At 39.8% G+C, this 128,930-nt stretch overlaps 1 protein-coding gene across 3 annotated transcripts; it reads right to left on the bottom strand.

Annotated features, from left to right (window-relative positions):
* Positions 1–22,850: 22,850 nt before the first annotated feature.
* Positions 22,851–110,734, bottom strand: LOC121860538. Of its 3 annotated transcripts, none has more exons than XM_042357698.1 (7): positions 110,322–110,734; positions 78,213–78,284; positions 77,921–77,962; positions 74,009–74,252; positions 58,679–59,055; positions 43,387–43,510; positions 22,851–23,354 (listed from the first exon to the last, which is right to left on the bottom strand). In XM_042357698.1, exons 1-7 carry the CDS (start codon positions 110,592–110,594, stop codon positions 22,876–22,878), a joined length of 1,611 nt encoding a protein of 536 aa, XP_042213632.1. In that variant the 5' UTR covers positions 110,595–110,734; the 3' UTR covers positions 22,851–22,875. The 3 variants fall into 3 exon arrangements, with proteins under 3 accessions (XP_042213632.1, XP_042213634.1, XP_042213633.1); XM_042357700.1 differs by having other exon boundaries at positions 22,852–23,354; positions 110,684–110,702; XM_042357699.1 differs by having other exon boundaries at positions 22,853–23,354; positions 58,679–58,782; positions 110,322–110,732.
* Between the last annotated feature and the right edge of the window lie 18,196 nt (positions 110,735–128,930).

Here is a 128,930-nt window from a genome sequence, read left to right as displayed (position 1 = left end):
ACAACGAAGAACATGATTATAACAACCCGCAATTTTATGATTATAACAAACACGAATATGATTATAGCATACGACAATGATTATAAGCAACGAAGAACATGATTATAACAAACACGACCGCCAATTATAACAACCGGTCATGATTATAACTAAGAACATAATTATAACAACCCGCGACAATGATTATAACAACCAAGAACATGATTATAGCAGCCACGAACATGATTTATAACTACGACCAAGATTATAACAACCCGACCAATGATTATAACAGCGATGAACATGATTATAACAGCCAAGAACATAGTTATAACAACCCACGAACGCCAGTTACAACAACCACGACCATGATTATAACAACCACGACCGCAGTTATAACAACCACGACCGCAGTTATAACAACCACGACCATGAAGGTTATAACAACCCGACCATGATTATAACAACCGTTGATTATAAAAATCAAGCCATGATTACAACAATAAGAACATGATTATAACAACCACGACAATGATTATAACCCACGAACATGATTATAAAAACCACGACCATGATTATAACAACCAAGAACATGATTATAACAACCCACGACAATGATTTATAAACCACGACCATGATTATAACAACCACGACCATGATTATAACAACCACGACCATGATTATAACAACCACGACCATGATTATAACCACGAACATGATTGCCAAAGCCACGACCGCCAGTTATAACAACCAAGAACATGATTATAACAACCACGACAATGATTATAAGCAACCCACGACCATGATTATAACAACCACGACCATGATTATAACAACCCGCGACCATGATTATAAAAACCACGACCATGATTATAACAACCAAAGAACATGATTATAACAACCACGACCGCTGATTATAACAACCCACGAACGCCCAATTATAACAACCACGACCATGATTATAGCAACTGACCGCAGTTATAACCCGCGACCATGATTATAACCCGCGACCATGATTATAACAACCCGCAACATGATTATAACAGCCAGGACCATAATTATAGCAACCCACGACCGCCAGTTATAACCACGACCATGATTATAACAACCACGACCATGATTATAACAACCCGCGACCGCCAGATTATAACAACCACGACCATGATTATAACCACGACCGCCAGTTATAACAGCCACGACCGCCAGTTATAACAACGCGACCGCCAGTTATAACAACCACGACCATGATTATAACAAACCGCGACCGCCAGTTATAGCAACCACAACAATGATTATAACATACGACCGTAGTTAAAAAAACAACCCGCGACCGCCAGTTATAACCGCCCACAAGCAATGATTGGGCTATAACAGCCACGACCGCCCCAGTTACCAACAGCCCACAGGAACGCCAGTTATAACAACCACGAAGCGTAATTATAACCAAGAACACTGGTTATACTTAGCCACAACAATGATTGCAGCAACGAAGAACGCCAGTTACGCAACAACCCGCGAACGCCAGTTAACAACCCACGAATATGATTATAACAGCCACGACAATAGTTATAACAACGAAGAACATGATTATAACAAACCGACCGCCAGTTATAACAACCACGAACATGATTATAACGGGCATGATTATAACAACCACGACAATGATTATAACAACCAGAACATGATTATAACAACCCACAGACATGATTGTAACAACCCACGAACGCCAGTTATGAACAGCCACGACCGCCAGTTATAACAACCACGACAATGATTATAACAACGATGAACGCCAGTTATAACAACCAGAACGCCAGTTATAACCGGAACGCAGATTATAACAACCACGACCATGATTATAACAACCCACGACCATGATTATAACAACCACGACCATGATTATAACAATACGACCATGATTATAACCACGACCGCTGATTATAACAACCACGAACATGATTACTGTAACAACCGGGCCCATGATTATAACTAGCCACGACCATGATTATAACAACCACGACCGCGAGTTATAACAACCCGACCGCCAGTTATAGCAACCCGATAGCGATTCTAACAACCAGGACCATGATTATAACAACCACGACAGCGATTATAACAACCGGCCGTAGTTATATAGCCGACCGCCAGTTATAACAAACACGACCGCCCAGTTATAACATACAACAATGATTATATGTAACCGACCATGATTATAACAACCTACGACCATGATTATAACAACCACAACAATGATTATAACAGCCGACCATAGTGTAACAACAACCCACGACGCAGTTATACCAACCACGAACATGATTATAACCAAGAACGCAGATTATAACAACCACGACAATGATTATAACAGCGAAGAACATGATTACCAACAACCACGAATAAGATTATAACAACCACGACAATAATGATTATAATAGCAGAAGAACATGATTATAACAAACCGACCGCCAGTTATAACAACCCACAGGCATGATTGTAACCAAGAACGCCCAGTTATAACCCACGACAATGATTATAACAACGATGAACATGATTATAACAACCAAGAGCATGATTATAACGAAACCACGAACATGATTATAACAACGCCGACAATGATTATAACAACGAAGAACATGATTGCCAACAACCACGAACATGATTATAACAACTAAGAACGCGTGCAACCACGAACATGATTGTCAAAGCAAGAACGCCAGTTATAGCAACCACGAACATGATTATAGCAACCTACGAACATGATTATAACAACCACGAACATGATTATAACAACCCACGAACGTAGTTATAACAACCAAGAACATGATTATAACTTAACCCGCGACAATGATTATAACAACCAAGAACGCATGATTATAACAACCACGAACATGATTATAACAACCCAAGAACATAATTTATAACAACCCGCGACAATGATTATAACAACCACGACCATGATTATAACCAAGAACATGATTATAACAACCAGAACATGATTATAACAACCACGAACATGATTATAACAACCACGAACATGATTATAACAACCACGACCATGATTACCAACAACCCACGAACATGATTACTAACAGCGACCATGAGTTATAACAACCGACCATGATTATAACAACCCGACCGAGTTATAACAGCACGACCATGATTATAACAACCCACGACCGCCCAGTTATAACAACCACGAACATGATTACCATAACCAGGCCCATGATTATAACAACCACGACCATGATTATAACAACCACGACCATGATTATAACAACCACGACCATGATTATAACAACCAAGAACATGATTATAACAACCACGACAATGATTATAACAACCAAGAACATGATTATAACAACCCACGAACATGATTATAACAACCAAGAACATAGTTAGCAACAACCACGACAATGATTATAACAACCACGACCGCAGTTATAACAACCAAGAACATGATTATAACCCAACAGAACATGATTATAACGGCCCACGAACATGATTATAACAACCACGAACGCAGTTATAACAACCCGATATGATTATAACAACCACGAACGCCAGTTATAACAACCCGACCATGATTATAGCATAACCCGCGACCATGATTATATAACCACGACCGCCAGTTATAACAACCGACCATGATTATAACAACCACGACCGCGAATTATAACAACCGACCATGATTAGCAACCACGGGCGCGTTATAAAACACGACCATGATTACAACAACCAGAACATGATTATAACAACCACGGCAATGATTATAACAACCACGACCGCGATTATATAACCCGACCGCCAGTTATAACAACCACAACAATGATTATAACAACCGACCGCAGTTAAAACAACCACGACCGCCCAGTTATAACAACCACAACAATGATTAGGCTATAGCCACACGACCATGATTATAACAACCTACGACCATGATTATATGGCAACCACGAACATAATTATAACCAAGAACATGATTATAACAACCACAGCAATGATTATAACAACGAAAGAACGTATTATAATAACCGTTATGATTATAACAAACACGACCATGATTATAACGAACCCACGAACATGATTATAACCAAGAACATGAATTCCATAACAACCCGCGGCAAAGTAGATTATAAACAACCAAGAACGCCAGTTATAACAACCACGAACATGATTATGTAACCACGACCATAGTTATAACAACCGACAATGATTACTAACAACGATGAACGTTATTGAGAACATGATTATAGCAACCAAAACATGATTATAACAACCACGAACATGATTATAACAACCCGACCATGATTATAACAACCACGACCGCTGATTACTAACAACCGACCATGATTATAACAACCACTAACGCCGAAATTATAACCAAGAACGCAGTTATAACAACCCACGACGTGATTATAACAGCGAAGAACATGATTATAACAACCACGAACATGATTATAACAACCACGAATATGATTATAACAACCCGCGACAATGATTATAACAACGAGAACATGATTATAACAAACACGACCATGATTATAACAACCCGCGATCATGACTGATTACAACCAGAACATGATTATAACAACCGCGACAATGATTATAACAACCAGAACATGATTATAACAACCCACGAACATGATTATAACAACTGTGACCAAGATTATAACAACCGGTAATGATTATAACAACGATGAACATGATTATAACGCCAAGAACGCAGTTATAACAACCCACGAACATGATTATAACAACCACGACCATGATTATAACAACCACGACCGCCAGTTATAGCCGACCGCAGTTATAACAACCCACGACCGCGCCAGTTATAACAACCCGACCATGATTATAACAACCCACGACCATGATTATAACAACCACGAACGCATGATTATAAAAACCGGTATGATTTGCAGCAATAAGAACATGATTATAACAACCCGCGGCAATGATTACGCAACAACCGTGCCATTATAACAGCACGACCATGATTATAACAACCACGACCATGATTATAACAACCGCGACGCAGATTATAACCCACGGCATGATTATAAAAACCCGACCGCCAGTTATAACATTAAAACGCCAGTTATAACCCGCGACAATGATTATAACAACCACGACCGCCAGTTATAACAACCCACGACCATGATTATAACAACCCGACCATGATTATAAAAACCCACGACCATGATTATAACAGCCAAGAACATGATTATAACAACGACCATGATTATAGCAACCACAGTTATGATTATAACAGCAACCGACCATGATTAACCACGATATGATTATAACAGCCACGGCCATGATTATAACAACCACGACCGCGATTACCGACAACCACGAACATGATTATAACAGCAGGACCATGATTATAGCAACCCGCGACCATGATTATAACAACCCACGACCATGATTATAACAACCACGACCATGATTATAACAACCACAACAATGATTATAACAACCACGACCATGATTATGCTTCGACCATGATTATAACAACCACAACAATGATTATAACAACCGACCATGATTATAACAACCACGACCATGATTATAACCGACCATGATTCTAACAACCGGACCATGATTATAATAACCGACCATGATTATAACAACCACGATATGATTGCCTTAACCACGATAGCAGTTATAACAAACCGCGACCATGATTATAACAACCTGACAATGATTATAACAGCACGACCGCAGTTATAACAACCCGACCGCAGTTATAACAACCACAACAATGATTATAGCAACCACGACCATAATTATAACAACCACGACCATGATTATACCAACCCGCGAACATGATTACTGGCAAGAACATGATTATAACAACAACCACGACCAATGATTATAACAACGAAGGACATGATTATAACAACCACGAATATAGTTATAACAACCGACAATGATTATAACAGCGAAGAACATGATTATAACAAACCGACCATGATTATAATAACCAAGAGCATAGTTATAACAACCACGAACATGATTATAACAACCGACCATGATTATAACAACCGACAATGATTATAACGAAGAACATGATTTATAGCCACGAACATGATTATAACAGCCAAGAACATAGTGCAACAGCACGAACATGATTATAACAATGAACATGATTATAACAACCACGAAAACGCCAGTTACTTAACAACCACGAACGCAGTTATAACAACCAGAACATGATTACAAACAACCACGAACATGATTATAACAGCCAAGAACTACCAGTTACAACAATAAACGGCGTTACCAACAACCAGGAACATGATTATATAACCACGGGGCGTTATAACAACCAAGAACGCCAGTTAAGAACAACCACGACAATGATTATAACAACCACGACCATGATTATAACAACCAGAAACGCCAGTTATAACAACCAAGAACATGATTATAACAACCACGAACATGATTATAACAACCACGAACATGATTATAACAACCACGACCGCCAGTTATAACAACCACGACCATGATTATAACCTTAAATACTTGATTATAAACAACCACTAACATAGTATAACCAAGAACATGATTATAACAACACGACAATGATTATAACAACGAAGAACATGATTATAACAATACGAACATGATTATAACAACCACGAATATGATTATAACAACCCGACAATGATTATAACAACGAAGAACATGATTATAACAAAACCGTGCATGATTATAACAACCCACGATCATGAAGTTATAACCAAGAACATGATTATAACAACCACGACAATGATTATAACAACCAAGAACATGATTATAACAACCCACGAACATGATTACTTAACAACTATGACCAAAGATTATAACAACCACGACAATATTGCCAACAACGGTGGGCACGTTATAACAACCAGAACATGATTATAACAACCACGAACGCCGTTATAACAACCACGACCATGATTATAACAACCACATCGCAGATTACCAACAACCACGACCGCCCAGTTATAACCACGACCTGGTTATAACAACCACGACCATGATTATAACAACCACGACCATGATTGCAACAACCACGAACATGATTATAAAAACCACGACCATGATTACAACAACCAAGAACATGATTATAACAACCACGGCAATGATTATAACAACCACGACCATGATTATAACAGCCCGACCATGGTGCCATAGCCACGACCGCCAGTTACAACAACCACGACCATGATTATAATACGAACATGATTATAAAAACCGACCATGATTATAACAGCCAAGAACATGATTAGCCACGACAATGATTATAACAACCACGACCATGATTATAACAACCACGACCATGATTATAACAACCCGCGGCCATGATTATACAAAACCGGCCATGATTATAACAACCAAGAACATGATTATAACAATACGACCATGATTATAACAACCACGAACATGATTATAACAACCACGACCATGATTATAACCACGACCGCAGTTATAACAACCGCGACCATGATTATAACAACCCACGACCATGATTATAACAACCACGAACATGATTATAACAACCAGGACCGCCAGTTATAGCAACCACGACCGCCAGTTATAGCCAATACGACCATGATTATAACAACCGATAACGATTATAACAACCACGACCGTTATAACAGCCGACCATAATGATTATAACAACCGCGACCATGATTATAACAACCCACGACCATGATTATAACAACACGACCATGATTATAACAAACCGACCATGATTATAACAACACAGCAACAATGATTATAACAACCACGATATGGTTAAAACAACCCGACCATGATTATAACAACCACAACGATTAGGCTATAACAACCACGACCATGATTATAACTGTGCGACATGATTACGCCGCCAACCACGAACATAATTATAACCAGAACATGATTATAACAACCTGGCAACAATGATTATAACAACGAAGAACGCCAGTTATAACAGCACGACGCCAGTTATAACAAACCGCGACCATGGTTACCAACAACCACGAACGCGATTATAACCAAGAACATGATTATAACAACCACGACAGTGATTATAACAACCAAGAACATGATTATAATAACAACCCACGAACATGATTATAACAACCCGACCATGATTATAACAACCACGACAATGATTATAACAGCGATGAACATGCTTATAACAACCAGAACATGATTATAACAACCCGAACATGATTATAACAACCCGCGACCATGATTATAACAACCGATAAGTTATAACAACCCGACCATGATTATAACAACCACGACCGCGGCTATAACAACCACGAACATGATTATAACAACCAGGCCCATGATTGCAACAACCACGACCATGATTATAACAACCCACGACCATAATTACATAACGGCGACCATGATTATGCTGTACGACCATGATTATAACAACCGATATGATTATAACCACGACCATGATTATAACAAACCACGACCATGATTATAACAACCACAACAATGATTATAACAACGGCGACCGCAGTTAAAACCAGCCACGACCATGATTATAAACACCACAACAATGATTGAGCTATAACAACCTGACCATGATTATAACAACCCGACCATGATTACTAACAACCACGAACATAATAATTATAACCAAGAACATGATTACTTAACCACAACAGCCAGTTATAACAACGAAGAACATGATTATAACAACCACGAACATGATTACTATAACAACCCGCGAATATGATTATAACAACCACGACAATGATTATAACAACGAAAGAACATAGTTATAACAAACACGACCATGAATTATAACAACCTGAACATGATTATAACCAAGAACATGATTATAACAGCCACGACAATGATTATAACAACCAAGAACATGATTATAACAACCACGAACGCCAGTTATAACAACCACGACCATGATTATAACAACCACGACAATGATTATAACAGCGATGAACATGATTACCAACAACCAAGAACATGATTATAACAACCACGAACGCCCAGTTACTAACAGCGACCATGATTATAACAACCACGACCATGATTATAACAACCACGACCATGATTTTAACAGCCAGCCGCAGTTATAACAACCGGCATGATTATAACAACACGAACGCCAGTTATAACAACCGGTATGATTATAACAACCGCGACCATGATTATAACAACCACGATAAGCAGTTATAACAACCACGACCATGATTATAACAACCACGACCATGGATTCTAACAACCAGGACCATGATTATAACAACCGATATGATTATAACAACCCACGACCATGATTACCGGCAACCGACATAGTTATAACAAACACGACCATGATTACCAACAACCACAGCAATGGTGCAACAACACGACCATGATTATAACAACCGTGCACAGTTATAACAACCACAACCCAATGATTATAACAACCGGTATAATTATAACAACCCGATAGCAGTTATACCAACCCACGAACATGATTATAACCAAGAACATGATTATAACAACCACGACAGCCAGTTATAACAACGAAGAACATGATTATAACAACCACGATAAGTTACTAACTAGCCACGACAATGATTATAACAACGAAGAACATGATTATAACAAACACGACCGCCAGTTATAACAACCACGAACATAGTTATAACCAAGAACATGATTATAACAACCACGACAATGATTATAACAGCGATGAACATGATTATAACAACCAAAGGCATGATTATAACAACCACGAACATGATTATAACAGCAGGCCATAGTTACCGCTAACCACGACCTTAATGATTATAACAGCGAAGAACGCGTTATAACAGCCACGAACATGGTTATAACAACCAAGAACTTGTGATTATAACAACCAAGAACGCCAGTTATAACAGCCCACGAACATGATTATAACAACCACGAACGTGATTATAACAACCACGAAGACATGATTATAACAACCACGAACATGATTATAACAACCAAGAACATGATTATAACAACCACGACAATGATTATAACAACCAAGAACATGATTATAACAACCACGAACATGATTATAACAACCAGAACATGATTATAACAACCACGACAATGATTATAACACGACCATGATTATAACAACCAAGAACATGATTATAACAACCAAGAACATGATTATAACAACCACGAACATGATTATAACAACCACGAACATGATTATAACAACCACGACCATGATTATAACAACCACGAACATGATTATAACAACCACGACCATGATTATAACAACCCACGACCATGATTATAACAACCGACCATGATTATAGCAACCACGACCATGATTATAACAACCACGACCATGATTATAACAACCCACGAACATGATTATAACAACCAGGCCCGCCAGTTACCAACAACACGACCATGATTATAACAACCCGGCCATGATTATAACAACCACGACCATGATTATAACAACCGCGACCATGATTCTAACAACCCGACCGCCCAGTTCTAACAACCAGGACCATGATTTATAACAACCACGACCATGATTATAACAACCGACCATGATTATAACAACCCACGACCATGATTATAACAACCGACCGCCAGTTATAACAACCACAACAATGATTATAACAACCACATTCATAATTATAACAACCGACCAGCAGTTATAACAACCACAACAATGATTATAACAACCACGACCATAATTATAACAACCCACGACCATGATTATACCAGCTGAACATGATTGCAACCAAGAACGCCAGTTATAACAACCACGACCAATGATTATAACAACGAAGAACATAATTATATAACCACGAATATGATATATATACGACAATGATTATAACAGCGAAGAACATGATTATAGCAAACACGACCGCCAGTTATAACAACCACGAACGCTGATTATAACCGCGAACGATTATAACCACGACCAATGATTATAACAACAATGAACATGATTATAACAGCAAGAACCGCGATTATAACAACCCACGAACATGATTATAACAGCAACGACCGCGTTACGCTTAACCCACGACAGTAGTTATAACAACGAAAGAACATGATTATAACAACCACGAACATGATTATAACCAAGAACATGATTATAACAGCCACGAACATGATTATAACAACCAAGAACATGATTATAACAACCACGAACATAAATAATAACAACCACGAACATGATTATAACCAAGAACATGATTATAACAACCACGAACATGATTATAACAACCAGAACATATGATTATATAACCCACGACAATGATTACTAACAACCCACGACCATGATTATAACCAAGAACATGATTATAACAGCCAAGAACATGATTATAACAACCACGAACATGATTATAACAACCACGAACATAGTTACTAACGGCAAAATACGCTGATTACCAACAGCCACGACCGTGATTATATGGCGACCATGATTATAACAACCACTAACATGGTACGCAGCAGAACATGATTATAACAACACGACAACCAGTTATAACAACGAAGAACATGATTACTAACAACCGAACCAGTTATAACAACCACGACCAAGATTATAACAACCGCGGCCATGATTATAACAACCACGACCATGATTTTAACAACCACGACTATGATTATAACAACCACGACTATGGTCTTAACCACGACCATAATTATAAAAACCACGACAATGATTATAATAACCACGCCTAAGATTATAACATCCACGACTATGATCAATGATCATAACCACGACCAAGATTATAACAACCGCGACCATGATTATAACAACCACGACCATGATTTTAACAACCACGACAATGATTATAACAACCACGAATATGCTTTTAACAACCACGACCATGATTATAACACTCAACCATGATTATAACAACCACCACTATGATTATAACAACCACGACTATGATCTTAACCACGACTATGATTATAACAACCACAACTATGATCATAACCACGACCATAATTATAACAACCACGACAATGATTATATCAACAACGACTATGATTATAAAAACCACGACCATAATTATAACAACCACGCCTATGATTATAACAACCACGACTATGATCATAACCACGACTAAGATTATAATAACCACGACCATGATTATAACAACCACGTCCATGATTATAACAACCACGACCATAATTATAACAACCACGACAATTTTTATAACAACCACGACCATGTTTATAAAAACCACGACCATGATTATAACAACCACGAATATGATTATATCAACCACGACCATGATTATAACACTCACGACCATGATTATAACAACCACGACTATGATTATAACAACCACGAATATGATTATAACAACCACGAACATGATTATGACACTCAACCATAATTATAACAACCACGACTATAATTAAAACAACCACGACTATGATCTTAACCACGACTATGATTATAACAACCACGACCATGATTATAACAACCACGACAATGATTATAACAACCACGGCCATGGTTATAACACTCAACCATGATTATAACAACCACGACTATGATTATAACAACCACGACCATGATTATAAAAACCACGACTATGATTATAACAACCACGACCATGATTATAACACCCACGACCATGATTATAACACCCACGACCATGATTATAACAACTACGATCATGATCATAACCACGACCATGATTATAACAACCACGACTATGATTGTAACAACCATGACGACGATTATAACAACCACGACCATGATTATAACAACCACAACCATGATTATAACAACCACGAATATGATTATAACAACCACGACAATAATCATAACAACCACGAATATGATTATAACAACCACGTCCAAGATAATAAAATTCACGAACATGATTATAACAACCAGGTCTGTGATTATATCAACCACGACTATGATCAAAACCACGACTATGATTATAACAACCACGACCATGGTTATAACAACCACGACCATGATTATAACAACCACGACCATGATTATAACGACCACGACCATGATTATAACAAACACGAATATGATTATAACAACCACGACCATGATTATAACACTCACGACCATGATTATAACATCCAAGACTATGATTATAACATCCACGACCATGATCATAACAACGACTATGATTATAACAACCACGACCAAGCTTATAACAACCGCAATCATGATTATAACAACCACGACCATGATTATAACACTCAACCATGATTATAACAACCACGACTATGATTATAGCAACCACGACTATGATCTTAACCACGACCATAATTATAACAACCACGACAATGATTATAACAACCACGCCTATGATTATAACAACCACGACTATGATCATAACCATGACTATGATTAAAACAACCACGACCATGATTATAACAACCACGACCATGATTATAACAACCACGACAATGATTATAACAACCAAGACTATGATCATAACCACGACTATGATTATAACAACCACGACCAAGCTTATAACAACCACAACCATGATTATAACAACCACGACCATGATTATAAAAACCACGAATATGCTTTTAACAACCACGACCATGATTATAACACTCAACCATGATTATAACAACCACGACTATGATTATAGCAACCACGACTATGATCTTAACCACGACCATAATTATAACAACCACGACAATGATTATAACAACCACGCCTATGATTATAACAACCACGACTATGATCATAACCACGACTATGATTATAACAACCACGACCATGATTATAACAACCACGACCATGATTCTAACACTTAACCATGATTATAACAACCACGACGATGATTATAACAACCACGACCATGATTATAACAACCACGACAATGATTACAACAACCATGACTATGATTATAACAACCATGACCATGATCATAACCAGGACTATGATTATAACAACCACGACTATGGTTATAAAAACCACGACCATGATAATAAAAGCCACGACCATGAATATAACAACCACGAATATGATTATAACAACCACGACCATGATTATAACACTCACGACCATGATTATAACAACCACGACTATGATTATAACAACCACGACCATGATCATAACAACGACTATGAATATAACAACCACGACCATGATTATAACAACCACGACCATGATTATAACAACCATGATTAGAACGACAACCACGACCATGATTATAACAACCACGACTATGATTATAGAAACCACGACCATGATTATAACAAGAACGAAAATGATTATAACAACCACGACCATGATTATAAAAACCACGACCATGATTATAACAACCACGAATATGATTATAACAACCACGACCATAGTTATAACACTCACGACCATGATTATAACAACCACGACTATGAATATAACAACCACGAATATGATTATAACAACAACGACTATGATTATAACAGCCACGACCATGATTTTAACAACCACGACCATGATTATAACAACCACCACCATGATTATAACAACCACGAATATGATTATAACAACCACGACTTTGATCTTAACCACGACTATGACTATAACAACCACGACCATGATTATGACAACCACGGCCATGATTATAACAACCACGACCATGATTCTATTTTCCACGACCATTATTATAAAAACCACGACCATGATTATAACAACGACTATGATTATAACAACCACGACCATGATTATAACAACCACGACCATGATTATAACAAACTAACTTACAATGACATTATAACAGCTACCACTATGATCATAAACTACTCTACTATGATTATAACAACCATTTAATTCATGATTATAACAACCATTTAATCATGATTATAACACTCTAACCATCAAATGGCAACAACCACACGACTATGAATATAACAACCACGAATCATGATTATAACAACCACGACCATGATTATAACAACTACGACCATGATTATAACCACGAACATGATTATAAAAACCAATGCACTATGATTATAACAACCAATAAACATGATTATAACCACGACAATGATTATAAATAAACTACCTAATATGATTATAACAACCACGACCATGATTATAACAACCACGAACATGATTATAAAACCACGACCATGATTATAACAACCAAGAACATGATTATAACAACTACGAATCATGATTATAACAACCACGAATATGATTAAATAAATTACGACTCATGATTATAACCACGACCATGATTATAAATAACCACTAACATGATTATAACAACCACGACCATGATTATAAATAACCACGAATACATTTATAAAAAATCCAGACCATGATTATAACAACTACGAATTGGATTATAAAAAACTAATGCACCATGATTATAAACAACCACTAATATGATTATAACAAATCAATAACAATGATTATAACAACCACGACCATGATTATAAATAAACCACTTAACATGATTATAACAACCACAACAATGATTATAACAACCACTAACATGATTATAACAACTACGACCATGATTATAACCACGACCATGATTATAACAACCAGGACCATGATTATAACAAACTACCACCATGATTATAACAACCACGACCATGATTATAACAACCACGTACCATGATTATAACTAAACACCTACCATGATTATAACAACCACAACAATGATTATAACAACCTACTTGACCAAGAATAAATAAACCACGACCATGATTATAAATAAACCACAACAATGATTATAACAAACCACGACCATAATTATAACAACCACTACCATGATTATAACAAATCATTTAACATGATTATAACCAAGAACATGATTATAACAACTACCTACAATGATTATAACAACGTAGAACATGATTATAACAACCACGAATATGATTATAACAACTACGACAATGATTATAACAACGAAGAACATGATTATAACAAACACGACCATGATTATAACAACTAAAGAACATGATTATAACCACGAATGATTATAACAAACTACGACCATGATTATAACAACCAACGACAATGATTATAACGAAGAACATGATTATAACAACCACGAACATGATTATAACAACCAAGAACATGATTATAACAACCACGAACATGATTATAACAACCAAGAACATGATTATAACAAACTAAGAACATGATTATAACAACCACGAACATGATTATAACAACCAAGAACATGATTATAACAACCACGAACATGATATAAATAAACTGCTGAAATTATAACAACCACGACAATGATTATAACAACGAACACATTTATAACAAAACCACGAACATGATTATAACAACCAAGAACATGATTATAACAACCACGACCATGATTATAACAAATCATTTAATCATGATTATAACAACCACGACCATGATTATAACAACCAGGACCATGATTATAACAACCGACCATGATTATAACAACCACGACCATGATTATAACAACCGACATAATTATAACAAACACGACCATGATTATAACAACCACAACAATGATTAAACAACACGACCATGATTATAACAACCATGCACAGATTATAACAACCACAACAATGATTATAACAACCAGTATAATTATAACAACCCGATATCAGATTATACCAACCACGAACATGATTATAACCAAGAACATGATTATAACAACCACGACAATGATTATAACAACGAAGAACATGATTATAACAACCACGATAAGATTATAACAACCACGACAATGATTATAACAACGAAGAACATGATTATAACAAACACGACCATGATTATAACAACCACGAACATGATTATAACCAAGAACATGATTATAACAACCACGACAATGATTATAACAACGATGAACATGATTATAACAACCAAGAGCATGATTATAACAACCACGAACATGATTATAACAACACGCCATAATTATTAACCACGACAATGATTATAACAACGAAGAACATGATTATAACAACCACGAACATGATTATAACAACCAAGAACATGATTATAACAACCAAGAACATGAGTTATAACAACCACGAACATGATTATAACAACCACGAACATGATTATAACAACCACGAACATGATTATAACAACCACGAACATGATTATAACAACCAAGAACATGATTATAACAACCACGACAATGATTATAACAACCAAGAACATGATTATAACAACCACGAACATGATTATAACAACCAGAACATGATTATAACAACCACGACAATGATTATAACACGACCATGATTATAACAACCAAGAACATGATTATAACAACCAAGAACATGATTATAACAACCACGAACATGATTATAACAACCACGAACATGATTATAACAACCACGACCATGATTATAACAACCACGAACATGATTATAACAACCACGACCATGATTATAACAACCACGACCATGATTATAACAACCGACCATGATTATAACAACCACGACCATGATTATAACAACCACGACCATGATTATAACAACCCACGAACATGATTATAACAACCAGGCCCATTATAACAACACGACCATGATTATAACAACCCGACCATGATTATAACAACCACGACCATGATTATAACAACCACGACCATGATTATAACAACCACGAGATTATAACAACCAGGACCATGATTATAACAACCACGACCATGATTATAACAACCGACCATGATTATAACAACCACGACCATGATTATAACAACCGACCACCAGTTATAACAACCACAACAATGATTATAACAACCACAATCATGATTATAACAACCGACCATGATTATAACAACCACAACAATGATTATAACAACCACGACCATAATTATAACAACCACGACCATGATTATACCAACTGAACATGATTATAACCAAGACATGATTATAACAACCACGACCATGATTATAACAACCACGACCATGATTATAACAACCACGACCATGATTATAACAAACACGACCATGATTATAACAACCACAACAATGATTATAACAACCACGACCATGATTAAAACAACCACGACCATGATTATAACAACCACAACAATGATTAGGCTATAACAACCACGACCATGATTATAACAACCACGACCATGATTATAACAACCACGAACATAATTATAACCAAGAACATGATTATAACAACCACAACAATGATTATAACAACGAAGAACATGATTATAACAACCACGAACATGATTATAACAACCACGAATATGATTATAACAACCACGACAATGATTATAACAACGAAGAACATGATTATAACAAACACGACCATGATTATAACAACCACGATCATGATTATAACCAAGAACATGATTATAACAACCACGACAATGATTATAACAACCAAGAACATGATTATAACAACCACGAACATGATTATAACAACTATGACCAAGATTATAACAACCACGACAATGATTATAACAACGATGAACATGATTATAACAACCAAGAACATGATTATAACAACCACGAACATGATTATAACAACCACGACCATGATTATAACAACCACGACCATGATTATAACAACCACGACCATGATTATAACAACCACGACCATGATTATAACAACCACGACCATGATTATAACAACCACGACCATGATTATAACAACCACGACCATGATTATAACAACCACGACCATGATTATAACAACCACAACAATGATTATAACAACCACGACCATAATTATAACAACCACGACCATGATTATACCAACCACGAACATGATTATAACCAAGAACATGATTATAACAACCACGACAATGATTATAACAACGAAGAACATGATTATAACAACCACGAATATGATTATAACAACCACGACAATGATTATAACAACGAAGAACATGATTATAACAAACACGACCATGATTATAACAACCACGAACATGATTATAACCAAGAACATGATTATAACAACCACGACAATGATTATAACAACGATGAACATGATTATAACAACCAAGAGCATGATTATAACAACCACGAACATGATTATAACAACCACGACCATGATTATAACAACCACGACAATGATTATAACAACGAAGAACATGATTATAACAACCACGAACATGATTATAACCAAGAACATGATTATAACAACCACGAACATGATTATAACAACCAAGAACATGATTATAACAACCACGAACATGATTATAACAACCACGAACATGATTATAACAACCAAGAACATGATTATAACAACCACGAACATGATTATAACAACCAAGAACATGATTATAACAACCACGACAATGATTATAACAACCAAGAACATGATTATAACAACCACGAACATGATTATAACAACCAAGAACATGATTATAACAACCACGACAATGATTATAACAACCACGACATGATTATAACAACCAAGAACATGATTATAACAACCAAGAACATGATTATAACAACCACGAACATGATTATAACAACCACGAACATGATTATAACAACCACGACCATGATTATAACAACCACGACCATGATTATAACAACCACGACCATGATTATAACAACCATAACAACCAAGAACATGATTATAACAACCACGACAATGATTATTACAACCACGAACATGATTATAACAACTCGACCATGATTATAACAACCAAGAACATGATTATAACAACCAAGAACATGATTATAACAACCACGAACATGATTATAACAACACTAACAACCCATGATTATAACAACCAAGAACATGATTATAACAACCAAGAACATGATTATAACAACCACGACCATGATTATAACAACCAAGAACATGATTATAACAACTATGACCATGATTATAACAACCAAGAACATGATTATAACAACCAAGAACTATGATTATAACAACCAAGAACATGATTATAACAACCAAGAACATGATTATAACAACCAAGAACATGATTATAACAACCAAGAACATGATTATAACAACCACGACCATGATTATAACAACCAAGAACATGATTATAACAACCAAGAACATGATTATAACTACGACCATGATTATAACAACCAAGAACATGATTATAACAACCAAGAACATGATTATAACAACCAAGAACATGATTATAACAACCAAGAACATGATTATAACAACCACGACCATGATTATAACAACCACGAACATGATTATAACAACCACGACCATGATTATAACAACTACGACCATGATTATAACAACCACGAACATGATTATAACAACCAAGAACATGATTATAACAACCACGAACATGATTATAACAACCAAGAACATGATTATAACCACGAACATGATTATAACAACCAAGAACATGATTATAACAACCAAGAACATGATTATAACAACCACGAACATGATTATAACAACCACGAACATGATTATAACAACCAAGAACATGATTATAACAACCACGAACATGATTATAACAACCACGAACATGATTATAACAACCATGACCATGATTATAACAACCACGAACATGATTATAACAACGAACATGATTATAACACCAGAACATGATTATAACAACCCGACCATGATTATAACAACCACGACCATGATTATAACAACCCACATTATAACAACCCATGATTATAACAACCACGACCATGATTATAACAACCACGACCATGATTATAACAACCACGACATGATTATAACAACCAAGAACATGATTATAACAACCAAGAACATGATTATAACAACCAAGAACATGATTATAACAACCAAAGTTATAACAACACGACCATGATTATAACAACCAAGAACATGATTATAACAACAACGACCATGATTATAACAACCACGACCATGATTATAACAACCAAGAACATGATTATAACAACCACGACCATGATTATAACAACCAAGAACATGATTATAACAACCACAAACATGATTATAACAACCAAGAACATGATTATAACAACCACGACCATGATTATAAAAACCATGATCATGATTATAACAACCAAGAACATGATTATAACAACCAAGAACATGATTATAACAACCACGACCATGATTATAACAACCAAGAACATGATTATAACCACGAATATGATTATAACCACCACGACCATGATTATAACACTCACGACCATGATTATAACAACCACGACTATGATTATAACAACCACGACTATGATCATAACCACAACTATAATTATAACAACCACGACCATGATTATAACAACCACGACCATGATTATAACAACCACGACCATGATTGTAACAACCACAACCATCTGGAAAACGATGTCGCTGTACGCTGTCAGCCGGACGGCGGTTGCGCGCTAGCCAAGCACGAGCGTTCGAACTTTCACGCCTCGGTAAACTGTACCACCGGACTCGCCACCGGGCACGAAGGGCCCACGATCACTTGTACTATTTTCTATAAAAATGGCAATGATTCTCTGTATATGTAACTTTTTTCATGGGGCAAAGGGAGGCTGGGGAACGTAACTCCCGTATTTAATTTATTTCTTATGGGGTTAATTTATCTGCTTGACGTTGTTTCGTATAACGTTGCATTTTCAGGAACGTAACTCCAACGTTAAGCGAGGACGTACTGTATTGCTAAAAGTAGTGTAGTTGTATTGAGGTGTAGTATTTCTGGAAAATAAAGCTATGATTATGTTATAAATGGATTTATTTGTGGAATTATTATTATTTTATGCATTACTTGCTCTACCAATCACAAAGACAGCCAGACAGCCTGGTGACCGACTGAGTGTGTGTTGCCAAGCACATTTTATGAAAAATAAAGCCAAAAAAATGTCCTACATGAATTATTTATAGCAAATAAGTATTTTGATCAGTAATATATGCATTACTGACCATCTCGGACACAAAGGCAAGCTAAAAATAACTGCTAAGTGCATAGGTGACCACGAGTGCTCGCTGTCACAACAAGCTGTCCTCTTATCTCCCTCCCTCCGTGCTGCCAGGGAGGTTTCTAGAGGGGCAATATATAGTTTTTCTTGCTTATTTTTTTATTGTTTTATCATTTAAAAAAGTAAAAAAAAATTTGGGGGATAAGTTGATTTTTCTTGATTTACCCCCGGGTGGGGGGGGTACTGCCAGCGGCACCCTAACCCGGGGCTTAAGGGTTAAAACACCACATAAGAGATAATAGTACACAATGAGCCAAAACAAGCTTGACAAATTATTTAGATAGAAAGGTGGAATTTGTTGCATTAGCATTGTAAATAAATTATCTGCAAACAGTTTTATATGAGTAATCATGATAAAAGAATTATTTCTATACATAAATGCGAGTGGAAGGCATCTGGAGGCACCACACTATCACCATATGGTGCAATCTCCTTGTACTTTTACGTTTTCCCACCCCTCCACACTCGCCAGCAACACGAGATATGGCTCAAAATTCTTACAACACTGTCATGAATAAATGAAATCACTGTGATGAATGAGCAATCAGCACAAGCTGCAAGAAAATGCATGGGAAATGTGGGTCAAGGTTATATCTTGGGTCATTTAAACACAAAAGGAGACTTGTGTGGCAGTCTACAAAGTTGCCAGATCAAGTCGACATTGCCAAATGTGAGTCTTGCATATCTAGAATTTATACACAAACAAAATTATTTTATTTTTTCTTTTAATTCATCCACAACTTGGAGTATGAAAACCCTAAAGCGATAATTTATATCATATGCAATTTTGCATCTGAAAACCCAAAGAGTATTAAAGTAAAGATATACTGCAGCAGGTCACTGAGAGATGGGCACAACAAAGCAGATCCATCTTGAAACAAACACATCATCCATCTCTATGCAACATTTTAACCTACTTGCATAACTTTTTTGTCCAAAAGTTATGGATGAATTAATTTTATAATCTTAAGATGACCGACAGCAAGACAGCAGAAGAAAAAAAGTGGGGGTAAACTATGAACCATCCCCCTAAGGGAGAATAGTCAGTACAGTAATTAAATTTGGTAGCACTCACTTTGATGTCAACTTCTTTCTCTCCACTTTCTCTTGTTGCTTGAAAATTCTCTCAGCCAACTTCTCTTGTTTTTTGAGGAATCTCTCCTCAACCTTCTCTTGTTTCTTGGTTAGTCGTTCCTCCAACTTTTCTTGTTTCTTGGTCAGTCGTTCATCTAGTCTCTCTTGTTTTTTGATAAGTTTTTCTTCTTCTTTGGCTAGCTTCTTGCGCTTTGCACCAGTATCAGCTCCTTCAATCTTTTCCTTCATTTTCTGTATTCTTGTCTCATCTGAAGCTTTCATATTACTTTGTATGTCCTCCAACTTTTCCTTCTCTTTTGGTTTGAGGATACTTTTAGAGCATGTTGAATCCAAATATGCCCTTACTGGATTTGCTATAACAGGCAATTGTTTATCCACTGCCTCTTTCACGGGAAATATTTGATGAGATGCAATCTGTGTTCCATTATCATCAAAGTGAAATTGTAATGTCTGATCTGAAAGACAAAGTAATAATATTAGGATAAAGTTTTTATTTCACATAATTTCTATTTATGATATTGAGAAGAAATATTTAACTATAAATTACACATAACAGAACATACAGTAAACCAGACCCCACATTAACCCCTTCAATATGGGGATGCCACTTTCAATATTTTATTTGGCTAATGCCAGATGATTTTATTCAGCTCAGAAAGGAAACCGTACAAGTGGTTAAAGGAAACAATTTACTAATTCCTTGTGTATGGGGCTCTCTCTCTGTTGAATAAAATCATCTGGCATTAGTGAAGCAAAATATTAGAAGTGGCATCCCCATAGTGAAGAGGTTAAACAAGAGGCCCAAAAGGCTTTATTGTCCATATAAGATGATAAATGCTGATGAAATACAGTTTTAAATGTGGACTATACAAATAACATTACAGTACTAATACATTTCAGCAAGTAATCACAGATGAGATGGTTAAAAACTACTTCTATCTTCAGTAAAGTCAATCACCGTAGATAACACAACCTGCTGTTGGACATAAATCTGTAAGAGAAGCATGACTAGAACTCTTTTGAAACCAGCAAATTTGTAGCAATAAATTAAAAACCAAAACAAGAGGTCCATGAGACCTTAACCCCTGAAGAGTCAGCTCAGTTCTAAAACATCACTACTGTTTAAAAAACTGCTGTATTTATGATTCTCCTGCACTCACTAGTGACAGCTTTTTTTTTTCCCAGGAATAGCCCACCTGGGCACAGGTCAGCGACCCACAACTAGGGGGTGAAAAAATAAGAATAGAAAGAAATTAAAATAGAAAAGGAAAAGGTTATATTACTCTACACAACGAAGATGCCGGAAAACCAGCTTTTTAAAGTGAGACATTGTATGAGCATGGAAACAGAAGAGGCAGAGCATTCCACAGTTTGGCTGTGTGAGGAAAGAAGGATGCATTTTAACGGGTTATTCTAGTGTAACCGACATCCACAGAGAAATGGTGAGCACAGCGGGCAAGATGTGTGTTACGAGCCCACGGCCTTGGCGGCGGTACACAGGATGCCAAATCCACCGAACATTGCCCATTAAAGTACCAGTAAGAGAGAGAGAGTGAAGCAACATTGTGGCGAAAAGAAAGGGAAGTAAGACTGTCAACTAAAGGAGGAGAGTTAATAAGACTAAATGCCTTTGAATCCACCCTATTCTAACAGTTGAACAGAAGAAGAGCCACCCCAGCCATGAGAGCAGTACTCCAAGTTAGGACGAATGAATCCCTTATATACTTGAAGCAACTGCTCAGGAGTGAAGTAGATACAGCATCTGTACAGAAGGCAGCTTTAGCACTGTTGAGGATGTGTGGCTTCCATGATATATTAGAGGAAATGGTGAGGCCTAGCATATCTATTTTAGAATTTGGCAGAATGACAGCATCCTGAAATGTGACTGGTTGGGAGATCATCTAATTTGGAAAGTGTAACTGGTAAATGCTGAGTTTATTACTATTGAATTTAAGCAAGTTTCTACCTACCCATTCGGAGATGCTGTACAGATCTGCATTAATAGATGTAATGATGTCAGCTCTTGAAACAGATCTAGTTTGAGAGTTACGGGGAAGGCGAAAATATGAAGAAGAGTGAAGAGTAGAATCATCAGCATAAGAATGGATAGAATTAGTAGTGCAGTGGTCCCTAGGTTAACAAGCACAATCCGTTCCAGCAGGTTGCTCGTTAACCGAAAATCTCGATAACCGAAAATCTCGTTAACCGAAACCATTGTTTTAATGGGTTTTTGGGTAATTGGTTCCAGCTCACTGAAAATTGCCTAAATTCAAAATTTTTTTTAGAAATTGACACTTACCTTGAGGTGTGTATGTAGAAGACTCCTGGATGATGATGCTGATGTGCATTGAAGTGGGAGGTGGAGGAGAAGCATTTTACTGCTTCTAGGAAGGTGAGTCACCTTCCATGAAAATGTCAGGAACCTCTGGACTGACAGATTCTCCACCATGAACATCCTCTCTCCTTCTTGAAGTGGAAGGCTGAGGGCTAGCATCATCCTCTCTCCTTCTTGAAGTGGAAGGCTGAGGGATAGCATCTTGTTCCCTCTGCTTTTCATTGAAGAAAGTGTCAATTGTGGTCTGTGGGGCATCTCTCCTCCTCACCATTAACTTATGTTTAAAGAAGGAGACCATTGAGTCCTCAACATGACACAAAGTTAGTTCAGTTTTTTCCACATCTGGGTGCTTTGAAGCCAGTTCCCTGAACTTCTCCCAGTGGTAAATCACATCTTTCAACTCTTTAGTTGACATATGGTCATCACTTTCAATTTCCTCCTCACCACTGTCAGCCTCTAACATCTCAACCAGTTGCTTCAAGTCATCAGGAGTAAGTTCCTCCTCATGAGACATCACAAGCTCTTCGACATCATCCTCTTCCACTTCAAGGCCCAATGACTGACCAATGGACACAATCTCTTGGTCCAACTCTGTGTCAACCTGAAATCCCTCAAAATCATGGACTACTGATGGCCACAGTGCTTTCCTTGAAGAATTGAGGGATCTAGTGGAGACTTCTTGCCATGTTAACACAATAAATTTTAAAGCCTCCAGGATGTTGAATTATGTCTTCTAGAACTGTTTCAGTGTTAGTTCAGGATCATTGGAAGTTGCCTGATGACACCTCCTAAACATTTTCTTCATGTACAACTTCTTGAAGTTGCTGATCACATTCTGGTCCATTGGCTGTATGATTGATGTAGTGTTGGGAGGCAAAAACAACACTTTCACAAAGTCAAATTGATACTCCAAAGTTCTGGCAAGTTCAGGGTCATGACTAGGAGCATTATCCATGAGGAAAAGAGCCATTAAAGGGAGTTTATTGGTGGTTAGGTAGCTCTTGACAGAAGGGCAAAACACATCAACAGCTGTCTTGTCACCCATGCCTTACGGTTGGACTTCCAATAAACTCCAAGCTTTGCTCTTACCACTTTCTGTTGCTTGAACACCCTGGGGTTTTCAGAGTGGTAGACAAGCATAGGTTTCAGTCGGAAATCCCCTGAAGCATTGGCACCAAGCAAGAGAGTGAGACGGTCTTTCATGGGTTTATGCCCAGGTAAAGAGGCTTCATCTCTGGTGATGAATGTTCTTTTGGGCATCTTTTTCCAGAACAGCCCAGTTTTGTCCACATTAAACACTTGCTGTGGAAGATAATTTTCTTCTTCCATCAGTTCTTTAAATTCCACTAAAAACTTTGCTGCCCCTTCCTTATCAGCACTAGCAGCTTCACCATGCCAAACACTGAAAATGTCACTTCTTTTCTTAAATTTTTCAAACCAGCCTTTGCTGGCCCGAAAATCTTCAAATTCTGTGGCTGAAGAACCAGGTTGATCTGTCTTTAAATGTTCGTAAATCTCCCTGGCTCTTTCACAAATGAATTCAGTAGAAACTGAATCACCTTCATCTGTTTTTCCCTAATCCAGATAAGAAGTAACCTCACAGTTTCTGCAATTAGGGATCTACTTTTAAACACTCTGGTAGAGTTGTCTCTCACTTTCACTTCTTTAAATTTGTCTTTCTGCGCAAGAATTGTCGACACAGTTGATGTCAACATGCCATATTCTTTGCATAGCGCATTTGTTCTAATGCCTTGTTCATGTTTTTTTTATAATTTCCTGCTTGGTTTGGATTGAAATCGCTTTTCTTGATCTCTTAGGCCCCATGCTGGATTCAAACAATGTCAACACGTGACTTTTAAGTTAAACTAGCTGTAAATAAAGAATATTTTCTTTAAAATAACACTGCACTGCACTATATATTGTCAATATGTAAAATAAATTTCAAAATGACCAATAATTTACTTGGAAACACAGAAAAAAAGCATTTAGTTGAAGAGAGTTTCAAGCAAGATGTTACCTCCACTGAAAACAGAGAGAGACTAACGCTTGTTTGGTGTGTTAAAAGGCTGGATGGCGCGCATAAAACTAGTGACCTTTTCAATTATGTTCAATAATTGTTAAAATGACTAAAAAATTAAATATTAAACTTTTAAAATTATTGAATAGTATAAACTTCTTGATATTTACTAAAATAGTAAGGAATTTAAGCCCTAGAACCGATTACTATATTGGCGGACTAATACTACAGCTGGTTGACCGCCAAGGCAAGCGAAAACATGTTGAGGTCGGCACATAAGAAACTCGTTAACCGAGGGATTGCTCGTTAACCGAAGTTAAGAATCTTATGGGAGGTAACTCGTTAACCGAAATCTCGTTAACCGAGGCACTCGTTAACCGAGGGATCACTGTATAGTGTGAAATAAATCACTGATAAAAAGAAGGAAGAGAGTAGGTGAAAGAACAGAACCTTGTGGGACACCACTATTGGTAGAGAAAGAGCGAGAGATCAATCCCTCGACAACAACTGCCATGGATCGGTTCTCAAGGAAGCTAAAGATTAGAAAACAAAGTGGGGAAGAGAAACTATAAGAGGGAAGTTTAGAAAGCAAAGACTTGTGCCATACCCGTCAAATGCTTTGGAGATTTCGAGGTTCCACGACGAAAGTTTCCCCATAATTCCCAATACATGAAAACGGGACTACACTGCCCCTTTAACCCAGGTTTGTTCAACGTGGATTCGCTCAAATGCTTTTTTATTACAACCCAGTATCGCTTCAATCAACCAGAGTACCTTTCTCATATATGAGGGTTGGCGACCACAGCCCTTCACTCTAAAAGTTCTAGGGCTGTTCTTACCAAACCTCCAAGGTTTTGTATCTCTCCGGGGACAATGTTTTTAATTTAATTCATCCATCCCATTCTCTGTCTTCCCTCACCCTCCTATCCACAATTTTTCCCAGTAATATTTCTGTTATTATCCCCTCATCCTTAATTATATGACCAAAGTGTCTTATTTTTCCTTTTCTGTATACTTCAAGTATTTTTCTTGAAGCTTTTGCCAATCTTATTACAAGTACTTCATCATTTGTTTTCCTGTCAGTGCAGCTTATTCTTAAGCATTTGCCTATAACACCACATTTCAAAGGCCTCCAACCCCTTTCTGGTGTCTGCTGAAAGTGTCCACACACCTGGCCCATACAGAGCCCTTGCCATATAAAGCCTTTCAGCAGCCTTTTTCTCGCATTGAAGCTAATGTCACTTTTCATTAGGTCTTTTAGATTATTAAATGCTGTTTTTGCTTGCCCTATTCTTATTTTGACTTCTTCCATACATCTACTACCACAGCTAATATTATTTCCCAAATACACAAAATATTCTATTTGTTTAAATTCTCTGTTGCCTACCAAAATTTCTATTTTGGGATTTATTTCCAATTTGGAAAAAAAACTACTTTCAACTTTACAGTATTAACTCTTAAACCATAGTTTTCACCTTTGCACTAATCTGTTAATGAGTTTTTGTCTCTTCAATTTTGGTGATAAAAGCAGTATTGTCTACATAGTGTATATTTGATATTACACCTTTTCACATATCCATTGAGACATTGTTACATAACTATTTGACAAATTTCATAACCGAATGACAGACAGAACACATATCGAATGACAATCTAAAATAACTGTTCGTTCATGCTAATGGAAGTGATTGACATAAGTTATGAAGTTGACAGACATGAACAATAAACCGACAGTCTACATATAGTTTGAGAATGTAACAATTGGAGAATGACATACCACCAACAGTTATTTTAGATTGTCATTCAATATGTGTTCTGTCTGTCATTCGGTTACGAAATTTGTCAAATAGTTACGTAACAATGTCTCAACGGATATGTGAGAAGGTGTACTTTACCATTAACTTTTAGTCCTTCATTATCACTTATAACTTATCTCATACAGAATTCTGAATATATATTATACAATTTTGGAGATAGAACACAGCCTTGTCTTACTCCTTGTCTAACTGTGAACCAATTAATACATATAATATTTACTAAAACTGCAGCCTCCTGTTGCCAGTATCGCTTAACACAGGCCTAAAATTCACTCGAATGTGGGTTGAGCCGGGCTAACACAGGAATATTCGGCCAAATGCGGTCAGGTAGAAAACATTTTGCGAAGGCCAGCAGTTGAGTACAATACAGTTTACGGGTAGCGTCCCCACACCACACACATGCAAAAAAAGTCGAAAACATTAAATGAATAAAAAAAATTTCGCAAGCCAGCGACATTTATGTCATGATTATATTTCAATTTGTAATTTCTGGTAGATAAACTCAACTTTCTTCATATTTTTTATTTGGTTTACATGCACACACAATCCTACATACCGCTTGTGTAAAATAATAATAATCATTAGATCAAAAACGTAAAATGAATAAATTTCTTCATGTGTCAGAGGGAAGGGGAGTGTTGTTAAGGGTCAGGAGCGGGAGAGTACCCAGCCGGGCCACGTTACTATGGTGAGGCTTGAGGGAAGCCACGTGTGATTCAGCCAGCCTCTGCAAATGGCTGCAGTGTTAAACTTTCAGGAACTAATTTCATGGACATGCTAGTGCCTCCAAAACATCCTGTTTAAGTGAAATTGGTAGATGTATGTGTATTAGTGAGCTACTTTAGAGCTGTAAGACATCTTGAGCTTTGGTTTTGGAGTGTTTATGGTGGCAGGGAGGGGACTTTTTGGGGTCGACCTGATGCATTCCCTATCTCCCCATGTTATAATGGTTCACTCTACATGGTATTTTCTGGAAAATTAACCCCTACATTAAACGAGGGGAAGTGTAGTGGCAACACTCCCAGGGGCTTGGGTAGGGTGGATGTGGGGGTGTGAGGGACAGAGGTGGCTTCCCTGCCTTATCCCATATTTATCCCTCCCTTGTTCACTGTCTCCTTGACACAGACACACTAACATATCACACTACATGGCTTAGTGGATTTAATCACTTTTATTCAAGTGTCTTTGCATTGCGACATATTTCTTTTATATCTAACTTACAAAGAACATCTTATTGTTTTGGTGATGTGAAGTAGAGTGTGGTGACACACATGTAGGGGCTAAAAGTGTTGCCGTTATCGTGTTATTTTTTAATAGTGTGTTTACATAAATAATTTGATATACCTTCTTGAGAAGTCATATAAATCAATGTAAATAAATACAATTGATATAAGCAGGTTGAAAATTACCAAAATCAAATTTATTGAAAGAAAACTCAAATATAGCATAGTTTATGTTCAGTCAGACTGGCCAGACAGTCAAGGCTCATTGTTGCTGTTGCAAAGTCCTTGTTATTCTATAAAAACAATTGTCATGACAAAATAAATTAATTAAACCTCATAATTTTTCATATATTACATACAATATATATACAGACACACTTGATAAAAAAACTACCATTACAATTCCTGCACAAAACAAACTGACAATACAAACGAAGTGTTTCAAAAAGGCCCTGAGGCATTCCTTGCATTGGTAGCCCTGCGAGTGTATGGGTTCGGCCACACGTGATCGAAACAGGTGATCGGCACTCTGAAACGAAACCCAGTACTAGATTTTTCGGAATTATCGACCGTATGGTAAAACGTTGTTGGACCGAGTTCCATTATGACGGCATGCGAAACTGTGGAACTATTCAGATGTTTCAGAAGAGCGTGGTATATTTTTCAATACGAATAAAGAATGAAGAGAACCAGCAATACAAATACAGATTCAAAATTCGGTTGCAAAATAATCTTATACCTTTACTACATCCACTAATTCTGCCAAACATATACAGTAATGCATTCCTATATGGCAACTCATCCACTTCCATGGTTACTGCAGTCCACGGTGTGTGAAACATTTAATATAACATACAGTTTAACTTATCATATTGTAACAAAGTACTGTACTTCAATATTGTTAATGAAATAGCTAATTTCGGCCTACCAAATTAAGTACGAAATATCTCACATTCAGGCCAACCAACTCTCGCGAGACAACGGGAATATTAAGTTGGAAAATCATTGGACCCACCTGTACGGCAGTTTTTTTACAGTGTACATACATACATACATACATACATACATACATACATACATACATACATACATACATAAATACATACATACATAGTAAAACCTCAGTAATTCAGACTAATTGGGGCATACCCCGAAAAAAACAAATACTGTATGGGGGTTTGGAGATAACTGCACTTCAACAACTACGGTCTTTAAGTGTATAACAAGGTTATTAAAAATATATTATATCAACGATGAAAAAAAATATGAAACAGAACTCTCTGGGTTAAAAATCAGACATACCGTATAGGTCTGGTTGTCAAAAGTGCTTTCACCAAGATGATTGTTATTTACTGTAACGTGTTATATGTAAGCAGCCACAGAATTTGTCTTAAGAATAAAGAGAAAACTGTATATTGCACAGTACTATAAAGATAAAAATAAGAACAAATAAGTGTAGGAGTATTGTATGTGGAAAACGAGTGTTTATCTGGAAGCAGCTGGCAGGAGGTGGGGGGGGGCATCATGGGTGGGTACTCTCTCCCCCAAGGTTCCTTTAACACTTTTTAATAAGTAATATTGTTGTGTACAGTATTATGCATCATTAATCATTTGTCTAAGTGTACAAGTTGCCAAACTGAGTCATCATATAACACTCAAAGGTAGTAAATAACATTTTTAAGAAGGTATCTTCATATAAAATACTATATAGAGTAATATTGTGACCCCTGTTGTAAGCTGGTTTGGTGAAAGCTGTCACACGAACGTACCTTGATATAGCTTATCCTTATATTTTAAAGACATATTACAAATTACATACAGTATTGTATTTTCTCTATTGTTGAAGATGTTATATTAATCATGATGAACCATAAACCATAAGAGGCCAATCATATGAGAATATAATACTGAATCAATAAATAAACCTGACGAATGTGGCAACACCCGATTAGCCCAGCCTGTTTATATACTCAAGTGTCTTAGTTCTCAGTAGGCTATAGCAAATCTGATTAGACCACTGTACAGTATTCAGTAAGTGTTGTTCATTTCATAAGATTTGTTTATTAACCCCTACGTCCCAGTTGACATTACGGGATACACATCTAGGGCGCCCCGGTTGACGTTCCGGAACGCGTACCTTTTCGTGGCATTGTTTGAATGCCCAGCGCGGGTTATCAGGCTCCAGTGTGACTATTTGCCTGTAACGCCACATGCTCGGCCACAGGGAAGCTTCCTGAATGTAAGTACCTACTTTTGTTACTTTCATTTTCATTGTTTGTCCAATCTATAATGTTGTATCAATGTAATATTACTAAAAGTAGTGTACAGCTCCTCCCCAAGTCATAAGTCGAAATGGTCTAAGTCGGAAATGCTTAAATAATACATAGAAAATCTAAATTGGGTGTCTCTTTTTCTTCTCAGCACCACAAAACACTCACCTTTAAGCTTGCCAGCCATTTTAAAGTGAATTACAAACGAAAATTTTGTCTATGTACTGACTTTGGGACTCGAAAACACGTAATCTGACCAAATTTTCATATGACGCACGCACGCACGCACGCACGCACGCACACACGCACACACACACACACACACACACACACACACACACACACTCTCTATTACCCAGCTTTACGCGGTTTCACTTTACGCGATTTCTCATATACGCGGTGCCTCGCCAGAACCGAACTTTCACTTTCCGCGGTTCATCTACCCATATACGCGTGAAGTATAATTTTTTTTTTTATTTACCTCATAAAATTCATACAAATTACCCGGCCAGAATATAATTTACATTGCTGGAATTCTTACAATTTGATGATCATTTTGAATATAAACATCATAGATTTTGCATTAGACATACAAATTTTAGATGTAATGTTTACTCTGAGTAAATATGTTGTCTTTTGTGCAAAATATATGACATTTATATTCAAAATATTCCTGGTCTTACAAGGAATCCAGCAATGTCAATTATATTATCTTAACTTTAGTCTGAGGTATTATTTATTACTAAAAAGGTAAATACTCTGGTTTTCCCACACATTTATCTGGTAGGGAGGGTTGGTGGGGAGTGGAGGGGAAGGAGGGACCGACCGACCATCTGGCACAGTGTGAAGAATATTTTTTTTTTTTATTAACTGAAGATATTTGTTTTAGCTCATAAAATTCATACAAATTACCCGGCCAGAATATAATTTACATTGCTGGAATTCTTACAATTTGATGATCATTTTGAATATAAACATCATAGATTTTGCATTAGACATACAAATTTTAGATGTAATGTTTACTCTGAGTAAATATGTTATCTTTTGTGCAAAATATATGACATTTACATTCAAAATATTCCTGGTCTTACAAGGAATCCAGCAATGTCAATTATATTATCTTAACTTTAGTCTGAGGTATTATTTATTACTAAAAAGGTAAATACTCTGGTTTTCCCACACATTTATCTGGTAGGGAGGGTTGGTGGGGAGTGGGGGGGAAGGAGGGACCGACCGACCGACCATCTGGCACAGTGTGAAGAATATTTTTTTTTTTTATAAACTGAAGATATTTGTTTTAGCTCATAAAATTCATACAAATTACCCGGCAAGAATATAATTTACATTGCTGGAATTCTTACAATATGATGATCATTTTGAATATAAACATCATGGATTTTGCATTAGACATACAAATTTTAGATCTAATGTAATAATTTGGTTTACACAAAGCAAGTATTTTATCTTTTGTGCAAAATATATGAAGTTTACATTCAAAATATTCCCTGACCTGCAAGGAATCCAGAAATGTCAATTATATTATCCTAACTTTAGTCTGAGGTATTATTTATTACTAAACGTTAAAATCTAGTGTTTCACCCAATCATTTCTCAGAGAGGTAGGGGCCAGTGAGCTGGGAAGAGAGGGGGGGGGATTTGAGTCCATTATTTGAATGGACATTAACCTGGCGACTGTATTTCTCTTAAATATTAATTGTGTGAGCATACCATCATAAAATTTAGATGTTATTTTTACTACAACATAGGTATTGTGTCGGAAAAAGTGGAGTTTGGGGGTCGGGCCAGTCTCTATTGGAATTAATCCCATATGTTCTGTTGTTCACTTTACGCGGTTTTCACTTTCCGTGGTACCCTGTGGGTTCCGCGGTTGACCTGTGGGTTCAACTACTGTATGTATGTAAATCGGGGTACTACTGTGTGTATATATATATATATATATATATATATATATATATATATATATATATATATATATATATATATATATATATATATATATATATATATATATATATATATATATATATATATATATAAACTGATAACCACAAGGAAAGAAGAAAACACGAAGTTCCCAAGTGCTTTCGTGTAATACACATCTTCAGGGGTGAATACAGACTAAGGAGAAGTACAAAACAAGGTGTACATATACAGAGGAGGCTGAGATCAGGTCCACAATGGTCAGGTATTAGGTAATGACCCTACTAATCTTCAAAAAGCACCGCAGCAGTCGGTAGTCAGGTCAGAGGGTAAAGCGCTTGGGATCATGCGCACCCACAGTGATTTACTTGCATATACACCTAAACCCCGACTTACGACTATACGGACTTACGTCCAATGGTACTTACGACCTGCTTTGACCGTACGTCCATACGGGACATACGACTGCGACCGCTGTGACCAAAAATTTTTTCAAATGACGCGCGCATTTTCTATACCGAAACGTTTCCGTCCCGGGCGAGAGGGAGGGGTGTCTTGGGTCACCTCGTGGCTGCACTCACTCAGTGGAGCGCTTTGTTTGTGTTTGGCTATCGTATCCTATACTGATCGCGCTGTGAACTTTCGTTATTATTGTATTTAATTGACTTTATAATGACTGGAAAGCGTAAAAGTGAGAGTGCTGGTGGTACTCCAAGGAAAAGGAGACAGGCAATTACTTTTGAGATGAAACTGAAGATAATAACACAGTATGAGAATGGAAAAACAGTAGCAACAATCTCACGCGACCTAGGTTTCTCACACTCGACTATATCCACTATTCTGAAGGACAAGGAACGTATTCGTGAAGTAGTGAAAGGAACAACACCTATAAAGGGAACTATAATAACAAAAAAAAGACAAGGTCCTATCCACGATATGGAAAAATTATTGGTGATATGGATAGAAGACCAGATACAGAAGCGTGTACCCTTAAGTGTTCTAACCATACAGGCTAAAGCAAGAAGCCTGTTCCAAAGCCTGAAGGAGCAGGCAGGAGATGAATGTGATCAAACCTTTACAGGAAGTCAAGGGTGGTTTGATAGATTTAAAAAACGCTACAGTCTACACAGTGTTAAGGTGAGTGGAGAGGCAGCTAGTGCCGATGTTGGTGCTGCCGAAGCTTTTAAGGAGGAGTTAGATGATGTGATTGTGGAAGGGAATTATTTGCCAGAGCAAATATTCAATGTGGATGAGACTGGATTATTGTGGAAACGCATGCCTGACCGGACATACATCCACAAAGAGGCAAAAAAAAATGCCCGGATTCAAGGCATTCAAGGACAGAATTACACTTCTGTTGGGGGGAATGTTGCTGGTTTCAAGCTAAAGCCCTTCATGATCTATCATTCAGAGAACCCCAGGGCTTTTAAACATGTCAGCAAGCACACACTGCCAGTGTTTTATCGCAGTAACAAGAAAGCCTGGATGACCCTAGTACTATTTGAGGATTGGTTCATGACTTGTTTCATTCCACGAGCCAAGGAGTATTGTCTGCAACAAAGGATTCCATTCAAGATTTTACTGATTTTGGATAATGCTCCGGGACACCCACCACACCTGGACGACATGCACCCTGATGTTAAGGTAGTGTACATGCCACCTAACACTACCTCTATCATCCAACCCATGGATCAAGGTGCTATTTCTGCCTTTAAAGCGTATTATTTACGCACGACCTTCGCTCAGGCTGTTGTTGCTACTGAAGGTGAGAAAACGCTCAGACAGTTTTGGAAGGAGTACAACATTTTGTCATGTATAAAGAACATTAGTGCAGCATGGGATCAGGTTACAAAACATTGCATGAATGGAATATGGAAGAAAATCCTGAAAAGATATGTGAACAGTTTCAAAGGATTTAATGAAAGTGAAGTTATTTTGGATATTAGTAACAAGATAGTGGACTTAGGTAAACAGCTGGAGTTAGAAATTGATACTGAAGATGTTGGACAGTTGGTTGAAAGTGTAGCAGAAGAGCTCAGTAACGAGGATCTTATTGAACTAGATGCACAGAAAGTTGCAGAGGAAGAAGAGAGACAAAATGTAGAAGAAGAGCCTGCACCCCCCAAAAAGTTTTCAGTGAAACATATGGCAGAGGCATTTGCTACAATTAATAAAGGAATGCAAATGTTTGATGGCATGGATCAAAATTATGAGCGTTATGCCAAAGTTGACAGAATGATCCAAGATTCACTTGCTTGCTACAGAGAAATTTATAATGAAAAGAAAAAGAAAACTGTGCAGTCTAAATTGGACACCTATTTCAAGAAGTCCCCCAGTACTGGCTCCTCACGCCCCACCAGTGCTGCCTCTTCACTCCCTCAAGATGATCCAATACCTTCAACCAGCAAGTTACCACAGTACATAAACCTGTCTGAAGGAAGCGACATTGATGACCCACCCAGCCCTGTCTCCTCTTCTGCTTCTTCCAATTAATATAGTCTCCATGTATCCTGTAAATAGAAAATTATGGGGGCCCCGTGTGCATTCAGCTGACTACATTTAAGGTAAGTGCTCAGTCACACTGTATCCATTCCTCATTATTTATTACTTTTACTGTACTGTATCCAGTCCTCATTATTTTTTACGTTTAGTGTACTGTATTTCATTGTAGATTTTTAAAAAAAATTTGAAAAAAAAAAATTTTTGAATTTTTTTTTTTTTGAAAATTTTTTTTATTTTTATTTTATTTTTTATCTATATCGGACTTACGACCATATCGGACTTACGACCTGGATTTGGGTCCCTAACCCCGTCGTAAGTCGGGGTTTAGGTGTATGTATATATATATATATATATATATATATATATATATATATATATATATATATATATATATATATATATATATATATATATATATATATATATATATATATATATATATATATATATAATATACAGTTGTACCCCACTTAACGCTGTCAATAGAACCCAGAGGGTCCCGTGTTAAGTGAAATCCTCGTTAAGTGAACAACAGAACATATGGGATTAATTCCAATAGAAACCAGCCCGACCCCCAAACTCCACTTTTTGAAGACACATAACTATGTTGTAGTAAAAATAACATCTTAATTTTATGATGGTACATGCACACAATTAATACTTAAGAGAAATAGAGAAATACAGTCGCCAAGTTAATGTCCATTCAAATAATGGACTCCACTCCCTCCCCCTCTCACACTACACTGCCGGCTCTTCCCTCTCTGAGAAATTTTTGGGGGAAAACCACTAAATTTTAATAAATAATACCTCAAACTAAAGTTAGGTTAATACAATTGACATTGCTGGATTCCTTGTAAGACCAGGAATATTTTGAATATAAATGTCATATATTTTGCACAAAAGATAACATAGTTACCCAGAGAAAAAATTTTATCTAAAATTTGTATGTCTAATGCAAAATATATGATGTTTATATTCAAAATGATCACCAAATTATAAGAATTCCAGCAATGTAAATTATATTCTGACCGGGTAATTTGTTATGAATTTTATGAGCTAAAACAAATATCTTCAGTTAATAAAAAAAAAAAAAATCTTCACGACACTATCTATCAATCAAAGTACCCCACCTTGCCTCCCCCCTCTTCCAACCGCGCGGTCAGTCCCAACCCTCCCCCCACCCCCCACCAATCCTCCCTTCAAGAGATGTGGGGTGAAAAAAATAAATTTTAACATTCTGTATTAAATAATACCTCAGATTAAAGTTACGATAATATAATTGACATTGCTGGATTCCTTGTAAGACCAGGAATATTTTGAATATAAATGTCATATATTTTGCACAAAAGATAACATATTTACTCAGAAAATATTTTATCTAAAATTTGTATGTCTAATGCAAAATATATGATGTTTATATTCAAAATGATCATCAAATTATAAGAATTCCAGCAATGTAAATTATATTCTGACCGGGTAATTTGTATGAATTTTATGAGCTAAAACAAATATCTTCAGTTAATAAAAAAAAAAAAATATTCTTCACGGGGTAACAGATGGTCGGTTGGTCCCTCCTTCCCCCCCACCCCCCACCAACCGTGCCAAGGAGATGTGTGGGAAAACCAGAATACTTAACTTTTTTGTAATAAATAATACCTCAAACTAAAGTTAGGATAATATAATTGACATTGCTGGATTCCTTGTAAGACCAGGAATATTTTGAATATAAATGTCATATATTTTGCACAAAAGATAACATAGTTACTCAGAAAAAATTTTTATCTAAAATTTGTATGTCTAATGCAAAATATATGATGTTTATATTCAAAATGATCACCAAATTATAAGAATTCCAGCAATGTAAATTATATTCTGGCCGGGTAATTTGTATGAATTTTATGAGCTAAAACAGGCAGTCCAGGCAGGGGTGGCGAATTGGGGGCAAATCTAGAAATAAGCGTCTGAGCAGGACCTCACGCGTATATGTGGAAAAAATCCGTGTTAAGTGAAAGTTCAGTTCTGGCGAGGCACAGTATATGATAAAAGCGTTAAGTGAAACCGCATTAAATGAATAATACTGTATGTATATATATATATATATATATATATATATATATATATATATATATATATATATATACATATACATATACATATATACATATATATATATATATATATATAATATATATATATATATATATATATATATATAATATATATATATATATATATATATATATATATATATATATATATATATATATATATATATATATATATATATATATATATATATATATATATATATATATATATATACACACAGTAGTACCCCGCTTAAAGCGGTCAATAAAACCCACAGGGTACCGTGTTAAGTGAAAACCGCGCTAAGTGAACAACAGAACATGGGATTAATTCCAATAGAAACTGGCCCGACCCCCAAACTCCACTTTTTGACGACACATAACTATGTTGTAGTAAAAATTTTATCTTAACTTTATGATGGTATGAAAAAACAAGTAATATAGAAGAGGTTAGGTTAGGAAAAATACAGGTTAAGTTAGGAAAACTAAAAGTTATGTTGAACACTTACGTTAGTGGAAGAGATGGGTCGGCGTACGGGGATGGAGGCTGGTTCCGAGGCAGAGGGCAGGCTACTGGACCTCAGGTGAGTTACCATCAGTGTCACCCACACTTGTCATGGCCTCCCTGACAAATCCCTCAAAGTCATCTTCACTGTCTCTACCTCTGTCACTATCACTGGCTTGGGCTGGCTGTGGTGGGTTGCGGGCGAAGAACTCGGTTATGCTTTTTTGACGGCTGGTGTTTATGTTGTCTTGATACACCTTGATGTACGGCTCCATAGCCTGCACCAGCCGGGTATGGAAGACTTCATAGCGGTCATTGTCGCGGGAAAGGAAGGACTTCATTTTCTCTGCACACTCCATGGCACCCTTAATATCACTATGACTTAAACTGTGTTCTTCGGAGAATGACGCACCTTCTTCCTCCTCTTCACTGACGTGATCTTCTTCCAACATCTCGTCGGCAGTCACTTCAGGATCTCTGATCACCTCCAGGATGTCTTCGTTGGTGGTCTCGGAGAAGCCTTCAGCTGTAATATTGAGCGCAGCTTCTCTGGCAAGGTCCACTGCTACTGCAACAGTCTGAACCTCACCAGTCACAGGTTCACTCCTCTTCTCAGCTGGCATGCCATGAAACACATGTCTCCATGCGTGACGAATCATAGCAATAGACAGCTGTTCCCATGCCTCCACCAAGAAGTCTACAGCATGTTTGACGTTAAACTTCTTCCAAAATTGTTTGACGAGAACTTCTTGAGTCGCCACCTCTTGTTCCTTGTCCTCATCGCTTTTACTCTCGCTGTCGGTGTCACCCAGCTTACGCAACTCATCCTTGGTGTTGGTAGAGTCGTTCAGGAGCTTGAACTTCTTTGTAGAGTACGCAGCTTTCACATTGCAAATCAACTCCTGGTCCATGGGCTGGATTAATGACGTAGTGTTGGGAGGAAGGAAGACCACTTTTACGTTGGGGTGACGATCCATAAGTAGGGGCGAGTGTCCAGGTGCGTTGTCAAGGAGCAACAAAATGTTGAATGGAACATTCTGTTGCTCGCAGAATTTCTTCACGTCAGGAACAAAACAGTTGTCAAACCAGAAGAGGGACAGAGAAGAGGACATCCACGCCTTACGTGCGGTTAGCCAGTGGACATTAAGCTTGTTCATGTCCATATTCTTGTAGGCGTGCGGCTTGCGGGCTGTGTGAATCACCGATAACTTTGGTTTACAGGTACCGGAGGCATTGGTGGTAAACAGGACGGTGATGCGTTCCTTCTACATCTTCCGGCCCCGAATCTTGCTGGCATTCTTTACAACGAAGGTCTTGGAAGGTAGCTTTTTCCAGAAAAGACCAGATTCGTCCATGTTAAACACCTGGTCGTCGGTGTACTGTCCTTCCTCCATAATCTCACGTAAGAACGGAGGAAAATCTCTAGCCGCCACACGGTCAGCACTCGCTTCCTCACCACCAATGTTGATGTTGGTGATCTTGTTCCTCTTCTTAAACCTATGCAGCCAACCAGAGGAAGCATTGAAGGGTTTGGGCTCTGCAATTCCCAGCTTACGTGACACTGCTGCGTATAGCTCACGAGCGTACTCCTGCACTGAGCGCGTGTCCACCGCCATGTTGCGTCGTGCCTGACGAATCAAATAACTCACCAGCAAATTTTCCACTTTTGCCAGCACCCTGTTCTGGCAATGCTTGGTCGTTGAAGCACCTGCAGACTTTGTGATTTTCATGTGCTCTTTGATCTTGGCTGTATCCTTCTTGATAGTGCGAATCGAAGATTAGTTGACGCCATGCTGGCGCGCGAGATCAACTTGCCGTGTTCCTTTCTCCAAATCTTGAATGATCTGGTATTTCACTTCGTAGCTTAGACCACGGCGTGTCTTCTTGGGCTTAGGGCGGCTGGGTCCAGGTAAGGAAAGGTCTCTCTGGTGGCGGTGGTGGTCCGGCGGAAGCCATTTCACAGAACAATGGATTCACGTATACACGGTGTGGCCTGGAGGGATGAAACTGCCGCGGCTAGGTGAAGCGTCGTCTTTCCTCCCTCCCTCCCTCCCCCGGGTGGACACGTCATAATACTTTAAGCCAATTACAGCTAGCAGCAGAGGGGGGTAGGGATGCATGGCCAATCACAGTCCGATACGGCATATGACGTCAGCGATAACGCAACAGAGACATGCACTGCGCAACCTTACAGCGCGGCTTGCCCAAGCGGAGGGAGGAGGGAGGAGGCAGGAGCAGGCGGGTGGGGCGAATCTAAAAATAGCGTCTCGAGCCGGACACTCGCCGCGTATACGTGGAAAAAACCCGCGTTAAGTGAAAGTTCGGCTCTGGCGAGGCACCGCGTATACGGTAAATCGCGCTTGAAGTTTTATCTTATAAAATGTAGCTGACTAGACTTAGCAGAATATAAATTGCATTGCTGAAATCCTTGTAAGATAGTGATTACTTTGAGTACAAACAGCACATACAGTGGTCCCTCGGTTAACGAGCGCCTCGGTTAACGAGATTTCGGTTAACGAGTTACCTTCCATAAGATTCTTAACTTCGGTTAACGAGCAATCCCTCGATTAACGAGTTTCTTACGAGCCGGCCTGAACATGTTTTCGCTTGCATTTGGCGGTCCACCAGCTGTAGTATTAGTCCGCCAGTACAGTAATCGGTTCTAGGGCTTAAATTCCATACCATTTTAGTAAATATCAAGAAGTTTATACTATTCAATAATTTTAAAAGTTTAATATTAATTTTTTTTGTAATTTTAAAAATTATTGAACATAATTGAAGGTAATGAAACTAGTTTTATGCGTGCCATCCAGCCTGCCAACACACCATACAGGCGTCAGTCTTTGTGTCTTTTCAGTGGAGGTAACATCTTGCTTGAAACTCTCTTCAACTAAATGCCTTTTTTCTGTGTTTCCAAGCAAATTATTGGTCATTTTGAAATTTATTTTACATATTGACAATATATAATGCAGTGCAGTGTTGATTTAAAGAACATAATCTTGAATTACACCAAGGGAACTAAAATTTTATGGGTGAAATGGCACCATGGGGTGACTTCTCTTCCACCCCAATGCCTTCTCTTCTCCTCCACCACCATTCTAATTCCCATCATCATCACCATCATCATCCAGGAGCCTTCTACATACACACCTCAAAGTAAGTGTACTTTTCTACCTTTTTTGTTGAATTTAGGCAATTTTCGGTGAGCTGGAACCAATTACCCTAAAACCCATTGAAACAATGGTTTCGGTTAACGAGCAACCTTCTGGAACGGATTGTGCTCGTTAACCGAGGGACCACTGTAGTTTGGACAAGAGATAGAAATTTTAGTCTAGTGTAGTACATTTTTTAACTCATATTTTTGGGGAAGATATATGTAACTTTCTTTATTTATTTTTACTCATTTACATGCACACACCATCCTAGATATATATTGTGAAAAAAATAAAAGAAATAATTGTCTTAAGGGTAAACCTGTAATAAGTAAATTACTAAAAAGTTTATGTCTAGTGCAAACTATGTGATGTTTATACTCAAAGTAATCATCATCTTACAAGAATTACAGCAATGCAAATTATATACTGCCAAGTCAATTCAGTGACATTTTATAAGAGAAAAACTAAAACTCCTTCTGTTTTGATGATCCCACATTTCCATGAAATCAGTGCATTTTAAGGTGTCTGAGACCAAACAATCTATACTCTTAACTTGTTTAGGACTCATATGTAGACAAATAATAAGCATACTTTAGTATATACAGTACAATACAGCAAAATAAACATTTTACTTACTATTTAGTGACTCTGCACTGTGTTCATCAGCATAAGTTGAAGATATATTCTTTACATCTTTTAATATCTCAGTAACCTTCATTGCAACCTGCTGGCTCAGCTCCTCGCGCAGTTCCACACGGAACTGAAAGAACAAAGAAGAGAATTATAATTTACAGTGATGAACAAGCATGTCGAGATTTTGTGAATTTTGAATTTGTATAAACTGAGCATGGAAGAGGTTACTTGTTCAGGACTTGAGTAAACTCCCCATCTACATAGCCAGAAAGCTAGGGCTGTTAAAACCCATGTTAAGAAAAAACAGTATGCGTGTCTTTAACATAAAATTTGCTCAGTCTGTGAATGATATCATTCTTGATCAAAACAATCATAGCCCCTTCCCCTATAACCTCTTTCCCTCTCAAAGCACCCCAATAGGGCTGAGACTGAGGAAGATAGCACTCTACTGATTTCTCAGCCATTGAATGGCTCCCCTACAGAGGTTTTACCTAAGCTCTTATCTGAAAAGACAATGTCCTTAACCTTTAAGCCCCGGGTTAGGGTGCTGCTGGCAGTCCCAGTTAAATCGAAAATAAAAAGTCAACTTTTCAAAAAAAAAAATAATAATATATATATATATATAAATATAAAAAATAAAACAAAAAAAGGCAGGAAAATAGACAGACATTCTGGAACGTCACCTGGGGCCTAAGGGTTAAGGAAAACTCACAAAATTATCCAATTGTTTTGAGCCAAACAGTGAAACAGAAGAAATAAGCATAATCTAACACTTTTAACAGACAATCCCTTTGGAAAATGCACACCAATAATAAATTTACTTCTTGCAGCTACTGTGGCTTTAGCCACTTAGGTATGGGATCCCTTCTGTGCTGAATAAAATCATCTGACATTAGCTAAATCAAATGTGGCAATTTCATAGTGAAGGAGTTAAAGAAATTCAAGATTAGCAAGTAAACAAGATACTTCAATTGAATCAAAAGGTCTCACATAGAATTAAATACCAATTTCAAAAGATTAGCTGTTAAGTTAAAGAGGAGTTATCAAATCCAAAAACTGATGGAGAAGCAAATACTATAGAAGGAAATTGCAAGAGGGATTTCCTTGCAAAAAAATTAAAAGATCTAAGATCCTAAACCAAAAGGTAAGAACACAATTACCGTAAGAGATTTCTTCTGAACTGAAGTCTAAAATCAGTGGCAATGATCTTTTAAGAAATGTTCCCTAAAGCATCCATATCATCTGCCAGCAAACCCCAAAGGCTCATCAGTAGAAAAAATTACTAAATACAGTAGTCTATGCCTCAACCCACTGAAAATTACTTACTACAAGAATCCAAGGCAAATATAAATATAAAGAAAATATTTGTTTCCAACCAAGAGAACTTATGTCCTATAAAGCCTGATAATCCAGGTGATACTTCTTTTCTTCACTAGAAGCAAAGGAGAAAATTACTCCTTCCCAGGCTCACTCCTTCACCTTAGTCTTTCTTAGACAAATATAATCTTGAGATCTTTACACTGTCCACATCTTTCCTCAAATACTGTACTCGCAAACCAATGCATGGCCTGACAACTTGTGTCCTGACTAATGGAGGGTCAAGACCTATTCGGTGCTGCTCCAGCAGTTGCTAGGACCAATTGTTGGCCCATACCCCAACTCCCTGCCCTCAACCCCTCCTCCTTACAGGGATATCAGCAAACTCCCACCAAAAGTAACGATTTTATTTCAGAAAGGAATGGAATCAGTGTTGAACAATGATGAACAGTGCTTAAGCCAGTGAAATCAACACTAGACAGTAACAGATGTGAAACATGGCCAGATTAACCATCACACCCACCAGTGATGTCTTAACAACCATAGATAAGCACCCCTGGGAACCGACCACCATCTTCTTAACAGGTGGTATAGTGTTAATCAGTCCACTCTGCAAACAACCATGGGTCAGCTTTACACCTGAATATGAGATATCACAACACCTCTTGGTATAGAGTAAGGTACTGTGACACCACACCACAGTGTCTCCATAACATGATCGAGCTGTTACGACATCATGTGAAGTCCCCCATGAGAACATATTAGAATGAGTTACTACAGCACCACGTGAAGTCCTTCACATCAACACCAAATGACCTACTTGACCTCTCACAGTTGGGCAAGAGACCAACCTCTGCCATCAACTGTAAACTATAATTTGAATGTTCAATGCATGTTCCTTCTCCTTCATCCACACCATGTCTTTGCATGTAATAAGTCATTTGTATCCAATGCATATTTTCAGCCTTTTAGCTCATGAACATTTTCAAAAAACCATTAATTTTATTTTATTTTTATTATTATAAAAGAATTCTCTTATCTGGAAAAAATTCAGTTCACCCATACAAACCTAACAAGCAGATTGACATCCCTTGGAAATTAACTTAACCTACTACTGTACAGTGATACTGTATCCCCATTACCCAGAATAATTGGTGCAGAGAAGTTCCAGGAATGAGAGATTTCCAGGTATGTATGGAGACAAATTTTCTCATTCCCAGAATTTTTATGGGTACTGTACTAGTATACTGGAGAAAGTTTTCCAATAGTCTAAATTATCATACGCTTCTCACACGGACAGACACAGAGCTGTAATTATTAACACAAACACCACTGTACACATACAATATACAGGTATTGTAAACAAACAAAATAAAGTAAAATAGTGATATCTCTGTTAGCCAGAACAATTGGTGCACAGCATTTCTGGGAATGAGAGATTTCCAGGTGACTAAACAACTCTATCAAACCTGCAAAGAAATCCCACATCCCCAGAAATTTCCGGAAAATGCACCTGATTTTCATCTCTCGACCCTGGAAAAATACCCCATCCCAGGAATTTTCCGGGCACAGTAGGGTCGGGATATATCGTGAGATAGGGTCCAAGGAGGATGTTCGCTATACTGTATTCTAAATCGCGATAATTACATGTAATCAATGGGAAAAATAGGGTTAGGTTCTGAAGGCCAATAAAAGTGACTAAACTTAACATAAAATGGCACACACTACAGTTAGCAGAATATAAATTGCATTGCTGGAATCCTTGCAAAACAGCAAATAATTTGAATACAGTGACCCCTCGTTTAACGAACGCCTCGGTTAACGAAATTTCGGTTAACGAACTGCCTTCCATAAGAATCTTCAATTCGGTTAACGAACAAAAATTCGGTTAACGAATTTCTTACGAACCGACCTCAACATGTTTTCACTTGCACTGACCGGGCAACCAGCTTTAGTATCAGTCCGCCAATACATTAATCGGTTCTAGGGCTTAAATTCCTTACCATTTTAGTAAATATCAAGAAGTTTATACTATTCAATAATTTTAAAAGTTAAATATTCAATTTTTTAGTCATTTTAACAATTATTGAACATAATTGAAGGTAAAGTGACTAGTTTAATGCGCGGCATCCAGCCTCTTAACACAGCAAACAGGCGTTAGTCTCTCTCTGTTTTCACTGGAGGTAACATCTTGCTTGAGACTCTCTTCAACTAAATGCTTTTTTTCTGTGTTTCCAAGCAAATATTGGTCATTTTGAAATATATTTTACATATTGACAATATATAATGCAGTGCAGTGTTGATTTAAAGAAAATAATCTTGAATTACACCAAGAGAGCTAAAATTTTATGGGTGAAATGGCGCCATGGGGTGACTTCTCTTCCACCCCAATGCCTTCTCTTCTTCCTTCTCCTCCACCCCCATTCTAAATCCCATCATCATCATCATCATCATCATCCAGGCGCCTTCTACATACACGCCTCAAAGTAAGTGAACTTTTCTACCATTTTTGTTGAATTTAGGAAATTTTCGGTGAGCTGGAACCAATTACCCAAAAACCCACTGAAACAATGGTTTCGGTTAACGAACTTTTCGGTTAACGAACTTTTCGGTTAACGAACGACCTTCTGGAACAGATTGAGTTCGTTAACCGAGGGGTCACTGTATAGGCATCATATATTTTGCACAAGAGACAAAATTTTAAGTCCTTTGTACTCAAATGTACTAAATAATTACTAACATTTTTATGTCTAGTGCAAACTATAGCATGTTTATATTCAAATTAATCACTTTCTTACAAGAATTCCAGCAATGTTTATTATATTCTCTTAAGTTAATTCATTGGCATTTTATATGAGCAAAACATAAACTCCCCCTATATGACAGATAAATAAATACCACTAGGTAACAGTTGTCTGTGATCCGGCTCAGCTGTCATGATAAATTATTAGGTAGTAGGCAGCTATCAAACAGGGAGGTACTACTGCCTGGGAAGACATTGGAAGCATAATGTGCTGTCTAATGGTGGACCCTGCTGCCATATGGCAACACAAAGATTGTGACCTAGTCCCAGGTTGCTGATCTGACTTTCTGCTTCATTTACATGCAATTGTTGGGTCTCAGTTGTTTCTCTTACTATTGACAACACAACATACATACAGTATTGTTTCTCACTATTGATCTTTTTAAAAATTTTGTATTTCTTTATGGTTCTTTATTATTATTATTATTATTATTATTATTATTACAGTTGGGTCTTCATTTACACGGTCAATTGAACCCGCGGAGTACCGCGTAAAACGAGAAACGCGTAAATGAAATAACAGAACATATGGGATTAATTGAAATAGAAACTGGGCCGACCCCCAAAGTCCACATTTTCCGACACAATACTGACACAATACCTATGTTGTAGTAAAAATAACATCTTCATTTTACGATGATATGCACACACAATTAATATTTAAGAGAAATACAGTCGCCGGTTAATGTCCATTCAAATAATAGACTCAACCCCCCACTCTTCCCAGCTCACTGGCCCCTACCTCTCTGAGAAATGTTTGGGTAAAAACAGTAGGCTTACATTTTTAGTAATAAATAATACGTCAGACTAAAGTTAGGATAATATAATTGACATTGCTGGACTCCTTGCAAGACCAGGAATATTTTGAATATAAACATCATATATTTTGCACAAAAGATAAAATTTTTGCTCTTTCTAATCAAAATTCTTACATTAGATCTAAAATTTGTATGCCTAATGCAAATTTAATGATGTTTATATATAAAATAATCACAATCTTATAGTAATTCCAGCAATGTAAATTATATTCTGGCCGGGTAATTTGTATGAATTTTATGAGCTAAAACAAATATCTTCAGTAAATAAACAAATTATACTTCACCCACGTAAATGACCAAATTTACCGAGTAATTAAAGCATTTCATTCTGGCAAGGCACCGCGTAAATGACCAAAAGTGTAAACAAAAATCGCGTAAAGCCAGACTTAACTGTATTATTATTATTATTATTATTATTATTATTATTATTATTATTATTATTATTATTACTATTTTCAGTGTTGTTGTTATTATTATTATTATTGTTTTATTTTTAATTTTGTATTGTAAATTTTATTTACTATGAGCTACGGTAATCATTATTATTATTATTATTACTGCATTTTCACGCCTCAGGCCCCGGCGTGGGTCAGTGACCTGTGCCCGGGTGGGCTAATACCCGTTAAAAAAAAAAAAAACGCCTCTGATATCAGGTAAGAGTGACTGTGGATTTAGCCTTAAAGTTTTTATCTTATAAAATGTCACAGACTAAAGGTAGCAGAATATAAATTACATTGCTGGAATCATAGCAGGACAGTGACTAATTTGATTATAGACATCATATATTATGCACAAGAGATAAAATTTTTAGTGTTTAGAGTACATGTGCTCCTTTACTGACGAACGAGTTACGTTCCTGAGGCTTGTTTGTAAGTCCAACTTTACTCTTGTAGTTACCAAACATATTGTAAAATATGAAAAGATTATGGATATTTAATACAGCTATACCCTTTAATACAGCCTTAAAGCCTGGCTCACTCTTCCCCTCATAGGTAATGTTTGTTCTCTGGAATTTTCTTCAAAATAATCCAGTCTCATCCACATTAAACACCTGTTCTGGCAAGTAACCCCCCCTCACCCCCTCAGTGATGATGTTTGTATCTCTGAAAGTTTGTAAGTTGAACGTTCTTAAGTAGAGGAGCACCTGTACAGGTAACTTGCATTTTATACACATTTGATTTAAGCATTTTTGGAATAATGCGATTGTTCAATTAATACCAAAAGCTAATTTACGTACATCTATTTTTTAAATAACGCGCTCAAGACAGTTTAAATTTGCCGTGCGTATTCGCCTGGTTGCCTGGCAGTAGAGCCACGTGTGATGCCTGGTGAGGTGCTTGTAAGTTATTACATTAAAGTCGCAGTTATATCAACATCAATGATTTTAATATTTGTATTACCTAACAGTGCCTCCCTGACAAATCCCTCAAAGTCACCATCACTGTCTCTGTCTCTGTCACTATCACTGGCTTGGGCTGGCTGTGGGCAAAGAACTCGGTAATGCTTTGACGGCTAGTGTTGATGTTGTCGTAATACACCTTGATGTAGGGCTCCATAGTCTGCAACAGCTGGGTAGTGAAGACTTCATACCGGTTATCGTCAGGGTCGTCGGAAAGGAGGAGCTTCAGTTTCTCTACACACTCGATGGCACCCCTTACATTACTATGCAATAACTTGCGTTCTTCTTGGGATGACACACCACCTGCCTCTTCACTGACGTCATCATCATCTAACATCTCGTCGGCAGTCACATCAGGATCCCTTATCACCTCCATAATTTCGTTGGTGATCTCGGAGAAGCCTTTAGCTGTAACACTCTGCGCAGCTTCTCTGGCAAGGTCCACTGCTACTGCAACAGTCTGAACCTCACCAGTCACAGATTGACTCTGCCTCCCACCTGGAATAGCTTCTAACACATGTCTCCATGCGTGACGAACAGTTGCTACAGACAGCTGATCCCATGCGTCCACCAAGAGGTCCACAGCTTTCTTGACGTTGAATTTTCTCCAAAAGTGTTTCGCAAGTACTTCTTGCTCTGCCAACTGTTGTTCCTCGTCCTCTTCGCTCTTGCTATCAGGGTCACCCAGGTTACGCAACTCATCCTTGGTATTAGTGTAGTCGTTCAGGAGCTTAAACTTCTTTGCAGAGAATGCAGCTTTCACATTATATATCAATTCTTGGTCCATGGGCAGGATTAATGGCGTAGTGTTGGGAGGAAGGAAGACCACTTTTACGTTGGGGTGACGATCCAACAGTAGGAGTGAGTGTCCTCGTGCGTTGTCAAGCAGCAACAAAATCTTGAATGGAACATTCTGTTGCTCACAGAATTTCTTCACGTTGGGAACGAAACAGTCATCAAACCAGGAGAGGGACAGAGTAGAGAACATCCACACCTTACGTGCGGTCAACCAGTGGATATTTAGCTTGGTCATGTCCATGCTCTTGTAGGCGTGCGGCTTGCGTGCTGTGTGGATCACCGATAACTTGAGCTTTCAGGTACCGGAGGCATTGGTGGTAAACAGGACGGTGATGCGCTCCTTCTGCAACTTCCGGCCCCGACACTTGCTGGCAGTCTCGACAACGAAGTTCTTGGAAGGTAGCTTTTTCCAAAAAAGATCAGATTCGTCCATGTTAAACACCTGGTAGTCGGTGTACTGTCCTTCCTCCATAATCTCACGTAAAAACGGAGGAAAATCCCTAGCCGCAACACGGTCAGCACCAGCTTCCTCACCACCAATGTTAATGTTGGTGATCTTGTTCCTCTTCTTAAACCTCTGTAACCACCCAGAGGAAGCATTGAAGGGTTTGGGCTCTGCAATTCCCATCTTACGTGACACTGCAGCATACAGTTCACGTGCATACTCCTTAACTGAGCGCGTGTCCACCGCCATGTTCCATCTTGCCTAACGAATCAAATACTGTAGCTCACAAGTAATTTCTCCGTCTTGAGAAGCACCTGGTTGTGGCAATACTTGATCATAGAAGCACCTGTAGACTTTGTGATGTTCATGTGCTCTTTTATCTTGGCTGCCTCCTTCTTGATCGTCCGAATCGTAGATTCGTTAACACCATGCTGGCGTGCGAGATCAACTTGTCTTGTTCCTTTCTCCAACTCTTGGAAGATCTTGAATTTAATTTCGTAGCTTAGGGCACGTCGTATCTTCTTTGGCTTAGGGCGGCTGGGTCCAGGTAATGCAAGGTTTCTTTGTGGTGGTAGTGGTGGTCCGGTGGAAGCCATTCTTATGGAACAATAGATACCGATACACACGGTGTAGCCGGGAGGGGTGTAGGCAGCTACCAAACAGGGAGGTACTACCGCCTGGGAAGATATTGGAAGCATAATGTGTTGTCTATGGTAGATCTTGCTGCCATATGGCATCACGAAAATTGTGACCAAGTCTCAGGTTGCTCATCTGACTTTCTGCCTCATTTACACACAATTGCAAGGTCCCAATTGTATCTCTTACTATTGACAACACAACATACATATATTGTTCCTCACTTTTGATTTTTTTTTTCATTTTGTATTTCTTTGTTGTTCTTTATTATGATTGTTATTATTATTATTATTATTATTATTATTATTATTATTATTATTATTATTTCGCCCCCCAGGCCCCGATGTGGGTCAGTGACCTGTGCCTCGGTGGGCTAATTCCCGTAAAAAAAAAAAACCTGACGCGGGTAGGTCAACGGGCTTGAATGCTCCCGCGGCGGGGCACGTCATATTACATTAAACCAATCACATCTAGTGGGGGAAGGAGGTAAGGATGCTTGGTCCAATCACAGTCCGATACGTCATATAACGTCACCGATAACGCAACAAAGACATACACTGCGCAACCTACTCGCATCGCTTACCCAACATGGCGGGATGGCGGGAGAGACGGAGGGAGGTGTGAATCCAAAAATGGCGCGGCACGAGATGACCGCCAGCCGCTCTCCGCGTAAAAGAGTACATGCACCGCGTAAAGTGAGCATACCGGGTCTGGCAGGGTACCGCGTAAATGTGGAAAGGCATAAAAAAAACGCGTAAAGCGGGGTAATACTGTGTGTGTATGTATGTATGTATGTATGTATGTATGTATGTATGTATGTATATATATATATATATATATATATATATATATATATATATATATATATATATATATATATATATATATATATATATATATATATATATATATATATATATATATATATGTATATATATATATATATATATATATATATATATATATATATATATATATATATATATATATATATATATATATATATATATATATATATATATATATATATATATATATATATATATATATATATATATATATATATATATATATATATATATATATATATATATATATGTATGTATGTATGTATATATATATATATATATATATATATATATATATATATATATATATATATATATATATATATATATATATATATATATGTATATGTATGTATGTATGTATGTATATATATATATATATATATATATTTCATGTAAATCCACAATGAAAACGTGGATAAGATAAATCTTGATAAAATCACACGGGAAAATGGAAACAACGGAGTACCTTAGCTTTCGTCTTTATTCAAGACATCTTCAGAGGCAACTGGATTACATGGACAGAGAGAGGCTTAAATATACAGGGTGACCTAAAAACATGAGGTCAGGTCATAATGATGACTCACAACCTATGTGGGTTATGTTCCTGGGACCTCATATAAAGCCAAAAAAACACATAAAGCAAAAAATCGCATAAAGTCAGAAACACTCCTAAAAATCCCTTAAATTGCCCAAAATTGAGTTGAAAAACTGCACAGTACTTAAATGTACTCTAAAGACTAAACGTTTTATCTCTTGTGCAAAATATATGACGTCTATATTCAAATTATTCGCTGTCTTACAAGGATTCCAGAAATGTAATTTACATTCTGCTAACTTTTGACTGTGCCATTTTATGTCAAGTTTACTCACCTTTATTGGGTTCCAGAACCTAACCATATTTTCCATATTGATTACATGTAATTAGATATCGCGATTTAGTATTTAGCACACTTCCTTGGACCCTATCTCGCGATATATCCCGACGCTACTGCATTTTTTTTATTGAAACTAAGAAAAGAAAGCTGCATCTGGCAACAGTCTTCTCAGCCTCCAGTTTGCTAGGTGGTGATGCTGTAAAACAGAAGAGAGTCAAGAGAGTCAACAGCAAGCGAGTCCTTGAACTGAGTAGGTCTCGAGCTGCGTAACTCAAAACAATCATTTTTTACATAAAATTGGAAATAACTCCAAAAGTTCTTGGATGATTTTAAATTTCAAACCATATTAGATTCACCAATGATAGGAAAATATTTAATACCAGAAAGAGTATGCAACACTGAAAAATACTAAACAGTAAACCCTCGATAACTAGGCATTTGATACAGTCAGTTCTGCTATAACGCGATAGTTGTGTTCTTGTAAAATATTGTGTTATAGAAAATCGCGTAGTAGAAATAACAGGGCTTATGGAGAAAATAGGGTTAGGTGCAAATTACTACATTACTCGAAATCGAAAAAAAATTAGTAGTTAGCCTAACACAAATGATAGCACAGTCTAAATAAATGTTACATTCATATCTAATAATGAAATCATACAGTAAATGTAACACTTAACCTTGAAAAAATATGAATAAAACTTGATGGGGGAGAAGGCTGATGTTGAGGTTGATAACATCGAGCTTCTCTTCAAGTGTTATATCCTTTCTTTTACGATCATCACCAGGAATGCGATATTCACAGTTAATACCACAAAATTGGAGAAATAATAAGCAAAAATCGCGTTACAGCAAACAAGCGTTCGCGTTATACAAATATCGTTCCTCGATTCATAAATCGCGTTAGAGCCAATTCGAGTTATCAAAACACACGTTATAGCAGAACTCACTGTAAGTCGGAATTTCATATAACTCGGCACGGATATGGTCTTGGAATGTATTATAGTACAGTGATCCCTCGGTTAACGAGCGCCTCGGTTAACGAGATTTCGGTTGACGAGTTACCTCCCATAAGATTCTTAACTTCGGTTAACGAGCAATCCCTCGGTTAACGAGTTTCTTACGAGCCGACCTCAACAAGTTTTCGCTTCCGCTTGGCGGTCAACCAGCTGTAGTATTAGTCTGCCAATACAGTAATCGGTTCTAGGGTTTAAATTCCTTACTATTTTAGTAAATATCAAGAAGTTTATACTCTTCAATAATTTTAAAAGTTTAATATTAAATTTTCTAGTCATTTTAACAATTATTGAACATAATTGAAGGTAAAGTGACTAGTTTTATGCGCGCCATCCAGCCTCTTAACACAGCAAACAAGCGTTAGTCTCTCTCTGTTTTCAGTGGAGGTAAAATCTTGCTTGAGACTCTCTTCAACTAAATGCTTTTTTCTGTGTTTCCAAACAAATTATTGGTCATTTTGAAATATATTTTACTTATTAACAATATATAGCACAGTGCAGTGTTATTTTAAAGAAAATATTCTTTATTTACAGCAAGTTTATACCTAAAAGATCACGTGTTGACATTGTTTGATTCGAGCATGGGGCCTTAGAGATCAAGAAAAGAGATTTCAATCCAAACCAAGCAGGAAATTATAAGAAAACATGAACAAGGCATTAGAACAAATGCACTATGCAAAGAATATGGCATGTCGACATCAACTGTGTTGACAATTCTTGCACAGAAGGACATATTTAAAGAAGTGAAAGTGAGAGACAAATCTACCCTAATTGCAGAAACTGAGAGGTTACTTCTCATCTGGATTAGGGAAAAACAGATGAAAGGTGATTCAGTTTCTACTGAATGCATTTGTGAAAGAGCCAGGGAGATTTACGAACATTTAAAGACAGATCAACCTGGTTCTTCAAGCACAGAATTTGAAGATTCTTGGGCCAGCAAAGGCTGGTTCGAAAAATTTAAAAAAAGAAGTGACATTTTCAGTGTTGTTAGGCATGGTGAAGCTGCTAGTGTGGATAAGGCAGGGGCAGCAAAGTTTCTAGTGGAATTTAAAGAACTGATGGAAGAAGAAAATTATCTTCCACAGCAAGTGTTCACTGTGGACGAAACTGGGCTGTTCAAGAAAATGCAAGAAAAAGTGGTAAGAACAAAGCTTGGAGTTTATTGGAAGTCCAACCGTAAGGCATGGGTGACAAGACAGCTCTTTAATAAATGGGCTGTTTATGTGTTTTGCCCTTCTGTCAAGAACTACCTAACCACCAATAAACTCCCTTTAAAGGCTCTTCTCTTCATGGATAATGCTCCTGGTTATGACCCTGACCTTGCCAGAACTTTGGCATCTCAATTTGACTTTGTGAAAGTGTTGTTTTTGCCTCCCAACACTACATCAATCACACAGCCAAAGGACCAGAATGTGATCAGCAACTTCAAGAAGCTGTACATGAAGAAAATGTTTAGGAGGTGTCATCAGGCAACTTCCAATGATCCTGAGCTAACACTGAAACAGTTCTGGAAGACACAATTCAACATCGTGGAGGCTGTAAAATTGATTGTGTCATCATGGCAAGAATTCTCCACTAGATCCCTCAATTCTTCATGGAAAGCACTGTGGCCATCAGTAGTCCATGATTTTGAGGGATTTGAGGAAGAAACAGAGTTGGACCAAGAGATTGTGTCCATTGGTCAGTCATTGGGCCTTGAAGTGGAAGAGGATGATGTCGAAGAGCTTATGATGTCTCATGAGGAGGAACTTACTCCTGATGACTTGAAGCAACTGGATGAGATGTTAGAGGCTGACAGTGTTGAGGAGGAAATTGAAAGTGATGACCATATGTCAACTAAAGAGTTGAAAGATGTGATTTACCACTGGGAGAAGTTCAGGGAACTGGCTTCAAAGCACCCAGATGTGGAAAAAACTGAACTAACTTTGTGTCATGTTGAGGACTCAATGGTCTCCTTCTTTAAACATGAGTTAATGGTGAGGAGGACAGATGCCCCACAGACCACAATTGACACTTTCTTCAGTAAAAGGCAGAGGGAACAAGATGCTATCCCTCTGCCTTCCACTTCAAGAAGGAGAAAGGATGATGCTAGCCCTCAGCCTTCCACTTCTAAGAAGGAGAGAGGATGTTCATGGTGGAGAATCTGTCAGTCCAGAGGTTCCTGACATTTTCATGGAAGGTGACTCACCTTCCAAGAAGCAGTAAAATGCTTCTCCTCCACCTCCACTTCCTTCTCTTCTCCCTTCTCCTCCTCCACCTCCCACTTCAAATTCACATTAGCATCATCATCCAGGAGCCTTCTACATACACACCTCAAGGTAAGTGTCCATTTCTAAAATTTTTGTTGAATTTAGGCAATTTTCGGTGAGCTGGAACCAATTACCCAAAAACCCATTGAAACAATGGTTTCGGTTAACGAGATTTTCGGTTAACGAGCAACCTGCTGGAACGGATTGTTCTCATTAACCGAGGGACCACTGTATATAACTCGGGAAATGTCGAGTTATATAAAATTATCTGGGAAAATCTTGGCATATCTGGCCACCTGCATCACCTACCATTCTTCTCCTGCAGTGCTGGTAAGTGTTACTTTTTTACATTTAGTAATTGCATGTACAGTGGTCCCTCGGTTAACGAGCGCAATCCGTTTCAGCAGGTTGTTCGTTAACCGAAAAACTCGTTAACCGAAATCATTGTTTCAATGGGTTTTTGGGTAATTGGTTCCAGCTCACCGAAAATTGCCTAAATTCAACAAAAAAGGAAGAAAAGTACACTTACTTTGAGGTGTGTATGTAGGAGGCTCCTGGATGATGATGATGATGGGAATTAGAATGGGGGTGGAGGAGAAGGAAGAAGAGAAGGCATTGGGGTGGAAGAGAAATCACCCCATGGCACCATTTCACCGATAAAATTTTAGTTCTCTTGGTGTATTTCAAGATTATTTTCTTTAAATCAACACTGCACTGCATTATATATTGTCAATATGTAAAATATATTTCAAAATGACCAATAATTTGCTTGGAAACACAGAAAAAAAAGCATTTAGTTGAAGAGTCTCAAGCAAGATGTTACCTCCACTGAAAACAGAGAGAGACTAACGCCTGTCTGGTGTGTTAACAGGCTGGATGGTACGCCAGAAACTAGTTTCTTTACCTTCAATTATGTTCAATAATTGTCAAAATGACTAAAAAAGTTAATATTAAACTTTTAAAATTATTGAATAGTATAAACTTCTTGATATTTACTAAAATAGTAAGGAATTTAAGCCCTAAAACCGATTACTGTATTGGCGGACTAATACTACAGGTGGTGGACCGCCAAATGCAAGCGAAAACATGTTGAAGTCGGCTCGTAAAAACTCGTTAATCGAGGGATTGCTCGTTAACCGAAGTTAAGAATCTTATGGAAGGTAAATCGTTAACCGAGGCGCTCGTTAACTGAGGGACCACTGTACACATATATGGGTCGATAATTTTTTATTGTTGTATTTTTATAAAAGGGGAGAAATGCCTCGATAAGTTGGAATGTGGGATAACTCGGCAAGGCCAGAGCCCCATATGTGCCGAGTTATCAAGGGTTTACTGTACTACACAGTACAGTACCCAATTACAAATAGAAATGCTAAAAAATTGGGGTATATTTTTATGGATTATATTTTTTCTCATCGTCAAATGAGTACAATTGTTTAATTCTAGTAATTGAAGTACAGTCTTATCAGTCCATGCTCTTAATATAATTAAAAACACAAATAATTGCCATCAAAAGTGTTTGCTATAGTATTTCAATTATAAAAAATAATAAAAATAACAATAATATTAAAAAGTTATTGTCCATATTTATTGAAATTATAATGGAAACACTGTTGGATGATCCTAATTAACGTGTTAAAATTGCATATAAATCCATCCCAAAACGGAAGGGGATTCCAGCCGGACAATCCCCTTAACCTATTATTCCCCATAAGCTACACTAATCCAAATATATAGATATGTATACCCAAGGGGCATGTCTGCCTATTAGGAACAGTGTGAATATAGCACACTATATACAGTACAGTAGAAGTCTCTGGTACTAAAGGAGGCAGCATGGCTAGCACTTCACTCAACTGCTTTCACTTCCTAACCTGTAAAGTTAGGTACCTATTTAAAGCTGAGTGAGTTGGGAGTACCCAAGGACCAAACCACAGCCTCTAAGAAAGGAGGTGAATGCTGTATCCACTCATCTGCTGCACTCCAGGAACATAACCCTGCAAATATCTAGGAGTTTATTGTACTATGACACAAATCTTTCTCAATATCTGTCCAGATACTTTTCTCATCTATGTAGTTGTATATTCTTACCTTGGTCATATATGAGGTAAACCACTCAGGCGGCAGTTCTGTGATGCATCTCTGCTTCTGTGTCACTCTCGGCCGAGCCCCACCACCAGGTAACTGTCCACCACCTGCACCAAAAACATCTTCACTGGTGGTAGTGTCTAGAGGTTGAGTCTTAATTGTATTGCAGGATTCATCAAACTTGAAAAGTAAATTGGAGGAAGAGTTTTGCAATTCCTGAACAGGTAACCTCTTCCTGCACTGTGTGTGTGGAAGGAATATGGTGGCAGGAGTAGCATTTTTTGTTGTGGGAGTGGTTGCAGTGACGAGGTGTTTATCACAAACTAGTGCTTCGTCACAATCATAAACCAACACACCCTGCACAAGACCTGGTATTGGACCTATGGACATAGACACTATCATAAATAACAACTTACACATTTAGCCAAAAATCTACTATTTACAAGCATGAGCAAGAATTTTTAAATTTTATACATACATACATATATTAATGATGTCACGAAGCTTCACAACTGCATAAATTATCACGACCGCCACAACCGAAACTACCGCATGAACCCATGTAGTTGTTGAGGTTGTGAAACAATCACAAACGAGGACTGAGAGCCGAGAAATTCATTGGGCAGTGGGGCCCTCCAACCACTATGTTGGCTTTATGTACAATATGCTACAATAATAGATACAGTGCACAATGTTTTTAGATCTTTGCAGTGATAAATCTTGAGTAACTTGCTTAATTACAGGTCACCATTTGTGACCCTTTTCACACATGGACAATCTGATGAGCATAAACCTCTTGTTGTTTCCCCATTAAAAAAGTTATAATTTGGGGGCAAAACATGACTACTTTAATGTAAAACTTGTACTCAAATGTAGTGAGTAAATTACTGAAAATTTTATGTCTTGTGCAAACTATGGTATTTTTATACTCAAATTAATTGCTATCTTGTAAGGATTCCAGCAATGTAAGTTATATTCTGCTAAGACAAGGCAGTAATATTTTATAAGAGAAAACTTTAATTCCCTGTCTTGTATAATCCCGAGTCCCTGACCTGAACCACCCCTCCCCCTCCACTGACAACCAACCTCCCCTCGTCGGCTGTGAACACCCCACCACCCTCTCCCCCCTCCTCCCAGCCAGCAGGGGAGATGGGATGGCAGTGAACAGGATTTTACAGGATGAATTTGGTTAAGGCTTAAAGTTTTTCTCTTATAAAATGTCACAGACTTGACGTAGCAGAATATAACTTACATTGTTGGAATCCTTGCAAGACAGCAATTAATTTGCAGATAAAAATCTTATAAATTGCACTAGAGATAAAATTTTTAGTCCTTTAGCTTAGTGCATTTGAGTACAAGTTGTACACTAAAGTGTAGTAGTATGTTGCTAAAATTGTGGCTTTTTCACAGGGAAAAATCACAGGAAGATTAGTTGAAAAGTTCACACAGGTTACAGCATTAACTGAAGTTTAAAGTTAAACCAAACCTCCGCAACTGTGCAGTTGTGACTTCCTGAATACCACAACCGCAACTGCAGAACTTTGAAATCTGACAACCGTGACATCACTAACATACATACATACATACATACATACATACATACATACATACATACATACACATACATACATACATACATACATATATTCATTCATACATACAAATAGGGTGTTAAAAAAATCTCACATGGAGCAGTAATAACCAATGAATTAATGAGCATATCTTTACAGTCAATGACCATTATACGATGGATCAATATACAATCATTCAGTTTTATGATGTTATAAAATTAACACCATTTACGGCTATGCAACTGTGCTAAATCGGTTTTATGATGGTTGCTACCTGAATGCTTTTCCTGCACTGTCATTGGTTTGAAAAACTGATGTGCAACAACAAGCAATATTCCGAGATATGATGATGCAATCTCAAAATGACGTAACACAAGCGAACCACAAGGGTTGTGTGGGAGGTTGTGCCCGTCCCCAGTGATTACCAGGCTAAGCAGTTGAACATGTCACGTTGCCCAGAGGATGGTTTGTGTGTAGAAGAACCCAATCTTTGTACTGAACAGTATCTCAAAAAAGTATCTGCCAGGATAGGTCCGATGATTTCCGAAATGCTAGAAGCAACTCATGACGTCCCAGGAGGGTTGGTAGGCATGGCTCTGTAGCATACTGACCCTACTGTTCTCATCCACCTGCAGTAAGGTATTGTACGAGATGAAAGGTGAGTGAGCGTCACCCCACACACCATATAGTAAACACTATGTGACCAACACATAAAATCAAAGGAGTCATGAGTTATACCTGTATAGTGAAATATTTGCCTCACTGAACATTTTAGCAGTTTATACAATTTTGTTTCTGAAATTATTTTGTTAAGATGGCAAAAGCATTTCCCCTATGTTGTTGTACACAGGGCCATAAAAAATTTCAATAGTAGTGAACATGTTACCAGGACTCGCATGAGATTCTGGGCAAGTGTATAGCTTTAAGAAACAACTATCTTCCCAAATTTTGGCGAATACAACGCCGAAAAGTTGAGCCATCTGACGCATGCACCTGTGTAGTACCATGTTAATAGTTGGCAGGCTTGTGGAACCTTGGAAAGGGTAGCCAGTTACAGCATTGATTCGAATAGTTACTTTCTCCGATGATCATTCATTATTGGGGATATGTGTCCGTATTACACAGTTAGAATAGTAAGTCCACTATTTTGAACCATCATTTGTTGAACAACTTGTGTGCTGACCTCACTAGAGGAAAGGTCACACCTGATTTAGCTCCCAGGGATTAACTGACAGTACAATGGCTAATATTACTTGTGAGTAGCTCTGTGCCTTTTTGAGGGCTGAGTTAGCGAAGGTCAAGGGCAAAAACTTGAAGTTAAAGGAAGTGATTGTGAGGATGAAGGAGGAAAACATGAAAGAGGGAGTCTGTGTCCGACAACAACACAGGCGAGTGGAGGTGTCATAAGGAGAGGAACAACCAAGCTGGTGATGAAAAGAGACAAGGAAACGACAACAGCTAAGTGTACTAAGTTTTTCAGTTCTATGGTAGACAAATTGGACTGTAACATAGTCAAGGACAAGGCTGTCACGGAAGGTAAGAAAACCTTAATTGTTGGTGATTCCTAGGTAAGGTACCTAGATAGCTTTCTGTGCCAAAAAAAAAATAGGATGACAGTGTGTTTACCAGGAGCTGGGGTTTGAGATAAAGTTGTCATAATGGACAATATCATGTCTAGTAACAGGAACAAACCCATTATCTGCCTCAGCGCTGGAGGCAATGATATTGGCCGGTGGAGGAGTGAGGAGCTCCTGATAAATTCAAGGCAGCTATCGAGCATATTAAGATCAAGGGAGGGATCCCTATCATATGTGGTGTCCTGCCTTGGAGGAGAGTTGGCTATGAATGGTTGTTAAGAGCAATTGGTGTTAATAGCCATCTTGACAGTTGTTGCAAGTCAATATCAGTCCCAATCATTGACTACTGGGACAACTTTTATGGCAGAAGGGACCTTTATGCTAGGGATGTGGCTGGCTCTCTCGAGAGGGCCGTTCAAAAGATGTCGACATCTTTAAACAGTTGGAAGAACATGTGAGCACAGGGGCCAAGAAGACTGAGGTGGGCATGGGTAAACAAAGCAAGAGGTTACAGAGAAATAATGCTAGGAATGATGACAGAGCTAAATTAGGCAGAGTTAAAACCTAAATGCGACAAAAAGAGGACTCAGATAATGACTCACTTAAATGTCTACTACATAAAAAGTAGAAGTATGAGATATATAAAATGTATGAAATCAGGAAGTTGGCATGTACCGAAAAAGTCAATATAATAGCATTCACCGAATCATGGATAAACTGACTCACGAGTGTTACCTGTCAAATACCAAATTAAAGGTTACAAATTATTTCATACCAATTGGCAAATTGGGAAAGGAGGAAGGGTAGCAATCTATGTCAGGGATAATTTTAAGTGTGAAATCTATAAGGAAATAAAAACTAAACTGAATACAGAAACAATTTCTATAAACTTAACCGATGATAGGGAAAAATAAGTTATAAGAGTAATACTGTATACAGACTTCCTAATCTAAAGAGAGTTAAGAAGCAACTTATTTGGGATGAAATACACAAGCATCCAGATGTAGCAAAGTGTGTATAGTAGGCGACTTTAACTTTTGTCAAATAGATTAGACCAATTTACAGGTAGCTCAGAATCAGAGGATTTTCTTGAAACAATTCAGTACTGTTTCTTAAGTCAACATATAGGCAAACCCACCCAGGGTAATAATATACTAGATTTAGATCTGTCAAACAGAGAAAATCTCATTAATAATGTTGACGAGCTTCATAACAATCTAAATAATGAGTTACTTAATGCACAAAGGTAGATTATACCATACAGAAAACTCAGACCAAATAACAATGACTGCAAAAGCATAAATAATTATTTAAAGAATATTATTGGAGAAAGGAAAGCTATAAGGTAGGAGAATAAATCATACTGAAGTTTACCTATGAGACTGTTTTTAAGTATTAGCCAGTAGTGTTAAGACCGAGATAAGAAAACCAGAGGAATAATGAACTGAAGGTAGCAAGGGAGACAAAGTCAAACCCTAAGGGATTTTTCAAAATGTATCAAACTAAAACTCAAGACAAGATTGGACCATTACAGTCAGATACCGGCAAACTAACTGATAACAAAGGAGAAATGAGCAATAATCTGAACAGATATTTTTCATCAGTTTCCACAACCAAAAATTTAAACATGATAACTGAGGCACCGACTACCTTCTTTTTTTTTAACGAGGATTAGCCCACCTAGGCACAGGTTAACGACTCACAATGGGGCCTAGGGGGCAAAAAAATAAGAATAGAAAGAAATTAATAATAGAAAAGAAAAGGGTAATGTTAATCTACAGCGCAAAGATGCCAGAAAACCAGCTTTTTAAAGTGAGGCGGATTGTATGAGTACGGAAACATAGAAGAAGGCAGACCATTCCACAGTTTGGCTGTGTGAGGAAAGAAGGATGCACTATAATGGGTTATTCTAGTGTGACCAACATCCACAGAGAAATGGTGGGCACCACGGGCAAGACGTGTGCTACGAGCCCACAGCCTTGCAGGCGGTACACAGAATGCCAGATCCACCAAACAATGCCCGTTAAAGTACAGGTACTGTACCTGTAAAAGAGAGAATGAAGTAACATTGTGGTGAAGAGAAAGGTAAGAAAGATTGTCAACAAAAGAAGGAGAGTTAATAAGATGAAATGCCTTTGATTCCACCCTATCTAACAGTTGGACAGAAGAAGAGCCACCCCACATATGAGAGCAGTAGTTAGGACGAATGAATCCCGTATATACTTGAAGCAACTGCTCAGGAGTGAAGTAGATACGGCATCTGTACAGCATTCCAAACTTTCAGGAGGCAGCTTTAGCAATGTTGAGGATGTGTGGATTCCATGACATATTAGAGGAAATGGTGAGGCCTAGCATATCTATTTTAGAATTTGGCAGAATGATAGCATCCTGAAATGTGATTGGTCGGAGATCATCTACTTAGGAAAGTGTAATTGGTAAATACCGAGTTTTAGTACTTTTGAATTTAACCAAGTTTCTACCTCCCCATTCGGAGATGCTGCACAAATCCACATTGATAGACTTAATATCAGCAATGGAAACAGATCTAGTTTGAGCGTTAAGGAGAAGGGTAAAATGTGAAGAAAAGTGAAGAGTAGAATCCTCAGTGTAAGAGTGGATAGAATTAGTTGTAGTGTGAAGTATATCATTGATAAAAAGAAGGAAGAGAGTAGGTGAAAGAACAGAACACTGTGGGACATCACTATTGGTAGATAAAGAGCGAGAGATCGCTCCCTCGACGGCAACTGCCATGCACGGAGTAAACTTGAAGGTAGACTCAACATTTTTAATACTAAATTTGTTTCTGATTATTATTTGTGAGAGGATTTTCCCATTATTATTTATCTGGATGTGTTTTGTGTGTGTGTGTGTGTCTGTCTCTCCATACACACACATACAGTGGTCCCTCGGTTAACGAACGGTTTGATTAACGAAATTTCGGTTAATGAATTAGCTCCCATAAGGATCTTCAATTCGGTTAACGAACAAAACTTCGATTAACGAAATCCTTACGAAAAACAAGTTTTGTTGTGAGCATCAGCTGATCAGCTGATGGGCTAGTCTGCCAATTCAGTAATCTTTTCTATGTTTGCATTCATTTCCAGTGGAGTAAATATCAAGAAAATTGTGCTCTTTATATTTATATTAAAATTATTAGTCATTTTAAGATTTACTTAAAATATTGATAATATATGCAATACAGGGAACTAGTTTTTTGTGCGCCCATCAGCTGCTTGACTCAGCCACCAGGCATCAGTTTGGCTTTGTAGACAATGGAGTGAACATCGATTTTATTGGTGTCTTGAATATTTTTGCATTTTTACATTAAAATTATTGGTCATTCTGAAATTTAGTTAACATATTGATAAGATATAGCGCAGTGCAGTGTTGATTTAAATAAAATAATCTTGAATTACACCTCGTGAACTTAAAATTTTATTGGTGAAATTACTGCATCAAGCACGGGTCCCCTGAAAGGTGATTTCTCCTCCATCCCCACTTCCTTCTCTTCTCCCTTCTCCTCCACCCCCACTTCTAATTCTCATCATCATCATCAACCAGGAACCTTCTATATACACACCTCAAAGTAAGTGTACTTTACTGCATTTTTTTTTTAACTTTGTATGTACTTTTCTGTAAGCTGGAACCAATTACCCAATATTCCATTGAAACAATGGATTCGGTTAACGAACTCTGTGAAACGAATTGTGTTCGTTAACCGAGGGATCACTGTACATACAATACAGGTAAAGGAAATTATGTCTCTAGAACGAATGGCTCCCTGTCTTGGACTCGAAAATGCCAGCAACTTTAAACTACCCAGACATTGTTGGGTACATCCAGGGTATCATCCGCGAATAATAGGACCGCAAAATAAAAACCTGCGAATTATCCTGGCATACTGTATACGTAACTATAATCTCTTTTTACATTCTTAACACTATTTTAACACTATATTCTTGGCTGATTTTTTTCTGCTACAGTAATGTACAGCACTGCACAATGCAAATTGTACACAAAAACAGCACCTAACAAGGGAACAACCTTCTAAAATGGCAGCAGAATATGAACTAAGTGATCCGAACAGCTAGACCACCCACATGCCTGGCTGTGGGGATGGGTTGGAGCACAATGCAATCTTTCAGAATGCCCTGAAAATTTATTCTCAAACCCATAAATAAATATTTGTTGATATTTTCCAGTGTTTTTCTTGGAATTTTCAAACTCAGAATTGAGATTATTTCCAGAAAAATTCCTAGCAAATTTCAATTCTGGCTAGCAGAGATATTACTGAAAATGCAAGTCCCAATACATATCATAATGATATGTGATCTCATAATGTTTCACACAGAGCGTGGACAGATAGTTTTTTGAGATGCTATACATAAAGTAATACAGTACTACAGTAAAACCTCGATAAATCGGAATTCAATATATCGGAATTTGCTTTTTTGGGACTCTGAGGTCTGTGCTCTGGTCACCAGAAATACATTTTTTTTCAAGAAATGGGTAAGATAAATAAAAAAACCACACTTACTGAATACTGTACATTGGTCTAATCAGATTTGCTATAGGACTACTGAGAACTTAGACACTTGAGTATGTAAGCAGGCTGAGGCTGATCAGATGCCGCTGTATTTGTCAGGTTTATTTATTTATTGATTCAGTATTATATTCTCATACAATTGGCCTCTTATGGTTTATGGTTCATTATGATTAATATAACATCTTCAGTAATAGATAAAAAATACAATGCTGTATTTAATTTGTAATATGACTTGAAAATAAAATGAAAAGCTGTATCAGGAGTCACAATATCACACTGTATAATATTTGATATGAAGATACCTTCCTACAATATTCTCCTACACTTATTTGTTCTTATTTTTATCTTTATAGTACTGTACACTATAAAGTTTTCTCTTTATTCATAAGACAAATTCTGTGGTTCCTTACATATAACACTTTACAGTAAATAACAATCATCTCGGTGAAAACAGTTGTTGACAACCAGACTAAAGTGTGAATTTCAACCCAGAGAATTCTGTTTCATATTTCTTTTTATTGTTGATGTAATATACTTTTAACCCTTAAGCCCCGGGTTAAGGTGCTGCTGGCAGTACCCCCCGCAAGAATAAATAAAAAAAAATCAACCCCCCCCCGAAAAAAAAAAACGTGGCAGAAATAGGCGGACGTTCTGAAACGTCACCCGGGGCCTAAAGGATAATAACAACATTATTTACTACCTTTGAGTGTTATATGATGGCTCAATTTGGCTACATATATGCTTAGACAAATGATTAATGAATAAACCAGTGTATATGCAGATATACAATATTGTACACTACAATATTATTTATTAAGTGATGATAAATACACTACAATAGTATTTATCAAGTGATGATAAATACACTACAATAGTATTTACTAAGTGATGATAAATACACTCCTGTACTGTACTAAATACTAAGTGTTGAACACAGACGTTGTGGTAAGCCAATCAGCTGTTTGCCCTTTGTAAACAAAGGACTCATGATGTTCACTGTGGGATTTTTTTCTTCAGGAAAGCCGTTTCTTTTAGGATAATATTTTATCAACCTGGCACCAAATGAATCTAAATTATATGCAAATTATGGTGAAAATGCATAAAGAAGTGTTAAGGAATCTTTGGGGTTGGGAGCCACCCACCTGTGCTACCCCCCCCTTCCCTCTGCCAGTGCTTCCAGATAAACACTTATCTTCCACATGACCTCGTTATACACTTAAATACCTTAGCTGTTGAAGTACAGTAATAACATAACAACAACTGATTTTCTTTAAACAGTTCGGATAAGCAGCCCCTCCCCGTATATTTTTTTTTTTTTTACTTTTGCATTTTTCGGACTGGGGTCTACCCCCAATTAATTTGATTTATCAAGGTTCTACTGTATAAACTGTTTACCAGTAAATGTGGTGAATAAATAAAAATAATACAAATAATTAAAAGATAAAACACTGCATTGTCATTTGGCAATTCTGTCACTAGTAATAGACAGCGGAGCCATGAAAGAACATCACTCCCGCTCTCCCTCATTCTCTTATGCTAGCTCCCACACACATAATAAATGTTTAATCCCTAGTTTACACAAGAGATAAAAATTTTCGTCTAGTTTAGTACATTTGAGTACAAAGTGTGTACAGTAATGTTGCTCAAAATTATGATTTTTGTTCACATTTAATTTACAATTAATATTTGTTTAATTTAAGTTTCTAGCAGTCCATGGTGCTTTAGAGACACAGGAAGTGTATAATGAGTGGGTCAGAGGTGTATTGAATATTACCTGACCTAGGTTGGTCCGGCAAAACAAATAATCCGGCAAGGCTTTGGAACCAAGGGTGCCAGAAAATAAGTGGTGGATCTGTACTGTATCTACCTGAAAATACGAATTGAAAATAAAAATAACACAGCTCTGACACCTTGGGAAGCTGAGATACTGACACTTTGCACCTCCCTCTCATGGTGCTACCCTTCCCATGATTCTCGGGGACATAAGAAATGTTTATTCCCTTTATGTTTCTGACATTATAATTGAGGCACCTGGAGTGGTAATGGCGTATCTCCAAAATGCCTGTTTTGAGTAAATCGCATTTTAAGTTTATGTACCATGGAAACTACAGCATGGATTTCAATGAATCTTTCCACAAAAGTTGGATTGTACAGTAAAAGGAATGTTGCCTGGGGAAAATTGAGCCCCATATGCCACATCACCAAATTTTCACGAAACTGGGTTTATTAGTTACATGCTCTTCCAATGAAATTCTCAATCTTGCAGTAGTGTAAGCGGCACTCAGTCAGGCTTGATCATGTAAAACAAAGGCCAGTGAACACGCCTGTGACCATATCTCCAAATCGTGATTTTGGTGCTTACTCCACTCCCATTCTCGGCACCTCAATTGTCTTTTTTTTTTTAATTTTTTTATGAACAGTTGTGTGTGCATGTAACAGCATAAATAAAATGAAGAAAATCACACATATCTACCCAAAACTGCAAGTTAAAAAATAACAATAAGGCAGCTCACAGCTTGACTGGAGACTGAGATACAAACTCCTGAGCCCCCTCCCACTCCCATGATCTACACTCACTCACGGGGATGTAAAATATGTTTTTCTATTTTACGCTAAAATATTTTGCATTATTATAATCATTTCCTTTATTTTGGGGGGCACGTTCTGTATGAAAGATTGTAAACAGTAAAAAAAAACGGTAAAAAAAAAATTATTGAAGAAAATTACTATGTCTACACGTATGTCTACCTGAAATTACTTGAAGTGACAGCTGGGAAATCGCAACTTATTACTGTACACGTAAATGTCATGTATGCTAAATGAAAATAATTCCTTATTTTGTTTAAATTTATTGATTTTATGTCTATTTATAAATTATGAGTTATTTAGACAGTATCAATCATTATAGCAGCAGGATATAAAACTTGTTTGGGCTCGTCAAGGGCTCGAGAACGGAACTTATTTTCCCCCATAAGTTATTAATATCATTATGCGATCGATCACTTAGCGATGGCTTTTTGAGGTCCCTAACCTCATCGTATAATGATCATTGCCTGTCTTCTGCTTTCTGTTCTACAGTATATTAAGAATGGATGGGAGTTTGTTATTCAGTATACAATTTCTATGTGAGCACCCTTAGTTGCTTGGAGGACACCTAAATGATAACATATCTGGTGGGCTTGTGGAACTATCACTGATGATTCTGTTGTGCCAGTCCTGAAGACTCATATTAGGTTTAATAATTCTGTTGTTAAAATCCTGAAAACTCATAACAGGTTCAGTGATTCTGCTGTGCAAGTCCTGAAGACTCATATAAAGGTTCACTGTACATAAAGTTTTTCAAGGAACAAGTGTTCAGCCTGTCTAGAGCAATCCATCACCCAAGAAAATGTGTACCAAGGTGTCACATACTAAAGGACCAGTGTGGGGGTGTCCCATTCTTTTGAAATACAATACTGTATTCTGTTGTAGTTCCTAATGCTATGGAAGCACAAACTGTTCCAACATATCCAGGTACATGATCCTAGTCAATGTCTTTTAAACAAAATAGAAATGTCTGATTATGTGGTCAAGCATACTGCTAGGATGTCCTTCATGTGCTCTCACATGACAAATGAACTGTCACTTCATCTCATTATTGATTAACAATTAGCTGTCATCCAAGAAACTAAGGGAGCTCAGGTAGAAATTATATTAAAACTCCCACCTGTCACTAAGTGTCACATGTCTATTTGTTCAGGTGTTTTTGCTGCTACAGTTTGTGCCATTATTTTGTATACACCTTATATAGTGTAGGGAGAACTGGAAATAGATGGGATAAGTGGGAACTATTGAATGCTGTCCACAGACTGGTTTGTTAGAAAATGAGTAACTAGTTCCCAATGGAAACAAGATCATGTTCCTCATGTGTAATACCACCACTGGAGTTTAATATTTTCATGGATGGGTTTTTAAGAAAGGTGAAAGCAAGGGTGATGGACAGAGGGGCAAATTTGGTGAAATATATAATGTATATGGGAAGCAAGTTAGATACTATTTGTGAATAACACTGTTCTAGAGAGTAATTCAATCAAAAAGTTACAAATGAGTCTGGAAGAATGTGTACTAGAAGTTGACAATGAATATGAACAAAAGTAAACGGGTGAAAATAGGTACAGTGGGGTATGCTATAACGAACGGATCCTACTATGAATATTCCTATAACGAACGGTTTTACCTAGAAAATTGAGAATGCTATAACGAACGCAACTCCTACAACGAATGCGTATGAATACCGGATTATTTCGCCTGGCGCATGAATATTGTTGTACCGCGACCCACAACAAGAGCGTCAGGCGCCATCTTTGTCTCATTGTGTAGCCAGTGCACCACTGTTATTGTTGAAATTTCGTCTTTTGATGTGGAAATAGAGTTATTTGTATAAATATTTTGTTATACAAGTGTACAATTGTGACAATGAATCGTCCAAAGCGAGTGAGAAAGCTCATAACTCTTGAAACTAAGAAAGAAATCATAAAGAAACGTGAGGATGGAACAAGCATTGCGAAACTTAGTGATGAGTATGGGATGGCTAAATCGACTATATGTACAATTTTAAAGAATAAAGAGGAGTTGAAAACAGTGCAAGTGGCTAAGGGAATCTCTAGACTTAGCAAAGCAAGGTGTAATGTGATTGAGGAGATGGAAAATTTACTCTTAGTGTGGATAAAGGAGAAAGAAATGGCAGGTGATAGCATTAGTGAAGCTATAATTTGTAAGAAGGCCAGACAATTGTTTGAGGACCTTAAAGCCAAGACTCCCAGTGCAAGTGATAGTGATGTGCCAGTGTTTATGGGTACCAAGGGGTGGTTTACTGGTTTCAGGAGAAATAAAATACATAGTGTTGTGAGACATGGTGATGCTGCTAGTGCCGATAAGGAAGCCGCTAAGGAACACCATGACATTTTTTTTGAATATTATTAAAGAGGGAGGCTTTGTTTCTCAGCAGGTATTCAACTGTGATGAAACTGGACTTTTGTGGAAATAAATGCCTTGCCGTACATACATTACCAAGGAGGAAACTTGTCCCTGGCCATAAGCCAATGAAAGACAGGCTTACCCTCCTTCTTTGTGCTAATGCTTCTGGTGACTGCAAAATAAAGCCACTCCTTGTGTACCATGCAGAAAACCCCAGAGCTTTAAAAAACACTAGGAAGACCCGCCTTGGTGTTATGTGGCGGTCAAACCCAAAGGCTTGGGTGACCAGGAATTTATTCTCTGAGTGGGTGATTGAGGTGTTTGGACCCAGTGTTCGGGAATACCTCAGGGAGAATAATCTTCCACTGAAAGCTTTGTTGGTGATGGACAATGCACCAGCCCACCCTCCTAATTTGATGGTTGAATTGCCAAAGGAGTTGAACTTCATCACTGTGCACTTCTTGCCACCCAACACAACACCTCTCATCCAGCCCATGGATCAACAGGTAATTTCTAACTTTAAGAAGCTGTACACAAAGGCACTGTTTAGAAAATGTTTTGCGTCCACTTCTTCCAGTGATGTTAGCTAGAAGGAATTTTGGAAGAGTCACTTCAATATAGCAGATGCTGTATTTTTAATTACCTCAGCCTGGAAAGAGGTTACTGTGAGGTGTCTTTGTGCTGCTTGGAGGCCATTGTGGCCTGAATGTGTCCTTCAAAGAGACTTTGAAGGCTTCGAAGAGTTAGAAGAAGAGGCTGTTGCTCATGAAATTGTGGCTCTGGGCAATTCCATGGGCCTGGAAGTGGATGATGATGATGTTGAGGAGGTGGTGGAAGAGCACAGTAAGGAATTGTCCACTGAGGAACTGCTTGAGCTTCACAAAGAGGAAAACGAGACACTGAAGCGGAGCTTAACTTCTGAGGAGTCAGGGGAGGAGGAGGACAAGGAGGAAAGCCGCATCATTCCAGCCAAAGATCTCAAGGATGCATTCTTTTGCTGGAGCAAACTGTCCAAGCTTGCTGAGGATTATCATCCTGATGTTGGTTCTGTGCAAAAGGCCATCAGTGTGTTCAATGACAATGTTATGAACTACTTTTGGAAGGTCCAGAAATCAAGGTTGAAGCAGCCAACCCTGGATTCCTTCTTTACAAAGATAACAAAAGAACCTACAGACAAAGTGCCTGTGAGACAGTCACCAAAGAGGGCTAGGAAGGATGACTCCTCTCCTTCCACCTCTTCTCAATAATTCTCTCCTCCCCCCTCCCCCTCTGCCTCCTGTCCTGCATGCTGAACAACACTAAGGTAAGATAAAGTACCGTAATTTTTACATTTTCCACAGAATTTTTTCAGTGTTAAGTGGTTGTATTTGGGGGCCTGGAACGGATTAATCCTATAACGAACGAATGCTATAACGAACGAGGTTCTGGAACCAATTACGTTCGTTATAGCATACCCCACTGTAGATAAGGAAAAGTGAGAAAAAATTTTTAAACTGTAAGAACACAGAAAGGAGGAAATGAAGCACCAGGGGTACTTTAGAAATCCAGGAAAGGAAACAATGAGCAAAGAATTAAACCAGAGTAACAAATAAATGAAAGTAACAGATGTATTAAAACATGTAGACATAACTGTATTAAAGGAGGTAAATATGGGGACATAGAAGGGAAATGGGAGGAATGTTGAGCTGATATGATGCGGGCATGAAGCCTAGACTCTGGATGCAAGGGAAGGTGCTAGTTAGAAGTGAGAAAAAGGAAATTCTTTACAGTAATATCTCTGAGAACATAAGTACAAAGGCCAGGAGGACTGTCTAGAACAAAATATATATACAGAGGAGCAATAATAATTGTATAGCAAATTCTTTGGGGTGGAATATCATCTAGATACCAACACCTGTCATCGCCTACCATTCACAATATCACCTTGGCAACAGTGGGTACACGACCCTGTAATACTATTCAACCCTGATAATATCCATCCTCACACCTAGTGAATCCACAGTCTCACATTACACATCATGGTGAGACATACACATAGTGACTGGGGAATGAAGGTATAGGGGTGTAGTGTAGACATCAGAATGCACTAGAAAAACAGCTAAAGTTAGGCTTTTTGTGCAGGTCACATTAATACTGTACTCACTATAATGTGCTGTTAGACTCATTACATTTCACTAGAGATTGATATATGTCTTACACCGATAACTTAATCAAAGCCTATGAGAGACAGTCTTAAAAATAATTTCTCTGAGTCCTCAATTCTTGGCCAAGCACATTATTCCCTTAGATCCCCAACCACCACATTTGCTAGATTTCAGATGCTCTTTGAATTATTCTCCTAGCTCATTTAGGGGCCAAGAAATTTAGTAGTACAATAGCCTCTGAAAATGGGAGGGTGGGGGGAAGGTCATAACTTTTGAACTGAGACTGTGATTGAGCTAATATTTCAGATCTAGTGTTTTCAAGTATAGACCACTGCCATACACCAAGTCACCATAGAAAATCTTAGTGAATGTAATGCAAAATTCCATGTTTTTGGCATGATTTGTCATGGGCTCACTCTGTTGTCTTTTGTTTTGCAAAAAATAAACGTCACTTTTTTTTTATTAAACCGATAAATGTGCAAGATCTTATAGGTATCACAGTAAAAATATAGATTTGTGGAATAGCCCACAAAATTTACCTCTGTCTGGTGAGAAGAATCCCGGGAACAGTTTCCTTTCACTCCCAACTGCTTTTGCAACAAATCCTTGGGAATCCTTAGGTGGTGAAGAAGCTTTGAAAAATGATATTCCTCCTTCTTTTGGGGGTGAGGAGCTGACTCTCTTTATTCCTGAGGAAACGAAAGAGAGCATGGTAGGAAGTCCACCCTGGCGAGTAATATCTAACACCATTTTGTCATGTGCTTCAGCTTTCTTCTTTGCAATCTGAAATAAAAAATAATAATAATTTTTCCCTTTCATGACATATAAATTTTTTAAAGAAAACCCAGCATAATTTCATCAATAATTAAAAATTAATAATTATTCTAGACAATAACAGCCTCAATTAATGAAAATAACAGCTTGACTAAGAGCAATCTGACAGTGGCTTCTTAAATGGATAAGGTCAGAGGCATACAGTACAGTACATGTACTGTACATGCAAAAGCATACAGATTGACAAGGTGGAAATATATCTCCCACTTTGAATAGAATGAAACCCATTGAAAATGAAGTACTGTATAAGCTGATTCTATAAACTTTTATGTGATATCAATGGGAAACAAGAGCAACAGGAGAGAATACAAATGTGCATTTATTTAAGGTTTCTGAGCTAAAAAGAAATTTAATCAAGATAACAATGGCAATGAAATAAGAATTATAATACAAAGATATGAGCTAAATGTGCAAGATTGATCTTTCATTTAGATATACAGACATGCGCCAGTTAACGTCGTAGATACGTTCTTGGAAACGTGATGTTAACCGAAATGGACGTTGTCCGAAATTACATAAACCTATGGGATTTATTCTAATTGGTTCCAGGCACCCAGCCCCAAGTTTCCCATTTTACGACCATTTAGACCCACTAAAATATATATATATATATATATATATATATATATATATATATATATATATATATATATATATATATATATATATATATATATATATATATATATATATATATATATATATATATATATATATATATATATATATATATATATATATATATATATATATATATATATATATATATATATATATATATATATATATATATATATATATATATATATATATATATATATATATATATATATATATATATATATATATATATATATATATAGTCAACCCTCGCTTTCGGTCCCACTTTCGCGTTTCCACGTTTACGCGGTACCCTGCGAACACGGACTGCTCACTTTCCGGGTGTGTACCCTTTGCGGAGAGCGCGCGAGCAGGGTGCACACAAGGTCGCCCAGTCATCAAAACATTACCGAGTTCTTCACCCGCCACCCAACACAGCCGGCCCAAGTCAGTGATAGTGATAATTATAGTGAGGATATGGACTTATATGGACTTTGAGGGGTTTGACAAAGAGGCCCTGCAAGCCTCTGTGGTGGATAGTGATACAATTGATACAAGTGATACAGGTGAGGGCCAATAATCTGCCCTCTGCCTCGGAACCAACCCCCCATCCCCGTGAGCGCCACAGCTGCGCAGTGACAACAAGCGACCACAAGGATCCCACTTTAAAAAGCGCAATCAAACTGTGACAACGCATGTAATTTTGAGTCCTACTCTTTCCATTTACAGAGTACTGTACAAGCCCATAATAATGGCTCCTAAAGTAGATAAACTTCGTTGTGTGAAGAGAAAGAAGAACACGTTGATACTGAGTGACAAACTTGAAATAATTAAGAAACTAGAACGTGGTGTAAGCAATACTGTTCTAATGGAAACATACGACATTGGAAAGTCTACAATTTATGATATAAAAAAGGCAAAGAATAAAATTCTAGAATTCACAGCTTTTTCTTTAAAACTGCTCGTTTTGATAAATGAAGCATGCTATATTTGCTAATGAATAAGCTATCAAAATGTACCTGTTCATCTCTTGTTTATTCCTCCTTAAATTTAAAATTTAAAAGTACTGCCTCAGAATCCGGAAAATCCGAAAATCCGGACCGACCCAATCCTCAAGCAGTCCGGATTTTTGGACTAGTTCCCTGTACTATGCAGTACAGGGAACTAGTTAGTTGTGCACCCATCAGATGCGTGGGTCGGCCACCAGGCGTCAGTCTGGCTTTGTTTACAATTGAGAGAGCAATAATTTTGTTGTTATCTTGAATATTTTTGCATTTTTCATTGAAATTATTGGTCATTCTGAACTTTAGTTAACATATTGATAATATATAGTGCAGTGTTGATTTAAAGAAAATAATCTTGAATTACACCTAGTGAACTTAAAATTTTATTGGTGAAATGACGGCATCAAGCATGGGTCCCCTGAAAGGTGATTTCTCCTCCATCCCCACTTCCTTCTCTTCTCCCTTCTCCTCCACCTCTACTTCTAATTCTCATCATCAACCAGGAACCTTCTACATACTGTACACACCTCAAAGTAAGTGTACTTTACTGCATTTTTTTTGTACTTTGTATGTACTTTTCGGTGAGCTGGAACCAATTACCCAATATCCCATTGAAACAATGGATTCGGTTAATGAAATTTTTGGTTAACAAACGACCTTCTGGAACAAATTGTGTTCGTTAACCGAGGGACCACTGTAATGTACATTATTGTGGAGTCCCAACCCCAACTATAATGGGTGACAGCACTAACTACTGTTCTGCAAATTACACACATGGTCAGATTTTCTCTCTCTTGTCATTTGTTTCTGAAACCTCCCAAAAACTGGAAAACAGGTGGAATGGTCTAGTGCTTAAGCCAGTACCGATGGATGACATTGGTCACTCTTTGAATTTTATGCATGTGACTCCTGATAGTTTACAGTCTATAATTCTTTCAACATTATCCATACATCTAAAAAAGGTGACATTTCTTTCTGCAATAATTTCCTGCATCTTACTTATGGCTCATTCAACTCAGATTTTATACATAAATTTCATTAAGATACAAACCCCAACTTACACTCAAAATTTTTCGGTAAAAAATATCTACAAAATAATTACAATCATTCCTTTTTCTTTAATTAAAGAACATAAACTTGTTCACAAAGATTAATTTAATTCTTCATACAGTGGTCCCTCGGTTAACGAGCACAATCCGTTCCAGCAGGTTGGTCGTTAACCGAAACCATTGTTTCAATGGGTTTTTGGGTAATTGGTTCCAGCTCACCGAAAATTGCCTAAATTCAACAAAAAAGGTAGAAAAGTACACTTACTTTGAGGTGTGTATGTAGAAGGTTCCTGGATGATGATGATGATGGGAATTAGAATGGGTGTGGAGGAGAAAGGAGAAGAGAAGGCATTGGGGTGGAAGAGAAGTCACCCCATGGTGCCATTTCACCCATAAAATTTAGTTCTCTTGGTGTAATTCAAGATTATTTTCTTTAAATCAACACTGCACTGCATTATATATTGTCAATATGTAAAATAAATTTCAAAATGACCAATAATTTGCTTGCAAACACAGAAAAAAGCATTTAGTTGAAGAGAGTCTCAAGCAAGATGTTACCTCCACTGAAAAGAGAGAGACTAGCGCCTGTTTGGTGTGTTAACAGGCTGGATGGCGCGCCAGAAACTAGTTTCTTTACCTTCACTTATGTTCAATAATTGTTAAAATGACTAAAAAAGTTAATATTAAACATTTAAAATTATTGAATAGTATAAACTTCTTGATATTTACTAAAATAGTAAGGAATTTAAGCCCTAAAACCGATTACTATATTAGCGGAGTACAGTAATACTACAGCTGGTGGACCGCCAAATGCAAGCAAAAACATGTTGAGGTCGGCTCGTAAAAAACTCGTTAATCGAGGGACTGCTTGTTAACCGAAGTTAAGAATCTTATGGAAGGTAAATCGTTAACCGAAATCTCGTTAACCGAGGGATCACTGTAATTAAAATAAAATAAATCATACCTTTAGTGCTTCCCGGTACTCTTCCTCTGACTCTATGGGAAGCTGAAACGAACAAAATTATAATCAACATTTTCATAAATGATAAACTACATACAGTATTAGCATCTTCCCTCATTCAATATTAACTTTTGAAAATCTTAGTTAAACTAATTTTTTTCCTTAATATTTCTTGAGAGTTCACAGTACAAATCATGCCTTTAAGAAATGGCATTTTCATGCAAAATACTTCATAATTGACAGTACTGTACTGTATAACATTATCAAAATGTAAGAGGTTGTGCAGAATACATACCTTGTCACCTTCATCATCATTGTAGCTAACACAAATATTTTCTTGATGATTCATGCTCAGCAAGTTCTGAAACTGAAAATGAGAAATTAAGTTAACTATTGGTTGAGTTAATAATACTGTACCAGGTCTTTGAGTGAAGATAACTTATTTTATGAAGCTTGCTAGCTAACAAGGCAGTTCTCTAATTCTGTGACTGGGATTAAAATCCAAGAATCACCAAAAGATACATCCTTCCTTTTATTTCACCTAACCACCCCCAGGCAGCATTAGGGTGTTAAATCATCTGGGACAATAAGCTGGGGACAAAACTTCGGGTAATCCAATTCCAAAAATATATAGTACAGTACAGTACTATACGTACCCGTACTGTATTGTATATCTACTGGTGCCTATCAGTAACATAGGTCTCAAGACTAATTTTCTAGGTTTTGGTATCAGTCTGACATCTGCGATCTCAATTTTTTCGCTAGGGACCACAAATTTACCAGTACTTTACTTATTAAATTTCAGGTCATTTTGGAGGGAGGGAGAGGTTAACTGGATTTAGTATAGGCTCAAACAGGGGAAGTTACTTGACCCCAGGCCATTACTTTGACCACTAATTCATCAAAAGTAAGAAGTTCCTGGGTCACAGTCACTTTTCTTAGGCAAAGTAAACTGAGTGACAGATGTGACTCAAATTTGATTCTAGCAGCAGACAAAGGCCAAGTTTTCATTATGGTCAATCTGGCACTGACTCTGTAACTGTGCCTGTCTTTAGTGCTCCTGGTGAGCATATATTGTATCTAGCCATGGGGAAATAAAAATACGGCCTAACAGAAGCCAAGCATCACCAAATATTTTATACTGTACAGTACTGTACTGAGTATGTTGATGTTTCTTTGTGAAAAGATTATTTCTCATTTTTTTTAAATAAAAAAAAAATTTACCTGAATATAATAAAGGAGTCTGATGTAACAGATCAATCGAAGTAACATCCTCATATCTGAGGGTTGGCATGCAGTACTAATGTTTTTGGACTATTTTTACCAATCCTCCAAGATTTTGTATCTCTTTGGGGACTCATTGTTTTGAATTTCATTACTCTTTGAGGCAACTGCACAGTACAGTGTACTGTACAACACAGATCATATTATGTTAAAACAGCAATGAGCAAGTGAACAAGATTGTACAATGGCAGCAGACAATGAACTAAGTTTCATGATGCCAGAGTTTGAGGAGATAGGCTGCAAGATAATGTACATCAGCCAATCATAGGCATCCCATGCAGTCACGTGATAGTAGTGGCCATTCGCAGCTGACGAGGACTCTGAGCCTACCCACCCACTAGTATGCCTCCTTTAATCAGAAACAAGATACGATCTCTCTGAAATTCATTTGAATGTCCAAAGCAAGGAAATTTTCTCAGAATCTTCTAGAAATGCACTGATGCAATCTCTCAGAAATTTGTTCGGATACCCGGAATGAAGATTTTCCACAGATTTCTCGGAATGCTAAAAAAATTCTGGCTATTGGAAAGTTCCATCGATTGAATATTCCAGCTAACAGAGAGATTACTGTATATTAAATTACACTACTCATATTTATACAGTAAACCCTTGAAGATCCGGACCCAGGAAATCCGGACCAAAAATTAGGGGGTTCTGGGTTAAGAAGCCTCCTAGAAGTTTCCCAAACCAGAGCAAAGAACATTTTAGGCCCGTGGGTGCTGCTTGACCAGTCAGTTGCTTGGACACTGGTGCCCTAGGAGGTGGAAAACATAAACAGAGTTGACAATTGTTGTTTGTGGGAATATTATTTCATTCACTCTAGTAATGATGCAATGTTTCTCATTATGTTATCAGAGGTAAATGCATAGTTTATATACTGTAATTTGTTTATCACTACATTAGTACTGTATTTTTGGTGTTTCTTATATTATTTATTATTCGCCGGAAAATCCGGACAATCGACTTTTCCGGACAGGTGGTCCCCCCTTTTAGTCCGGATCTTCGAGGGTTCACTGTATCATGAATTTGAAAAAATAAATTACTGTATTTGGTTGCTGATACAGTCACAAAATCATACTACAGTACTGTATTTGACAAATATTTCCATGTTTTAAGATAACACTGCCCCTCCATCAGCTTTAGATTTCAACCCCTGAAAAATATACTGTATCCTGTACTGTACTTACATGAACCAAGACCTCAACTTTTTACCAAAAAGCCATCCTAAGAACTCAGCTTCAGCACAGACATAATACGGTACAGTACTGTACCTGTAAACTGTATAAATGTGGATCACCTGCACATTTGCCCTGCAAAGTGATTAACAGAAGATTCAATCTCCCCCAACTTAATCCATGTGAAGTTTAACCACCCGAATGCTAACTGAGTAGCTAATCTTTGGGTGATGATAGGAAGAATTTGTTAGGAATATTTCTGTGTAACAAGTTGCTGGTTTAGTGCATGTGTTGATGCTACTGAAGACCCATATACCTGTAGGCTTTCTCAATCAATCCCACATATTATAAATGATACAGTGGATTGAGTGACTCGTATAAGCTCAAGCTACCTAGTGGAGAGGAGAAGACTGAGGCATCAACTCAAAAGCTATAGCAAGAATCATATCCTTCATCTTGAGAACCTAATGAAAATAAGCTCTTGGTACTTAGCATTTTGCATAGGTTTACACTGTTCACAAACACACTGAACCAATTTGACTGATGCTGTTGATTATTAATATCTTTCAATCTATCACCTTTTGCTTATTCTTCCATGGCTTGTTTGGGTAAATCTCAACGACTGTGAAGTGAAACTTTCAATGATAAAATAGTAACATTCAATTTGACAATTACCAATACAATACAGATACTAGTTTGATCTTAAGTATAAAATGCAACTGTGAATTTACCTTCCTGTACTTTGGAATTAGCAATTAGGTGATGGCATCCTTGCCCTTAGTGAATTAACATAAACCATCACTGAGCTGGTCTGATTTCAGTAGAGCTGAACTTTGCAATACTGGCCCTAACGTTGGGTTATATTGCACTGTACCGTACACAAGTCATTAGTTTCTTTTTGCAAAATTCAAGACATCTTTCAGTGATACCTTGTTGATCTGCTGAAACACTAATGCAGTGGACACAATGGGCTATCAGAAGCTTCCTAAGTGAACTCAGTCATTCATTCCTTGCGCTACACTGGAACATTATTATTACTTCTAAGATGTTTCATGCGGCAGTGAAAGTCCCAGAGAAACCAAATCATTACTAATGCTGAGAGTAGTCGCTACATTATGTCTTTACAAAATAAAGTCGTGATCCTCCCAATAAATTTTGTCTAAGTTTAATAATTTCCAATTTGGGGGGCACCTCCTTGATAACAATCATAGCTACTAAAAGACACGTGCCAAAATTTTACACTTTATACCAATTTTCTTGTCATATAAAGTAAAGGTACTGTATTGAAAGTTATGTAGCTACTGTACAGTAAGATCTTGTATTTCGCGAGTAATATAAGACTGGAAAAATTGCGCCAAATTCAAATTCGCCAAATGCAAATACATAAACTAATGGGAAAAATAACAATATAGACTGGCCACTCTACATCAACCTCTGATTTTTCCATTTATAACCTCTAAATGATACAAAATCTGCTTTTATTGACCTGATTGTGCTTTCCGGAAACTAGTTTTTAGGCCTTCTTCAAGTAATTTAATTACACGCTGCTTATCCTGCATCGAGTACTTGGCAAGCTTAACTCCCTTATGATAGTTCCGCTTCTCCTTTGCCTTATTAGGCCACTTAGGTGGGTCTGTCCCACCCCCACCAGCACCAGTAAGACCCCCAGTAGAGGTAAAGGCCATTATCTTGACTCGACAGGTGGTAGCACCACCCAAAAAAGCACACAATAGTAGCCCGGGTGGTCGGTAGGATGGCGAGGGAGTAACTGGTATGAGGGCTGTGACATCGTACAAGTCGGTGACCAGCTGTTCTGTCTCATGTCCCATGAAATGATTGCTAAATGACAACCCAGTATTTAAAATTTCACTTATTATAATTATATTTATTTACTATATTCTTCAAACATACTGGTACAGTATAAAGGTGACACATTTCATCAGGGCAGTCATGAAACGGATGCAAGAGAAGTGTGTGGCTGCTGCCTATATACCCTGACATCACACGGGGGAAGGGAGAGTGCGGCTGACCAGTTACCAAAAATCATACTTATGCTGGAACATAAAATATTACAGCGTTCAGCTGGCTGGATCTCGCAAAACTCACAATATTTTATGCCAAATATAAGACTTGGTTACATTAGGTAATGCTCACGAAATTCAAAAACGCAAAATGAAATCGGGCAAAATATGAGATCTTACTGTATACAGTTTAGAAATTTTAGGAATATTTTATATATTAGAAAAGTAGAACTGTATCCCCAAAAAGATTGAGGAATTACAATTTTCATAAGTTTGTTATGATTAATGGGTAAATATGTCATCACCCAAGACACTATGTTTGTGCCTTTTCTGTTGAAAAACAATTACCAGCAACTGACTGAAAACTTCCCAGTGACCTTTCCACACTTTATCTAACCAAACCTACTTAGCCTAAGATAAATTAACAAACCAAACCTAACCTTATATAATACATAGTACAGTACTTCCATCCCAAGATAGGTACAGTAGGAGCTTATCTTACAACAAATCATATACAGTCAGTCCCCAAGTTATGAACAGATTACGTCCCTGGACCCTGTTTGAAAGTCAGAACAGTGTTAATTCCATAGTTCAGGTGAGGTTATAGCACAACCCTGCCTATACAAAATAATAATAATATCCCATACATAACAAGTATACTGTATAATGTAAATACAAGACAGTACAGTACTGTAAATAAAATTATGCAAAATAATATGAAGCCATGCAAAAATTTGATTTTAGTTACAACACTGCCCATACAAAACAACAATAATATCCCAAACATAACAATTAGTGTCAATTCTATAAATAAAGTGATGTTAGACAATCCCGTCGTAAGCGCGGGTGTTTGTAAGCTGGGAGTTCATAGCTCGGGGACTGCCTGTACTGTAAACATGTCAATACATACTGTACAGAGTTTTCCAGGCTCTAGTGCATTGATATAAATTCGTGTTCAGGACAAAAACAATTGCCCCAAAAAATTATGAAAGCTGCAATTCCTCCACTTATTCTGGAATATTCTAGAGGTTGAAAGAATGATTTTTCAATAGATTGTTTTCATAATATTGTTTGTTAACCCTCTCCTGGTCTTTCAACGCAGACTGTGTTGCTAAACATTCCCCTCCCGCTCAGCTTTATCTCACATTGAGAGCACCCCTCCTGTAAGCAGAAATGCTGGAACAGTGGACTGGCCATTTCAACTATCAAAGTTCTTCCCGCTAGCCTCATGGGCTGGCAGATGCATCTCTAAGGGTGCAATTTGGGTCTGAATCGTTATGCTCAATGTATACTTAAATGGAAAACCGTTCCTGTTACTAACACAACCTGTGTAGAAAGACTGCAAGAGGGTGAGATTGTAAACGGCACTATTTGAGTCGAAAGATTGCAATGAGTTGAGATTTCAAACCATGACCAGGAGTACAAGAGGGTTAACTTGAATCAGTGTTCCAGAGTGCTTTATTACCTATTTTGAAATAAAACATAGGCAGTGGCTAAATTACCAGTCAGGGTAAACTAGCCTGATATTGTACCCTGTTTTGGGCTATTTTGATGGTCCATTGTTTACATAACAGAAGTAATAATATAATAGTATGTATTGTATTATCAACCATGTATTACTTATTAAATTATCCTAACCAACCAAACCCACCTATTGGCCCATACTGGACAGTCTCATTTACACCCAACACCTATCACTCATACATCCATCCAACCTATATTTAAAGCTATCCAGTGTGTTTGAGTTAACGATGAACTTTAGTAACTTGTTCCATTCATTCACTTCTCTATTTCCAAACCAATGTGTACCTATCTGGTGCCTAAATCTAAATTTGTCAAATTTAAAACCATTGCTACAAATTCGTTCCAGGTTGGATAATTTAAGTACCTGTACCTATGTTTTACCGACTTCCATTTATATACCTCAATCATATCGCCCCTCACTCTACAGCTCTCGAGGGAGTGCAAATTAAGATGCTTTAATCTGACTTTTTCTCAAGGTTCCTAATGCCCAGGATTAGTCTTCTGATCCTCCTCTGAATGTTTTCTGAAATTCATTATCCATTCTGTAGTACAGTGACCAGAACTAAACCACATAATCCAAGTGAGGTCTCACAAGTGCTAGATATAGTTTTAGGATAACCTTGCTAGTCTTGTGACTAACACTCCTTTGTATGAACCCAAATTTTTTTTAGCCTTGTTTCAAGCAAATACGCATTATTGTCTTGGTTTAAGATTCCTACTTATCATTACCCCTAAAATTCCTACTTATTATTACCCCTAAGATTCCTAACATTGGTTACAGTCTAACTCGGCCCATTGCCAAATCAGACCATCTGGGATAACCAAACTCGGACCACCTAGGTTAACAAATTCGGACTGAAAAGTAAAAGTAAAAGTTTACACATTTTTGCATGAATAATAAAAATACAATGATAAAAAGCAGCATAGATTGTAAGGAGGGGGGGATTTATTTGTTATTATTTATCTTTTAATTCTATCTTAATAATATATAAACGTACATATGTGGAAGAGGTAATCTTTTTTTCTTTTATATATAATTTTATATTTTATATTTAGTTCACAATTCAGATCACTTTACCTGGAGACCTGACAACGATATCCTCACAAAATATGACGGTTGAGTATGACCTGATCACGAGATCTGAGGTTGACGAGTTCTACAACAATTTAAATAATGAATTATTTAATGCACAAGGGCAGAACACACCATACAGAAAACTCGGATCAAATAACAATGACCCCAAAGAAATAAATAATTTTTTAAAGAATATTATTGGACAAAGGAAGGCTATAGGTTGGAGAATAAATCGTGAAGTTTACCTCCGAGATTATTACAGTATAAGGTATTGGCCAGTAGGGCGAAGACCAAGATAAGAAAAGCAAATAAGAATAATGAACTGAAGATAGTAAGGGAGGCGAAGTTAAACCCCAAGGGATTCTTTCAAATGTATCAAGCTAAAACACGAGACAAGATTGGACCAATACCAGCGAGCTAACTGATAATGACGGAGAAATGAACAATACAGTGGGGTATGCTATAACGAACGGATCCTACTACGAATATTCCTATAACGAACGGTTTTACCTATAAAATTGAGAATGCTATAACGAACGAAACTCCTACAACGAACATTATTTAATTTTTTTTTTTTTCTAATTTATATTTTTTTTATTACAAATATTAATGATATTCTTTATTTCAGGGGTTTAGATGCATATTTATGCACTTTTTTACAATTTTTACAATTTTATATTATATTTTTCAGTGTTAAGTGGTTGTATTTGGGGGCCTGGAACGGATTAACCCTATAACGAACGAATGCTATAACGAACAAGGTTCTAGAACCAATTAGATTCGTTATAGCATACCCCACTGTAATCTGAACAGGTATTTTTCAACAGTTTTCACCACCGAAAATTTAAGCATGATACCTGAGGCCCCGACTATATACAGAGATAGTGAAGAAAATAGATTAAACGAGATAGTAGCGATGTTAGTAAGCAAATAGACAAGCTAAAGCCTAATAATTCACCAGGTCCCAATGAGATATTTGCCAGAGTATTAAAGGAATGTAAGGAAGAGCTTAGTATGCCCTTAGGAAATTTTTTTAACATGTCATTAAAAACGGGTGTACAGTAGTATCAGAATCCTGGAGGATAGTGAATGAGATACCGAATTTCAAGAAAGGAGAGGGATCACTATCTAACTACAGTACTGTCCAGTCAATTTAACATCAAATGTAGGCAAATTGCTGGAAGCAATAATTTCAAACGCTATTCGAAATCACCTGGAGAAGCACAAGTTACGAATGAATCGCGGTTCATTGATCAAGTTCTTTTTTTTTATTTATGGGGATTAGCCCACCCGGGCATAGGTGACTGACCCACAACGGGGCCTGGATAAGAATCCAGGATGTAGGCCTATAGGGGTGGGGGAAGTGCTGAGGTGGATCATCGGAAAATGCATAATGGAGGTGGTAAAGGATGATGTCAGGGCAGCAGCAGGGAACCTGCAAGTGTGTGCTGGCCACCATGAGGACGGGGAAGCTGCCATTCACGCCTTGAGATTGATATTTGAGCAGTGTGACTGTGAGGCTGTTCTCCTGGTGGATGCTTCAAACGCATTCAACATACTTAACCGCAAGGCCGCACCGAACAATATCAAGATCAAGTGTCCAAGCTTTGCAATGTATGTTGAAAACTATATAGGTATCCATCAGGCCTCTTTATAGTAAACAACAAGGCTCTAAGAGGTGATAAAATCTTACAGTCAACCGAGGGAACAACACAGGGGGACCCTGTTGCAATGGCAATGTACGCAATAGGCCTATCAGTGCTCCAACACGAAATAAAATTTGAAACAACTGAGGTCAAACAAGTGGTGTACGCTGATGACCTTACAGGAGCAGGAAAAGTGGAGGACATCAAAAAGTGGTAGGACTTGGTAACATCGAGAGGCCCACAAATAGGGTACCACCCAAACGCCAGCAAGTCCTTCCTCATTGTGAAGCCAAAACATTATGAACGGGCAATTTTGATGCTTGGCGGAAGTGAGGTCAAAATAACAAAGGATGGCCAAAGACATCTAGGCGCAGTAATTGGCACTACGGACTTCAAGACCAAGTACGTAGCGGGAAAGGTGAATGAGTGGGTCAGGGAAATCCAAGCTCTGTTGGAGATTGCTAACACAGTCACATGCGGCTTTTGCGGCATTCACCCATGGAATGAAGCATCGCTGGAACTACCTAATACGCACTATCTCTGATAATGGACTCCTCCTCCACCCTCTGGAAGAAGCTATCAGTGTCAATTTCATTCCCAAATTAGTGAAACACCCTGACTTAACCTCAGCAGAAAGAGCACTCCTTGCACTACCACCGAGACTGGGAGGAATGGGACAAACCAATCCAGAGGAGATTGCTGCCACCGAACATCAAAACTCAGTTAAGCTCACAGCAGCCCTCACGGACAACATTATAGCTCAGAACGCAACAGGGGAGGTGGATACTAGTGAAGTAAACAGGATTCGTAGGTCCATTATGACAGAACGACAGCACGGCCAAAGTGATAAGCTGCAGCAACTGTTGCTGCAAGTACCAGATAATTTGAAAAAAAAGTAGCTATAGCGCAGGAGGTGGGCGCCTCGAACTGGATAACTACGTTACCGATAAGGGCAAGTGGTTTCAGTCTCAATAAACAAGAATTTACAGATGCCATTGCTCTAAGGTACGGTGGGCCAGTAGAAGGGTTGTCCTCCCAATGCGTGTGTGGCTCTACCTATGACGTCGATCACGCCGTGTTGACGTCAGTGTGCGAGGATTCTGAACGCGGGGACAGTGAGCCTTCTTCGACATCAGGATTTTTGATCCCATGGCCGCATGTCACCGTAACTTAACTCTCGATGCTGTATACAGGAGGAACGAGAACGACAAGATAAGGGCATACGAGAAAAGAATTCAGAACATTGATCAATGCAGCTTCAATCCTCTAGTGTTCACATCCTCTGGTGGGATGGGACCAAGTGCAAGATGTTTCTACGCCAGACTTGCGGAGGTGATCTCCGAACAGAAGCAGCAGCCCAGAAGTTATGTTAAAGCCTGAATGAGATGTCGACTGTCTTTCTCTCTCCTTCGGTCGGCTTTGCTCTGCCTCAGGGGAACGAGAGCTTCTGCCCCAAAGCCAACAACAGCTGCAAATATTGACTATGAGGCTACTTTCAGGTAAGTAAAATTTTTAATAAAAATACAAAAATAATAATAACAAAATAACAATGATAATAATAATAACACTGCAATAATAATAATAATAACAATAATAATAAAGAACCATAAAGAAAAGAAAAAAGATCAAGAAACAATATATGTCTGTTGTGTTGTCAATGGTAAGAGAAACAATTGAGACCCTGCAATTGTGTGTAAATGAAGCAGAAAGTCAGATCAGCAACCTGGGACTTGGTCACAATTTTTCTGATGCCATATGGCAGCAGGGTCTACCATTAGCCAATACATTATGCTTTCAATATCTTCCCAGGCAGTAGTACCTCACGGTTTGGTAGCTGCCTACTTCTGTTCTCACATAAACTCGTAAAATTCGTCCTTCATACCAATTGAACTCTCAGTATTCACTCATTTACACTCTTCGTATTTCAGTGAACCAAAAGAGACATAAATCATTTCTCAAACTCATTCCTGAACCTCTAGCCAGCTACTTGTTTGAAGCGTGCAAGGTGGGCCAAGTTGGAGGTACATCCCTAAATTACCCCCTGGCATATTAAATATCTCGGTTCTAGGTCATGTGCGAGGGAAACATCATAGATGATAAGTTTCTCAGAATTGTCTAAGCTGCTGACTGTAAAGACAAATTTCCAGAGATTCGGTTGGTGGCAACAAATGAAATGGCTAATACCTTTTCTAGTAGTTTTCTGATTTTCAACTTATGATATCTCAATTATGGATTAAATGTGCTAATACTGTAGTGTCATAGAAGAAAACCATCTTGTTTTTGTCTGAAATTATCATGAAATACAAAAAATATATATCCAATTACACATGCTCTGAGTTCTACTGGGTAGCAAGTCAGCTACACAATTACATGCCATCTCCACGGATATTAATCTTCATTATCCCTGTTTAGGATAATCACAACTGTATATAATTATGTTCCCTTTTCAAAAAAGGGTATTTCTTTAACAAATCTGTAATCTACCAACACATACAAATATTGTTTTCCCACAAAACCACTGTCTAAACATCTGTGGTTCTTTGGCAAATTGAAAGAAACAAACATAAAACGACTGATTTCAGCAGGGACAAACTACCACATACACTATTAGCAATGCTCAAAGGTTCATTCCTGCTATAATCAAACATATTTCAGTAATAATGTGTGTCAATACATTGCTGTGCTGAGAGCATGTAGGCAGTGCTGGCTTGAGTATTAACAGAGATAAAACTTGAGCATATCAGGAGGTTGCAGATTTGTAAACTACAAATAAAAACATACTTCTTGTTTAATTTTTCATTTAATTACTACGGTAAGGTCAAGCCCCAAAAGTAAGACATTAACCCAAATCATAAAATAACCTATGATTCAATACACCTCACATCAGCTCAAAGGAAACAATGAAAGTATAGGCCTAACAATTACGAGAACTAAGTGGTTATTTGCCCAGTCACAGATCTTTGCTTACTTTTGCTATTTCTCCGGCATTTGGTCTCATTGGTCAAGACTTGACCAACACTGGAGCGGGTTCAGGTACATTCAGGAGCCGGTGCATGCCCAGTGTTTGCCAACAGTGCGTGACAGAGACGTGACCGATCGCCCGGGCGGCTAGCGAGCCGATCTTTTGGTGAAGAAGATAAATGAAAAGGAAAAGTAATCAAAGACGTGACCGATCGCCCAAGCGGCTAACGAGCCGATCAGTGGCGAAGAGGATAAAAGTAAAAGTAAAAGTAGATTACTTAATGAAGTCCCTTGCAAACACGGTAGAATATAAAAATAAAAAGACAGATCTGCAGTGCTATGAACTCAACAGGTAGTACACCTGCGTCAAGGTAGATAAGTTAAGGCGACGATTTGTCTGGTTAAGTTGGGTTTGGGGTATTTGTTAACTTTAGACCTATAATTCTTTACATAAATCTGGCAACATATGTGAAATCTACAGAAAATTCGAAGACATTTTTCTTCTATGGTATTTCCATCGGAAATTAAGGATAACCGAGATATTAATTTTTCAATATTATTACATTTGCTCTGCAGAGAAGCTCTGACCCCCTCTCAGCCAATGCTCTTTACCTCTGTGTTCGTTTTTTAAGCGTCTACAGCGCATGCGAGGGGATGGTGTGGGAGTTTCTTATTGGCTATAGCGATAGGAGACTTATTATTGGGCAAGAGTTTTTTGTCTTAGCCAATGAACAAAGCGTGGGTGCATCGGGAGCGGAAATTTGAATATTCAGTACCAGATATGGCTGAACAGGTGGAAGAGATGTGCCGACATTGTGATAAAGATTATTTTACGTCAATTGCCGAGTTTCATCAGAAATATACTGAGGCCATTTCTATTTTTTTAGAAAACACAGTACAGCATATTACCGGACAATGATTCTCCTTCATTTTAAGGCAAGATATGGGGCATAAACAAAGGGGGGGGGGGTCCAGAGGGAGTGGAGCCCCCTTGGTTAGGTTAGGTTTTGTTGGTTGGTTGGTATTTTATTTGTGATTTACTGTACTCGAAAAAATCCCACGTTTTCCGTTAAGACCGTTGCACTACTATAAATGGACCGTGTTTTGTTGTGTTTTGAATGAATTTGACTTTCAAAACTGGCACAAATCACTCGTTTTGGAGTTTCCTCCGTACCCAAAACCCCCGGTTCCCACGGGGATCCCCCATTATTGTTGGGGGTAAGGAGGGGGTCAGAACAAAAAAATTTTTGATTTGAGACAGTTTTGAAGGTCAAATTCATTCAAAACACAGCAAAATACGGTATTATTTTACTTTAGGACATAGCGCTCCCGAAAGTTATAAACTACAGAAACAATTAAATCTCGCTATTCTGAGCATTTTGAACCCCCATATATACATGGTGGAAATGGATAATAGTGGCACAATTGAATTCAATTGATTCTACATACTTTTCAGTCTTCGTTTTTGTGAGGAGAAGTTACCGCCGCGAAACCGAGTTAGCTATGGATCATGCACATGCAATATTGACTGACGTCATCCAGTCGTGACCAATGATGTATCGATATTAGCCAGTGATTGTTTTTTTACCAATCACATTTGCATTTTTCAAAGCAGCCTGGGTGCGGATTGAAATTCAATGACCTGTGTGACAATGCCCGTTTATGTATGTATGTATGTAAGTACTGTATGTATATATATACAGCTAGACCCCGACTTACGACTACATGGACTTACGTCCATTCGTACTTGCGACCTGCTTTGACCGTACGTCCATCGGGATATACGACTGCGACCGTCGTGACCAAAAATATTTTCAAATGACGCGCGCATTTTCTATACCGAAACATTTCCGTCCCGGGCGAGAGGGTGGCGCGTCTCGGATCGCCTCGTGGGTACACTCACTCAGTGGAGCGCTTTGTTTGTGTTTGGCTATCGTATCCTATACTAATCGCGCTGTGAACTTTTGTTATTATCGTATTTATTTGACTTTATAATGACTGGAAAGCGTAAAAGTGAGAGTGCTGGTGGTGTTCCAGGGAAAAGGAAACAGGCAATTACGTTTGAGATGAAAATGAAGATAATAACACAGCATGAGAATGGAAAAACAGTAGCAACAATCTCACGCGACCTAGGTTTCTCACACTCGACTATATCCACTATTCTGAAGGACAAGGAACGTATTCGTGAAATAGTGAAAGGAACACCACCTATAAAGGGAGCTATAATATCAAAGAGAAGACATGGTCCTATTCACGATATGGAAAAATTATTGGTGATATGGATAGAAGACCAGATAGAGAAGCGTGTACCCTTAAGTGTTCTAACCATACAGGCTAAAGCAAGAAGCCTGTTCCAAAGCCTGAAGGAGCAGGCAGGAGATGAATGTGATCAAACCTTTACAGGAAGTCATGGGTGGTTTGATAGATTTAAAAAACGCTACAGTCTACACAATGTTAAGGTGAGTGGAGAGGCAGCTAGTGCCGATGTTGGTGCTGCCGAAGCTTTTAAGGAGGAGTTAGATGATGTGATTGTGGAAGGGAATTATTTGCCTGAACAAATATTCAATGTGGATGAGACTGGATTATTGTGGAAGCGCATGCCTGAGCGGACATACATCCACAAAGAGGCGAAAACAATGCCCGGATTCAAGGCATTCAAGGACAGAATTACACTTCTGTTGGGAGGGAATGTTGCTGGTTTCAAGCTAAATCCCTTCATGATCTATCATTCAGAGAACCCCAGGGCTTTTAAACATGTCAGCAAGCACACACTGCCAGTGTTTTATCGCAGTAACAAGAAAGCCAGGATGACCCTAGTATTGTTTGAGGATTGGTTCATGACTTGTTTCATTCCACGAGCTAAGGAGTATTGTCTGCAACAACAGATTCCATTCAAGATTTTACTGATTTTGGATAATGCTCCGGGACACCCACCACACCTGGACACATGCACCCTGATGTTAAGGTAGTGTACAATCCACCTAACACTACCTCTATCATACAACCCATGGATCAAGGTGCTATTGCTGCCTTTAAAGCATATTATTTACGCTCAGGCTGTTGCTGCTACTGAAGGTGAGAAAACCTTCAAACAGTTTTGGAAGGAGTACAACATTTTGTCATGTATAAAGAACATTAGTACAGCATGGGATCAGGTTACAAAACATTGCATGAATGGAATATGGAAGAAAATCCTGAAAAGATATGTGCACAGTTTCAAAGGATTTAATGAAAATAAAGTTATTTCGGATATTAGTAACAAGATAGTGGAGTTAGGTAAACAGCTGGAGTTAGAAATTGATACTGAAGATGTTGGACAGTTGGTTGAAAGTGCAGCAGAAGAGCTCAGAAAAGAGGATCTTATTGAACTAGATGCACAGAAGATTGCAGAGGAAGAAGAGAGACAAAATGTAGAAGAAGAACCTGCACCCCCCAAAAAGTTTTCAGTGAAACAAATGGCAGAGGCATTTGCTACAATTAATAAAGCAATGCAAATGTTTCAAAATTACGCGCATGCGTGCATAGTGTCAACAAAGGCTGTAAGAGACTGCTCCTTAAAATTCATATTTCTGACGAATTCAGCGAGTCTACCAATCCCAGCCTGTGCAAACAACTATAGTAAGAGCCAGTTATCAGCACAGTGGCATATATTTTTTTTTTACTTTTGGACTTTGTCATTTTCGGGGGATAAAACATCTGGTCCTACCACCTGATCCCTCTGAGCAAAGTTTTTCAAATTTGCGCATGCGCAATGTGATAGTGTGACGTAGCAGTGACATCATTACCACTCCACCTGACTGCAGTGTTGCCAACGTGCCCTATGCCCGCCGTTAAACGCCCCCGTTCGTTGGAAACGGCGGCAATAGGTGACAGTGATGCTGACGACTTTCTTCTTCAAGACACGTCAAAGAAGAAGCAGAAACTTCAGAAGTCAGGGTCTCCAGCAGGGGCCACAGCTCCCCCTTGCACCCCTTCTGGGGCTGTAGAGGGCGGATTTCTCCTGTCATCGAGGTCCCCAAGTGAGCTTACATGTGGCTCAATGACCGACCCTCCGCCGACGATGGACATAGGGGATTCCCTTTGCCTCCCTGCCCCGTCGCGCCTTTGTCGTCTCGCCTTTCCTCGGGACTTGCCTCTGAGCACACGGACGACCTGGTTCTTCCGTCACTGCTCTCCACTTCAGGACTCAACACTTCGCCTCCGCCGAGGTCCCACAGCCGTGATAGTCACCACACAAATGGACGAGACGGTACGCCTGCTCACTCAGGTGGGCTTTCCTGCTCTCCAGGGGGAGGTGATGCTGAAGTTCACCATCATCACCCCAGAAACTCGTAATACCAAGGTAATTGTTCGCCACGTACCCTGGGAGATACCTATCGACGATCTTCGCCCTCTTCTCCCACAACTACTGGACATGGAGCGCCGCATCAACCCGGTCTCCAAACGTCCATCCAACGAACTCATCGGCTGGTGGGTGGGCCCCCTCCCTCCGAAGGTGAATGTAGGACCAATTCACAACTGTCTTCTTGACCGATTTATCAGAACCCCGAAAATCTGTGGTCGTTGCCAATCGTGGAAACACCGCACCTGGGAGTGCACGAGGATGGTCGCCTGCGGTTTCTGTGCAGGTCCTCACGAAACAGTGGAATGCAAATCGAAAATTCAGAACAAAATCCCAGTTATTCCACGGTGTGTCAATTGCCATGGCAGTCACCACGCCTGGAATGCCAATTGCCCACAGCGTCCTGGCACTTGCCCCGGGAAAACTTACCTTGTACCACCGCCCTCGTCTCTGACGAAGCCCCTGTTAACCAAACCTCACTCCTATCCACCACCGCCTCTTCCATCCACCAAGGATTTCCCATTGATCTCCTCTCCTCTACCATCCCCCCTATTACCCCAACCACCCATCCTTTCTCCCCTCCCTCTCTCTCCCTACCGTTCTTGGAACAAGTGCGTTGCCGGCCCTGCCACACAGTCACCACCATCTCCTGCCCACCCGGACCCCCGCTGTCTCTCACCAGCACCACCACCTCTTACTCAACTGAACCCTCACCGTTCCTACCACCACCACATGCCCAGTCGGGCCCTCTGCAATCCTCACCACCACCTCCAGCTCCTGTACAGGTACACCAAGTTGGTTCTATGGAAACAATCACTCTCCGTCTGGATAGCCACTCCAAGCAAATCAACCTTCTCTCTGCCCAACTCGACTTGTTTGTGAAAACAATTGCGACATTGCAGAGGCAACAACAACTCATTCTAGACACCCTGACCCAACAGCGGCACACTTTGCAAGCCCTGATGACCCGCCTCCTTCCATCTCCCGAGATGGAGGATCCATTCCTCGCTCTCCCACTCCTCCCTCTCCATTTTTCTCAACATAATTTGGTAACTCTTCTGGAGCCCTGACTAGCCCCACCGACTCATCTCACACCGGAGACCATTCCCTCCTCTTCTTACAATGGAACATCCAGGGACTTAGACCTCGCCAGACAGACCTCGCCCAGTTTGTGCTCTCCCATCAAGTAGATGTTGCTCTACTTCAGGAAACCATCACAAACAATGTTACTCCACTTCGCCTCTCTGGCTATACTGTTTACACCCTGCCTCGGTACCGTGGACAGGCTCGTGGCCTCCTCACCCTTGTGAGTAACACCATTCCATCTGTTCGTCTCCCTTCACCTGACTCACATGGACCTCCATCTGAATTACTTTCTGTCTCCCTTACTCTTGGTGACCGGACCCTTCGTGTAGTCAATGTTCATTTCAAGAGTGATTCTCTGGACCCCCAGGTTCTTCACGACCTCCATAATGGGGTTCCCACTTTTGTTCTTGGCGACTTTAATGCCCGCCATCCCACTCTTACTCCGGATCATCCCATGCCATGTACCCTTAACGGATCACATCTCTCACAGTTTCTTAATGGGGATGTTGGCTTACTATTGAACGGCCATACCTCCTTTCATCCTACCGTCTGCACCGAGCCTGCTCTGTATAGTGACCATCTCGCTGTTACTACCCATCTCAGGCTCTCCTTCTCTGCCCTGACATCAGCTCCTTATCGATCCCCTCGCCTTCGTCTCACACAAGATGCTGTTCCTTCCCTTACCCAATACCTTTCTACCTGGGCGGATTCCTATGTCGTCCCCCAGTCCCTTGACTCTTACAGCGCTGATTTTGTTGATGCCGTGTATGACTCTGTCAATCGCGCTACCCCTCCACGCCCACCACGTCACCCCAGAAGTGCCACCAACTACTGGTATCGTATCCCTGCCATGAGACATCTCCGGCAGGTAACCCGTGATCTCCACTCTGCCATACGGAGGTCTCGGTTTCCAGAGGACTGGGAAGACTTCAAAAATTGGTGCTCCTTTGCAACTCAGGAGCGTCGGATACGTGAGGCGGACTGGCTATCCTTCACGGGGTCTTTATCGTTCCAGTTGTCACCCTCTTATGTATAGAATCGGATTAATGCTATATGGGGTACTCGACGGAGGCCTCCTCCCCACCCTGACCCCGCCTCCCTTGCCTGCTCTTTAATGGAGGACTGGGCACGAGCTTCCTCCCCTGAGGCACTTCCAGATCCAATGCAGGAGGCAGTGCAGGCTCGCATCGATGTGTCTGAGCCTGTTGTTCGTGCTGCTCTTACCCACTGATCATCCCATCACACAGTTCGAGCTTGACAGTGCTCGTCGCTCTAGAAAAGACACCTCTCCTGGGGATGATCAGATAACCTACTCCGTCCTCAACGCCTGTACTAATATTCCTAACGGCCCCTTGCTTGCTCTCTACAATATGTCTTATGAACCTGGGGTTCTCCTGTCCAACTGGAAAAGTGCCACTATTATCCCCATCCCTAAGCCGGGAGATCCTGGGAAATATCGACCCATTAGTCTTACCACCTGTGTTTGCAAGATGATGGAGAGGATACTCCATCGTCGCCTTCTTCACACCATAGGCGGCTTCCACAACTCCCTCAATGGTTTCATTCAACATCGCAGCACAGCACACTCCATTGCTTCCTTTTATTGCAATCAGACTGCCCGCGTCTCAGTCTTCCTTGATATCAAGGGAGCCTTTGATACGGCTCAGCCTGCCTTCATTTTAGCTGAACTTGCACGGTTAGGAGTTAAAGGAAGACTTCTACAATGGATCGCCTCTTACCTCACTGGACGTCAGGCCCGGGTTCGCGTTGAAGGCTCTATGTCTCCTGTTCAAGAAATGAACCTCGGCACCCCTCAAGGTGGAGTCCTGAGTCCCACCTTGTTTAACACTCTCAAGCACTCCATTGCATCTCTCCAGTGGCCGACAGAAGTTGCCCACTCAGGATATGCCGACGATGTCCTCCTCCAAGCCCCTGACTACCTCAGCATGCAGGAAGCCCTTGATTTGGTTTCCAGAGTGTGTGATTCACTTGGTTTCCTTCTTTCAACTGCGAAAACAAAAGCCATGTGGCAAGGTCGTGTTGTACCTCCACCCCTTCTCTTATCAGGAACGCCCTTGGACTGGGTTAATGAGACAAAATACCTGGGTGTGTATGTAACTCGCACACGTTGTCAGATCCCTGAAGTCCACTATCTTCGAGACATATGCTTTCGGCGTTTCGCTCCCCTCTCTACCATGTGCAGGGGTTCCCTTGGTGCCACCATCCCTGTACTTCTCACCATGTACAAGTCCTTTGTCTGTTCCTGTGTCGACTACGCCGCCCCTGCCCTCGTCAACATTAGTTGGAGTGCTGTCAACCGTCTCAAAGTTATCCAGAGGAAAGCTGCTCGTATCATCCTTGGGGCTCCTCAGTGGACACGCTCTACTTCTCTATATAACGAACTTGGTCTTTCCCCTTACAGGATCGTGTCCAGGAGTTTTACCTAAAAACTGCCGTTTCCATTCTACGGGATCCTCGGGGCAACTATGTCCAAACCAACTTGACTCCTGCTGTCCAAGACCGACCTCCATCTAGAAGACAGTGGCGAGGGTCACTCATACGAGCCCTTCAGGAACACGACCTTCTCCCCGATATTGTTGTCACCCCTGCTGTTGGTTCGTCTCCTTCTCCCTGGCTGGATTTTCAACCTGAAGTGATTGCCCTCGGTGGACCGCTCCCGAAATCCCAGGTGAACCCTGTTATTCTCTGCAAATACCACCTTTCCAGGATCGCCCACTGGTCCCCAGGTAGGTTCGTCCTCTACACTGATGGCTCTGTTGACCCCGCTACAGGTAGGGCCGGGGCTGGTGTCTACATCTCCCGTCCTGATGCCCCTGAGCCTATCAAACTGTCTCTCAGAGTTTCTGATGGGGCATCCTCCACTGAGGTTGAACTAATAGCCCTCCTTGCTGCCTTTCTCGCTGAGGAAGAAGCAGATGGTTTCTGCCCCTTGCTTGTCTGCTGCAATTCCAGGTCTGCTCTCGATGGGATCGCATTTGGATCAGGGGAAAATAAGGACCTCACCCTCCGAATACGAGGGTTAACATCCACACTACAGGATGCAGGCCGTCCTGTGACATTCCTATGGATACCCAGTCATGTCGGTATCTTGGGGAATGAGGCAGCAGATGGCCTTGCCAAGACTGGCTGCAACAAGGCCACACCTGACTACGTTGTTCCTCGAACACTTTCACAGATTAGGACCCAAATTCGCCGAAAACAGAGAGAAGCTCGGGAAGCAGCCATCCCCCTGGACTCCCCGCCCACCTGGTACTATGTCCTCCGTAAACTTCCTCACCTCTCGTACGTCTACGGGAAAGGGTCGCGGAAAGGGGACGTGATTGCTGCCTGTATCATCATTGGGTATGACTTTGCTTGGGAGATTGGTATCCCTGCATCCCCTGAGCAACGCTCTTGTGCATTATGCAGAAGACCCGACAGCAGCACCCTTAACCACTACTTCCTAAGATGTTCCCACACACAACGCTTCCATGACGCCTGCTGGACCACCACTCCACGACCCCCTGATGGAGACACGATCATCCTCCCCATACTGGCCAGATATTTTGTAAATAATATTGATTATGTGTTAAAGGAATATCCTTCCTTCCTTAAACTTTAGTAAGCCCCTTTATAATATTTATACTGTATATACTTGTCACACTTGCCAGATGCTTCTGGTGTCATTGTACAGGGGTACCTAGTGACAGCACTAGGATCCCGCTTCCTCTATCAAGGAATAAACAATTGAAATTGAAATTGCAAATGTTTGATGGCATGGATCAAAATTATGAGCTTTATGCCAAAGTTGACAGAACGATCCAAGATACACTTGCTTACTACAGAGAAATTTATAATGAAAAGAAAAAGCAAACTGTGCAGTCTAAATTGGACATCTATTTCAAGAATTCCCCCAGTGCTGTCTCCTCACGCCCCACCAGTGCTGCCTCTTCACTCCCTCAAGATGAACCAATACCTTCAACCAGCAAGTTTTCACAGTACATAAACCTGTCTGAAGAAAGCGACATTGATGACCCACCCAGCCCTGTCTCCTCTTCTGCTGCTTCCAATTAATATAGTCTCCATGTATCCTGAAAATAGAAAATTATGGGGGCCCCGTGTGCATTCAGCTGACTACATTTAAGGTAAGTGCTCAGTCACACTGTATCCATTCCTCATCATTTATTACTTTTACTGTACTGTATCCATTCCTCATTATTTTTTAACAACCACGACCATGATTATCTCATATACTATAGGAATAGCCGTGTGTCTGTGTGTGTGTCTGTTCTGGGCAGCCGAAATGGCACAATCGTTTTTCATCAAACTTGGTGGAAAAATCGAGAAAAAAAAATTCGTAGAGTGCAACAAACCTGGTCCCATGTCGATGGTTTCTTTAGGAAGGCATTAATTAACCATTTTATTTACGCTGGAAAACGATGTCGCTGTACACTGTCAGCGGGCCGGCGACTGCGCGCTAGCCAAGCACAAGCGTTCGAACTTTCACGCTTTGGTAAACTGTACCACCGGACTCGCCACCTGGCACGAAGGGTCCACGATCACTTGTATTATTGTATGAGGCGAGTCATCTCCCGAATCAATGTTTGGTGGCCCCATATTTTGTTGGTTCAAAGAGGTTAATTGGAGACCAACTGACAACTTCTTAATAGGTTTCTTTGACCCACTTCTCTTCATCTTCCTTGACATTAGGGTGTGTTATACGGAGGCGAATTTTTTTTTTTTTTAGTTTGAAAAATCGGCCCATGGTATTAATGATGTAGTTCTATGTGCAGAATCATGTGATATCTTCAGATTTGAAAAGTTTTCATTTTTTGCTAGGTAAATTTTAACTTGAAATCTTATGAAAATTCAGTATTCCCACCCTTTTACCAACACCACTAAATAGCTTATTTAAAGTAAAGTAAATGTATCAGGTTAATTTATTAGGATGAAAATGATCCAGAATAGTGAAACGAATGATCTTGACACATTTATTAAATTTAATATTCCTTTAGAAACAAAATCATCAAATACAAAAACCGGTTTTACTACTACGACCGGTGTTGCTGCACACCATAGAGAACATGTCTTTCTTGCTTCTGTTTCTACTCATCACCTCCCTGCTGACCACCTGAAGCTCGGATGTAGCCTTCCTCCTCTCTGGTACACGTGACTGCTGGCCTCGCTCCCCACTGCTACACAACGCTCTATACTCTGGGTGTGCGAGGGCCAGGCAGGGCTGCATGGGGTTGTCAGGAAAGCTCTGGCTTGAACATTGGTGAGGCTGCAGGTAGAGGGGGCTCACTGCCAGCCTGGATGTTATCCAGATCTATGAGATCAGTGAGGGTCTTGCACCTAGATTGACTTCAGGAGTCTTCCTGACCCTGAAGGAATCGTCCCAACTGATTCGTCATGCCCAGATCCTCTCATAAGTCTCATATCCAAGATCTTTTGACTGCCACTCTTCTCTCCTCCTCATCCTACTGCAGAGCATTGTCTGCAGAACTGCCTCAGGATGAGCATACCAGGAAGATCTCCTCACAGTCTGCTCCACAATCTGAACAACCTTCCTTGGCTGACTCCTCCAGAGCTCAAGCTGGAAGAACATGCCTCGGACCCAGGGTGATGACAACCTTGGTGTTGAACCAATTTGGCAAGTAGACACTCACGATGAATTGGACAATAAGTCTCAGGTTGTGAAGCTGGTTCCCTTTCAGTTTATGATGAGCGACCCAAATTCTGCAGAACCTGAGAGCCGTTGTGAGCCACCTAGAATGTGAGACTGAACCTATCTGCAGGTAAGCAAGTCTATCAGGCATGACCCCAGTTTTGATGGCACTGCAAATCATGTAACCATAGTACTGGTCAGTACTCAGGTCGTCAATGACAGTATGTGCAAGCTCAACGAGTGGAGGGCCAACTGTGATTTTTTCAAAGCTCGGATTTATTTCTAACTCAGTGGCAGAGTCCAGCATCTTGCCAAGAGGACCAGAACATCTGTTGTTTGAAAGAGTCTTGCCATCCAGCTCCTGGATCAGATGTCTGAGTGGCAACTCGTTGGTGTTGTAATGATTGATTGTCAGACCAAACCTTACAGCCCAGAATTATGCCGCATATAACAGCAAGTACACCACAGACCTCGTGGTACCACCACATTCCGGGTTGACACACCTCAGGTCGACCCAAGGGACTTGACCTCGCCCGCTAATGACGTGAGCCGGGTGACCTACAACCGCACCTAACCAAGACACCTGGGCAGGACCACACCTGCACACAGCTATCCAGATCAAACCAGTTTAGTGTTAATTGTTAGAGGTCAGAAGCCGGCTGGGCCGACCCCATATAAAGGCCCTACAGTCCCGTCCACGGGCATTATCATTATCATTCTGATCCTGGTCATACTGATTCTCATTCTGGTTGCTGTCATCTCTCTCCCGTTCGGGTCGTCACTCGGTTCACTAAGCAGAGTCACGCACGTCCCCTCCCCAGGTCGGGAGGGAGACCTCCCGACCAGACCACGGCATCGCCAGCTAAGCAGACTCTCCCATAGGAGGCAGCCCAGCCAGCACTCACTGGGCCTACGTCAGGGTACACGTGAGTCTTGTCAGAACGTCCTAGGGTGAGTTACCTACTGTGGGAAGTGTATTCATTCAGGTGTGTCCGAGAGTCAGTGTCAAGTAACGTAAAGCATAATGCGTCAGTACCCCGATATAGTAGTGATATTAATGTGTCCTTGTCATTGAGTGAATTAATAAATAGTTGTATCGAAGAGGTGTTTAACAAGTTGTCCCTTTAAGAAGTGATATATGTGTATTGACATACGAGATAAGATAAGCGTATTGACGCTGAGTAAATAACATCCAGGCCACGCTACCAAGTTTCCTATCTTTACATTCCTACACTCTATTCTTACTTATGTACGTAATTCTCTTCTTGTGAGATTTGTCTCATTATAGTGTGGAGGTCACAAACAATCCAGACCAGCTTCCTCCCAATCTTCCGCTCTGTCCACTGTATGACCCCCCCTTGCCACCCTGTGTTCGTGTTGGTGCTGTCCCCTCCAATGGCCTGCAGGGTCTGGTCTACGTTCCTCTCTCTGAGCCAGTTCACAATGTTATCTGCCACTATCTCAGCTGGTTTCCTGATGTCATCTTTCTCTGGAGTGAAATGACATAAATACTTCCCTCCTGGTTCACTGCAGCAGGAGTAGTGTTCCTCCTTCACCATGGCAGGGAACAACTTGTCAGAATCTCCAACTTTCAAGAACACTTTAGTGTCATCCCTTCTCCCATCAAAGAACAAACAATTGATTCCATTTTCTCTTATCCCCTTATCAAACTCCTCTTCTAGGTTACTGACAAGTTTCTCCTGAGCTCCCCTTACTTTGTTATGATCTATCACCAGGTGAACATCATCAGGTGTTATCAAACCACCGTCAATCCAGGCAGCTGTTGCTATCTCTGCAGTTTCTCTGAGACCAGTGTGGTGTCGCATGCTGGCCAGAGCTATGCTCGGGATATCTTTCCTATTTCGAATCTTATGCCTGGAAGGTTTGGGATCATTATTTTCTGGGTTAGGAACAAAGTCACCATTCTCCTGGTCAGCACTCGGATCAGCCATGGGGAAGTCATTAAACTCTGAATCAGCTTGACTCCAATCATCGGCCTTTTTTACCTCACCCTGGGCCTTCTCAAGTCTCTTTTCCTCGGCAACTCTTCTCCTCTTCTGTCTCTCTGTGGCAGCCTCCTGTCTCTTGGACTCCGGAATATCTTGGCTAGAAATCATGAGAGCCCCTATACTGCCAGTCTTCTCTCTCTGTGCTTTGACAAATGCCAGTTCGATCACAGGAATCTTCAGTTCACGCTTGCAAATACAGGAGATGTGGGCCTCGGATTTACAGTCACGATCGCATCCAAACTCAGGACAGAGAACAATTGGGCACTTGCAAGTAATTATGTCAAATAACTGGTCCAGTTGCTTGGCAAAGCTGTCCTTAACTGCAAGTTTTCATCTCCCAAGAGAGATATCTCTTGCCTTTTCCCAACTGGCTAGCAGTCTCTCACTAATCTTCTTCTGACTTGTTATGACTGGAGGCTTGAACTGAGCGTTAGCCAGAGTGTACTGTGCCAAGACAGCTTTGGTCATATCACTGGCAATGTCTTTGTTTGTGTAAGTTCTTTGGTTCTTTTCACTGATTTGCCTGATTAAAACACCGTATCTCAAGCATCACTCAATGTAGGCAACTCCGACTTCAGGAGCTCTCTCCCAGACCCAAGATAGTGACTGAGATGGCTGGATTTTGGTTCCTCGTCCTGACACAAGCAGCCATCGCAAATATTATCAACTTATAAATGCATCAGAATCTGAAACAGAAAAAAAATGTTGTTAGTTGGGTTGTTAAAGAATGAAGTCAGAAAGCAATGTTCACTATTTAATTGTAATGCACTAATGCAGCTGTACGTTAGATTTTCGATAAATTTCACGCTAAAATTTACCTAGCAAAAGGTTGCAAAATATTGAAACTGAAATTATTTTCTGTTTATATACACTAAAATCTACCAAAAAAGTGATGGGCCATTAGTTTTAGCTGATCTTCCCTCCTATGACACACCCTAATATATATATATATATATATATATATATATATATATATATATATATATATATATATATAAATATATATATATATATATATATATATATATATATATATATATATATATATATATATATATATATATATATATATATATATATATATATATATAAACAGAAAATAATTTCAGTTTCAATAATTTGCAACCTTTTGCTAGGTAAATTTTAGCGTGAAATTTATTGAAAATCTAACGTACAGCTGCATTAGTGCATTACAATTAAATAGTGAACATTGCTTTCTGACTTCATTCTTTAACAACCCAACTAACAATATTATTTTCTGTTTCAGATTCTGATGCATTTATAAGTTGATAATATTTGCGATGGCTGCTTGTGTCAGGACGAGGAACCAAAAATCCAGCCATCTCAGTCACTATCTTGGGTCTGGGAGAGAGCTCCTGAAGTCGGAGTTGCCTACATTGAGAGATGCTTTGAGATACGGTGTTTTAATCAGGCAAATCAGTGAAAAGAACCAAAGAACTTACACAAACAAAGACATTGCCAGTGATATGACCAAAGCTGTCTTGGCACAGTACACTCTGGCTAACGCTGAGTTCAAGCCTCCAGTCATAACAAGTCAGGAGAAGATTAGTGAGAGACTGCTAGCCAGTTGGGAAAAGGCAAGAGATATCTCTTGGGAGAGGAAAACTTGCAGTTAAGGATGACAGCTTTTGCTACAACTGGCCTCAGTTATTTACACTATTTGCAAGTGCCCAATTAATTTCTGTCCTGAGTTTGATGCGATCGTGACTGCAACCGCGCCCACTCTCCTGTATTTGCAAGCTGCGGAACTGAAGATTCCCAGATCGAACTGGCATTTGTCAGCTAATAGAGAGAGAAGACTGGCAGTATAGGGCTCTCAAGTGATTTCTAGCCAAGATATTCTGGAGTCCAAGAGACAGGAGGCTGCCACAGAGAGACAGAAGAGGAGAAGAGTTGCCGAGGAAAAGAGACTTGAGAAGGCCCAGGGTGAGGTAAAAAAGGCCGATGATTGAAGTCAAGCTGATTCAGAGTTTAATGACTTCCCCATGGCTGATCCGAGTGCTGACCAGGAGAATGGTGACTGTCCCTAACCCAGAAAATAATGATCCCAAACCTTCCAGGCATAACATTCGAAATAGGAAAGATATCCCGAGCATAGCTCTGGCCAGCATGCGACACCACACTGGTCTCAGAGAAACTGCAGAGAATAGCAACAGCTGCCTGGATTGACGGTGGTTTGATAACACCTGATGATGTTCACCTGGTGATAGATCATAACAAAGTAAGGAGAGCTCAGGAGAAACTTGTCAGTAACCTAGAAGAGGAGTTTGATAAGGGATAAGAAAAATGGAATCAATTGTTTGTTCTTTGATGGGAGAAGGGATGACACTAAAGTGTTCATGAAAGTTGGAGATTCTGACAAGTTGTTCCCTGCCATGGTGAAGGAGGAACACTACTCCTGCTGCAGTGAACCAGGAGGGAAGTATTCGTGGCATTTCACCCAGAGAAAGATGACATCAGGAAACCAGCTGAGAAAGTGGCAGATAACATTGTGAACTGGCTCAGAGAGAGAACGTAGACCAGACCCTGCAGGCCATTGGAGGGACAGCACCAACACGAACACAGGGTGGCAAGGGGGTCATACAGTGGATAGAGCGGAAGATTGGGAGGAAGCTGGTCTGGATTGTTTGTGACCTCCACACCAACGAGTTGCCACTCAGACATCTGATCCAGGAGCTGGATGGCAAGACTCTTTCAAACAACAGATGGTCTCTTGGCAAGATGCTGGACTCTGCCACTGAGTTAGAAATAAATCCGAGCTTTGAAAAAATCACAGTTGGCCCTCCACTCGTTGAGCTTGCACATACTGTCATTGACGACCTGAGTACTGACCAGTACTATGGTTACATGATTTGCAGTGCCATCAAAACTGGGGTCATGCCTGATAGACTTGCTTACCTGCAGATAGGTCCAGTCTCACATTCTAGGTGGCTCACAACGGCTCTCAGGTTCTGCAGAATTTGGGTCACTCATCATAAACTGAAAGGGAACCAGCTTCACAACCTGAGACTTATTGTCCAATTCATCGTGAGTGTCTACTTGCCAAATTGGTTCAACACCAAGGCAAGTCATCGTTCTCCGAAGGTCCGAGGCATGTTCTCTTCCAGCTTGAGCTCCTGAGGAGTCAGCCAAGGAAGGTTGTTCAGATTGTGGAGCAGATGTGAGGAGATCTTCCTGGTATGCTCATCCGAGGCAGTTCTGCAGACAATGCTCTGCAGTAAGGATGAGGAGGAGAGAAGAGTGGCAGTCAAAAAGATCTTGGATATGAGGACTTATGAGAGGATCTGGGCATGGCGAATCAGTTGGTGACTTATTCCTTCAGGGTCAGGAAGACTCCTGAAGTCAATCTAGGTACCAGACCTCACTGATCTCAGGATCTGGATAACATCTAGGCTGGCAGTGAGCCCCTCTTACCTGCAGCCTCACAATGTTCAAGTCAGAGCTTTCCTGGACAACCCCATGCATGTCCCTGCCTGGCCCCTCGCACACCCAGAGTATAGAGCGTTGTGTACAGCAAGTGAGCGAGGCCAGCAGTCACGTGTACAGCCAGGAGAGGAGGGAAGGCTACATCCGAGCTCAGGTGGTCAGCAGGGAGGTGATGAGTAGAAACAGAAGCAAGAAAGACATGTTCTCTATGGTGTGCAGCAACACCGGGTCGTAGTAGTAAAACCGGTTTTTGTATTTGATGATTTTGTTTTCTAAAGGAATATTAAATTTAATAAATGTGTCAAGATCATTCGTTTCACTATTCTGGATCATTTTCATCCTAATAAATTAACCTGATACATTTACTTTACTTTAAATAAGCTATTTAGTGGTGTTGGTAAAAGGGTGGGAATACTGAATTTTCATAAGATTTCAAGTTAAAATTTACCTAGCAAAAAATGAAAACTTTTCAAATCTGAAGATATCACATGATTCTGCACATAGAACTACATCATTAATACCATGGGCCGATTTTTCAAACTCAAAAAGAAAAAATTCGCCTCCGTATGACACACCCTAATATATATATATATGCACACACAATTAACATTTAAGAGAAATACAGTCGCCGGTTAATGTCCATTCAAATAATGGACTCAACTCCCCCCCCCCCCCCCCTCTTCCCAGCTCGCTGGCTCCTCCCTCTCTGAGAAATGTTTGGGTGAAAACAGTAGGCTTATATTTTTAGTAATAAATAATACCTCAGACTGAAGTTAGGATAATATAATTGACATTGCTGGATTTCTTGCAAGACCAGCAATATTTTGAATATAAACGTCATATATTTTGCACAAAAGATAAAATTTTTGTTCTTTCTAATCAAAATTCTTACATTAGATCTAAAATTTGTATGTCTAATGCAAATTCCATGATGTCTACATTAGAATAATCACAATCATATAAGAATTCCAGCAATGTAAATTATATTCTGGCCGGGTAATTTGTATGAATTTTATGAGCTAAAACAAATATCTTCAGTATATAAACAAATTATACTTCACCCAGACACTATCTGGTGATCGCCCTGTGTACTGACAAAATTTTTTTAGTAATTCCCTTTAAAACGACTGGCAAGCGTAAAAGTGAGAGTTCTCGTGATGCCGAGAAGAAAAGAGACAGTCAATTACTTTTGAGATGAAATTGAAATAATAATGCAATATGAAAATGGAAAGACGGTAGCAAAAATTTCACGCAACCTTGGCTTCTCTCACTCGACGATATCAACAATTTTGAAGGACAAGGAACGAATTCATAAGGTAGTGAAAGCAGCAGCACCTATAAAGGGAACAATAATAACGAAAAAAAGACAAGGTCCTCTTCATGAGATGGAGAAATTACTTGTGATGTGGAAGGATGATCAGCTGCAAAAGCGTGTACCCTTAAGCCTTCTAACCATACAGACTAAGGCAAGAAGCCTTTTCGAAAGCCTGAAAGAGCAGGCAGGAGATGAGTGTGACCAAAACTTCACAGCAAGTCATGAGTGGTTCCAAAGGTTTAAGAAACATTACAATTTGCACAGTGTAAAAGTGAGTGGAGAGGCAGCAAGTGCTGATGTGGATGCTGCTGAAGCTTTCAAGGAGGAGCTAGATAGTGTCATCGTGGAGGGAAATTATTTGCCTGAGCAAATATTTAATGTAGATGAAACAGGCTTATTCTGGAAACGCATGCCAGAACAGACATACATCCACAGAGAGGTGAAAACCATGCCAGGATTCAAGACATTCAAGGATCGAATCACACTTCTGTTGGGGGGGAATGTACCTGGTTTCAAGGTAAAACCCTTCATGATATATCATTCAGAGAACCCAAGGGCTTTCAAAAATGTCAGCAAGCACACACTGCCAGTGTTTTATTGCAGTAAAAAGAAAGCATGGATGACCCTAGCACTGTTTGAGGATTGGTTCCCGAGTTGTTTCATTCCACGAGCCATGGAGTATTGTCTGCAACAAGGGGTTGCCTTCAAGATTTTATTAATTTTAGATAATGCTCCAGGACACCCACCACACCTGGACAACCTGCACCCTGATGTTAAGGTAATCTACCTTCCACCTAACACTACCTCTATCATCCAACCCATGGATCAAGGTGCTATTGCTGCTTTAAAAGCGTATTATTTACGTACGGCCTTCGCTCAGGCTATTGCTGCTACTGAAGGTGAGAAAACGCTCAGAGTTTTGGAAGGACTACAACATTTTGCAATGTACACAGAACATAGCTGCAGCCTGGGATGAGGTTATAGGTCAGTGCATGAATGGAATATGGAAGAAAGTCCTGAAAAGATATGTGAACAGTTTCAAAGGATTTAATGAAGATGAAGCAATTTCTGAGATTAGCAACAAGATAGTGCAGATGGGTAAACAGCTGGAGTTAGAAATTGATAATGAAGATGTTGAGCAGTTAGTTGAAAGTGTAGCAGAAGAGCTAAGTAACGAGGATCTTATTGAACTGGAGGCACAGAAATTTGCAGAGGAAGAAGAGAGACAAAATGTAAAAGATGAACCTGCACCCCCCAAAAAGTTTTCAGTGAAACAAATGGCAGAGACATTTGCTACTATTAATAAGGGGATGCAAATGTTTGAAGAAATGGATCAAAATGTTGAGCATTTTGCAAAAGTTGACAGACTGATCCGAGATGCACTTGCTTACTACAGGGAGATTTACAATGAAAAGAAAAGCTAAATTGTGCAGTCTAAATTGGACATATTTTTTAAGAAGTCCCCCACTGCTGTCTCCTCACGCCCCACCACTGCTGCCTCTTCACTCCCTAAAGATGATCCAATACCTTCAACAAGCAAGTATATTAGCCTGTCTGAAGAAAGCGAACTTGATGACCCACCCAGCCCTGTCTCCTCCTCTGCTTCATCCAATTAATGTAGTCTCCAAGCTCAATTAAAAAATTATTGAGGCCCCGTGTGCATTCAGCTGACTACATTAAAGGTAAGTGCACAGTAACACTTTATTCATTCTTCATTATTAATTTCTTTTACTGTACTGTATTTCATTTTAGAATTTCTATGTTTATTTTCGCATTTTCGACTTACGACCTGGTAGTTAGGACGGAGCCCCGTCGTAAGTCTAGGAGAGACTGTACTTGTAGTGCAATGTTTATGTGACAGACTAACATACTTATGTAAAGAGAAGCAACCATTTTAAAACCTGCATAAAATTTCCCTATTTCACTACACTTTGCTACAAGATTTACATAATCTATTTTTGTAATCATAGATAAAGCTAAAATGCATGGTATATAAATACTAATAGTATGGATTATCTCTTGAATTGGGTGCAAGCAATCTTGGGTATGACTTATCTCGAGAGTTGGGTACAATTTATCTTGGGTACGGATTGACTTTTTTGGGTACGATTTATCTTGGGTACAAGATGACCCTAACCAGAATGCTTGTGGCGTGACGTCAAGTAGTGGACCAAGAGCGAGTACTTCCAGCAGTATTTTGCGCGATACCTCTTCCTGGATCAACACCGTTCAGATTGTCACTACCAGTTCTTTACCACAACAGCGTGACTCTACCCACCTCAAGGTCCAAGAAACCACCCTCGCCAGGAACGTGCTACACCTGTGCCACTCGAAGAAGGGTCCAATGAGGAGGACGTCGATGACCCTGAACCTATCCCTGGTCCTTCAACTTCTAATTAAGGTATTGTACTTTCGGACATGGCACGGCCCAAAGGTTAGGTTAGGTGGGTTTGATTAGGTTAGATGACTCGTTTTCGTGTTCTCCCCCACCCAAAACCCCGATTTTCCAGGCTCTCCCCTGTTATCGTTGGGGGAGGGGGAAATACTAGCTATTTCCGCCAAAGAATAAGGACAGATTCGTTTAAAACGCACCAAAATACACTGGAAAAACATAGTGGTCAACCCCTAGGGACTCACGTCCTAAGGTAAAAATTTACCCAAAATACATAGGAAAAATATATTTTTGAATCGCTAGAAGATTAAAGGACTAAAGGTAACATTTACCAGGTTTGGTTATGTTAAGTTATCAATGTCATCAGCCTAGAGCAATGTGAACGACTGCCGAACAAACAGCGGAAGTAAAGGTCTGTGACCGGACACATAACAGTAGTGGATTACAAGAAATACCTACAAGATATGATTTAAATTTCTTCCAGTCCAGTTTGGCAAGGTCTTGATCCATTAGCCCCACCTCACCAAGTGTCTTGCCATAGAACTGAATAGAGAATACAACAGCATCAACATCACACTTGGGAGTTACTTTAGTAGAATTGGCCATGGGTGCTTCCCCTGCAGAGGCTGCCATAAACGGAGCTATCCTGCTTCCATTGCTTTCTGTCAACTGTTCCTTTTCAATGCTGTCTATCACTGTTTCGTCAGACGTTGTGTTAATTCCGTACTTCATTGTTATATACGTACATTAACTTAACAATTCTAAATAATCGACTAGGAGTTGACAATAAAAGACTACTTATAAAACAAGCTACTGCGTACCACCTATGGCCGATAGACTTGCTCACGTCAATGACAGTGTTCGTTTTCTCTGATGAATTGGAAAACATAACTTAAATACCTCATATAGCTTTTTTAAATTTCCGAGTATGCTTAAATTTTGTATATTATATAAACATACAGTATAGTAATTAATACAAAAAAATAGTCCAAAGAGATATTCATTACAAATTTTACAACACTATTACAAAAGATTCGAACACAAGTTAGACAGCTGGGCCGAGCTGACGAATAACGCATGCGCACAAGCATCAGCTGGTAACTGTAAACAAAGACCACACAAATAAACAAATAATCCTAGTATCATGTTTGTCATCGTTAAAACTCGAAAACACTATACCCATAAACCATTTTTGGGTTTCAAGATATTATGAACTAAGTTAACATAAATATTTCGACTGGTGACATTACATCACGTGACAGAACCCAAGTCACACCCGATATTGCTGTTGCATGAAGCAACTTGTATCTGGTATGTAGTGTTGCCAGGTGGTGAAATTCGTCACCAGATGAGTGAAATATGGTGAAATTTCAGAGCTCTTGGTGAAAAATAAATAAATTATGGAACCAGACAAAATCTGGCAAAATCTGGTGAAATTTCAAATTTCTGAGAAAGAAATATAGGAAAATACTAGGACCACAGTTTGAAAATGCCGCCACGTGACAGACATGCACTCTGGTGCAAGAAGTGTTAAAGTGTTAAAGTGATAGGCCTATATAGTATGGTAATGATGTATGCAATGGAGCATACAAAACAAATGTAGTGTAGCTGTTAACATGATTTATTAACATTTTACTTATGATTTTTATTTTTGCTAGTCTTTTAATTCTGTGCAATATGCAAACCAAATGTATCATTATTTTGTTTTCATGTTATTGGCTGACACCTCATTATATGGGTTACAGGGTTCAGCTCATGATGATACAGGGAGTACGGTAATTGTGTTGATATAAGGAGCAATTGAGCGAAGATGCCTAGAAAGGTGTTAGCGATGGTGTACAGGTCTGGAATAAGAAGTGTTGTGTGATGTGCTGGTAAAGGTGTTAAGGACCTCTGGTATATTTATATAGTGTGAACTCTGCACGCCTTACAAACCAGATGTAAGCCAGGCCAGGCAAGTGGATATTTCCATTGCTGATTTGATGCAATTCTTACAATCACAACGAGGGGGACAGAACAGCTATTGCAAGCTTAGCAGGAAGAACAGAGACAATTATTGCAAGAACAGAGAGAATAACAGAAGCAACAACTACAACAGCTGCAGGAAGATATCGACAAGAAATTTCAGGAAAAGGGGTGAAGCGTTGCAAGCTATGTGTAACAGATCGAATGATGCGTTTCATGAGGTGCAAGTAGAAGTGGGTGAAAAATTGAAAGAGCACAAACAAAAAGTGAGTGGTGAAATCACAAAGGTACTAGAGTGGCTAACGGTGTTGAACAGTGAGCTACAGAAAGTTAGTTGCAGGATGCAAGCTCTGGAGAATTGTCTAACAGCAGGGTATCAGCCAAGATTTAGTGACCCTTATAATTGTGACGGTGTGCGTGAAACATCGTTTGTGCACGCTCCGAGTGGAATGCATAGTGTTGAAATTTTTGGAAAATGCAATGAACGTGTGGAAAAGGGAAGTGCTGAGTTAAATTACAGAGCACCCGAGTTCAGACCCCTTGTTACGTCAAGTGAAGTGATGAACTAACCAAGAGTACCAGTGAAGAAGAAACCACATGAATTCGATGGCAAGGTCTCATGGAAAGCATACCAAGAACAGTTAGAGTTACTTGCTGAACAAAACAGGTGGGACGACAAGCAGTGTGCAGTGCAATTAGCAAAGAGTCTTAAGAGTGTGTCTATGGAGGTTATCAACCAGTTGACAGGAGAAGAGCATAACAGTTACGTGTCACTGGTAAAGGTATTGGAACGAAGGTATGGAACCAAGCAGCAAATTGAGATTTACAGAGACAGCACGCAGCTCAAGATTCAGGTGAAGCAGTCCCAACCGGCAACTCTACAGGAAGCTTTAGCTAGAGCCCTGGAGTTTTAATCTTGAATGAGGTCAAGTTTACCAAGCTTCAGGATGGAGTCTAGCTCTGGGTTTAAAGCACGAAAGGGCCAAGTACAAGAGACGGAGAGATTTAAAGGAACCTGCTGGTATTGCGAAAAGGTTGGGCGTAAACAGGAGGACTGTTACAAGCAGAAACGAGAGCGAGATCGTGTCAATACAGAGATGAACGTGGAGAAGAGAGGATGTTGGACGTGTGGGGAAGATGGCCACTTCAAGAGTAAGTGCCCACAAGAATTCCAAGAGAGGTAAAGAAGAACAGCCCACTAAGACGGGAAACTAGAGATGGCTGGTGCTGAGGGGCAACTACCAGCCTGTCTCACCAGAGCCCCACCATTTACGAAATGCAACCGAGCCACAGTGAGCAGTGTCCAGGTTGAAGAGATCGATGGCGTAAGGTGTCCGTTGGTGATCGACACAGCCTCAAAGCAGACTTTTGTGAGGCCGGACGTGGTTATTCATCAAACACTACCTGAGACGTCGCAGCAGCTGTGTGGGATAACTGGACACTACTCAGTGCGAAAAGGACCAGTGGATATCAGCATCAAGCTAGGAGGGGAAGAAGAAACCCTACAGGTTTATGTAGCGGATACCGAAGACCCTTGCATCCTGGGTCTGGACTACCTCCTATCTTGCAGGTGTCAACTGGACCTTGGCTCGATGCAGCTGAATATTACAAGAAAGTGGGTACCGCTGAGGACTGTGAAGCATGCAAGTGCTGAGGTTACAGCTAGGCTGTCAGTAGTTATTCCCCCAAGATCAGAGATGCTGTTGCCCTGCATTGTGAAAAGTGCCTTGCATACCCGTCTGGGAATGGTGGAGCCTGATGAGCATTGTGGAGTAGAAGGTGGAGTGATGGTGGGGAGAACTTTTGTCGATACATCTGCAGAGGAGGTGCCTGTAATTGTGGCCAATTTGTCTCTCCGACCAAAGAAAATACAGCAGAGAGTGGCCGTTGGACTGTGCCAAGAGGTCGACCAGGAGCAGCAGCCCAGGACCTGCATGAGGAGCGTGGTCAAGCGGAAGAATGGTCTACCCGACCATTTGCAGGACTTGTTTGCCAGAAGCTCGTTTGCCAGGAGCTCCCTTTGCCTAGACGAGGCTCAAGTGATACAATTGGAACAGTTATTATTGAAGTATACGGACGTCTTTTCTGCAGGTAATCTAGACCTGGGATGTGCAGACCTGGTACAGCATCACATCGACACTGGTGATTACCGCCCGATCAAGCTGCTGTCTCAGAGGGTAGCACCAGCTCGTCGACAGGAAATGGAGAAGGCGGTGGGGACCTTATTCATCTATGTTTGGTCGTCTGGTCGAAAAGTCCAACAGTCCGGGGCGTCAGAAGTCGTCCTAGCGAGGAAGAAGGATGGTTCAATGAAGTGCTGTGTGGACTACCACGCCCTCAATGACGTGACGGTGAAGGACTCCATTCCCCTTGCCCCTTGTCAAGAATCGGTGACACACTGAATGCTCTGACAGGCGCCAAGTGGTTCTCAACACTCGACTTGAAGTCTGGTTATCATCAGGTGAAGATGGCTGAGGAAAACAAGGAAAAGTAAGCATTTGCATATGGGTAAGGGCTATGGCAGTTCAAAGTTAAGCCATTCGACCTATGCAGTGCACCAGCTACCTTCGAATGCCTCATGGAAAGGGTTCTGGAAGGCTTGCACTGGAAGACTGCACTCGTATATCTGGACGACGTGATTGTCTTCAAAACTTTCTAGCAATAACTGGGGAGGCTATCGGAAGTGTTTGGCCGGTTCCGGACTGCACACCTTAAACTGAGCCCAAAGAAATGTTACTTGTTCCAGAAGGAAGTTCAATAACTGGGACATATAGTAAGAGAAGACGGAGTACTCACAGACCCAACTTGTATAAGGGAGCTGCGTAGTTTCCTTGGCCTTTGTACCTACTACCGTTGATTTGTTAAGAACTTTGCCACGGTCGCAGCACCGTTGCACAAGCTGACTAAGAAGGGGCGGAAATTGAGTGGAGTACTGAGAGTCAAGGCTCCTTCGACCATTTAAAGGATGCCTTGGCCAGCTCCCCGGTGCTCCCATATCCAGACCCAACTCAACCATTCATCTTGGACTGTGATGCTAGTGATGACGGCATCGGTGGGGTGCTCTCCCAGAAGAAGGATGACATCGAGTATGTAGTTGGCATACTACAGCAAGAAGTTAAGCCCTCCAAAGAGAAATTATTGTGTGACCAGAAAAGAACTCTTGGCTGTGGTAAAGAGCTTAGATTTTTCCTTCCCTACCTGTAAGGATCAAGCTCCGACTAAAAACTACTGGGCGCAGTGTGATACTCTTCGGCTGAAGGATGGTCTTCTGCAGCGCCAGTGGGTGACTACTGATGGTCTCAACATGTACTGGCAGAGAGTACTTCCCCGGAAGAAAGGTCAGAGATCCTGAGGGAGATGCACAATAATCCAACCAGTGGACATCTGGGAGTGAAGAATTCACTCTCAAAGATTTTACTGGGTTGGCATGCGTAAGGATGTGGAAGAATGGTGCCGGTCATGCGATGTTTGCCGAGCCAAGAAGGGACCAAAGCTACACACGCGTGCCCTACTGCAGTTGTGCCATGCAGGTGCACTAATGGAGAAGGTTCGCAGTGGATATTGAGGGACCAATGCCACTCACTGCAGATGGGAATAGGTACATCTGTGTGGCCATGGATTACTTCATTTAGTGGCCAGAAGCTTATGTCATTCAAAATAAGGAAGCCTCGACTATTGCCAGGGTGCTGGTGAACCAGTTTTTCTTCTCGTTTGGTGTGCCCCACGAGTTGCACTCGGACCAGGGCAGAAATTTTGAGTCTGCTGTGGTAGAAAATTTTAATTGGACCTTGGGACAAGAACTGGCTAAGTACTGTGTTGAGGGGCAGACAGAATGGGACCAGCTTTGCTGATGGCGTATCGGTCGGCTGCCCACGAGTCAACTGGATACCCACCGGCAAAACTGATGCTGGGTCACCAACTGCAGCTGCTAGTGGACCTGCTGACAGGAATACCACCTGATGAAAAACTTCCTGAAGAAATCATCAGTTATGTTAAAAGCCTCCAAGAAGGGTTGACGGAGGTCCACCATCACGTTCGAGGAGCTCTGGAGTTCTTGGGTGAAGTGATGAAGTGCAACCACGGTGTCAAAGCAAGCCAGGTCTGTTACAAGGACGGTGATAAGGTCTGGCTGTATAACCCTCTGCGGTAGAAGGGTCAGTCATCGAAGCTGCAGATCCATGGGAAGGACCATACACTGTAGTGGAATGCCTTTCAGATGTGACCTACGAGCAGGGAAGAAGAAAGGCTCAGCCGAAGGTAGTCCACGTCACTCGTCTGTGGCAGTATCGTGGGCCAGGGCAGTACACCCGGGAAGACTCTGAGGAGCAGTCGCCTACCACCGATGAGGACCAGACGGAGATCCTGGAAGAATTCAGGACCGTACCAATTCAGAGAACCCAACCATGAACCAGGAAGAGGAGCACTGTTCCCTCTTAGCAGAATTGGACGTGGCAGGAGAGGGGGACCACTCTGAGGATGTAACTGAGGTTGCTGCACCAAGGGAGGACCCTGAAGACATCCCAGTACGTCGGCGACAGTAGCGGAAAAAGAGGAGACCTACCAAGTTTCAGGATAATCAAGTATATAGTGAATGAGTGTGTGGGACGACACAAGGATTACGGAGGAGATAGTGTTATGCCGAGGCATAATTTCGTATTACAATTTTATATACTAGGTGTTTTGATTGTTTTCTGTCCCATGCAGCAGTTATTTTGGCAAATTTAGTGAAATTTTTGTGTATATAAAGATGTATTAATTATGTAAGAATATTCTAGAATGGATTGCATCATTTTTGTTCTGATTTACTTATTACTGTAAGCCTCGATCAGAGTAGAATGTTCTAGAATCTCCCAGGTCTCTCTGGGTGATTCTAGGATGTTCGAGAAGCGTCTGACGAGGCGAATAATAAGCCAGCCAGCCTTCGCTGTGATAGGACCTCTGTGCAGACCCTTCGCCGCCAAAGTCAACCAGCCAGCCTTTGTCTCAAACTGTTGACGACCGGAACGTAAACGACCACCTCACTAACCATCACTTGATGCCACTCACCACCACTAAAACACTCGGGAAGCTTTCTCCAGACAATGCCCTTTCTGTGTCTCCCCACTGCTCAGGGGTGTTTCCTGATCAGCGGCTGCCCAGATTGGGTGCTCTGTAACGGCTTCCTGCAGCGGACTTGGGCCGCGATCCCACTGGTGTTACTTTCACCAGTGGCTATTCTTCCTCTGTTCTTCCTTCTTTTTCGCTCTGGCCTGGGGACCTGCACCCTAGAGGTGTATTCGTCCTTGGGTCCTCCCTGTAACTGTTCACCTCCCTCCCAGGAGTTTGTGAACACGAAAAGGGGTAGGAACAGAACCTATCCCTCCGCCGAGCCTTCCTGGGTAACCGTGATCGTGCGGGTCCACCTAGGAAGGGGGTTACATTCCTGAATCCCCCCTTGAATAGGTACACTAGCTCACGTATACGTGAGCACTTATTTTAACTAGGGAAGTAGGGTCCCTTAACGAGACTTCCGGGAGAGACATAGGAACTACGACCACTCGACCAGCAAGTGGCGGTGGGGGTGTTGTAATTCCTTTGTTTGGTTGCTCTACTGGAATATGTAGGTTTCCTGCTTCACCCCACGCAACGCTGGCAATGACCACCATGTACTCTGAAATGAGGGCACACCGGGTTCGGATACGCTCCCATGACGGGGGCGTGTCTGATGAAAGGAAGAAAGAACTGGCAAGACTCCTTAGTGCAACGCTACTAATCAACATATCAAACCTCATTACCACCAAGGACTCCTTCATCACCCTGTGCCTGACCGAGAAGGGTGTTGATTTGCTCCAGTCGAGCGAGAGCACTAAGAAACTCAAGTCTGCAAAGTTTGAAGTTGAAATCCCTTCACAACTCCGAACAACGAAATCGATTGTAGTCAAACGATTGGATAAAACGATCACCGAGGAATAATTATAGAACATAGGAGCCAATGGGCCAAGGTGGAGGAAGTGGGCAAGCTGCCCAGACTGCCATCCATGCTCAAAATATGGTTCACGGAAATAGCCATGACCCAAAGAGCAATTCAGGAGGGAATTTGCCTCTCCTACTACCATGTCAGCAGCACCTAGGTGGAGCATGAGGAATTCTTCCCCCTTACTCCATGCTGGAACTGCGACCAGTACACACACACACGGCTACAGACTGCCCTAACAAGGACACAAAGTACTGCTCAGAATGCGGGAACAAGGGGCACACATTTAGGGAATGTAAAAACAAAGATACCCTCAAATGATTAAACTGTAAAGGAGAGCACAGAACACTGACTGCTCGCTGCCCAACACGTAAAGCAATAATTAGCCAAAAGAAGGAGAAGGAGAGGAAGACACGGGAACAGCAAAACATGACATAGTCAGCTGTGCCGAAATTAACCAAAGAAACGACGAAGGTCCTCGAAAAAGTCGCCACACCACCCCCAACAAAGCAACCTATTTTGCGTCAACTTGGAAATAACCTCTCCATAAAAATAATGACCTCCATAATCCACGCCCACACCATGAGCATAGCCAGACCTGACAATTTTGCCAAGGCAGCAAGGGACATGTTCGCCGCCAACAACCAACCAGACATGGGATTCCCAAACGACGTGCCTTCTACCGAAATTGTTAACTTGATATACAAACCAGAGAGCACCGCAAATCTAGGACAGGTTATCCCCGACATCCATTCCGAGCCAGCAAGAGAGGAGGTAACGATGGAGGACGAAGACGAAACCACCACAAAAACAGAACACCCCACCAAATTCAGCACCCAAAACAGGAATCAAACTGGAATTATGGCACCACCACTTTCACCCAGAAGGGCCACGGAGAACCAAGACATAGGAGACGAAATTGGTCTTCGATTTTTCTCCACTACAGCTCCCTCCATAGTCTCAACACAAAGACTCCTGGCAGAAATAAGGAAAGGCAAGATAAGATACACATACACAGACAAAAACCTAAAAGACACACACATTGAAACACTAATTAAGAAAGGAAGAATCATCACAAGACACAGCTGGATAGAGAGAGTTGATCAGTCATCGTAGAAAAAATATAGCCTGGGCCTGCTGACTAACGGGAGGGGTCAGGGGAACACCGGTCAGCAAAAATGGAGCAAACCAGCTCTAGGCTCCAGCCTTCATAATAAACAAACTTAAAATAATCAAACACAATATTATAGCATGGGTCCCACAGAACAAGCGAACTATATAACACATATCGTAACATAAACCCAGATAGTATTGTAGTGGACGTCTCCCCTACAACTGCGTATCGCACCAACCGCCTCCCCTAGCAACCAAGCGAGAGCTGTCCCCAGATGTTACCGTATCTTAGCAACGGAACTAGTCACCGGCTATTTCTCGGGTTTTCCCACCATGACTCATAGCCGCTGCTGGGTGTATATATAAGCTCTGTCTCTCCAGTGAGATTCAGTCTGACCAATCTTCTTGAACAAGCAACACCTCCTCCTCTGCCGCTGCCTGGCAGCCTCGCCTCTCCTCCGCCTCCTCGGTCCTCGCTCCCGCCAGCGAGCATGTCCTCCTCTGAGCTCACCAACCAACTCTCATTCTGCCCATTTTCCTGAACAAGCAACATCTCCTCCAGCAAGCTCCACGCTGTTAACATTTCATTCAACCAGGAATCAACAGGCAACATCTTCTAACGAAGCTCCTGCACATCTCCTCCTTCAACAAGCTACTCACCACACGTCTCTACCAAGCAGCCCCTCACCACACGGCACCTCCAGCACCAGACTGTCAATCATATAACTTATATATATTATACAAGAAACCACATTTGAGTTTCCTTCCATCCTGAGTGCTAGACGACATTAATATCTCAATACCCCTACAATGGTGACTCCGGAGATAAGCACTCACAGGATGGAGGAGACACTGATCACGCCCCAGTCTTCAAGCAGACACCAGCTCCTCTTCCTGCCTCACACACCACATTCTGACGACCCCAGCACACCCGTCCTGCCTCAGACGCCGACCCCGGCCCAGCAGTACCTGCCGTGAGGGAAGCACACAACATCCATCGCCTCCACCCCCTCTTTTCTCCCTCAGGTACTCCCTGCTAATGTCCTGCACCCTGCTGCTGTCGTGGACCCAGCTGCTGTCACGAGCCCTAACCCGCCTCTGCTGACCCAGCCCCTGTTCCTGACCCAGGCCCACACACACCCCAGCAGGCGCATCTGACGACCCTGTACCTGTCGAGGAAGCACAACATTCATCGCCTCCACACACCCTTTTTCCCTTCTCCCACAGATAGTGTGTATCTAGACAGTTGTATTTCAGCGATCGGCTCATCACGCCATCGCCGTTGTCTCACATGAGGCATGCACCGCCCGGTCTTCCTCACATGTGCTAAGCAACTCTACAATCAACAAGTCTCCTACACCGCCTGGAGGGGAGGGGGAGTATAGTGGACGTCTCCCCTACAACTGCGTATCGCACCAATGTGCCGCCTCCCCAGCAACCAAGCGAGAGCTGTCCCCAGATGTTACCGTATCTTAGCAACGGAACTAGTCACCGCTACTCTCGGTTTTCCCACCATGACTCATAGCCGCTGCTGCGGGTGATTAAGCTCTGTCTCTCCAGTGGATAAGTCTGACCAATCTTCTTAAACAAGCAACACTCCTCCTTGCCGCTGCCTGGCGACCCTCGCCTCTCCTCCGCCTGCCTGGCGGTCCTCGCCTCCGCCAGCGAGCATGTCCTTCTTGAGCTTCCTCACCAACCAACTCTCATTCTGCCCATTTTCCTGAACAAGCAACATCTCCTCCAGCAAGCTCCACGCTGTTAACATTTCATTCCAACAGGAATCCAGCAACAGGCAACATCTTCTAACGAAGCTCCTGCACATCTACCTCCTTCAACAAGCTACTCACCACACGTCTCTACCAAGCAGCCCCTCACCACACGGCACCTCCAGCACCAGACTGTCTATCATATAACTTATATATATTATACAAAGAAACCACATTAGAGTTTCCTTCCATCCTGAGTGCTAGACGACATTAATATCTCGATACCCCTACAGTATCCTCCTAAATTCGCATGGTAAGAAAAAAATAGATTTTTTTAAATATTTAACTACACAGTCTACCACAAAAAACAGTCAAGACCTACAACAAGAATAGCCATCAAACTAAAGATACTACACAAGATACACGACTCATTTCAGGAAAAATTTCTGGCCATCGAAATAAAAAGCCTATTATAATCGGCACCTGATACCTACCTCGAAAAAGACCCATATTTCCACTAGCAGACACACTCAGGCTGATGAGAAGAAATGTACCAGCATATTTTCTGGGTGACCTAAATGCACACGACACCGCGTAGATCTTAAACACATTATTGAATCACGACAACGAAATACACCTTGAACCAAAATTCCTCACATACATCAGAACAGGTCAAATCGGACACCCAGAAATATTACTAACAAACCAGCATCACCATCTTAACCTGCAAATGGAACCCTGCCCAATAACCACCAGTGACCATCTCCCTATCGTTGAATCTCAAGGAGAGACAGAGCTATATAACCTCGCAGCAGCCGCCATGAGTCATGGTGGGAAAACCCGAGAAGCACGTGAATAGCTCTGCTGCTAAGATATGTAACATCTGGCTGGTTGCTAGGAAGGCCGCAATACTGGAATGCTATAGCAGTGGTGAGCCGCCACGCGGCCGTGGCAGCCGTAAGAAAGTCCACTGACAGACGCATATCACTTCAGCAAAGGCATACCAGAAATAAATGGTTGTTTTGCTGAAACGTATCGCACAGTATTTAATATAAAATGTAAAATAGCTATAAAACACTATCGTTGTCAGTACGGCTGGTTGAAACGCCACTGGCCGTATCAGCAAACAAATGCTCTTTTGTGACACCGTCTCCATTTCATGCAGTACCGAACTGCTCAAAGCCGCGCATTTTGGCCAAACACAGCACGGGTGGTGAAGAAGCGACAATGCCGCCAGTGACCGGATGGTGTGCCAGTTCCTCTTCGGCGTTCAGCACAGATGTATTTTTCATTCATTTTTCACGACAAGTTTTAAGCGGAGCGAAAACGTCAGTTACTTTCGCATAGGCGACGCACAGGGTCCACAGGCCGTTGTCAATATCTTTGTCATCTTCAACTTTTCGGTGTTTTCCTCATCCTTCTTCTTCGACAGCTAATTCCTGTATCGCGTTATTAGCCTTTACAGCCCTTTCGGAAGCCTGCTAGTAAAGCCATTTTTCGAGTGCTGTTCTTTTCGAATATTTTCGAAGTAGTTCGCCCAAAACAGTTTTGTCGGTCAGCCTTCGAACAGGGTTATGCGCAGCGGAAGCTACTGGGCCGCCAGCAGCATTACGTAGAATATTTTCAGAAATAAATAGAAGTATTGAAACGTGATGTATTTCAATAAATAGGATAAATGATGACGAAATGTGCGACTTTTCCACCTTTCCACGTTCAAGAGCTACCGTTTTTAACCGAAAAACTATTAAAAACGAGCAACATCTCTTTGAACATTGAAGTTAGGTAAGTCTTTGTTTTCGTCATGTATTTTATCCCATTTTACATTGAAATACATCACGTTTCAGCAAAACTACTATTTATTTCCTGAGAATATTCATTCAGGCACAGTTTAGTAAAATATACATGTGCTGTAACATTTTTTTAATTGAAAACTATCTGAAAAACACGCATCTCTAGCCCTGTTCAAGGAGAAGACTGGGAGTAGCTGTTTGGTGCTTAAGACGATGACAAGGAAAATGATTTTGATGGATTTAAATGAAAATATTCAGAAAGTTCCCCGGCACTGTCAAGGAAAGTGGCTGCTGAAGGCTTCCAGGACATGGCAGAGGACGAGATTAGGGGCTAATTGAAGAGCACCTACATTGAGCTGGACGGAGGAGGATATACAGGAGTTAGTAGACTCAGGCAAGGAAGAGGAAGAGGAAGGAAAGAGGATGAGGAAGAGCAATTCAAGAAATAACGTTGGAGAAGTTGGGAGAGATGAACAGGAATATTGAGGCACTCGAAAAACCTGGCCTATAGTATGGACCCTCCATGGTGCGGCCCCTGAAATTCATGCGTAGGGATGGATGACGTTTTCACCCATACAAAACATCATGGAAGAAATGAATGAAAGAGACGCATTACCCCCATCACTCATGCCTTTTGAACAATCGGCGAGAGATTTAACACCATCAATCACTGGCGGCAGTGAGGAGAAAGGAATCCACCGTCGCCCCAACTTCACCCACCCGTTATGGAATTGAGGACGATGTTTAATGTTTGTAAAATGCACAGCACAGTGCTGCTGTGCTCAGTACTCACATAGGAAGTGGAGGTGCAGTTATTCACAAAACATTTGTGTTTAAGGTCGGCAGTAGTGACGGTGAGGAGAGGTGGAGGCGCTGAGGAGCCGGAGGGAGTGAGTTGGGAGGAGGGTGACCTTTGGACGCTGAGCAGGGAGCAGGGACGAGATGCCAGCCGTAGTACATTACTGGTATTAATTGTTTTTATAGCTATTTTGCATTTTAATATTAAATACTGTACACATGCTCTTCAAACAAAACAACCATTTATTTCTGAGAACATGGAAATGTAATATTTTGCTGAAATGATGTACGTAGTGGACTTCCCCTACAACTGCCCACAACTGCGTAGCAGCTCACCATTCTGCTATAGCATTCCCATGGGTAGCCTTCCCAATTAACCAGATAAATACCACAGATCTTAGCAACGAAACGGCCCACCGCTACTTCGGGTTTTCCCACCATGAATTTGGCGGCTGCCAAGTGGGTATATATAAGCTCTGTCTCCCAGATTCATTCTGACCATTCTTCTTGAACCAGCAACACCTCCTCCTCTGCTGCTGCCTGGCGACTCGCTCTCTCCTCCGCCTGCCTGGCGGTCCTCCCGTCAGCGCAGCATGGCGACTCGACTAGCTGTTCTGAACAGCACATCTTTCTTCAGCTCAAAGTTAATATTAATTAGAGGTTGCGCAACAGGTAACACTCTTAACGAAAGCCTCTACATTCCTTCAACACGATATCCTCAACGTCTTCTACTGAAGTTAGCCCTCATCATTGACGGTATTTCAGCATTGTATCGTCTACCTATAACTTATATATATATTATAGTAAGAAAACACATTGAGCTTCTTCTGAGTCTGAGTGCAGACAACATTAATATATCGATACCCGACATACGTATTACAGTGGAAAGTGATAAAATTTGACAAAGCAATGACTTTTTAGGGGTATCGAGATATTAATGTTGTCTAGCACTCAGGATGGAAGGAAACTCTAATGTGGTTTTCTTGTATAATATATAAGTTATATGAAGACAGTCTGGTGCTGGAGATGCCGTGTGGTGGGGAGCTGCTCAGTAGAAGACGTTCGGTGAGTAGCGTGTTGAAGGAGGTAGATGTGCAGGAGCTTCGTTAGAGAAGATGTTGCCTGTTGCTGGCCTCCTGGTTGAATTGAATGCTGGATAGCTAGGAGCTTGCTGGAGGAGGTGTTGCGTGTTCAGGAAGATGGGCCAGAATGAGAGTTGGTTGGTGAGGAAGCTCAGAGAAGGACATGCTCGCTGGCGGGAGCGAGGACCGCCAGGCAGGCGAGGAGAAGCGAGGGGCCGCCAGGCAGCGGCGGAGGAGGAGGTGTTGCTTGTTGTAGAAGTGAGGCCGGAATGAATCTCAATGGAGAGACAGAGCTTATATACACCCAGCAGCAGCCGCCAGTCCTCTATGAGTCATGTTGGGAAAACCCGAGAAGTCGCCGGTGAATAGTTTCGTTGCTAAGATACGGTAATATCTGGGGACAGCTCTCGCTTGGTTGCTAGGCAACGGCACGTTGGAATGTGATAGCAGGTGGTGGCGGTGCTACGCAGTTTGTAGGGGAGACGTCCACTACAAGGTGTTGCTTGTTCAAGAAGAGAGACCCGAATGAATCTCAATGGAGAGACAGAGCTTATATACCCAGCAGCCGTGAGTCCTCTATGAGTCATGTTGGGAAAACCCGAGAAAGTCGCCGGTCTTTGGTTCGTTGCTAGGATACGGTAACATCTGCTGTCGCCGCTCGCTTGGTTGCTAGGATACGGCGGCGCATCGGAATGCGGATACGCAGTTGTAGGGGAGACGTCCACTACAGGCGTATTACGGCATTAAAATAAAGATCCGGATTAACAACCCTGAGTAAACAGGAAGGGCGTATTACGGTATTTATATAAAGATCCGGATTAACAACCCTGAGTAAACAGGAAGGGCGTATTACGGCATTTATATAAAGATCCGGATTAACCCTTAGATACTTGAAACAGGAAGGGCGTATTACGGCATTAATATAAAGATCCGGATTAACAACCCTTAGATACTTGAAACAGGAAGGGCGTATTACGGCATTAATATAAAGATCCGGATTAACAACCCTTGAGTTACAGATTATTGACCCCTAATGAGATAATGAGAAGAACAATAATTGAGGCTTTATAATTATGGGGTACTGGTAGAGTGGGGCATCCCAAGATATGCAATTGTGTGTAAATGAGGCAGAAAGATAGAACAGCAACCTGGGACTTGGTCACAATTTTCGTGATGCCATATAGCAGCAGGGTCTACCATTAGCCAACACATTATGCTTCCAATATCTTCCCAGGCGGTAGTACCTCCCTGTTTGGTAGCTGCCTACTACCTACTACCTTCATATATATATGTAAAATATATATATTTATTTATTTATTTATTTATTTATTTATTTATTTTAACCTTTATTTTCAGATTTTGTTCAGGTTTAGTGAACTATTACAAAATTAAAAGTAATTTTGAGAAACTAGTGTAATGTTTGTTTTGTTTTTTAATTCAGCATGTTAAGAGAGTAGCCTAATGGAATCGTCGGGGAAGTTTTATTTTATTCATATATGTTTATTCATGTATACATATTTACATTTATTTATTCACGAGAGAAGCTGCGTCATGTTGTTAGTACCATAAATAGTAAGTAAAGTGTCATACCATCATTGTGTTTAATAACTTGTGTACATATTAAATTATTCATTTTTTCATTCATTCATTTTTCTTTTCTTTATTCTCTCTTTTATCCTCTTCGCCACTGATCGGCCCGTTAGCCTCTTGGGCGATCGGTCACGTCTCTGATTACTTTTCCTTTTCATTTATCTTCTTCACCAAAAGATTGGCTCGCTAGCCGCCCGGGCGATCGGTCACGTCTCTGTCAAGCACTGTTGGCAAATACTGGGCATGCACCGGCTCCTGAATGTACCTGAACCCGCTCCAGTGTTGGTCAAGTCTTGTCTTGAAAGAGCTCACACTCGGTGCCGTCACAACACTCTCTGGTAGATTGTTCCAAGAGTCTACAACCCTCACTCCGAAAAAGTTTGCCATCGCAGTTTTCTGAACTTGCGGCTTCTTCAATCTTGAGCTGTGACCCCTTGTGGGGCGAGCGTCTGCCAGCTCCAATTAAGGACACTCGACTAAGTAATGCCCCTTGAGATGCTTATACACCTCAAATAGGTCCCCCCTTGCCCGGTTGTAGTATAAGCTAGGCAAGTTCAGGCACCGAAGTGCAGGCACCAGTCTGGTGGCCCTCCTTTGAACATTTTCAACCAACTGACAGTCCCTAGCATATCTCGGGAATCAGATGGGGTGACAGTACTCCAGATGGGGAAGCACTTCACTCCTGAAGATCGTTACGAGGGACGGACCGTCTAGATATCTGAACGACCTTTTTATAAGACCCAATAATTTATTTGCCTTATTTACTTTCTTCTCGCAGTGGCCCGAGAACTTCAGCTCATTGTCAACATACACTAGTGCAGTTTCTTCATCCCGTTGGGACATATGATATGCCTCCTTACCGTTGGTACGCCCCAGGTGCATCCTCTTACAGTTCGTGACATTTCTTCGACCACTCCTGGAGCCCACAGAGGTCCTTCTGCAGCTCTTCACAGTCAGCTTGGTTCTTAATTTCCCGAAATAACTTGGCGTCATTGGTAAACATTTGTATGGAGGAGTGTACAACGTCATGCATGTCATTTATGAAACAAACAAACAACAGCGGGCACGATACACTGCCCTGTGGTAACCCACTTGTGACAGGTACAGACGACGATTTCGTGCCATTAATCACCACATACTGCTTGCGTTCATGTAGAAAGTCTTCTATCCACGCTAGGACATTTCCCCGAATTCCGTACCCTTCCAGTTTGATTTTCAGCCTTTCGTGGGGTACACTGTCGAAAGCCTTGGCAAAATCTAGGTAAATATTGTCGATATTACCACCCCGTTCCAGAATATGGGTCCAAATATCCAATACCTTGAGCAATTGTGTTAAGCAGGAGCGCCCCGGCATAAAACCGTGTTGGCAATCCTTTACAAGGTTGTTTCGTATTAGATGTTCCATTGCGGCATCTCTGATAATACTCTCAAGTACTTTACATATTATGCTGGTCAGGCTCACCGTCTATAGTTGTTCATGGAGTGACGATCGCCCTTCTTGAAGATAGGACTCACATAAGCCACTTTCCATTCACTGGGGACCATTTGTTCATCCAGGCATTTACAAAATAGGATCTTCAGGGGCTCTGCAAGCTCGTTGCACAACTCTCTTAGCACTCTAGGATGCACCATATCAGGAGACTTTTATGGACCTTTAGCTTGGACAGTTTATTTCTAATACCCTCTTCTGTGAACACAATGTGGGTCAGTGCTGTGTCGAACCGTCTGTCCTCAAACGCAGGAAGGTTAGTTGCATCCTCTCTTGTGAACACCGAGGAAAAGAAGCTGTTCAATGCCTCAGCTTTATCCTGGTCAGAATCTGCTTAACTACTTATCAAAGGGACAAACAATCATCACAAAATGAATACAGTTACTGAGAGCCTAACCTAACCTAACCTAACCTAAAATAACCTAAATCCCCCAGGTAAAATAAAGGTGTGTTATTATCAGGTGAAATATCCCGGGGTGTCTAATCCTCAGGTAACTTGATTATTGACGCCGTTTCACACATATGAATCGCCCCCAAACCCCCAAAAATTTATAGAATATTTTTTACGGCCAAAATTGAAGCACCGGAAAGTGTCCAAATGTGACGTAAAAAAAATGTCCGCCACTGTTAAAAAATGGCTATTTGTAAAATGAAATCTTACATATCGGCTAAATCCCACTGTATCTAACCACCATAAGAGATGATACTGTCCACAGATGTTATTATCTGTGTGTAAAATTAATAATGGAACGTGAGAGAATCTTCTCATGTGACGTCATGACGTATAGAGTCGTGACGTCACACCATGCCCTTCTTCATCAAACTCCTGGTAACTTTTCACTGTAACTCAAGAAGATCCATAAATTTGCAGAAGTGCATATTTGTTTAATGGATTTTTTCCAGTGTACTGTACAGGATGTCCCCAAAGGAACTTTTTATCGGTTTTCAAGAAAACCCTGACTAGTTTGTACCAAATTGTAAATTTTGCGTCACATAATCATTGGAGCCAATTAGCATCCAAGGCATGAAAGTCTGAAAGTCTACTTTAACAATTGCTAGTAAAGCAAATGACCAGCTACCCAGTGTGGTGAAATCCAGGGGGTTGTTAAGCCTACTTTGAAACACTAGAATCAACCCTTCAGAACAATTTTTACATGCAGTCTTTCTAATATTCTTCATCTGATATTGGCTGATGTGTCGTGTTTTCACAAATGCCTTCTTGGCAAGACCCACAAGCCGTTATGCACTCAAGCCCTTGTTTTTTTTGTTTTTTTTTGCAGCTACATATTAGTGTGTCATAAGGAGTGGAACAGTTGTAGTGGATCATTTTCAGAAGAACGTCTGGTACAGGACTCTTGTCCATCATAATTGCAATCAGATGATTTTCTTGAACTTTCGAACCCCCATTCAGTAAGGTCCATGTCTCCACTAGTGCCTATAATCTGATAGTAAGTCCTTAATGAGTTATATTTTGTCGCCGATGCAGTAGGCGGAAGTCTTTCGGGCGTGAAAATTTTTTTGCCCGTGCAATTTTCTTACAGAGCATACTATACCTAATGGATGCCAGAGACTCACGTTGGTT

This window comes from Homarus americanus, unplaced genomic scaffold (assembly GCF_018991925.1).
Source record: "Homarus americanus isolate GMGI-L3 unplaced genomic scaffold, GMGI_Hamer_2.0 scaffold5794, whole genome shotgun sequence".
NCBI lineage: Eukaryota > Metazoa > Arthropoda > Malacostraca > Decapoda > Nephropidae > Homarus > Homarus americanus.
The sequence above is the reverse complement of the archived record's forward strand: the minus strand, read 5'-3'. Positions and strand labels throughout refer to the sequence as shown.

Bases quoted from the DNA above. Each gene is read 5' to 3' on its own strand.
- LOC121860538 (XM_042357698.1), bottom strand. From the start codon at position 110,594: ATGAAGTACGGAATTAACACAACGTCTGACGAAACAGTGATAGACAGC. The intron at 77,963-78,212 runs GTATGTATTCTG...TGTTCGTTTCAG, and splicing joins ATGATGATGAAGGTGACAAG to CTTCCCATAGAGTCAGAGGA. The intron at 23,355-43,386 runs GTAAGTAAAATG...TTTGTCTTTCAG, and splicing joins CAGTGCAGAGTCACTAAATA to ATCAGACATTACAATTTCAC.